The following is a 111,898-nucleotide window of genomic DNA, read 5'->3' on the forward strand; positions in this document are numbered from 1 at the left end:
TGTGACCACCCCCCGGCTGAGGTCACGTTTTTCAGGATGTGCACAGGGCAAACAAAACCAAAATATTATTACAAGGCTAAGTCCTGTTTTACAGCTGCCTTTAATATATGACGGTCTTGGTTTAGTTTCGTCCAAACAACTTTCCCGTCGCCCCGAGCAGCTGCGTGTCTTTCCGCTCGCAGCCCTGGAGCCAGGCGGAAGCGAAGGACAGCGCTGCGAGAGGAGCCACAGCAGGGATGCGGGGTCCCTCGGCCAAGGTGTCGCACCACGACGCTCCAGAGCTCCAGAGAGACCCCTGCTTTCTCTTCGGTTCTGGGGTCGGGGGGGAGGAGAGTGGTGCCTGGTTTCCTTCAGGGCTGGGGGCCCTCTGTTTGGGGGCTGCTGTGTTGCCATGGACACCTGACGTCTGTGGTCGGCTGTCCTGGACAGGATGCGGAAGGGGGGGCCGGGGACTCGCCCTGGCGTGGCTATGGCGGGACCTCTTGGGCACCAGCCCTGGGCTCAGGCCCCCGGCCCAGCGGGCCCTGGACAAGGTGCAAGTGGCCCTTCCCGGCCCTCAGGCCCCGCTCTGGCTGCTCAGGCCTCCAGACACCCGGACATCGGGGGCTCTGGCTCTCTTCCCAAAGCGCTGGGGGATCACTTGGCCGTGGGAAACGACTGACCCCTCTGGGGCCGCCAGGGCCCGTGACCCCTGCTCCATCCTGGGAGCCCGGCTCCCTGCGCCTTGGTCGAATATTTGTCCTTCATAGAAAGGGCGGGACAAGCCAAGAACCCGCACCCCACTGTCTGCCCGCCCCCCGACCCCAGCACCTGGCAGAGCAGCGCAGAGAGCTCCCGGCCAACGCAGCGGTCCCAGGGGGAGCCGGCGGGGAGCCGCTTTCCTGACAGCCGCCCGAGGGGGACCCCCAGGTCATCCAGACGCCTCCACAAGCAACTCCCAGGGGACATTTAAGGCTTATTGATTCTATTGTTTCTCTGTTTGCAAACCAGCCACTTCTTTTCTCTTTTTTCACGTGTTCCTGCCGCTTTCTTGGGCTTCGGGCTTTGCCTCATTTTTCTTCTCCACAGTCTGGAACTGAATGCTTAGTTCATGTATTTTTTATTCTCTCTTGTGTATAATGAAAACACAGTGGAAAGTTCTCCACCGAGTACATTTCTGGCCGCCTTCTAGAAGCTGCACTGGGGAGCGTCTTCTGTGCTAGGCTTTTCCAGACCTCCCATCGGGCCGCATGGCTTCCTCTGGGGCCCGAGTCACTCTGGAGAGCATGTGCTTCTTTTCCAGGTTGTTACGCTCACCTCACTGTGACTTAGAGGTTAATTTCAGCTCCACTGCGTGTGTCGGAGAACTCGTCACGTGTCCAGCAGAGTTTATTGAATGTCCCACGTCCCAGGCAGCTCCAGAGAGGAAACGAAAAGGAACAGCTGGTACCATGTCGGTGTGAAAACCACCACGGGAGATTCTTCTTTAGTTGTCATTCCCTGGAAGCACATCTGATTTGCTGTTTCTTTCCTGCAGAAAATTCTTATTTCTCAGTATTTCTGGCCGACTTGCTGATGGCAGCCTGCCCTGACCTCAGCACAGACAGGGCGACTTGTTTCTACTCGTCGGTCTCCCGGGGGTAGGGGTGGGGGTGGGGGGACAGGAAGGAGGCGTATCACTCACAAGGCGCCGGTTCTGCTGCTGTGACAAACACTCTCGAAAGTCAGCGGCTCCACGACCACGGTTCACCTCTCGCGGCACAGCAAGTCCACCTGAGTCAGCGGGGCTCTGCTCCGTGTCGTCCTCACGCAGGACCAGGCTGGGGGACAGGTCACCGTCCGCAGCACTGCTGGTCACCACGCAGCCCGGCGCATGGGGTGCATGGGGCCCTGACTCTGGGAGCTGACCCCAAAGTGGTGCGTGTTACGTGCACTCACTGTTGTGTCCAGATCAGGCTGGGGGCTGTGCGCGACCCCAGAGAATCAGAGGGCGCAGGCCCACAGCAAGCCGGGGAAGGACCAGGCTCTGTGCTCGGCCTTGGGACTGGCCATGGTGGTCTCCACCACAGAGACAAGGACAGGAAGGGGGCGGGCGCCTTACCTGCACCCCGGTCACTAGGAGCTGCTTCTGGATGGTCCGCGGAGGCAGGAATTGAGGCCCCATCGTGCTGGGAGGAGGTGGTGATTGATTAGTAATGTCTGTCCCGGTGGGGGCGGGGCACGGGTGCCGGGTGTCTGCTTTGCACTGGACGTGGACACATTCCTTGCGAAGCAGGTTTTGTCACATGGTGACAAGGAGACACCAGCAGGCTCCAGAGGCCAGGCAGGAGGGGAGGGCCCGTCTGGTCAGGGACCTCGGGGGACCCCAGAGCAGATGGAGGTCCCGGCCCAGCTATCTGCTCCTTCTGGGATGTTGGGACCAGGACACCAGCCAGACAACAGGACATCCGAGGGGCAGGCCAGGGTGCAGTCCTGCTGGAACCCATGTGTCCTGTGCAGGATCCCACCCCAGGAGGAGTTCAAGGTGTGGGCTGGATGGGACGAGGACCAGAACAAAGCCTCACCTGGGATTCCAGGGGGTCCTGCAGCAGAAGGGGCCTGGAGAGCAGCCTCCTCCCTCTGGGGGGCGTGGGAGCAGGGTGGGGTCCAGCCTTGGGGTTGGAAACACCCCTCCCCCCTCCAGCAGGAGGAAGCTCATGGACACCGTGGACCTTCCTGCGGACCTGAAGGGAAGTCTCCAGGAAAAGCTGCAGGCCCCTCATTTGTGAGCAGAGTGGACACAGCACGGCCAGGGACCCCTGAGCCAGGCTGCAGCCCCAGGAATGCAAAGCCGTGCAGCACATGGAAAACTAATCGCACCATCTGCCCCCGCGGCAGGAAAAGTAATAACGAAACACATGACTCTGAACAGGAGCCGAGAAGGAATCCAAGAAAACTCGGCTTCTCCCCTCAGCAGAAGCGGTCAAGGGTCAGGAACCATAGGTGTCCTTCCTATTCTGAGAGGGCCATGCTGGAGAGCAAACACCTGCCTTGCACCTGCAGACTTTGCTCCTAAAAGCACACTCGCGTGCACATACATGTATGTATGCATGCACACACGCAGGCATGTGCACACACGCTCACACTCACACACTCACCCCACGGCCGGCAGGTCAGCACCACAGGGCCTGATGCCCCACCCCGTCGGAGCTGGTGGTCTCTGGGTGCAGGAGTCGGGGTGGCGGCTGCCAGCCTAGCCCCACCGGAGCTGCCCTTTCCAGGGTGCTGCCTTTCTTCCCTGTTCTCCTTCGTTTAATCCCAGTCATAATAATTACCCCAATCATTCTTGTTTGGGATTCAGGCTGCACGGCCCAGGGCTCCAGGACTCCCACTGGGCTGGTATAAGGGGATGGGGTTGTCCTGTCCTGAGCGTGGGGCCCCCAGGCACCAGGAGGGTGGGGACATGGCGCTGGACGTGGCAGGGTGTCCAGACGGCATCACTCACCCAAGTCTCACATCCACTTGTGGGCTTATTTTTTCCCATATACACAGACCGAGGACCCAGGGCCTGAGTGACAGCTGGGACGCCCAGCCCCAGACCCCAGCCGTCCTGCCCAGTGTGAGTGTGGCCCCCAGTCTTTACGGACAAAATCAATCTTATCTGCTGTAGATGCAACACAGCTCCCTGCTTTTAAACACGTTCTCCACCAGACAGGAGCAACCCCCCCCCCCAACTATCAAGTACTGTTAATGAGGGTTAAATCTTACACTGCAGACTTGACCCTTACAACGTAGCTTGAGTTCACATATGATGAAACAAAATTAAATATTTAAGAAGCAGCCCCTAAAAGTCAAAGGAAGCAGGTGAAGCTGGCTGTACCCAGCTGACAGCAGGCAGAGCGAGCAGGTGTCCCAAGTGACCTCAGAACCCAGTGCAGCGACTCCAGCAAACCACGGAGGAAACAGGACATTCACGGGACCGGGAGGTGGGACCCCCGAGGGATGACGGTTAATGACACTCAGACCTGCGGCCCCAGGGCAGGGAGAGCTGAGGGGTGGGCAGGAATCCACTGGGTCGAGTCTCTAAGCTTCTCCAGGAAGAGCCTGGGACCAGGGGCAGGTGGGCCCTGAAGGGACCTCTGACCTGGCTCTGGGAAAGGGGCCCCAGAGCCCACCCAGGGGACAGGAGGAGGCCGGCCACGAGAGGGGAGGAGGACAGGTCCGCCCGGGGGGCAGCGGGCAGTCTCCACGGAAGAGGTGGCCTCACAGGGGCTCGAGAGGCCCCGCCCAGCAGGCAGACGTTCCTGTGGCCGGGCAGGAAAGCCCAATGGCACCGTCGCAGTGACCCGTGCCCAGAGGGTCTGTGGGTGAGCAGAGGCCTGGGCCACGGGCTGAGGTTGGGACAGGGCCTTCGGGAAGACAGCCGGGCTGCCAAGCGCGGCTGGGCAAGGACAGGGCAGTGCCCGGCTCTTCCCCAGGACATGGCCCCGGCCAGCAGCAGCAGACGTGTCTGCAGGCCCCCACCAGAATGTCCCACACCTGCCCCGTGTCCAAACCTGAACTCACCTCTCAGCGCAAAACTGAGCGGAGTTTGCGGCACGTGGCTCTGGAGCGGCAACAGCCAAGGGTCCCAGCAGTTACTGCCCCGCCCTCCCCGCCAGCATCACCCACCAGCCGGGACCTTGTCCAAGCAGGGCTGGGGCCCGCGGGGCCCAGCTGCCCACCTGGCCCGCAGCACGCGACGTCTAACTCAGGAGCCCTGTAGCAGAGCAGCCCCCCGAGAGCCTCCATCACCCCCAAGGGCCCCCCGTCACCCCCTGCTCTTTTCCGGAAAATGGGGACCCCGCCTACTCCCAGGGCTGGGTCTGCCCACGACAGGGGGCCCTTGCCCAGCCCCGGCGCTTGGGGTCTCCCCGCTCCCACCGGGTGGTCCCGCACCCTCGCCGCACCAGGACCCATCACAGCTCTGCAGGGCCGGAGCTCAAAACACACCCTCCGCCGCCTTCTCATCCCCGAGCATCTCGCCCTTGGACATCTGACCTTCACCTGGTCCAGGGGTCAGGCTCCTAGCGGGGAGTCCTCCTGCCCCCCCCCCAGCTGACAGCCGCCGCCCTGCTGACCACTTCCGCCAGCCGCTTCCACACGCTCAAGGCAAGTATAAAGAAAGCACCTGCTGCCCCTGCCGCGCCTGCGGGCGGCTCGCAGACACCCTGGCAACAAGGGCCTGGCGAGGGGACACAGGCTGCTCCTTGACATCCAGAGAGAGGCATCAGCCACCTGCCCAACGCACCCCGACAGGAAGACGTGCCCAGCGGCATGGAGGACTCCGAAGTGGACGGCCCTGCCTCCCCGAGGCCTCCGGGCAGGTGTGGGGCGTGCAGGGGCTGGCCTGGCCCCCAACCCGCCATGTGCCCCCAGAGCAGCCTGGGCCACAGCCCTGGGACGGCCCCCTCCTGAGAGCTGCTTCTTGGTGGGATGCCACCTCCGCTCTGGGGACCCCTCCCGGGCCTGGAGGGGACACCATGGGCACCCTGCCTCGTCCAGCCTGGGCTGTGGAGTGGGCACTTCCACACAAGCGCTCCCGTGCAGTCCCGTGCCGGGCCATCACCACCCCTGGGATGGGAACTTCCCTCCCGGACGCTGGTGACAAATCCCCCAGAGAGGCTGCAGGGTTTGGCGCTGAGGCCAAAGGCAGGGGCACGTGGTCAGGGACTGGCGGCCGCCCCAAGGGCCAGAGGGCAGGAGGCCTGCTCTCCACAGCAGGGGCCGGCCCTGCCTGCCCAGCCTCCCTGGAACCTGGTGGGGGGACGTAACCCAGCCCTGGCCAATGAGCTGGGGCTGGACATCCCTGGGTGGGCCTCTGAGGAGGACTTACAATGGGGGCAGGGCAGGTTTCCCCGTCCCTCTTGCTGTCTGCCCTCCGCCCCCCCACCTCCCCCGGCTGGAATGTGATGTGATAGGTGGGGCGCTGGCAGCTGTTTTAGCACAAAGATGAGGAGAGACAGTGGAGCCTGGGCTGCTGATGGCACTCTGAAGACCTGGACTGCCCGCTCCCAGATGCTCGCCGTGAAGGGACAACTCTCCCGCATGTTAAACAATCGGCCACGATGACCTGGGTTTCCTGTCACGAGCGAGCAGCCTGTGGTAGGGACTGGCAGACGACCACGGCACCCGTCTCCTCCTCCTGGGCCTCAGCCAGACAGCATACCCAGACTGCTCTGCGGTCATCCGGGGGCCAGTGCAAACCGCCCTTGCGGGCTGCCACCCAGCCTGACGCCTCCAGGACCCCATCCATGCAGATGCAGAGCCAGGAGGGGCCCGTCTGCCCTTGGGGCGTGAGTTCAGCTGGCACGGAGCTGATGCACCCGTCGCTCACACCTGCCACCGTCCCCCTTCCTCCTCCTCCAGTGGGCCCCAGGCAAGCCCGGACTGGGCTACAGGACAGTTGTTCCTGCCCTACCGGACACAGCTCCCCGTGTGGAGGGGTCTCCTCTCCCTCTGGTGGGGTGACTCGGGCCGGCCACAGATTAGGCCAGAGAGGGTTGGCTGAATGAGACAGAGCTGCAGGTGGGCCCTGCCAGGGGACGGGGACGAGGGCACATCAGGGAGGCAGAGGGAGGGCTGGCCCGCTCGTCCCCGCAGGAGCCCTGCAGCCAGAGGGCCGACCTGCGCCTGGTTCTCTAATTAAACATCGCTAGTGATTAGACTCTGCTCCCAACCCAGGAGAGACGCTGACTTGGGAGTAACTACCGCTGTGCTGAAAACCAGATGCCGAGGCAGGAGGAGGGCGCTGCGGGGGCGGCGTCCCGGGGCCCGTTCCTCCCGGGGCACCCGAGCCCTGCGCTGTGGCTCGCCTGCTGCTGGCCTGAATTGAGGGCGAGGTCACGGGGCAGCCAGAAGCTCTGGGTTCCCGAGAGCCCAGCGCCGGCTGTGGGGAGGCTCCCCATCTCCAGGCCTCAGTTTCCCTTTGGAGAGAAGGTCCCAGGACCTCTTCAGGGGGCGGGACCAGGGGGACAGGAGAGACAAGGCTCCAGGCCCAGCAGGAGGCCCTACAACCAGCAGCCTCTGTGGCACCAGAAGAAACATCAATGCAAGTAATCACAGACTTTCTCCCAGAATCTCAAAAGTAACGCTTTCTTAACCTTGAGGCAGGCTCAAGCAGCACAGCCGACGCCAGGAACACGCCTGTCCTCACCCTCCAACCTACGTCATGTGAACCGCTGTAGAGGAGGCACCACAGGCGTGGAAGCCGCTGCCGTGCAGCCCCGCCTGCCCCGCCCTCCCGACCCTGGGAACCCTGAAGGCCTCTCAGCACCGCGGCCTCGGCCAGGATGCGTCACCAGCGCTATCGCCGCGCGAGCAACACGCCAGAGGCAGCGCGTCTGGGCCTTGCCCCCCTCCCTGCCCCACCCAGCGGATGCCCACTCAAGACAAACCTGGTGACACCCAACGAGGGTCGGGCCCGCCGACGACTCGGTGCAGGTGGGCGGCCACGGGGAACCCCACGCGGGACCCTCTGGACAAAGCCAGGAGCAGACGCGCAGGGTCCTCTATTGATAACCCCGACGTCCGAGGGCGTGGCCCCCACGCAAGCCACCCTCCAGTCCCCAGGGCTCCTAGGCCTTCCACCTCCCACCCGCTGGGCCCTTCCTCCCCTGGCCCGCCCTGAACCCCGCCCAGCACGGCGGCAGAGGAGGGATTTGCTGGGGGCCCCAGAGCGACCCTGACCCTCTACCCAGAACACCACCACCCACGTCCTCCCTCTCCCAGGGCCCTGCTGCCCCCAGCCTCAAGTCCCCTCTCCCAGCTGCTCCCATCCTGCCCCCCAGCCTCCAGGCAAGCAGCTGGCACCCCCTGCTGTGTGTGTACCAATGTCACCTCTTCCCTGGGGACCCCGCCCCACCCCGCTTCCCCAGAGGGCGGTGCTCGACCCTCCCGCACAGCCTCTGGCTTCCTGAGCCTGGCACCTGCTGCTCCGGCCGCCGGATGACACCCCTGGTCCGGACACTCTGCCTCCCCCGCGGCCCCTCGGGGGCTCCTCCTCCAGCCCCCCACTCCCTCCCACGGGCCCGGCCCAGAGCCCCTCCAAGGCCCTGCCGGGCGGGAACCACAACCCAGGCCCACAAGCCCTGCGAGCCTTCTCCTGCTGTGTGCATTTAAAATGCACACAAAAACCATGGAACCGTTTGTCATTTAATTTTATTACCAGATAGTCCAAGTTCATTCTGCAAAGATTAAAACCACAGACAGGGCTGTGAACGTGGAAGTCCCCCCAGCTCCGAGACCGCAGCCAGCAGGCTCCCAGGCTGGCGAGGTCTCTCCCACCCGCCCGCCTGCCTTCACCACCCACCTGCGCCTCCCTGATGTCGGGGAGGCGGCGTCCCCACACGCTCGCAACTTCTCAGGCCACTTTCCGGGCGAGGCCCGAGTCCGCCGCGGAGGACAGCGGCACAAGTCTGGCACCGCGCCCCCGTCCTCCCTCCCCCCACCCCCCCCAGCACAGCGGAGGGGAAGCTCCTGGCGTCCGGGCAGAGGTTGGGGGCCCTGACCGAGGGCATCTGGAGAAGGGGGCAGAGCCACGCCCAGCCATGGTCAGCCTGGAGCCACTGGAGCACCAGGAAGCTAGAAGGTTTTTCTCTTAAAATAATACACAACGTGCAGTCACTGTTGACAAACTCAGACAAGACAAAAGCGTGAAGAATGCCCGCCGAGTGGCCGCACCATCTCCTGGGTGGCCGGCACCGAGCTCCACGGACATCCTGGATTCTTCCAGCACCTTTTTTATTGCAAAAATAAATGGGTAGTCACAACACTACCACGTCAACTGCCTGTCTCACTTCAGTAGACCCGCCTGTGCCGAGGACAGCAGCCCCGTCGCTTAGGGGCTGGTGGAGCAGGGCGACAATGGCAGAGTTGGCCCCCTGGGCACCTCCTCGTGGGCGTCCCCGGAGCTCAGGCACGCCCCGCGCTGCGTCAGGACTGCCCACTGCCCTCCAGCCGCATCTGCTGGGCCAGCTGCCGCCCGATGGCCTGCAGGGGGCTGGCTCTGTAGGCCGGGCTGGCCAGCAGCTCCCGAAAACGCGTCCTTTCCTCCTCACTGAAAGAATGGAGAGCAGAGGTCAGCAAACCCCATGCCCGCAGTGGGGGGCTGGGGATGAGCCGTCAGCACCCCCAGGACCAGCCTCGGCTCGGCCAGCCCGCAGGGACACCGGCGAAGGGTGGTCCAGGACCAGGATGAGGGGTGGGGAGTGAAGAAGGCTGTGCGCTGGGAAGCTCTGCTTGGAGCGTCTGGGCGGGGAGGGCGGGCCGAGGGGGGTCTGAGGCCCAACAGGGGCTTTGGGCAGGACGGGAGTGGCTGCCGGGGGCCTCCTCGTGGTCACAAAGGCCCCTCATCCCCGACTGTGATGGGGAGTGGCTATCAAAGGCAGCAGGTGGCAGGTGCCCTGCACACACGAGGCCTCACGTAAGCGGCACCTCCAGCAGGAACCGGGCACAGGAGCTCCGGGCCCCACGGCGGCCATGGCGATGGGGATGCTGCAGTGGGCCCGCCCCTCCACAGCAGAGTCCACTGCGGGGCTGCCACTCTGTGCCTGTCCCGACAGCCAGCCGGCCCCCGTCTGGAGCTGCACGGGCCCACAGCCCAGCATGGCCACAGGGGCCTGGCCAGAACCGCAGGGCAGCAGCTCCAGCACAAGCCCACACGAGCCCGTCGTGGCACCATGGTGGGGACGGCCCTGGCCCTGGGCGGGCAAGATGGGGTGGGGGGCCCAGCCGTGCTCGGCCCCCACGGGTGTGTGGCCAAGGGCAAGGCCAGACCACACTGGGCCCCAGCTCTCCTTGCTGCCAACGGGGAGGCTCTGGACTCCACCGGATGACTGACTGCCCGGCCACATGTCCACACACGCAAGAGGCCTGGGTTTTGGGGCCCGAAGCGGCCCCCCAAGAGCCAGCAGCTGCTCCCCTCACTGCCCTGGGGGAAGGGGCTTCCTGGCCCCTGGAGTCAGGCTGGGCCCAGAGCTGGCCCTGGCTGAGCTGTCCCCAGCACCCGAGGGACCGGGGTTAGGGGACGCGGACCGACGCCTGACAGTCCCGGGGGTGGGCTGTGCAGAGGCGGGGCCGTACTCACAGGAGCTGGAACCTCTGCGCTGCGCTCATCCGGCTCAGCTGGGCTGCCCGGGGCCTGATGGCCGCTCTGCTGGGGACACAGAGAAGACAGTCAGGAGAGCACGCGCCCACCGGGAACCTCTGGCAGAGCACCTGACTCAGGCCACGGTCCATGGTGCACACAGGGCTCTCCTCCCTGGGGGCCTGGGGGCACGTGCGGCCGCACAGCGCCACACGGCAGGAGGGACCCGGCAGGGGCGGGAGGGCCCAGAAAACCAGGAAATCCTGGGTCGACACCTAAATTTAGCCTCCAGACCGGGAGCCCTCATCGTGTGTTCAAGTTTCTTCGTAAGTTATGAATGAAAGGCGTTTCCTGTCTCCGCTCCCCGGGGCCCGGCCGCTCTGGGGGCGCTCCGTCCCACTCCAGGCCAGCCTCGGTCCCAGGACACTGCGGCCCTGTTCGTCCGACCGCTGACACTCTCTGTGTCCACCCGGAAGCAGTCCCCCACCGACCACCCAGAGCTCCCGGGAGGCCCCACCCTTGCCGATCCGGTGGGCCCGGGCTCCCTTCCCCCAGCCAGCACGCCCAGGAGGCAGCCACGCGCTGGGGCATCAGGCGGCCTTGGGCCTCCACCCCCGTCTAGCACAAGGTAAAAAGGCTTCCCACGGCCGAGGGCACCAAGGTGTGAACACACACCCAGGAGTTCCCTCGGGGCCAGGGGCCAGGTGCGGCCAAGCACAGTGCAGTGGGGGCACGGTTGGGGGGCAAGGAAGGGCAGGACCCTCACCCGAGCCTCAGGGCACGCCCAGGGCCTGTCAGGCCACTCACGGGGAGGCAGGACCCTCCCCAGTGGTATTTTCCACTGTGAACAGATGCAGGCGGGGTGGATTCCCCGAGGCCGCGGGCTTGAAAGGAACTGACCCCCAGCACTCACCCCAGCGACCCGGGCAAGGGCTTTCACACCCGACGCCGGCCCCGGTCCTGCCCGCCCGCTCTGAAGTCCCCCCGGGGAGGGCCCCAGCTCTCTTACGGCGGCCAGGCCTGGCTCTGGCCGCACGGCCGAGTTGGGTGGACAGGGGTAGAGACCTTCCTTCCAGGACCAACTGCAGCTCGGAGCACACTGCCCGCCGCCCAAGTGTCCACAGAGGTGCCTGGGCTGGAAGAGGACCCCAGCCCTGGTTGCCCTGGGAGGAACCTCAGGGAAGCTGCCCCACCTCGAAGCCTGTTTCCCCAACTGTAGGACAGGCCAGTGCGTTCCTGACAGGCTCTCTTCGGCCGGCACTGAGCACCCAGGTGCGCCCAGGTGGCTCCCAGCTTTGAGGCTCTTGTGCCACTCCCTGCCCCTCCCCCTCCGACGTGAAGGAGCCCATGTATCACACCCAGCCCAAGGGGACGGGGGCCTAAAACCAATACCAGCGGACGAACCCCGGAGGTCCCAGGGGCCGAGTGAGCCCTGCTGACGTCAGGTCCAGGCTCCACGCGTGAGGCCCTCCACCTTCGTCCGCTACGACCTTCGGGCCGCGGAGGACCGACGTCCTGGGGAGTCTAATCTTCCCTGATGAGCCCGGCCCATTGGCAGCGGCACTGCCCACTCACTGGCTCTGGCCTCAGGGGCCCCACGGGCTCTCCAGGGGGCCTTGGTGCCCCGTGCGTGCTGGGCAGCGCCCACCCGGAGTGTGGGGAACACCTGGACCCGCTGGGCCCACTCAGAGCCTCGGACTCTCCCCCCACCACCCTGCAGGGCCACCCAGGTTTGGGACAGGCTGGGAGCAGCCCAGGGCCTCAGTCAGGGTGTCCCAGATGGCAACTGGGGACGGAGGCCTTGCACTCGGGATCTGGGTTCCCAGGCACAAGGCTGCCCCCAACACATTCCACCCAACTCGGATGCCTGGGGGCACGTCCTGAAGTCACCTGTCAGCTGGGCCATTCGTGTAACCTGCTGCTTGTAACAGGCACCCCTGGCGTGAGCTGCCCTGAAGGGCACCGCCTTCTCTCAGCTCCAGGAAACCCTGCCCTTGTGAAGACACAGAAGAGGCCAAATACTTTGTGCAGCAAACATCCCAGGGCTGGGTCTGCTCTAGGAGCTGAAAGACTGAGGGTTGAAGACATGGGGACCCCAACCTTGTGAATGGGGCTGGGGGCTCCCAGCCAGGTGTCACTTGGCCAGAAGGCCACAGGAATGGAGTGAAGGGACCACAGGCAAACAATGCCGGCCTGCTCGCCCATGCCCCCCCAGGGGTGGCGACAGGTGGGGGTCCCTGCACGTCCTGGGCAAGACCTCTGTGCTGCCCGCACAGGGAGGGAAGGCTGGAACACTCCCGGGCCCTCCCACGGTCTCCTCCCCTGCTGATTTTAACCTGTATTCCTTCTCCGTAATAAACTGTAACTGAGTGTAGTGGCCTTTGTGAGAATCATCAAACCTAAGAGTGATCTTGGGGACCCCAGACTTGTGGTCGGCATGAGAAGTGAGGATGGACTCAGACTGTTCCCCGAATTTCACAGGAACACACCTGGGTCAGGACACACACGTATGTCCCTGCTGTCAGCTGAGAGGGCCTAGAAGAAGCACACCGCAGCCGCAGTCGGCACACCAGCGCCCAGACCTTGGTTTCTCACACCACTTCCAACGGAAGGGAGCCGGGCTCCCTGGAGAAACGCCGACTCTCGGACAGGAGCAGGAAATGCCCGGGATGAGCCTGGAGCACCTCGTGCCAGAGAGGGAGGAAAGTGCTCGGAAACAAAACACAACAGCCTCCGCGGATGGGTGTGTCGGGGGGACAGCGGAGCCAACCGACGGAGCTGCCAGGGACCAGAGCTGGAGCCGGTTCAGCAACAGAACAAAGTCGTATTGGATCATGGCCCGAAGTATAAAATAAATACCCACGGGTCCAAAGGGACGTAAATGAGTGATTGATAAGGAAACGGGGGAAGAGGGAATCTGCTCTGCGGGAGAATCCACGTGGTTCTGCAGACACTCCGTCCTCGGGGAGGGGAGGGGAGCGTCCCGCCTCCTTGGGTGCGGGGTGTGCACGGTGACCTCCTTCCAGAGGACAGTGGGGAAGGGGGGAGCAGATGCACAGCGGAGAGACCTGACAGACACACCTGCGCCAGGTGACCAAGGTCAGCATCCACGGTGCGGGTTACGTGACAGCACGCACCCCGGAGGGGACGTGATGAGATGGGCCCTTCCCCTCTGTGGTCTTCACTGAGGGACATCCTGAAAAATGCCTGACTGGTCCTCAAAACTGTCAAGGTCATTAAAGACAAGAAGGTTGGGACTTCCCATGTGGCACAGTGGTTAAGAATCCGCCTGCCAATGCGGGGGACATGGGTTCGAGCCCTGCTGTGGGAAGATCCCACATGCCGTGGAGCAACTAAGCCAGTGCACCGCAACTACTGAGCCCACGTGCTACAACTACTGAAGCCCATATGCCTAGAGCCCGTGCTCCACAACAAGGGAAGCCACCGCAATAAGAAGCCCACGCACCGCAGCTAGAGAAAGCCCGCACAGCAAGACCCAACACGGCCATAAATAAATAAATTTATTTATTTATTTAAAAAAAAAAAGACAAGAAGGTCTGAGAGACTGTCACAGCCCAGAGGAGCTCTGAGGGGACACAATGACTACATGCCATGTGGGGTCCTGGATGCAGTCCTGGGACAGCAGAAGAACACCAAGGAAAACTGAGGAAGTGTGAATAAACTGTGAGCTTTTAGTCAATTATTATTTTAAGCTTATTATTTATAAATCAGTGTTGGTTCCTTAATTGTGACAAACGCACACGCTGATGTAAGACGTCACAGAAAGGAAGCCGCGTGCAAGTCGCACTGGAACTGTCCGTGTTATCTCCGTCATTTTTCTATTTACATTCAAACTGCCCTAAAATAATGTTTACTTAAACGAACAGCTCCCCAGTGCCAAGAGGCACTAGACGGGGAAACGGTGACCCCGGTCGACCGGAGGCTGGGGCTGGGAGAGCAGCTGGGCCCTCGCAGCCCCACGCAGCCCTCCTCGGGCTGCTGGCCGCGGTGTTTACACAGCTCTCTCCCCTCGGGGAGCCCCGAGCACATTTTTCAGATGAGAAAACTAAAAGCAGGGAGAGAGAGGATGCTTGACCGGGTCACATTTTTGTTCAAGAACCAGGAATGGAATGTGCATTTTGGGTTCTGGTTCTGTCGCCAAATCTCAGCTCTGGTGGCCACTCCTTGTCTGGACCTGATGTTCTGGGCGATTCCATCCTGGAACCGGCCTGGACCAACCATCTGGCTCTGCAGCCAAGGGGCCCTGGGCGTGTCCCCTGCCAACCCCGGATCCTTCCTCCTCAGAGGGGAATTCGGTAGGAGAAAGAATTATTTCAAAAAGGCAAAATGAGAGACAACACAGTAAACGACGGTGGTCCAGCAACTGTGACAGAACAGAAAGGCCCTCCAATTGCTGCCCGTTTGTCCTAAAGCTGAGGTCGTGGTCACACCTGCGCTGGCGCCTCCCAGCCAGGCCAGGCGGCCTCACCCTTGCTCGCAAACGGCAGCCCGGGCACAGCAGAGGGACGTGCTCTCCTAAAGCACACAGGACTCAGGGAGGCAGGAAGGGCCCCAAGAGGACGGCAGGTCCTGGGAGGGAGGCAGCAAAGGCAGCAGCTGCGGCTGCCGGGAGACAAGCAGGAGAGCACGGAGCCCGGCGGCGGCCCGGCTGAGCGGCTCTGGCCACGCGGCGGGAGAGCAACAGTGCTGCCCACGTGCCACCGGGCTCCCGCCCCCGAGGAGGCCCCAGGGCCCCTGGCTCACGGCTGGGCCTGGGACAAGGGTGTCCAAGTCAAGACGGGCCTCTCCGGGGTCAGTGCCCAGCCCAGCCACCCACCTGCTCGTCCTCCCGCCCTGGACAAGGCGGCGGCCCCGTGGCCAGGACACTCACCGCTGGCCACCCATCTGCAGCTCCAGCAGCTCGGGCAGGGCGTCTCGCAGGGGCTGCAGGTCCCCTACCACCACCGTGGCCCTGCGCCTCTGCTCTGCCTTGCGCTCCTGCTCCGCCAGCCGTGTGGCTTCGATCTCTGAGGAAGGGGGATAAGGCGTCAGCGAGAGGGGACCCAGGAGGACAAGCGCCCGGCCGCCGCCCTCAGCGACAGAGGGTCCCGACTCCCAGCCCACAGAGCCCGAGCTCGGTCTGGACCCCGGGGGGCGGGCTGGCTGCCAGCGGTCTGCTGCCCTTAATCCCAGAGGTGGCTGTCGAATTACAGGCTGATGAGGAGATGGGCTCAGGCGGGGAGCGGCCCCTGGGAAGGCCGCCAGCTGCGGGAGCGGGGCGGGCGGAGGGAGGGGCCGCACAGGCAGAGCAGCCGGCCCCTCCCGCTCTGCTTCCCTTGTGCCTCCTGGGGACACGCCCAGGAGGGAAAAAGAGGTCCCCACGGGAGACGTCAGCAGGCAGGAGGGTCCCCAACAAGGCACAGGGTGCGAGTGGCCAGGTCCAAAGCGAGGAAACACGCACCGCGGGGCCTCGAGGGGCTCCTGCACTGGTCGGGGGGCCTGGGAAGAGGGGCCTGGGCACTGGGACAGACCCTGGGGAGGGGCGGCGCGGCCCGGGGGCCCAGGGTGCCGAGCAGAGGGCAGGGCACGGACGAGCCACCGGGGTGAGGCTGTGCCGGCCGGCAGGGCTGCGGCCTCTACAGAGAAGGGGTTCGGCAGGGCCTGGACGGGGACGTGGCCTCAGGATCTGACTTTCATTTTAAAATGTATGTATTTCAAAATTGCTAATAAAACACGTACTCAAAGGCATGATTTCCCCAGTGTGGCTCGTGGCAAACACCAGCTCACTGCACTGCGTGCAGACCTTGCTCCAGGGAAACTGCCTGAATCTGCGACAATTGATTTGCTGATTGTTCTGCGTTAGATTCCTTAAAAAAAAAAAAAAAAAAAGGCTCTGCTACTAAAAAGCTTGGAAACGAGGCTCTGATGTGATAGATTTGGGACAATCAGACTGGAGCCTGAGAGGCTCTCCTGCCTCCCAACTGCACGAGGTTTATCGGGCTATAAATAGCCAGGCTGCAGACTCTGAATCACATCTAAAAAGGGAACTGAGAGCACCTTCCTGACAAGCAGCCGACAGACGCACAGCCCAGCCGACAGAGGCCTGGAGACGCCAGCAGAGAAGCGCCAGCCACGGCCCAGGTGGCCCGGCGCGGGGCGTCTCCCTCCCGAGGGGCTGCGAGTCTGCAGCCAGTCCTTCAGGCGCTGTGGCCGCCCGGCCACCCCTCGGGGCAGGTGCAGGAGGCGATGGAGGCGGGCACGGCACCCAGAAGGGCGGTGATGACACCAGGCACGGGGCAGGCCAGGAGGACGGGGACCTGGACGGGGGCCCCACGAGTGAGGACAGACTCAGGACAGCCCACCGATTATTAGTACAAAGAACACGCGTGCACTCGGCTTGGCCTCGGTCCACCCAAGCCCCAGGAGGTGTATGAGAAGTGAGGGATGTGTAGCGACCCTTAACAGGCATTTCCAAAAGAGAACACTTTCTGGAAACAAGGTGCGTGGGAGGCCTGGCAGGAGCAGCTCGTCCCCAAGCTCGGAGTCCACCCTTGAAGGCCCGCGCCGCCCAGAGAAGCTCGGAAAGGCACCCGGACAAGCCAAGTCAGGGACACACCCCCCCCCAGTTGCACCCAGACTGGGAGAGTCCAGGGGACCCTCAACTCACCCCAAAGAGCTGAGCTCTGGGGACGAAGACCGCCCGTCCTCCCGGGTCCTCCTGCCCTGGGCCCCGGGCCACCCCTCCATGCCAGGGATGTTAGGATGTATAGGGTGACAATTCAGTACTCTCCATGCTGACAGGATAAACCATCTACTCAGTACCTCATCAAGCCGGGTGACTCTTCCCAGAGCCCTGGCTCCCAGGAGGGCCGAGGCAGTAGCGGGGAGTCGGGGGGGTTCAGGCAGGGGAAGGGACAGGGTGCCGGCCCGGCGCCCAAGCTGGGGGACCAGGCAAAGCAGGCCCAGCTCACAGGAGGACGGAGGCGAACGCCAGCAAGTCAGAGCCAGAGTCTTTTAGGTTCAAAGCGCGCGGGGTCCACCTAGGACGCATCCGAAGCACGCACAAGGACAGCACAGCACGGGGACACGTGCCGGGTGGCCGCTGCAGTTGCTGCTTCAAAGGGAGAGACTACAGTCACCACAGAAGCGCCCGAAGAGTCTGACAGAATTCACTGTCCACTCAGGGTAAAGGTTACAGTGAAACCAAGAACAGAAGGAACTTCCTTAATTTGAGAGAGATCATCTACCAGAAATTCCACATCTTGTGTACATCAGGCAGACTCTCTGATGAAGCAGGCCACAGAAGGGATGGCGGACACCCCCGCCAACCTGGCCGGGCGGCTCCGAGCCCAGGGAGGGCGCGAGCGCAGCTCCCACACCGGCCTCAGGTCTGACGCAGCTCCAACTCCAACAGGGCCTGTAACTGAACCTGGGATCTAATCCCAAACCTTATTTTTTAAAAACACTAAATGTGTAAGAATAGCCAAAACATTTTTGAAAAAGAACGAGAAACAAGAGAGCTGGCCTACTGGATATTAGAGCAAATTATGAAACGAGGGAAATTCCGGCAAGGAGGCGTCAGGGAGGTGGGAACTCGAAGAGCAGGCTTTACGACCAGCCATCCTGGGTAAAGTGGGGGGCGGTCCCTCCCTCCCGCTACTCCTAAAAATTACCTATGCAAGAACTGAATACTACAAATGAGACAATGTCACTGGCGTGTGGGATGCTGAACACGTGTGGGGATTCTTATGGGCGGAAACCTGTGTTTCTGCGTGCTGCCCAGGAGGGCAGGCCAGATCCCTGAAGGCCCAGCCATCCTGGCCATTTTCTCCTCGCTTCCTGGCCCACATCTGCTAACCTGTAAGAAACCGAAGGGAAGTTCCCTATAAACAGGGCCCGAAACAGAGCTTGCATGAGGACCACTAGCCTTATGCACCGTCACGGCCTGGGGTTACTGACCCTGAGCAACGCTGGCTCACAGGACACTGACCACGGCCCAGTCCTCAGCCCGTGGAGACTGGGACCAATTCTCACCCCTTCTAGCAACACTGCAAAGGTTCCGGCCACTGCAGTACGATGAGAAGACGACGTAAAACAGAGTTTGAAAAGAAAGTTGTAAAACTGTCTCTATTTTAGTAGCATGATCATTTATGCAGAAAATTCTAAGGAATCTCCAGGATAACTACCAGAACTAACACAATTTTAGCAAGGCCACAGGATTCAAGATTAATAATCATTCGTAAGTAATTAATTAATAATATAATAAATAGCAGAAAACCGGAAAATGAAGCTTTTGTGAATTTCATTTATAACAGCTTCAAAAACTGTCAAACAGCAATGAGCTTATCCAAACCCCACAAACCTAAGACCTCTGCCCTGAGAACCACGAACACTGACGACAGAAACTAAGGAGAACGTAAATAAAAGGGGAGACACCACGCTCATGGATGAAGACCCAATACTGTTAAAATGGCCATTCTCCTGAACTGACCTATAGACTCAGAGCAATCCCTGTCATTGCTATCATAGGTTGTGTTGGTGGTGGTGACGTTCAAGACATTGACAAGCCTGTGATAAAATTCATATGGAAAGGCTATGAACCTGGACCACCCAAAGCAGTCTTGAAACAGAGGACCTGGGACTTCCCTTATCTGACGCCAAGACCTGCTTCACAGCTGCACAATTGAGACAGCCTGGTACTGAGAGGCTATCTGACTTTTCACAAAGACACAAAACTGATGAGGAAAGAAAAGTCTTTACAACAAATTGTGCTGGAACTGGAAAAAAAAAAAAAAAAAAAAAGAAGAACCTGAACCAGGACTTCACACCACAGACAAACATTAATTCAAGATGGATTACAAACCTAAACGAAAAAGCCAAAACCGCAAAGTTTTTAGAAGAGTAGGATTTATCCGCCTGACTTGGGACTGGGCCATTTTCTTAAACAAGACGCACACTAGCCCCGTAAGGAAAAAAGACAAATCAGCCTCCTCAAAATTAAACTTCTGTTCATTAAAAAAAAAACTGTTAAGAAATTAAATAGGCAAGTCCCAGTCTGGGAGAAAATTATTTGCAAAACACACCTGACAAGACTGGTCTCCAGGACGGAGGAACTCCTTGAGCTCACCAATAAAGAGCCCAGCAAGAGCCTCGTGAAACAGACCCTGGGCCTCAGAGGGCGCCCCAATGGGCAGCAGCACGTGAAAATGCCCATCCACCATGACAACGGGCACCTCACGCTCAGCAGCTAGGACTGCAGGCACAGACGTGCCGGCACAGCCGCGGAGCAGCCACAACTCTCCCACGTTGCTGGGGGCGTAAACGTACAGCCACAGCAGAGAGACGTCTGGCGGTTGCTTATAAAACTAAACATACACCTGCCCTATGACCCAGCATTCCATTCCAAGTATTTACCCAAGAGAAATGAAAACATATGTCCACAAAAAGACTTGTAGAGAATGTGCATAGCAGCCTCATTCACAACAGCTAAAAAGAGAAAACAGACCAGGTGTCCATCCATAGGAAAGTGGACACCAAACGGTACGTCCACATAAAGAAACACTTCTCAGCAACAGAAGGGTGCAGACTACGGCTACACGAAGCACGGACGAGCCCAATGCCAAGCTGAGCAGAAGAACCCAGACACAGAAAGAGCACATCCTACATGACTCCTTTTGTACGATGTCCAGAGCAGTAAAACCTAAACTCTGACCTGAAAAAGACCAGATGGCGGCTACCTCGGGGGCAGTCGGGACTGGGGAGGGGCGCGAGGCATTTCTGGGTGATGGTGATGGTCTGCACCTTGAAAGGGATTCTGGTTGTACAGGTGTAGGCATTTGTCATAAATCACTGAACAGCACACTTAAGATTTGCATTTCACTGCGTGTAAACTTTACCTCAAAATAAAAACTAAAAAGAACCATAAGCAAATATTGAACTCCAGTGGAATTCTTTGGGAGAAAGCGTGCTGAAGTCTGTAATTGACTTTGGAACACGTAGCTAAAACATGGGTTGGTGTTTGGATAGACAGATGAACAGACATGTGATAAAGAAGTGAGGTGCTCACTGTAAAACGTGGATGGTGGGCATAAGGACGCCCACTGTAAAATTCTTCCTACTTTTCCGTACGAAACTTTTCGTAATGAAATGCTAAGTAAAATCAACTTCGGAGATGTAGCTAAAGCTATATTCAAAGGCTGACATACAGCCTTCCATTCCTAAACAAAACATACAAAAATAAATACGCCACTAAAACAAACCTAAAGAAACCAAGAATGGGGTACTAAAACAATAGAAACTAACAATTTGGAAAACAGAAGAGTAGAAGTGACAACTAAATACAAGAACTCTTGGCATGGAAGAGACAAAATTAACCAGAAATTAGAGAAGGGGATACAAATAAAGAATGATAAACAGGATATTAAATAATAAGAAGCCAACAACTCTGCTAATAAATGTTGAAATCTGATTAGATTAGATGTTTTTATAGGAAAATGAGTGACCAAGATTAACTTAAGTGGTTAGAAAAAGACCAACCATCGTGGAAGAAAACTTAAACGTCTTCAAAAAATTGTAGCCCATGGGCTTCCCTGGTGGCGCAGTGGTTGAGAGTCCACCTGCCGATACGGGGGACATGGGTTCATGCCCTGGTCCGGGAAGATCCCACATGCCGCGGAGCAGCTGGGCCTGTGAGCCATGGCCACTGAGCCTGCGCGTCCGGAGCCTGTGCTCCACAACAGGAGAGGCCACAACAGTGAGAGGCCTGCGTACCGCGAAAAAAAAAAAATTGTAGCCCAGGAACGTTCAGGGCCCCAGTGCTCCCGGCCTATTAACTTTTCCAAATCCATTTTACAAAGAATATTTTGCACAACTCCATGCTAGGGACTGTGAAAAAGAAGATGGATGAATGAATCATTTCCTTAAGAAACATCCAAAATGTGAAAGAAAACTTAAAATCAACAATTGTGGAAGAAACTGATAAATTTCTCTAAAAAATTAAAAGCATACAGTTTCTTTAAAACCATCAAGGAAAAAATAATGCAGAGGGCTTCCCTGGTGGCGCAGTGGTTGAGAGCCCGCCTGCCGATGCAGGGGACATGGGTTCGTGCCCCGGTCCGGGAAGATCCCACATGCCGCGGAGCGGCTAGGCCCGTGAGCCATGGCCACTGAGCCTGCACGTCTGGAGCCTGTGCTCAGCAACGGGAGAGGCCACAACAGTGAGAGGCCCGCGTACCGCAAAATAAATAAATAAATAAATTTAAAAAATAATGCAAATCATGTTCTGTGTGAGAACATAAAGAAAAAACCATTTCAAATTAATTTTAAAAGTCAACAAAACACTAAAAAGACAACTGTAAGAAAAAAATTTCAAAACAATCTTCACAAGAAAATCTTCAGAAAAACTCAGCAGATATTCAGCATCAAGAAATATAAGTATCTTTTCCAAGCAAAATTAATAAGAAGAAATCCACCCCACAGACAGGTGCTCGGAAAGGAGGGAGCCACCAACCCCCGCAGAGCGGAGGCCCGGGGTCCCCGACCCCACCAGGTGGGTGAAGAGCCGCCTCTGCTGGGGACCCTGTACTGTCACACGCCCGGAAGAGGGCCTGGAGGGACACACGCAGAACCAGAAAGTGGGAAATTTCGTAGGTATCATAAAACACCCGACCCGCACGCACTCCCTTTGCAATGCTTTCCACGGGAGAAGCAGCTTCCTGCGACGTTCCCGGTGGGGGAGGTCGGGGTTGAGGCAAGACCTTATGGACACTTGTACAGGTGACAGGGCCAGCCCCTCCCCCCACGGGGCCGCCTACTTGTCACATCGCAGGCCCCCTCCTCCAGGGCCCCAGACCACCCAAAGCGGGCTCCGAGCCAGCCCGGGACAAGGCCCCACCAGGGACAGGGCCCCACCAGGGACAAGGCCCCACCAGGGATAAGGCCGACCAGGGATAAGGCCCCGCCAGGGACAGGGCCCCGCCAGGGACAGGGCCCCACCAGGGATAAGGCCCACCAGGGACAAGGCCCCACCAGGGATAAGGCCCCGCCAGGGACAGGACCCCGCCAGGGATAAGACCCCGCCAGGGATAAGGCCAGGGATAAGGCCCCGCCAGGGACAGGCCCACCAGGGACAAGGCCCCACCAGGGATAAGGCCCCGCCAGGGACAGGACCCCGCCAGGGATAAGACCCCGCCAGGGATAAGGCCCCACCAGGGATAAGGCCCCGCCAGGGATAAGGCCCCGCCAGGGACAGGGCCCCACCAGGGACAGGGCCCCACCAGGGACAAGGCCCCACCAGGGATAAGGCCCCACCAGGGACAGGGCCCCGCCAGGGACAGGGCCCCGCCAGGGATAAGGCCCCCGCCAGGGACAGGGCCCCGCCAGGGACAGGGCCCCGCCAGGGACAAGGCCCCGCCAGGGACAGGGCCCCGCCAGGGACAGGTCCCCACCAGGGATAAGGCCCCGCCAGGGACAGGGCCCCACCAGGGACAAGGCCCCACCAGGGACAGGGCCCCACCAGGGACAGGGCCCCACCAGGGACGGGGGAGCTTACTCTGCAGCCACCTCTCGCGCCTCAGCTTCAGCTTCTCCTTCTTGGGCAAAACAGCCTTGGTCTTGGCACCTGCGGACAGAGAACACAGGGTGAGCAGGACAAAGCCAGGAGCCCAAGGTGTGCACACAGGTGTAGCTATTCAGGGTGCCCGGCCACCACGCCTGGCCCCGGCTGCGGGACACCAGGCCCCCCAGGCAGGGCCGCAGCACACCAGGCAGAGCGACTCCAGGCTGCCCCGCTCACTGAGCCTTAGCTGGTTTCCCCAGAGGTAACGCGGCTTAAGCCCAGGCCACGTTCCACCCGGGGCGCATTCTGTACAGGATCCGACTGTCCCGCAGATTCCCGAGCTGGTACAACACACCCATGGCGTCTAAGGAGAAACAGCGCAGAGACGAGCTCCGTCAGGGCGGCGCCCCTGGTCAGCTGGACTTGTCAGTTCAGGATCCCCTGTAAACGCCCGTAACCCGTGACTCCCACGGGGATCTAACCCCTTTCCCAAGAGTCAGATCCCACACGCTGCGGCCGTGCCTGGAGCTGGCCTGCTTTCCTCCCCACTCACCCCGACCTCTCAGCCCAGCAGGAAGGGGAGGCGCAGGGCCGTCAGTCACCCTGTGCCAGGTCGGCGGGATGCGGGCGGGCGTGCAGGAGGGTGACGGGAGGGAGGGGCTGCATGGCAGGCGCCCTGCAGGCGTCAGCGGCCGTGGGACTGTGGGTGAGGGAGGGGATGTCCCCGGGCTGGCGCGGGGCCCAACCGCCAGTGGGGTGAGGGCAGCATGTCTGGGGCAGGAGCCTTAGCAAGGGCAGCAGCGGCAGGAGGCAGCAGAGGCGCCTCACAAGGGGGCCTCGCACACGCCCTCAGAGATCCAGGGAGAAGTCCTCTCTGCCTTGCTCCTGATTCTGAAATAATTTCAAAAGAATAAAGAGCCTACGACCCGCAGAGACTGACAGAACCGTAAGCGCATGCGGCATCTGAACGAGCGGCAGGCTGGCACGCAGGTCGGGACCCTCCCCGCGCCACCCAGGACCCCTGCCCAGCAGCCCAGGAAATGGGACCCGGCACGCTGACCCTGTGAGGCCCAGGGAACTGGGGAAGCTTCAGTCTCGCGGAGGCTGCAAGCCCGAGTACCGGGGAGCCTCCGGCCCAGGGCGGCCAACAGACGCTGCCCCCAGGGGCACGGGAGGGAACAAGAGGGAACGGGCACTGCGGGGCCAGGGCACCTCAGGTCTGCTCACCTCAGCATCCCACCAGGGACCCCGAGGGCATCTGGAGGCTCCAAACGCCCAACGAGCCCAACCCCCAAGGCTGGCAAAGCCCTTCAATGGGACAGTGAGGCGCCAGGCGGACCAGCCTTAAGAAGGCGGCGGTATCTGGGCAGGGCCACCACGTCCCCAGGGCTGCGGTCGGGGCTGCGTGAGGGCAGCACGGCTGCCCGGGGCGGTGCTCTATCCTGTCTCTGGACATCTCCAGGGCTGTGGAAGGACACGGATGTCCAGCCAAAGGAGGAGGGCCTGGCTCCACAGTGGCTTTAATGGAAGTTTTCAGACTCACAGGAGAGAGGGCCCTGTGAAGAGCCCTCGAGTGTCCTGACCGCACCCACCGACCCTGGCACTTCAAGCCAACCCCAGATGGGCCAGCGCCCACCCTCCGGACTCTGGGACAGCAGGCACAGGTGAGTCCCCAGGTGTCTGAGCCAGCCCTGTGGAAGGGTCCCGCCTGCGGACATGCTGCCATGCACCGAGTGCAAGCGCCCGACACACAGGGAGGCCAAACAACTGAAACGTCAGAGCTTGGAGCAGAGAAAAGTGTTTTGCTGGGCCAAGCAAGGAGACGGGTGGTTTGTGCTCAAAAGACCCCAAACTGCCTGAAAGGCTTCAGCAAAGCATTCTTAAAGGCCCCGTGACAGAGGCGCGTGGCAGGGGACGTGATCAGCTCGTGCACAGCTCTCTGACTGGTTGATGGTGAGGTAACAGGCTGGTTAACATGTGGCACCAGGAGGTCTGGGGGCTACGTGCTCAGGGTCATCAAGTAGTTAATTTCTTCCACTTAGTGGTGGTTTTTAGTACCTGAAAAACTCAGGAAATACGCTCAAGGTACTATTACCTGGGCACTTCAGAAAGGAGCTACGGCAGAGGATGTGCGAGAGGGGTCTGCCCACCCCCCCAAGGCCCCAATGGGTCCCGCTCGATTACAGACACACCCCGTGAGAACGGGCCATCCAGGCTGGACGGGGGACACTCAGGGGGACGCTGGCCAGCACCAAGGAGGAAGCGGCACCACGTCGAGCCTGTCCCGTCCGCTCCCTCCTGAAGCCTGCGTATCACTTCTCTCCATCCCAGCACCAAGCCCCCTCGGACTCAGCCCGGGACAGGCCAAAGACCAGTGTCCCCACTCAGAGGAAGGTTCTGGAATGGCAGGAGAGGAGAGGACAGAGCAGGTGCTCAGGCCACCCCACCTGGTGACAGGGGAGGAGCACCTGCCGGTGACCAGGCCTGGCCTCACCGACCTGAGAACACAGCTCCAGAAATCGCCACCCCCACGCAGGCGGCTCGGGGGGGCCTCTGTCCCTCCTAGTGGCCAGGAGGGCCTCCTGGCCAGTGTGTGGAGCACAGGACAGAGGCACTCCGTGCACCTCGTGGGAGACAACCAGGGCTAACAGCGGGCCAACGTCCCCCCAGCGGGGCCCCAGCTTCGCTGAGCTGCCCACGTGAGGGGGCCTGTCTAGACAAGGAGCAGCCTGCGGCCCCTTCCCGGGCGGCATCAGCGCCCCCAGGTCAGGGAGCACCTGCGCACCGGGATGGGTCACAGACACACAGTCCACGTGCGGACACCGGAAGAGCTTTCACTTGTAATGTCGCTTCTCTCTCTTCTACAACGTGCACATCCTGCTTTTTCAACTATGAAATGTTGTATTTTACAGAAGTAATGTTAGCAGGAGGCTGGTCCCTAACTTCCAAGTTTCCGCCAGCGGCGCGCTGCGCTGCAAGGAGGGGCCCCGTGGCCATTCAGTGTGGACGACTCGGCATCCACCCAGGCACTGGCTCAGCTGCCGTGGAGCCAGGAGCTCACACAGGAGCCCAGAGCTACCGCGGAGCACAGGCCAGTAGAGCGCCCGCCCTGCCAGCGCCGCACGCAAGCGCTCCCAGGGTCTGGACCCTGGCCCACCTGAGGCCTCCTGCACCCATGACCCGAACGCCAGCAGCACAGCACAGCTGGGGCAGGGGTACACAACACACCTACCGTGTCACAGCTCTGAGGGTCAGTGTGAGTCACGGCAGGGTACAGGCCCCACCTGTCATGCTGTCGCTGGCCAGTGCCCAGGGTAGACTCAGGCGGGCCAGTGTTCACTCGTGTCTGCCCTCAGAAGAATGAAGGGGGACCACCAGGGTGGGCCAGGCAGCTACTCTGCGGGACTGAGGGCCCAAGGTCCCACCTGTCAGTGGGAGGAGGACCACACCCCACTCTACAGCCAGGCCACTGGGGTGCCACAGAGGGGGGATGGTAACACCGGGAGCAGAGGCCCAGGCTGAGGCTCCGAGAGGGAAGCGCCGAGAGAGGCCCTGGAGCTGGGCAGGGAGACCCCTTGTCCGAAGGGACGCTCCAGCCACTGGCAGGGACACAGGGGGCTGCTGGGCCACTCCCATCGCCCACCCTGAGCCCAATATCCCAGCGGGCATGGGCACTTAGCAAACGTTCACCACACTACGTGGACTTCGCTTTTGCCCACAAAGACACCTCCTAAGGCCACCTGGCCTCCCCCGACGCAAGAATTCAGCCACCCCAGACTTCCTGGTGGCGCAGTGGTTGAGAGTCCGCCTGCCGATGCAGGGCACGCAGGTTCGTGCCCCTGTCTGGGAAGATCCCACATGCCGCGGAGCGGCTGCCCCCGTGGGCCATGGCCGCTGGGCCTGCGCGTCCGGGTCCTGTGCTCCACAGCGGGAGGGGCCGCGGCGGTGAGGGGCCCACGTACCCCCCCCCAAAAAAGAATTCAGCCACCCCTGCACTGGCACTGGTGGGACGGGCATGGGGGTTCTCACTGTTCAGCCCAGCATGGGAAGTGGGGCAGCGGGCGGAGGGCGAGTGCTATGATGTGATTTCTTTTGTGTTATAATTCCTACTCATCCCGTGTGACACACACGTGAGCTGTGAAGACACGTTAGATGGTTCAAAATGGAGCCACAGTGGCCAATGTGGACCTCCGTGTCAGCGGTTCTGAAACGTCCGCTGCAGGACCGCGAGCGTCTTAGTGATGAACTGAGAGCATTACCTTAGATGAGAAGTTTGACGGGGCACATACGTCACTGAAACGGAAGAAACAACTGATAAAGCTAGACCCCCTTCCTGGGACAAACGCTGTTCCTTGAAGAGACCCCTGAGCCCAGCAACTGGAACCGACTCCACGCTACCGAGAGCTGTTCCAGAGGCGCTGCCCGAGGCCCCCCTGCTCAGCCGCGGGGACCTGCTGCCGGCTAAGATGCCGCCTCCTGCCCGAAGACTCCGGCAGTGGTCCGGCACCTCTCCTCTCTGACCACCTGTGTCCTGTGCTGTGCGCCATAAGCCGAGTGACCGTCCACCTCCACCCCCACGACTCTGACCTGCCCTTCCTGCTGGGCCCTGCAACAAAACAGCACAAGAACTGGGGTGCAGGGCACGCTGCGGGACACTGGGGTCGCTGTGCACCCAGCTCCTCGGCACCTTGGGCCCATCCACACACGTCTCCTCACAAGGCCACGCTGCGGCCAAATCCCCTGCACTTCCCACCAGCCGAGAGCCCGTCCAGAGCTGGGAAGAAGGCGCTGGGAAACACCGGTCCTGCAAGCAGGAGGAGCGGCCCGAGGGCCCCAACCCTGCGCTCTCCAAACCCAGCAGGCAGGCTCCTCTGTGCCCTTCCCTGCTTCCGTCTGTCCAAAAGAACGGGCTCAACGCAGACAGAGCAAAGTGAGAAGAGCCCAGCAGTGGGGCCCTTCCTGTCCCCCAGCTGCCAGCAGGCCCAGAGCAGGGGCCCATGCATGCCTTCCATCCTCTGGTCGAGCACACAGAGCTCAGGCCCCGCTAGTCAAGGTGGCCCTGGAGACAGTGGGCACCCCTCCCAGGGCCTCCCCCCACGGTCAGGAAGCAAGCGCCCGGGCAGCACGCGGGGTGCTCAGAGCCTGCGGCCACAGAGGACGGCGGGCACCACGCACCACGGCCAAGACCAGGAAGGCATCCTCCAGCCCCCAGACCCGCAAATGCCGCTGCCCACCGGAGACCTCCAGGACTCCCCTCAGTGGCCTCAAGAGGCCAGGGAGGCCAAGGGGAGAGTGAACCACCCATGGCCAAAGTGGGTCTCCACGGAGCAGCAGCTCCCTCCAGGCCTTGACCTTCCTGTTCCTGCTACACTCGGGCCGGATGGACATGAGTAAAGCTTAGTAAAGCTCGAAGTGGATTATTCTGTCACAGCCCTGGCATCACAGCCCTGGCACCATAGCCCTGGCGTCACAGCCCTGGGGTCACAGCCCTGGCATCACAGACCTGACTTGAAAGGCGGGGCAAGTCCCTCAATGGGGAGCTGCATCAGAAGACCCTAAAGACAGCCTCTGGGAAGCGCTCGGTCCGCCTGCACCCCAAGGTCGGCCCTCCCAAGCCTCCTCTCCTCCTCCAGGCAGGACCCGCTCCAGGTCTGGGCTCAGCCTGGAGACGCAGGGACGCAGCTCTGCTGCCCTCTGCTGAGCACCTGCGTCGGAGGAAACCGAGTTCCGGAGGAAACCGCAGCGGTTGGCCAACGGGGGGAAGCTCAGGCCGCAGGGAAAGGGAAGGTCAGGGCAGAGCTCTCTGCCTGGGTGGGGGAAGGGGGCGTCTCAGCAGCGCAGCCCACAGGACATGAAGGCGGGTGACCCCAAGGCCAAGTCCCTCCACTGGGGCCTCGAGGCCTGCTTGTCCACTCACCACGGTCTCCTCCCCAACCTCTTCCACCCAGAGCCCCCGCAGACGCGCTGCCACTGCCACGTCCTCCCTCCTGTCCTTCTGCTCCTGTGTCCCTAACCAAGCCCGTCCTCCACCCACTCACGTCCCCGTTTGAGTCCAGGGGCCAGGACTGCCCAGCCCAGGGTACAGGCAAACGACTGGCAACAGCGCAGGTGCTTTACCTGAGCACGGAGTGGGCTTGTTTCCCGCAGCACCACAGCACAGAGAACACAGAACTGGAGGGCGGTGCTCTGTGCGGGGCAGGATGCGGGAGCCCGGGGTGGGGGGGGGGCCGCCCCGCCCTCCACCTGCCCTCCAGTCCGGATGCGGAGGAGCTGAGACTGCTCCCTTGCAGGTGCAGACCTGTGGGCAAGGCTCAGGGCGAAGCTGAGTTCTGCTGCTGGTGGGGGGCGGGGAGGCCCATCACTGCAGAGCCCAGTGGTCCCCCCACAGGAAACTCAGAGCCCCTGCCTGGAATCAGAAGGAAAACTGGGGGGCAGACCTGGTCCCAAAGGCTCCCGGAGGAAGCTAAAGAGATGCCACCAGCAAGCCCCACCCTCCTGCCGCCCCCCCCCCCCCCGGGGTCGACCAGGCCCCACTGCATCCAGGCTGCAGGGCAGGGTGTGAGCGCCGGTCTGCACTGGGAGGGGAGTCCAGCAGACATGCGTCCACCCCGGGGCGGGGAGCGGGGGAGACCCACAACCAGGCTCCTCTGGGACCACATGGACCACACAGGCACAGTGGCCAGGGACGCGGGGAGCAGTGCTATTTGCGCCTCAGCCCAGGGCAAGGACGTGCTCATCCAGGCAGACAGCGCCCTCGCCCTCACGGCCCAGCAGGTCACTGAGCAGAGCCGAGTCACCGGATGCCACTTTCCACATGACCTGCCTCTGCCCCGGGCCACCGGTCCCAGCTCAAACCCGGGGGAGTCACAAGGCCCATAGCCCAAGAGATCCAGGGCACTGGCCAATCAGGAGGCAGGTCTGAGGAACCCCAAAACGCAAGAGCAGCTGGAGAGGGCGGCGTGGGTATGGTGAAAGACACCTGCCACCGGGAACCAGGGCGCCTCAGCCAGCAGAGGGCCTCGCTCAACGGGACACGTGGCCGATTACTCCTCCAGCATCACCGGGCACTTACGGAAGCCAGGCCCAGGTGCCGTTCCCCACTTTCCACGTTTACTGACTCATCTGAACCCCAAAGCAGGCGGCACTGAGGACGCAAGGACCAGTATCACCCCGTTACAGGTGAGCAGCCAGGGGCCAGAGAGCCAAGTGCCCCGCCCAAGCCCCCAGCTGCGGCTCCAGAGCACACGCCCCACAACCACCATGGCCCACGCACTTCCTCCAGTCCCTGGGGACTCTGCCAGCCGCAAGGCCGCAGAGCTCACAGCAGCCAGCGCTCTGCGCCCCGGAGCCCGGGCCCTCTCCTTCTGTAAATCTTCTTTAATTTTCTGTATATTATGACACTCTGACATCCTTAATAAAAATAAAACAAAACACCTTTCTGGCTGCAGAGAGACTGCTTTCTGCGGGCTTTGATGAGCCTTTTCCTGAGCTGCTCTCTCTCCTGGTCACAGCCCACAGACCACCTCAGAAAAGAAAATAAACCCTTCCTTCCTCCTCTCCCTGTCCCCCTCCACACCCTGTGCTTTTCAGGCCACACCACCCAGATTTTAAGTGCCCCCTCTGATGAGAAGTGACGTCTGCTCTTTCTGGTTGGCCATGCTCTCCGGGCAGCCAATGCTGTGGGAGGCGGCCTGGAATTTTGTAAAACCCCTCAGATTTAGCACGAAGGCTCAGGGGTAACTGAGGTCTGCCTGCCGCACACTGAGACAGTCCCGCAGATCAGGACCGCAAGGGCTGATCAGGAGATCTGGATGACAGCCCATCACAGCTCAGGACCGAGAGGAGATGGGGGCTTCTATGCTCCTGCAGCCGCGAGGCAGGACCCACTAGGCCCTGGGCCAGTGTCCTGAACCTGGCAGCATCAGAGACCCCTGGAGGGGGTGTGAAAACAAGGTTCCGCAGGTCTGGGATGGGACCCCAGGGATGCTGGTGCTGGCTAGAAAAGCCATCAAAACTGCCCGGTACACAAACCGTAAGAGGACCAACGAACACACAGAAAGTTGTTTGATCATGTGGGTCCCCAAAGGGACCTGAGAGGCCATGGCTCCGGCCCCCCCAGGCACACCCTGCCCGCCCAGACGACGGCAAGTCCCTGCGGCACCCGCCATGGGAAAGCACTCAGGCAGGTCACGCAGCCAGACCAGCAATGTGCTCCGCGGAGCCATCCCCAGAAACAGCAGGCGAGCCTGAGGGCTGGGAATGCGGCGCCCACACACACCACTCTGGGTGCCAGCATCACTGCGGGCTGGGGGCGAACAGAATCCGCAGGTGCAGAAAGAAGCCATCCAGAACTGCCCTATCTGACCGAAAACAGAAAATTCTGAAATGAGGGCCACCACACATCCCCTCTTCCGAGGAAGTCTCATGGCCACGAGGACACCAGAGCCGGCGCCACATGGGCCTGCGTGAACCTTCCTCTATGTATTCACCACCCCCCGAACTTTGCCCTCGGAAGCCCACAGCATCACTGCTCTTCGCTAAGATGCTACAGAGCCCCAAGTCCTCATCACCACTTGGAGTTACTCATCACTGAGGTTTCTCCCATGTGATGTGACCTGCACACAGCAGTAGTTTGTTTTTCTCTTGTTACTCTCTCTCTGTTAGTCTAACTTGCAGGGTCCTAGCCAAGAACCTAGGAAGGTAGAGGGGAGAAGGTTTCCCTCCCTACAGCTTCAACATACAAGGAATGGCAAGGAGATTCCAATAATCTCCCCAGTGAAATAAAAAAAAATCCAAAGCAGTGATGCAAACAACATGACCTCATGAGAGATGCCTGATGTAAGCCATACCTGTAAGATAACTACAGCTTACAACCGCAACAGCTGTTTACAAACTTAGATGGAAACCCTAGAAGCCCTGCCCCGGAGGCCAGGGTGCTCCCCACAGGGCTACAGACGCTTCTGTTCTCAACGGCTCATCTGTAAACGTGCAGCTCACGTGTGCGGCATGAAGCTTCTCTCCAGGAAGCGGTGGCGGTGTGGCCACCCAGGGCAGGAGAGCCGCTCCTCTCCTCCAGGAGCAGCCCAGACGGGACGCTGGAGCTAGGAACACCACAAAGCCCCAAGCAGGGGAGGTGCAGGAGGAAAGGAGACCTCCCCCACGTGATGAGCACGTGAAGGAAAAGGGGAGCGGGGGCTGCCACGCACCCTTGTTCCCACCTGGTTCTGACTGAGGCAAGCACGAGGATGGGAGACTCTTTTACTTCGTTTACCTGAAATAAGGAATTACCACTGATCTGTTGAGGTGTGATAATGGCCTTGTAGGCGTGTTTACGTCTTTTCTTCTAAGAGCTCTTAAAAATACTTACTAAAGAATTCTTGAGGGAAATGCTGTTTGCTTCAAAATAACCCAGTACTGTGTGTGCTGAAAACAGAGGATGGGCACATGGACTGTCTTATACCATCTTCTGCTTAGTACATCCTTAAAATTTTCCACTAATAAAACAAATCTCTTCGAAGTGCACAGGTGCACCTGCAGTCTGCTCTGACCCGTGCCCGCGAGCACGTGGAAGCGGGCCTGGCGCCCACCCCTGAGGTCCGTCCTGCCTGCTCTCACCTCTCCTGACGGAGGCGCTGCTCCTCGCGTCCACGTCCAGCTTCTGCACCAAGGCGCTGGGGTCTATCGTGGTCCCGGCAAACACACTGGCATTCATGAAGGCCCACTCCTGAAATGGAAACAGAGGAGACCTAAGACCTGCTTCAGAGTGGCTTCAGAGACCCCTCGGCGAGGGCCGGACCCCGGCTTTTCCAGAGCGGGAGCTGGAGAGGAGCCCGAGGCCACCCCAGCTCAGACCCCAGAGCTCTCAAGCCACATCCTTTCTGCAGCCTCAGTTCACCACCCAGGCCTGGATCCTGGTTGCGGGACCCTTTGAGACCAGATGCAGGATCAGTAATGATTATGAATTACACCCTCAACACTAAGAAGCCCTTGTGAGAGGAACCAGGTTTCCCCCCAAACCTCCCACCTTCCTACTGTCCCTCCCGTTTCACAGCCACTGTTCCATCTCAGCAATCTCACTGTCTCCCAGCCCCATTCATCCCACATCAAGATTTCAAAATCCTCCAGGTCACCCTGCCCATCACACTGTGCTAACCCAGACCCCGTCTCCCAGGCCTGGCCGGCTCATTCGGGTCCAAGCTCCAGGACAGGGGCCTTGGAAGGGGCGTCAATAACACGGGGGCATAGGCACAACCTCTGAGCAGACACTGGCCGGGCAGCAGGCCGCCCTGGCCCGGGGGCAGCTTCCAGGAAGCGGCGCCATGGCAGGCTGGAGGTGGTGTGAGCGGAAGGCTGCACTGGCTCAGGAATGGCCAGAGAGAACGGCAAAGCCACTAGTCCCTGTGAAGGCGGGTCAAAACGTCAGCTCCCTGAACTATGAGAGCAGCCTCCCAGCCACACACACGTATCCAGCGGTAAAGGGCAGAGATCTCTGTGGCCACGGGGGCTTAAGCACAGTCGGACCAGTAAGAGGCTTGTGCTGACCCAGGCTGCCAGGCTGAAAGATAAAGACAAGAAACAGGAGCAGGGAGATGGGAGGCCGCGCACTGGCAGAGAGCGGACCCTGAGTCACACGGCAGCCCAGAGCCAGGCCCGTGAGCAAGTAACTACCAGGTACACAGCACCAAGCCCCCGCAGCGCCACCACGCGCTGCCTAAGACATCCGGTTTTCAACAACAACAGAGCGGGGACTGTGCAAAGAAACTGGGGAGCAAGACCTAGGCAACAGAAGCTGCTTCTGAGGGGCCCACGTGTTGGACCTGGCAACAGCCTCAGAGCGGCCACTGCAAATATGCTGAGGAATAAGAGACCCTGTCTAATGAACCACAGGAAAGTATGCTGACAACATCTCACCAAACAGAGAACGTCAGGAAAGAGACAGAAACCATTCAAGAACAGAAGTCTTAAATATGCTACCAGGAAATACTGCACAACACGGAATATAGCCCATGTTTTATAGTAACTATAAATGGAATACAGCCTTTAAAAATTGTGAATCACTATGCTGTACACCTGTAACCTATATAACATTGTACATCAACTATACCTCAATTTTTTAAAAACAGAAAAAAAATAAAATTACAGCAATCAATTCAGTGTGGCGCTGGCATAAGGATATACAAACAGATCAACAGAACATATTAGAGTCCATAAATGGACCCACACACATATGGTCAATTGATTTTTGACAAAAGTTCCAAGATAATTTAATGGAGAACTCCAATAAATTATGTGGAAACAAAATGATATTTATATGGGGAAAAAAATGATTCTCAACTCCTACTGCATACCGTAACAAAATATATATACGTTTTTTATAATACATATTTTAATAATATATATATATAAGTAAATAAAATTCTGGAGTAAAAAAGTACATTAATCAAAACGAAGAATTTCACTACAGAGATTCAAAAGTAAATCTAAGCTGGCAGAGGAAAACAAGCAGTGAATATGAAGAAAGATCAATAGAAATTGTACCATATGAAGAAAAGACGGAAAAAGAATAGAGCTTCACAGAAAGAAATGAATAGAAATAACCTTACACAACAGCCTTGCAGAAGAACAAATAGAGCCTCAGAGCACCATTCAGCGTGCCAACCTACGTACATGTAACGGAAGCACCAGAAGAAGAGACACAGAACAGGGCAGAAAAAGTATTCGAAGAAATTATGTCTGAACACTTGCCAAAGCTGATGGAAAACTCTAACCTATACATCCAAACTCAATGAATTTCAAGTAGGATAAACAAACTCCAAACAGAACAAGCACAGAGATCTAAACCAAGACACATCATAGTCAAAACGTTTAAAGGCAAAGAGAAAATCTTGAAAGCAGCAAAAAATGACTCATCACATACAAGGGAACCTCAATAAGATTAACAGCTGACTTCTCATGAGAAGCAATGGAGGCCAGAAGGCAGTGGGATAACATAAAAGTGGTGAAAGACTATAGTCAACCAAGAATTTTATATCCAGCAAAACTATCCTTCAAAGATGAAGGTAAAATAGACAGTCCCAGATAAACTAAAGCTGAGAGAATCTCTTGCTAGTAGACCTGCCTTATAAGAAATATTAATAAAGTTTTTTAGGCTGAAAGCAAATGATACCAGCTTGCATACATAACAATAACAGCACAAGGGGATAAGAGGGAATAGAGTTAAACAGTAGTGAAGATTCTCTTTCACTTGAATTAAGATGTAAATACTGATGTACATCGTGAGCCCCATGTCAACCAGCAAAGGACACCCACTGACAAAAAGTCTCTCCATGACCAAACTCTGCTCAGACTCCCCTGAGCTTTTCAACTAAACCTTGACTTTTCACAACACCAAAAGCACAAGCAACAAGAGAAAACAAGACAAACTGGACCTCATCAAAAGTAAAAACTTTGTGCTTCCAAGGACAATATCAAGAAAGTAAAAAGACAACCCATAGAAGTGAAAAAAACATGTGCAAACCATATATATCTGATAAGGGCTTACTATCTAGAATATATAAAGAACTCTGACAATTCAACAAAAAGACAACATAATTTTTAAATGGGCAAAGGACTTTAATAGACATTTCTCCAAAGATATACAGGCAACAAGCCCATGAAAAAAATCCTCAACATTATTCATTAGCCCTTTGGGAAATGCAAATCAAAACAATGAAATATCACCTCACATCCAGCAGGATGGCTATAATCAAAAAGACAGACGATAACAAGTGTTGGTGAGGATGTGGAGAAACTGGAACCCTCATTTACTGCTGGTGGGACTCTAAGATGGTGCAGCCATTGTGGAAAGTAATCTGGCAATTCCTCAAAAAGTTCAACATAGAGTTCCATACATCCTAGCAATTCCACTCCATGCATCCACAGAAAAATCTATACACAGCAGTATTATCATGACAGCCAAAACTTTGAAACAACCTAACTATCCAACTTATGAATGGATAAATAAAATGTGACATAGTCTGGTATACCCATACAATGGAATATTTTTCAGCCATGAAAAGAATAAAGACAACAAAGAAATGGATGCTACAAAAATAGTACTATAAGGATGAACTGCAAAAGCATGCCCAGTGAAAGAACCCTGACACAAAAGGCCACATATCGTATAATTCCATTTGTATGAAACATCCAGAAGAGGCATATATTTACAGAAAGCAGATTCACAGTTGCCAGAATGACTGATAATAAGTATGGGGTTTCCTTTTAGGGTGATGAAAATATTCTGAAGTCTGTAGTGATGGTTGTGCAAATCTGTGAATATACTAAGAAAAAAAAAATTCCATTAAATTGTACACTTTAAATGGGTGAGTTTTATGACATGAATTCTACCCCAATAAAGTTTTTATGAAAACCAGGGCACTGATGCAGATCCTGGGTTCAAACATCAGCTCCTCCATGAGCAGCTGAATGTCCTTGGTAATTTATTGAAACTCTCAGCTTTTTCCTCATTTCAGCAAAATGAGGCTTGGGGCTGTTATGAAGAAGTAAAGTGCCCGGCACACAGCAAGTGCTTAACAAACACGGCTGCTCTCTTGAGCATTACTGATCCAAAGCCACAGTCCCCACAAACCAGCAAGATTTTGTCCACTGTCCGGGTGCTAGCCCCTTGGTTACAAACACCAGTAAATGCTTCCAGGAAGCTCCAGGGTCAGCACCTGGATAAACAAAACATGGTCTAACCAAACAGTGGAACACCGTTCCACCACAAAAAGGAATGAGGCACTGATATACATCATACAACCCGCAAGAGCGCTGAAAACGCTATGCTAAGTCCAAGAAGCCAAACGCAAAGGCCACGACTCCATCCATAGGAAATGCACCGAACAGAGGCAGAAAGATCAGTGGTTGCTTAGGGCTAGGTAAGATGGGGGGACGCGGGGGACTGCTACAGGGTACAGGGTCTCTTCAGTTTGCTCTTCGTTTTTTCCGTTAATCCTGGGAATTCCCTTTCCTTTCCTCGGAGCACAGCTACGATGCACAGGAATTTTTGCCATTTTCGCGCAGCATTTCTACACGTGGGGATGGGAGGTTTCTGGTCCTCCCTCGCAGAACTCCAAACGCGGAGCAAGTCAACGCCTCCCAGGCCGTCGCGCACTTGAGCAGCCGAGCCTCGGGGCCCACGGAGACCACGACACTTCGCGGACCAGGAAGGCCCGCTGGCCGCGCGGTAAACTCCGCCGAGTCCCAGGGCGGTCCTGGGGTCGCGGGGACCCTTCGGGGGCGACAGAGGGGCGCCCACAAAGCACGCGGGGCTGGAGCCGGCCCGGGACTCCCGAGGCCGCAAAGTGTGGAGCCCCGACCCCGGCCCGCGGCCCCCTTCCCCCACCCGCAGCCCTTCCCCACTCCCACGGCCCGCGGTGTCCCCAGCTTACCTTCCCCCCGACTCCGCCAGCCGAGGCCTGCAGAGAGGCCGCCTCCCGGGCGGGGGGCGTGGGGCCGGGCGCGGCCTCCCCCGTGGGCCTCACGGCAGCCTTGTGCACCCGGGACCGCAGGCCCCTCACTTTCCCCATGTCCGCGGCGGAGACCCACAACCGGCCGGAAGCCGAAGAGCACACGCGGCACAGGCTGCCGGAAGCCGGTCCTTAGCTCTGGCGGCCCGGTGGAAACAAGAACAGTTGTGGCTGGAGTCCGCCATCCTGCCCGCGCCGGCCGCGAAGCGCCAGAGAGGAGTAAGGCGGCGCCGCAGAGGGGCGGGGCTGCGGTGTGGGGGCGGGGTCGCGCTCCTCGTCCCGCCTTGGGCTCCGCCCCGCCTCCCGGGGCAGGTGTGACTAATTGCTGGAATCACGCAGCCTCCCTGTGATCTGGAGAATGATGGTTACAGCGCTGGAGGGGATCAAGGTTGTTGAAATACACGAGTGTGCTTGCTTGAGCCTGTCAAAAACGCCCTGCGGGGAGGAAGAGAATCGGAGGACTGGGGAACCCCTAAAGGAAACCCCATACTTAGTAAAACACCTCAGAGGCATCAGGCCAGGATTTATAGGGGCGACTTCACAGAACGGATCTGGGCTGGGGCCAGAGAGAAATGTCCCTGGAAGAAACCCCAGAAGCCAGCTCTCAGACTCGGCACCCCGACTCTGTCAGTAGCTCTGCTATCACCACTGCCTGCCCAGGGCCAGGTTGGGTGTCTGACCAGCGCCTGCCAGACCAGCTTCCTTTGGCTAGAACCTGTTTCCTGGCTGTGACCCAGACTAGTGGAACTTCTGGGGAGACTTTCTGGAGCATGGAGAAGGCCAAGCCCACCACCCACTCGTGTCCCCACTCATCTGGTGGCACCTACAACTTCCTTAAGGGGTGTCACGAGTCATTCTCTGGTTCCGCCAGACCTAAGGAGAACACAGAGGTAATGACTGCCCGGTACACGTGCTGCCAGGGTGCATGCAGCCAAAGGCCTGCTGGGCGGCCTCCATTTCAGGGTCTGCTTTTTGCATTTTCTGTACAGCCCATGCTTTCTCAATAGAAGGAAAAGAACGTCCAACTGCTGCAAAATGGATCTGTTATGAGTTTTTTAAATCCTGGGGCCCGTTCCCTCTCTTTCCCTTCATCCCTCTGCGTGACCAGGCCACACCCTGCTACCCTGACACTTTCATCTGCAGCCCCGACCTCTCTCTGGGTCTCCACCTGAAATTCAGAGAATCTTACAGTGGAATTCTTGGTTCCCATCCCAACCTGCCCCCACTACCCGGGCAGTATATTCCCCTTCAGAAGAAATGGCACGGGCACTCACACAGCCGCCCAAGCCCCAAACCGAGGCGTCACCTTGGCTAGCGTCCCCTCTCCCTGTCACATTCAACCCAAGAGCCCCTTTATCACTCCCCCCAAATTCCAGCCCCACCTGGGCTCCTGCCCTGGCCTCCTCACTGGAGGCCCTTACCTCCCCAGAGGGGCCACGGCCATGATCGCCCTGGAAAGGCTACCCCTGGCTTTGGCCTCCAGGGGAGGACCCCTCCCTCAGCCGCTCTGTCCTTCCCAGCGCTCAGCCGTGTCTCCCCTGTCCCATGTGCCGTCCGCCTCCCTGCGGGACCTCGCGGCCTTGGTGGTCTCTGGACAGGCCACGCCCCCCGTGCTGGAGGCGCGAGTTAATTCTTCTGTCGCGGGAGGGCGCCCGCGGCCCGCGTGGGTTTCTCTGGAGGCGCTGGGCGCCGCGGGCGCAGGCGCGGGCGTGCTGGGGATGCCAGCGCGGGCCTTTCCCCGGACCCCGAGCGCCTTCAGCCTCCGCAGGGCGCGGACCTCCTCGCGGGTCCGGTGGTCCCAGGAAGTCGTGGAAGGATGGCTTCCGGGAGAGCCTCGGGGCAAACACCCGGCCGCCCATCCCAGTCCACCCGGCCCTTCGGGGCCCTCCGCAAGGACTTCCGGATGACGCCCCCGCTCTCTGCTCTCGGGTTTCCCAAACCCCACCAGGCTGCGCGTTAGAGCGCACAGCACCTGCGAATAGCGGGGCTGCAGACCCCCGGTTCTGACCCGCTGCTCCTCCCAGCGCCCGCGGCTCCTTGCGGCGTGGGCGCCGCCCTGGCCAGTGACCGGGCTGGGACGTGGAGCCCCAGGGCCCACTGCATCCCAGCCCTGACTAACCCTGGGCCAATGCCCTGACCCCACGCATCTCCATGTGCCCACTGTCAGGACTTCCTTCCTGGGGTGGTCCTGGGGCTGCAGCAGCCTCCCGCGTACAGCGCCCAGCCCGGTGAACCTGGCCCCGGATAAGCCTTCCTTAGCCCTCCTCAGCCCCAGGAAGGCGTCCTATCAGCCCCCTCCCTGGCCACACTCCTCTCCCCTCAGCCCCTGCCGGGCCTGAGTCTAGGTCTCGGGAGCCCCCGGGGCCTCTCCCCGGAGAGGAGGCCCGGTTCACGCGCCCCCAGCGAGCTGGCCAGGCTTGGAGGTGACTTGGGCAAGGTAGGAGCCTCAGTTTCCCCATCTCTACACTGGGTTGCCGCAGGGGTTTTTTGAGGACTGTCAGATAAAGCACCAGGAAGCCCCTGCGGGCAGCCGGTGCTCAGATTCCAGTGGCAGCAAGTCGGTAGGGAAGCAAACCCGGCAGTCTGGCGGCTCAGGGGCGGGCCGTCGGGGTGTCAGCGTCAGCACCAGGCAGGGTGCCCCGCGGCAGGCGGAGGTTCGGCGCGCGGGCCTTGGGGCGTGTGAGCCGGGCAGGGGCAAAGAAAAGTCCTCGATGTGAGGACCTTCCTGCCCCGCCCTGCTGCCCCGGGGCGATGGGGGCGGAGGCGGCTCCCCACCCTCTGCGCTTCTGCGGGCGCGCCCCGAGGACCCCTAAGGAAGCGGCTCCGGGAAGGAGGCGCCAGACTCCAGGGCGTGCGGCTGGGGCCTGCGCCGGCCTCGCGGTCGAGTGGGCTCCGTCCACCGGCTACGGATTGGGAGAATGAGGCCGGCGTTGGGGTTAAAGATGATCGGTTTGGGTCTCTGCGGGGCCGTTTGTCGTCTGAGCATCCCCCAAACAGGAGGAATTTCTGGGAATCGGGCACGCGTGCCTCCCGCTTGGCTGTGGGACAGCGCAGCCCGGGCCCAACCTGTGCGCCTCTGCGCGCGGCGACCACGGGGTTAGCGGGTACCGCCCGTCTGCGCCCAGCAATGCGACAGGAAGGTCTGGCAAACTATCTGGGGTTGTGCAGTTGCCGCACTGGGAAACTCTTGGGGTAAAATAATGCGTCCTCAGTGTGGTCGCGGGGGAGGGGGGGGTGATCGGGAGGAAGTGGTGAGGGAGGGGCGAGAGGATGAGGCCGGGCGGGAGGTTACCCGGGTCGCGATTTCCACTTGACTCCGCGGGCTAAGAGACGCGGTGGCCCTGGCCCGTGGCACTCCGGGGAGCCCCGCAGCCTGGCGCCCTCCTTCCAGCTCTGTTCCTTTTCCTCCTTTTAGCCCTCCCCCATCTAGAGAGAGAGCCAGCGGATGGGGGTGGGTCCGTAGGTTTTTGGTTTTTGGTTTGTGGTCTCATTAACTTGATTTACAGTAACACCCTTTTCTGATTACAAAATTAATACGTGGCTATCATAGACAATTTGGGAAATATAGAAATCTAGTTCTGAAGTTAAAATCCCTTTAATCCCGTTGCCCAGAGATGACCCCACAGTGCACAGTGTCCACACCCCTCGAGCCTCTCTCTTTTCCCTCCCTGGGTGGTGCAGCCTTTGTAACTAGGAAGTTTGATCGTTGCTAAAATGCGGAAAGGATTAGGTCTCCCTGACACCCACGCAGCACACAGTCCAGGGTCAGCCAGCTTGCAGCTCAGCTCTGACAGCTCGGCCCCACCTCCTACCCATGTGACCTTCAGTGGGTCGCTCCCTGCTGGACGGTGCCACGCCCAGATTAGGGCAGTGTTCCTCCCCAGCTCCACCTCGGCTTCACCCCAAGCTTAGCCAGCCTCTGGGTGCCCTGCTCTCCACTCCTGACCGCCTGCCCTGCCCCCGCTTCGGCAGCCTTGCTGGGCTGGCCTGGCACTTGGCCCTGACCCCTGCCCCACCTCCGTGTTCCCAGGTTCTGCTGAGAGCTTCCTGTACTTCCTCTCAGCATCCTGAGAGGCAGACCCCCACCCTCACTTTACAGGTAGAAGGCGGCGCCTTCCAGGAACCGGCCTAAGGCCTTGCAGCCCCCTGCCCAGCTTGCGCTCGGCCTGGACCCCAGCTCTCCCGAGCTCAGCCACTCCCACCTGCCCTCCTCCTTTGTGTACCAGCAGCAAGGCTGACCCGTGGGGCCCGCGCCGGAGATGAGCTGCTAGTTCTTGGAGAAAAACAACACGACCTAAGGGGAGAAGGAAGACAGGAGACCGTCCCCCCAACCACAGGGGCTTCCCCGGTGAAGGAGGGCGAGACCTTTCTGGAGAGGCCCCACCGGGCCGAGAGGCTGCCTCTGGGCTGGGACCCAGAACCAGACAGGAGGGAGGAAGAAGGGGGAGGAGAGCAGGTGTGCAGAGGGGGGCCCCTGGCCCCAGCCGGGATGCCTGCGAGAGTGCCGGGGGCCCAGATGGGTCAGGCACTGCAACGCCCGCCTTGGGGGGTTCAGTGGGGACTGGGGAGCCAGTGAGGTGCTTCAGCGGAGGAGGAGTCTTGAAATGACAGGAAAGGCCAAGAGAGAAAGTTTCCAAGACAGAAGTGACCTTTGGGGTCTGCTTCAGCACTGGGTGGTCTTGGGCTCTGTTCCAGCCTCTGGCGTCCTCCTCTCCTTCCACCCCAGTGCCTAGTGCCTTCCCGTGCAGGCCAGTGTGGCGTGGGACGCAGGGTCCCATCTGGGCTTGTCCCCCCACTGATGACCTGCCACCGGAGTGTGTTAAACAGACACCGGGGCCCACCCCGAGCTCCGATCCAGCGGGCTGGACGTGGACCAGTGGATCTGCGCTCCCAAGAAGCGCCCAAGTGCGCTCCCTCCTCCCGCCCCCATCGTCACTGTCCTCACTCCCGGAGAGCCCCAACCCACAGGCTGGCCCTCCATCTGTGTTTAAATGCAATTGCTTATCGAAGGCAGGATGGGCTGTGGCTGTCACAGCACAGGTCACACAGCAGCCAAGCTGAAGACAGGTGCTATCTGCTCTTCTCAGGAAAGCTTGCCTCCCCCCATCCCCAGCAGAGCCATCGCACTTCCTCTGTGCCAGGCGCTGTTCTGTGTCCGTGTGGCTCATAACCCCACACCTGGTGACAGAGCGCCGTGGTCGTCATTCTCGTCGGTGGACGAGGGGACTGGCTGCAAGTCTGAGGCCACACACCCAGGCCTTTGCCCTTCACCTCTACACGAGTGGTGTGCCACCTTGCGTGTAAAACGCCACCCTGGGGCCAGAGGAAGGGGCAGCTCCTTAGCAGCTAGGGACACAGCAGGGATGAGGGGTCCAGGGGCCAACAGCGTTTAGGTGGGACCCTTCAGGGTGGGAAACGTGTGGGTGGGCAAGGAGGGCTTCAGGGCCAAGCGCGCGGGTCGGACAACACAGGCGAACTCAGGGATGAGGCAGGTAATTAGGTTTCGCTAAAGCTTGGGGTCCCCGGTGCGGGAGGATCACAAAAGCACGTGGGCTTTTGTGGACCTTCCCAGGGATCCTGCCAGGGGGGCGGGTGAGAAGGAGTTTCTCAGACAGTCCTCTGAAATCTCACCCTGCCTAAAACCCACCATCTCCTGGGGTGGGCGGGGCCCGTGCTCCCACCCCCCACCCCCCAGGAAGGGCTCAGATGCCATGCTTTCCTCTGCATCCTTCTTACTTCATCCTCTCAACTTGCGGAAGCCAGGCTCGAATTGGCACCGCATTGCTGGGAGGGAACGGGGAGAGAATCCAATTCCTATTACATGGAAAGAGACCAATGCAGAAAAGATAGATTGTTCCCCCAGGTTGAAAAGTTAGAAGGTAGAAGCAGAAAACTTAAAGGGAAGAATTTCTCTGTAAATCCAGATATAGACCCTCCCCTAAAAAAAAAAGTCTGTAATTTTATCAAAAGCTCCATGAGCGCTGGGACCACATCTAATTTTTCTTTGTATGATTTACATCTTTGCACATATCGGGCACCAGCTGTGTGCCAGGCCCATTGCAGGATCCTTTCACGTGTCCTCATTTATCCTCCCAACTGGGCACGGGAGCAGATTGTGGGAAACTAAGGCCCAGAGGAAAAACAAGGCCAAGGGTCCTGAGTTGCCACCATTACTAGTGGGCCCAACTGTTGGACCCCAACTGCAAGTGCTGTCTCTAGCCTCAGACTCCACTCCCCCCAGCCAGGCCCCTGGGGCATGAGGAGCTTAGACAGAGCCTCTGGGGACTGGGCCACTCAATCCGGGGTTGGAAGGTGCCAACTTGCTTTGACAAAGGCAGCCCAGACTTCCTGTGATGTGCATCCTCAAGTGGCATTGGTGCAAAACACAAATTGAACAGGAAATAGCAATATGACAAGTACCAGGAAGGAGAGGAATGACCCTGGGGACTGGGTTAGGATTAGATGTCCACCCCCACCCCCGTGCCCCCAACCCCCCCCACCCCACCCCACCACGGGTGCCCCACAGATCAGCCTGGCCTTTGTGGTGAAGGGAGGGGTCTGGGAAGGCGTTAGATCTTCCTGTTCCAGTAGAGGGAGGTGTTAGCTCCTCACACCCCCGCCCCGGCCGTCACCTCTCCGTAGAGCTGTTATCACAGTTTTATTTTTAACCTGGGCTCAGTGCTTTCCTTATTCTCACTGTGTAAACGTGTTCTGCTGAGCCAAGTGGACACACTGTAATTACCTTTTCTTCTTGGTACAACTTTCTGGTTTTCCTCCAGAGTTGGTCATCGCTTAACATTTTTGCTGGCTCCGTCTCCTTTAAACTTAGAGCCCAGTCTTCCTCCCTCTGACAGGGGCTCTGCTCATGTGACCGTCCACACTGTCAAGCGTATCAGTCCATCTCTATGCTTTGATGAGAGTCGGGCAACCCCTGCCCAGGCCCCAGCCCCCACCCCGGCCTCCCTGGCGTGCTCAGACACCTTCCTTCCAGGTATGTCAGGGAAATAGGAATGCCACCTCTTCAGCTTCCTCCCACAAACAGAGAAAGCCGCCAGGAGGAGGGCTAAGGAGTAAAGGCCCTCTGCTTGACAGTGAGAAGTGGGGCTGGGTGTGCTGTGGCCAGCGTTCAGGACAGTAGGTAGCTAGAAACAGCCCCCAGCCTCTCAAATCTCTTCTCTCCTTTCCGTGCTCACTTGGCTACCCTCCTGCACGTACGTGGCCTGGATTAGAGCAAGGCCCTCCACTGCCCTGGCTGGGTGGCTTTCCGCCTGTTGGTGTGGGTTTGTGGGGGGCCAGATGAGCAAGAGCTGCTGGAGCCCTTCCACTGGCGGCCACTACTTCCTGCTCTGGTCCCCCAGCCCCCCCGGAGTGTGCTTGCCACGCCCTCTGCAGCTGCCTCTGCCAGCACTCCCCCTTCCCCCGTCTCCCCACCCCCACCCCCACCCCGCCTCCCATCCCTGCCTCCCCACCCCCATTCCCCCCTCACCCCATCTCCCATCCCTGCCTCCCCACCCCACCGCCACCACCCCCCCACCTCCCACCCCCGCCTCCCCACAAAAGAGCAACAGCTGAATCAACATTGCAGGAGGAAGCTACTGGCAGGAAGAAATTAAAAAGAGAATTTCTCTTTTTAAGATGGGGGAAGGGTCTGGAGAAGACAAGGGCTGGGTTGGAGGGGGAATTTGCAGGTCAGGTGGGAGGGCGGTTGGCAGAGGGAGGTGAGATGGTGGAGGCGTGCCAGCCAGGAGCTGGGGGCTGGGAAGGAGCTGCTGGCAGCCTTGCTGCTCCCGTGAGCGCCCGCACGTCACGTGGGGCGAGTTCTCAAGGGACTGCGTTCTGCCTTTTGGGTGCTGGGTGCTGGGTTGGTCTTTCTCCGGCTCTCGTGCCTCATCTGTCCCACAGACACAGCATCGTGGGCCTCATGTGTGACTGCAGCCTCCCCCCAGTGTTGGCAACAAAACTGCACCCCCCCGGGAACCTCTGTATGGTGAGCTTGGAACCCCTTCGCGTGTTCTCCATCATTAAATATTTCTTAATCTTCACACTGTTGCATAGGAGCCCCCTTCTTGTGCTCTCGGGGCTGTGTGTTGTGGGGACATGGCTGGGCGGGAAGGGGGCTGGGGGTGCCCAGGTCAGTGTCCACGATGGCAAGGGGATGGCATCTCTTCCTCTTTTCTACACTCACCTGGCTGCCTCCTGCCCGCCCCAGCCCCCAGGCCTGGCACACTTGGGTATCCCTCCTCATCCTGCTTTATATCACCATGACATGCTTGCCTCCTGAGCCAGGCCATGATGTTCCGGAGGGCATGGCCGTGCACCCTCTGGGCGTCCAGCTCAGTGTCCCGCCCAGGCCCTGGAGTCCTCAATGAACGCCTGGTGAAATAAAGTCAATTTTCTGGAAGGTGGAGGTGAAAGTGACTGGAAGTGGAATTTCTCGACTGACTTAGGGGAGAAGATTATTCCCCGAATGCTGCTCCAAAAGCTCACTCATCCCTGGCTTCAGGTTTCTTCGAGATGCAAAGCCCTGTCCCTCTCGCTCACTCCCCACAAAGGCCCGTGATGTCCTCTGTTTCACGTTTTCATTCCCAGAACTCCCTGTCTGCCTTCTTGCCGCCGGCGTTTCAACTACTTCGTGAATTCCCAGGAACGGATGTGCCAGGGTTGGCCGAGGCCATCTCCCTGGTACCAGATGAGATTTAATGACATTTCATACAAATACTGCCCCCTAAAGACACAGACACTTCAGAACGATGGACACAGAACGATACCCGCACTGGTGGGTATTGTTCCTGGTGGGTGCCGCTGAGCCGAATGGGGTGCACGCTGTGCACCTAAATGCAGGATGCCACCCCCATTTCGCCCCACTCTTTAATTCGCCTTGTAGATCTTGTCCCCAGATGGCTGGGAGGATTCTCACGGCAGGTCTGATGCTAATCTCCCCATAGGCTGGAGTCTCTGTCTTGCTGGTCTTCTCAGCACAATACCTGAGAATCATTCACGTTGTTGGGTCTCTGATGTTTGCATTTAATGCTATAAATTTCCCTCTACACCTTGCTTTAGCTGCATCCTACAAATACGGTATGTTGTGTTTCGTTTCATTCCGTCCAAACTCTTTTCTAATTTCCCTTGAGGCTCTGTTTGATCCATGGATCATTTAGAAGCACGTTGTTTCTTAGGAGATTTCTTCTGGCTTTCCGTTGCTTATTTTCTGGTTTAATTCCATTTAATAATTCCATTATGGCTACGGAACGTATCGTGCATGATTTCAGTTCTCTTAAATGTGTCCTGGTTTTTGTTACGGCCCAGGACTCAGTCTTCCTTGGTGACCGTGTTGTGGGCACCTCCTGCTGCTGCTGCTGGGTGGAACGTCTTTCGGGTCCAGTTGGTCGGGGCTGCGTTTTAGGTCTCCTGTGCACTTGCCGATCTTGTGTCTAATTTTTTAAAAATTGATTTACTGGGAAAGGAGTGTTGAAGGCTCCAGCTGTCATTGTCTATTTCTCCTGTTAGTTCTTTCAGATTTTGCTTCATGTGTTTTGATGTCGTTAGATGTATGCACATTCACAATTGTTGTATCATCTTGTTGAATAGACCCTTCCATCATTAAGTCAAGCCCCACCATACACCTGGTACTTTGCATTGTTGTGAAGTCTACTTTGCTCGATATTAACACAGTCATTCTATTTTTCTCTTTATTAGTGCTTGTATGGTATATCTTTCCCATCCGTCTTCTTTTTACCTACCTATATTGTCATATTTAAAGTGTGTTTCTTACAGGCAGCGTATAGTTGGGTCATATTTGTAGAAATTCCACCTGCTAGTATCTGTCTTACCGTTGGTGTATTTAGATCATTTGCACAATGTAATTATTGAAATTGTTGGATTTAGGTCTATTGTTCAAATTTTTGTTTTGTTTGCTCCCTTTGGTTTTCACTTTTCTATTTCCATTTTCTGCTTTCTTTTGGATTGTATCAGTGTTTTTAGTATTACATTTTAATTTATCGGTTGATTTTTAAACTATATCTTTTTTTTTTTTTTTTCTTTTTGCGGTACGCGGGCCTCTCACTGTTGTGGCCTCTCCCGTTGCGGAGCACGGGCTCCGGACGCGCAGGCTCAGCGGGAATGGCTCACGGGCACAGCCGCTCCGCGGCATGTGGGATCTTCCTGGACCGGGGCACGAACTCGCGTCCCCTGCGTCGGCAGGCGGACTCTCAACCCCTGTGCCACCAGGGAAGCCCTAAACTATATCTTTTTATACAGGTTTTTCAATGGTTGCTGGAGGAATTGCAATATATATACTAAACACCTCGTTGTCTACTTAAAATGAGCATTTTACCATTTCACGTGAAATGAAGTGGAACTTTAAAACCGTGTGTGTCCCTTCACTGCTCTCCTTTTATGTTGGAGCTGCCACGTAGTTTACATCCACATTCATTGAAAACCCCACCAGACAATGTTGTCATTTTTACCATCAACATATTGCAAAGACCTTAAGAGGGAAAATAGCGTAGTTACCCGCTAGTTTCCTTTTCTGTTGTTTTTTCTTCATTTCTAAGTTTCCCAGTTTTCCTCTGGTATCATTTCCCTCCTGAAATCTTAAGATTTCTTTTAAAGTTGTCTGCTGGGGACTAATTTTCTTACTGTCCCTTCATCTGCAAGTGTCTTTTTTTTTGTTTGTTTTTTGACCACACTGCATGGCCTGCGGGATCTTAGTTCCCCAACCAGGGGTTGAACCCTCGCCTCCTGCAGTGGAAGCTCCGCCTTAACCACTGGACTGTAAGGGAAGTCCCGAGAATGTTTTTATTTCCCCTTCGTTGGTGGAAATGATTTTGTGGGAACAGAATTGAGAGCCGGCAGTTCTTTCCTTTGAGCACTTTATACAGGTTGTTCCACTGTCTTCTGACCTCCGTGATTCTGACGGGAAATGTGATGTTTTCAAATGGTTCTTCCTCTTTATGTGATGTGCCATTTTCCCAGGAGGCTTTCAGGACATGTTTCTTTATCTTTGGTTTCCAGCAGTCTAAGTGTGGTGTGTATAGGCTTGATTCTCTTCAAGTTTATCCTATTTGAGATTCACTGAGATTCTTTAATCTGTATATTTATATTTTTCATCAAATTTGGGAAGTTTTCAGCCATTATTTTTTCAAATACTTTTTCTGGGTCAACCCGTTATGCCTCTCATCCTGGGGCTCCAACGGCAACAAATGTTAGATCTCTTGATGTTATTCCACGGGTCTCCAGGCTCTGTTCATTTTTTGTCAATCTTTGTTTTCTCTTTGTCTTTAATATTGGATAATTTCTATTGGTCCTCAAGTTCACTCACTCTTTCTTCTGTCTTCACCACTCTCCTGTTAAGCCCACTCAGTGAATTTTTTATTTCTGTAATCATATTTTTAATTTTAATACCCATTTGGTTCTTTTCTATAGCTTTTATATCTCTGCTGAAAATTTTTACCTTTGCATTTGTTTCAAGGGTGTTTTCCTTCCTTAATGGAGCACATTTTATGTAATTGATTTAGATGCTTTATGTGATAATGTCAACATTTGGACCATCTCAGAGTTGACATCTATTCGTTGTTTTTTTCTCTTACAAATGCTTGAGATTTTCTTTGTTGTTGTTGCTGTTTGAGTAACTTTTCAATTGTGTCTTGGACACTTTAGATATTATTTAATGAGACTCTGGATCCTATCAAAATCTTCTCCAATGTTCTCCAACATTTCTCTCTCTCTCTTTTTTTTTTTTTTTCTGGCCATCAGCCTGGTTGGGTCAGACCACAAGTTCAGACCTGCCTCCTGTGGGCTGTGCTTCCGATGTGAGTTTAGTTTTCAAAGTCTCTGCTGTGCTACTTGGATCCATCTTGCACTTGCATCCCCCTGGTCCAGTTTTCAACCTTGGCAGTCGTCTACAACACGATTCAATTTTCAAAGCCTTTGACATGGTATTTGGGTCATTTCCACATATGTCCAGCTCAGGGGTGAGTCTGGAACTTCATATAAAGCTTTATAGGGGACTTTCCTGGTGGTGCAGTGGTTAAGAATCCATCTTCCAATGCAGGGGATGCAGGTTCGATCCCTGGTCAGGGAACTAGATACCATATGCATGCCCCAACTAACGTTTTGCATGCCGCAACTAGCGAGCCCGAGAGCCGCAACTAAGGAGCGGGCCTGCCACAACTAAGACCTGGCGCAACCAAAATAAATAAATAAAATTTTTAAAAATAGGCTCTATAGGGTCTCTTTCTTAACCTCCTTCTTATTAATTTCTCTGATGCTCTCTGGCTTCCCGAGTCTTCCTTTCCGGGTCCTCTGGCTATAAAGCAGGAATTTTAGCCTCCTGCACTGTCACATGCTTCCTGTGCCTAGATCCACCTCTGGGTCAAAGTGACGATTACAATAGCTTCTGCCGCTATAGCTGCTGCTACCACCATCTTGGGAGTGCGGCTTTGGGACAGAAATTTGTCTCTGGGGCAAGACCAGGAAAAAGAAAATGAAATAGGGTATTTCTCTGAACTCTCTCTGTCTTTCAGGGCATTGCTCCTCCCAGCCCACTGACCAGAAAGGAGGGGTTCTCTTGGCTGTGCTCACTGTGCTGTCCTGGGGTGCAGGCTACCTTGAATCTAACGCACGGGCTGTAGGGGGACAAGACATTTGCTACCATATCAGCCTTTCCTCAGGTTCTGATTTCTCACCCCAGTCTGTCTAGAAAGTTGCTTTATTTTATTCTGTGTGATATTTCTAGCTCTGGTCAGTGTGAAGGTGGAGTGCAGTGTGCTTACTGTGTCTTAGCTGGGGCTGGAAGATGTCGGTGCCTTTTTTTCTTATTCTTAATTTCAATTCATTTTTTACAGCTTCATTAAGATAGAATTTGAATGCCAATATCCACTCATACTAAGTATACAACTTAATGATAATGATTTTTAGCTGAATTTACAGATTTGTGCAATCATCACCACAATCTATTTTTAGAGCATTTCTGTTACCCCCAAAAGGTCCTCATGCTCGTTTGCAGTTACTCCCCGTTAGTTCCTTCTTTTTTTTTTTTGAATTTTCTTTTTTATACAGCAGGTTCTTATTCGTTACCCATTTTATACATATTAGTGTATATATGTCAATCCCAGTCTCCCAACCCATTAGTTCCTTTTCAAAAAAGAAAATAGATTATCTCAAGACTACAGAAAAGGGTGGAGATCAGCATCCCTACACCCTTGTACCCACCATCCAACTTCATCAAATCTTAATATTTTGCTTTACTTTGCCAAGAATTTTTTCTTCTTTCTTCCTCATGAAACTACCCACCCCACCCCTGATTGTTTGGAAGCAAATCTGAAACATCCTGTCGTGTCCTGTGCAGATATCTTAACATGAGACTCTAAAAGGTGACGATTCTGTAACGTAATCGCAAAACTTCCTGGTTCTATTCTTTAGGAGAGTTTTAATCGTTGTCACATATAAAATTAACTATTTCCTAGCGAAGTGTCCATTGATGAGTATCAGAAGCTGCAGCACCTGCTCATCTCTTCTGCTCCTCTAGGATTTTTGTTTCCAATTGTTAATATTTTTACCTCTGTTTTAAAATCCACAATTACTTAGACTTAACAATCTTTCCTTATTTCTTTGGTCGCCTTTCCCTCAGGGACCCATGGATTCCTCTGGGATTCCTTCATCCGTCTGTCTTTATTTCGGGAGCGCCTCTTCCAAACAGACTTTAGGGTCGTTATGTGTCTGAGCCCTGCTTCGTCTGAAGGCTCTGCTTTCTGCTCCTTTGTGGATGTAACCAGTGTCTCCTCTTCTGCTTCCCTTCCTCCCCACCCTAACCCTCCCCTTCCCTCCTTCTCTCTCTCTGTCTGTCTCTGTCTCTCTCTGAATCTGTCCTGTTTTCTTTCTATCACTAACGTTCTGTGATAGCATCACAATTTAACCAGTTTCGGGACCTTTGTTCTTCCTCCCAAGCCACGCGGCAGCCTCTTCATCTGGGTCCGGTCCTCTCTCGGACCTCCTCTTCTGTTGTCCGGGTCTCTCCCCTCTCTGCTTGCTGTTCTCTCCTGGAATTGCTGCGGGCGGGGCCGGGCAGACGGACTTGCCTCTTCCCTGTCCCGTCGTCCTCCCGGGCCGACGCCCTCATCCTGCTCTCCAGCTTCTTATTCTGCCCTTTGGTCCATGTGATGCTTTTTAATTTCCGTGACCCAAGTTTGAGTCCCCAGTGCCTGTCTGCTTCTTCTTTGGTGGGGGCATGCTCCCCTCCCGTGTGCACAGTCTGCGGGCCGGGTCCCTTCCTGGGGTGAAAATTCCTGGGCACTGCCCTCCAGGGTTTTCTGTCCCCTGCGGGGCACGGCCACCCCCTCGGCCCGTGGGGGCATCGCATGGTGCCGCCAGAGGCCCTGCTCCCACCCCGTCCTCCCCGCACGCTGTTCCACTTCCAGCTGTGAGCGTGTGTGACGGATGGTGTGTTCCCATTGTGTGTTGCTCCTCTGACAGCCCTCTGTCAGGGGCCCTGTAGGCAGACGGGGTGAGGTTGGAAGGGGCACATGTGGTGCAACCAGCCACACGTAACTACTTCCTCCAGTTCCTGACTTAGAACAGGAAGCATCGCGCCTTCACCAGTGGAGTCTCGGGCGGGCCGGCATCTTCCCACACCCGCTGCAGCACCGGCCTGGTCAAGAGCGGAGCCCAAGCCCCTGCCAGCCCAGCCAGGACCAGCCCTGCTGAGACTCCAGAGCGTCGAGCAGGTGAGTGGACAGAGGCCCCCCTGTGTCCGGGCTGGTTCCTCTGAAGGGGAGCAGCTCAGCCCTGAGGCTCTCCCCCGGCCATGGCTGCTGCCCTTCCCAAGGCGGGCAGCTCCAAGGGGCCCAGCCTGCGGAGGCCCTGGCGGCCCTGGTCCATGTCACACACCCTGGGATCGTCCACTCTAGGCCCCCTGAGCTGAGATCCGGCAAGGGGAAGTGCTGAGCCCACCGTGGGCAGAGCTAGTGGCGGGGTGATGGGAGGGATGTAACCAAGGAGATGGGACCGGCACGCTGGGAGGATGCACTCAGACCCCAGCCTCGGCTCCCCTGGTGAGGGTCCCTCAACAAGCCCCAGGCACTTGCTGAGCCCTGATGCGGGGGCTGCGAGGCCGGGCAGAGCCAGGAGGAGGCTGGGGGACAGGCAAAACCGCTCTCTGGTGGGTACGGGGCCGGCACGGCCAGGCTGTGCAGGAGGGTCCCTGGGCCTCCCCAGCTGCGCCTTCCACTTCCTGCTTGAGCAGGTCCTGTTCTGTCTTCACAGCTCTGTGGTTGCCGGCGTGGTTCTGTCCTCCAGCAGTGTGTGTGTGTGTGTGTGTGTGTGTGTGTGTGTGTGTCTGTGTGTGTATGTATGTGTCTGTATGTGAGTGTATTTGTGTGTGTGTCTGTGTATGTGTGTGTATCTGTGTTCTGTGTGTGTCTGTGTGTGTGTCTGTGTGTGTATGTATGTGTCTGTATGTGAGTGTATTTGTGTGTGTGTCTGTGTTCTCTGTGTGTCTGTGTGTCTGTGTGTGTGTGTCTGTGTGTGTGTGTGTGTGTGTGTGTGTGTGTGTGTGGTACATTGTCTCAGGGGTGGGTCTGCTGCTTCTCTGGGACTCCCGAAGGTTCACCAGCTCTGGCCTAACGACGTGAACACGCTGGGTGACAGTTAAGCTTTAGGGGGTGAGGCATTGGGTGTGTGACCTAAACCTCCCACAACCAGGCCCCTGGAGGCCTGTCCCCTTAGGATTGGGGGGACTGGGGCCCGAGGACCTGGACAAGCGCCGGGAGAGGGGACTCACGGCTGCCCCAGGGCTTTGTCCCGACGGGAGTGAATGGAGACATTTCTCGAGGGGCTCGGCCCCGCAGCCAGACACCGCTCCACTGGCCTCGGGTTTCTCCGCTGAAATCCGCGTGGATCGGTCTGCCTGCGGCTGTCAGCTTGCACTGTGCCGGACTGGACCCGGGCCGGTCACGGTCGCTTCCTGGAGATTTCACGAGGGAAGACACCCCAGACAGCCGGGGCCCTGAAGAAGCTCAGCAGAGGGGTCACCACTGTCCAGGGGATGGGAAAGGCCTGTCTGCACCCCGGCAAGGTGGGCAGGAGATAGGCCTGCTGCTGGGCCTCCCATCTGCGAAATGGGCCCGTATTTACACTCCAGCTGACTCTATATCAAATTGTAATTCAAAACTCGCTTCCCTGGAGGGGGCGAAGGTGTGGGTCTGCGTCCACAGGGTCCCGCGGGTTCAGCTCAGGCCGAGCTCCGCCGGTTACAGGGCTGTGGAGAGGCTCCGCCCCACGAATGGGGCAGCACAGAGCCTGCAGTGGCGTCTCCTGACTCGGGCCCCGCCAGCTCTAGGAAGAGTCCTGGGTGGCAGGGTCCGGCGGCCTGCACACCTGTCACCGCGAGCGGCCCACGGTCCCGCCTGAGCCCACGTTGTGGGACAGCTGCCCGCAGCTAATAACTGTGCCCCCAGCTGAGAAGCCCCGTCCGGCGCTCCCCGCCAGCACTAGGCAGTCTCCTGGTGACGCCACGGTGACACCACCAGGCGGGCAGGGCTGGGATGCTAGTGTGGTCACTGTCCGTTTCCCTTTGCACAAACTGGACCTAAAATGGGGTGTCGGTTCTGTCGTCACCCAGACCTGCCCGAGCGGAGAGCTGATGCCCGATGGGGGCACTGAGGCCCCCAGGGAGCACGCGGCTGGCGGGGGAAGGTGCCGAGTCCCATGGGCCCCGGGATGCCGAGACCCACCTGTCCCAGCCATGCTGCCACGTGTCACCTGCCTGGCCGCTGGGGCCCCGTCCCCCGTCCCCCGTCAGGCTGGTGGAGTCCACATTCAGCTGTAGCAGCGGGCGGGGTCCCCAGGCTGCTCAGAAAGAACGCCTGCCTTCCCCCTCCCGGGCAGGGTAGCCCATGTAGAGGGGAGTCCTCGGTGGGCCTGGGGGTTTCCAGACTCTCCCACCGCTGACGAGTGGGTGTCTTGGGGACATGGCAGGTGCAGGTGAGTCCCTGAGCTGCCAGCCTGTGACCCGAGCAGGCCTTCCTGCCTGGTCCAAGGTCCCCCCCCCCGACCAAAAGCTGGGGGTGTCCGGGCGGCTCACCCTCCCAGCAGTCGAGCAGCAGGATCGGGGGTGCCTGGGAGCCAGCGGACCCTGTGGCTTCCGCGTGAGCCCTGGCACGGTCCCTGCTCAGCACGGCACCCCACGCAGCCCAGGTCTGAAACCGTGTCACGCAGGCCCAGGGGTGGAGTGCCGCCACCGCAGGGCTCTGATGGGGGTGGAGAGAAACAGGAGCCCGGTACCCTCACTGCCTCTGAAACACACGGAGCAGGAAAGCACGGCTCTGCCCGCTCACCTCGAAGTGGTGCTGAAAAACCCTGAGCCTGGGGTGCTCTCGTTGGGGTCTGTAGTAGTGCGGGCTCCCCAGAGAGACAGAACCAATAGGATGTGTGCGCGTGCGTGTGCGTGTGTGTCTGTGTAGAGGCAGAGATTTATTTCGGGGCTTCTACGATTGTGGAGGCTGGCAAACCCCAAATCTGCAGGGCGGGCTGGAGACCCAGAGGAGAGGTGCATTGCAGCTCGAGCCCAAGGCCGTCTGGAGGCAGAGGTCTCCCCTCCTTGGGGGACATCAGTCTTTTCTTTAAGGCCTTCGACTGGTTGGCTGAGGCCCGCCCACATCGTGGAGGGCCATGTGCTTTCCTCAGAGTCCACTTACGTAATGTTAGGCTCGTCTAGAAACACCTTTGCAGCAAACAACCACATCCAGACGAGGGTTTGAGCAAAGCTCTGGGTACCACGGCCAGCGGAGTTGGCACGTGAAATTCACCGTCACAGCACCCTTGGCTCTCCGTGACAAGGGGGGAAACTGAGGTCCGGAGGGGGGGTCACCTGTCCACACTCGCTCGGCAGCTGGGCGCAGACTTGGGCGTGTCAGCCCCGGGGTCAGGCTGACGTCTGTCCTGGCTGTGTGGCTGAGGGGCTGACCCTCTCAGAGCCCTCCCTAGGAACAGGGAGCAGGTTTGGTCCACCCCCGGGGCAGCTGCGGGCGAATCGAGGCTGTGAGTGCAGAGTGTAGCCAGGCCAGCAGGGTGGCTGCCACGGGCAGTGCCCTGCCCTGGTCCTCTGGGATCTGGGGTCCTAAGTGTCCAGGCAGGGACCGCCACCCACCAGCTGAGGCTCCCTTGAGAACTGACCATGTCTGCCGTGGTCCCCAGCGCTGTGGCCCAGCCTTGCACAGCCACTGCCCAGGCGTCGTCACAGAGCAAACCACGGCCCCTTTCCTATTGGCAGGTGTGGGGTCAGGCCCCACGGATGCTCAGACCTGGCCAGTCTGAGATGCAGAGGCCTCCGCACCCATGTGGCTTGATTCCGCTGTTCTGGAAGCTTCCAGAGGGAAGGTCGTCTGGGTGTGTCGCACCCTGGGCTGCAGCCAGAAGTAGTTGGAAGGGTTCCCTGCTGGCTGAGGAGCTAAGGTCAGGGCCTGAGGTCAGCCTCCTTGACGGACGAGACCTCAGCGAGCCAGGGCTCCTGCCTGACGGGCCTCCGTGGGCACGGGGCATGCGTTCTCTCACAGTACTCCAGGGGCTGGGGGCGCACAGAAAGGCAGCCCCTCGGGAGCCGTGCTTCCACCAATTTATTTCTTTTGTAAACATATTTTTATTTGTATATGGTTACAAAAGACAAAACAAACGCTTTAGAATTTGTTGCAGGTGGAAGCATCCAACGGTGGTCTGGGGGTCCTTGCTGAACACCTAGTGATGCAAACCCCCAGTTCACTGTTAAATAGTATGGGTGTGGCCACGCGTTGGTGTCTGCAGCAGTGGGGCTTTCGGGTGTGATGGGAATCTGGGGGAGGTGTGGAGGTGCCCTAAGGTCTTGGCAGAGGTCAGAATCCTAGAATCCGGGAGAGCAGTGCCCAGGGGCCAGACAGGCAGCCCATGTTCAGTGAATGAATGAGTGAGCGAACGAGCTATGAGCAGATGTCCCAGCAGGGCGTCACTGTCCTCAGAAGTGTCCGCAGTGGGAACAGAGAAACTGACCACTTTAGGAATCTGGAGACATCTCCAAGCAATTCCTCAACCACCACGATGTTCAGATTTTCTTAAATGTATGAATTTAAAAGAAAATCATTATATATGTTTATTGTAGAAGGTTTGGAAAATACAAACCAGAGTAATGAAGAAAATTGAAAATACTTATAACGCCGCCACACAGAAGAAACATGGCCTGTTTCGATTATTTACATGTATTGTTTTCCCGCTCAGCGACTTTTGATTGTAAAAATTGAGCTGCGAGCAGCCGTCCACACATTTTCATGCCATGTAGGTTCCACTGGGTGGGCCTCATGGATGTTAAAAACAGTGTCCAGTTTGACAGCTAGACCAGGAATCTCGATATTTTGCTTACGATGCCCAATTATCAGCCAGAGCGGCCTTTCCGAATGTTTGGTAACAGCTGCATTTCTTCTTTTGTGAATTATCTGTTCACAAGATCCTTTTCTATGGGGTATTTGCCTTTTTGTTATTATTTCTAAAATCTCCTTGGACACAAAGATTACCATTCACCTTCTGCATGAGACATACTAAATATTTTCATCTATTCAATTTTTTAGGTACAAAATTTGTTTTTAGAGCTTGTCTTCTTTTTATTTATTTAATTTATTCAAGTGTAGTTGATTTACCATGTTTCAGGTATACAGCAAAATGATTCAGTTTCCTATGTATATATTCTTTTTCAGTTTCTTTTCCATTATAGGTTATTACAGATATCGAATAGAGTTCCCTGTGCTCTACAGTAGGTCCTTGTTTATCTGTTGTATACAGAATAGTGTGTATCTGTTCATCCCGAACTCCTAGTTTATCCCTCCCCCCTTTCCCCTTTTAAACCATATATTTGTTTTCTATGTCTGTGAGTCTGTTTCTGTTTTGTAAATTAGTTCATTTGTATCCATTTTTAGATTCCACATATAAGTGATATCATATGCTGTTTGGCTTTCTTTGTCTGACTTACTTCACTTCGTGTGATAATCTCTAGGTCCATCCATGTTGCTGCAAATGGCGTTAGTTCATTCTTTTTTATGGCTGAGTAGTATTCCATTGCGTATATGCACCACGTCTTCCTTATGCATTCCTCTGTTGATGGACACTTAGGTTGCTTCCGTGTCTTGGCTATCGTGAATAGTGCTGCTAAGAACACTGGGGTGCATGTATCTTTTCGAATTAGAGTTTTCATCTTAGAGTCTATCTTCTTCTTTTGTTTGATATTTATTTATTTGGCTGTGCTGGGTCTTAGTTGTGGCATGCATACGGGATCTAGTTCCCTGACCAGGGATCGAGCCCAGGCCCCCTCTACTGGGAGCGCAGAGTCTTAACCACTGGACCACGAGGGGGTCTGAGTCTATCCTCTTGGTATTTTCTCCTTTAGTTTTTACGCTGAGTGTCCTTACTCTGAGATACACATTCTTCTATTGCTTTTATCATTTCTATTTGCTAAACCTGGGTTCACGGGTCCCGTGGTGTGAGGGGGCACTGCCACGGCGCGTGCCTTCCCGGGAACGTGCTCTGCCTGGTGCCTTTGAGTCTGGGGGCCGCTGCTCTCTTCCCTCCCCCCAGCCACCGGCCCGAGGGCCAGGGTCACACAGACTGTCCCCGAAGCTCTGGATGCATTTTACAGGCCAGTGCACAGCTCACTGCTGCCTTGCCTCTTCCTTTCCTAAGCTCCCTGGCGACTGCCATACATGCTCTCTTCCAGATGACCCATGTTATTGCTTTTTCCAAAGAAACGATTTTCGTCGTATTTATCAATTTTAGCTTTTTTGTTTGTTTTCGGATTCATCGCCTTTTTCTGCTGTCTGTGTATTTCCCACCTCCCTTCCCTTATTTCCTGAGCTTTGTGGCTCTTCCTCTCACGTCTGAACTTTCCATCCTGCACGTGTATCATCATTCCCTTCCGTCAGGCAGAAAAGCATTTAGGGCCTCAGGCTTCTTTCTCCATCGGGGACCCGTTGAACAGAGAAAGTTGCGCTGTCTCTTTTCTGAAGTGTCTGTGTAAATTTGATTTGCTCTTGGACTTTAGGGATATTGAGCAGAGTGTTTTAAAGGTTCTAATTAACATGTGTGTGTTGGGGGGGCACCTCATTTTATTCCATTTGGTCAGAAACTGTGGCCCTAAAAATTTCTGCCATCAGCCTTCACGGGTGGTGAATGGAGCAGTGACGAACACGTGCAGTGGATTCTCCTGGGGCCGAGAATGTGTGGGTTCAGAGAATACGTGGGTGGCATCTTCCTCAACCCCCTCTGCCCTCGTCTTCCGATCTGTCTGGAAACTCCGTGACCTGGGGCGGGGATGGGGCTGGGGGGAGGGGTTCCAGCCCCCACTGGAATCCGCTTCTGTCCAATTCTTTTTTGTCTTTACAGAAAACAGAAACGACCACATCCTAACTTTGTCTTTTGGTTTTAAAAGGTTGATGCCTATTTTAGATCCATTGTCAACACTGGCCTTTTTCTACATGAAGCAGCCTGGCACCCTCAGCTCCCGGGATGAATACCGCACCCCTGCCTTCCCCTCTTGTAACCTTTTCCTGACAGCATCTCTGTTCCTTGTCACTTGCTGGCCGTGCCTCTTGGAAACCAGCACCAGGTGGTTTATGGTCTGACCTTGAACGGTCAAGGGCAGGCTCTGACGCAAAGTCCTGACGCTCGGTGAGTCCTGGGGCCCCGCAGGGCCTTGTCTGAGGGTCTGCACTTCGGCAAAGCTTTCGTCTTGGACAGCAAGCCTCATCTGACAGCAGCGTACCCTGCCTCGGACGTGGGGCCTCCCTCTGCCTCTTCAACTTTTCTTTCTTTTTTGATGTTTCCTCTTTCTCTTCTGTCTTTTACCAAATAGGGACTATGGGCTTTTGTGGAGTGCGTGGGATTTGGAAGGAATATATCCTATTTTTCTTCTGGTGTTCCCTGACGGACCCCGACGCTCAGAGCTTTATTCATCGTGAAGGGTGATCCTCAGGGTGCCCGGGGTCCGCGGGGATGCGCCACTTCCTGCAGTCGCACTCGGTCGCGCCAGCAGCCCCCTGCCGGGCAGGGTCAGGCTCAAGGGTAGCTCTGACGGAATGTCCTCACAGGCCCGTGGGGCCTTGGGTTTCTCAAGCCACCTCGACTTGGGGTTTTGCACCTTGAGTCCTGGGGCGGGGCTGCCATTAGATCTGGGGAGAGTGCAGCCTCGGGGCCGTCGGGGTGGCAGGGAGGGTGCCGCAGGTCTGGGCTCGGGTGGCCCAGCTGGAGCCCACGCCCCCCTCCCTGCTCTCGGATCAGCTGTCCCGGCCGAGTCGGGGCCTCACATTCAGGAGGGCGGCCCGAGCCTGCCCTCCCCCAGAGCGGGACCAGGCCCGCAAGCCCTTCCAGGCACGCAGAGGGAGCCGAGGCAAAGTATGCCGCTGGGGCAGCCGGGGACCCGGGCACGGGCACTGCCCTGCGCCGTCCAGGGGGCCGGGCCCCAGGACGACACCCAGAGGAGGCCTCGGTCTGTGAGGCCCCGCCATGATGGTTGCGGCATCGGGGCCTCCGATGGCCAGTCCTGGCCGCCGGGCATGTCCGCTGGCACCCCTGCCCGGGGCCGAGAGGAGGGCTGGCTGCAGGCTCCGCGCTCCGAGCTCCCAGAGTCACTGTGTGTGCAGGCGTCCTGCCCCTGAGGGGCCGTGGGCACTGGGGCTGGGGCGGAGCCGGGCGCGGCGGGAGTCTCAGTGCTTAAGGGGGAAGGGGGAGCGGCGACACCCCTCCAATGGCCTGTGGGTCTTCTTGCCATAACCAAGGTGCGCTCCCCACCGCGTGGGAGGATGCTCCAGCTGTGAGCGGCACCGGGTCCGCATCCTGCCGCTGCCGGGGCCCCGGTTTCCGCAGGCGAGGGTCGGGGTTTGCCTGTGGTTGCTGTGACTGTTTGGGGTCCGTGGCCACAGGAAAGGGCATCGAGCTGCTTTTGGAGGGCCTTCCCCACCCCTGGCGGGACTGGCCCCCCCGCCGGCTACGTGCACAGCTGGGGCGCCTGGGGCGGGGGCTCCCCGACCTCTACTGGGCGCAGCCTCTGCCTCCGAAGTGGGGTGCTATCTTGAGGCCGACTGGGCCCGGCGGCTCCCGGCTCAGCCGGGGGGGCCAGTGAGCACGCGCGGGCCTCGCGGGGCGTCCGGCTGCGGGCTCTGGGGCAACACGAGGCTTTCACAAGTGGGTGGGCGTGGAGTAAACTGAAAGCACCTTCCCAGCTCCCGCTCTGTGACCCCGGAAGCCAGAGCAGGGCGTAAGTTCTGCTTTTGACCGGAACAGGAAAGAAAAGGGAAGGGGTCTGTTCTGTTATGACACTTCTAGCTCCTGGTTACAAGCTTGGTGGGGACCGGGGTGCGGGGTCACCCCCAAAAGACCGGAGAGTGGGGCTGGGCGGGACCTCTAAGCACTGGGTCCCCCCATGGGACCCCCTGGGACCCTCCTCCACCCCAGAGCCGCTGGTACACATGCAGGGCTATGGGAGAGCAGAGGCGAGGGCAGGACCCACCTCCAGGTGCACCCAGAGCCCACAGGCCACGGCAGGGGCCACATGGTCTTCGCTACAAGTGGACCTTGGGTGGGAGCATCTGCCGGCCGAGCACCAAGCAGTGTGCTGGGGAGAGGAGCTGGCGTTTGCAGGTATTCAGGGTGAGCCTGTTGATCCTGGTTGCGGATAACCCCCCCCCCTTCCTGCCTGCTGCCTCTGGTTTGCTGGCAGCTCAGCACCCTCTCTGCTCTCTTGGCGTCAGATTAAAAGGCAGCAGCCCTACAGGTTCTCACACGTGGGGGCTCGCGGGCCCACGAAGCGCTGCCACCCCTCCCGGGAGCTGGCCTGGAGGACGTTTGCTGCTTTGGGCCCAGCCTGGGTCCCTTGGGGCACTTCCGGGGGAGGGTGCTGCTTCCACCTCCAAGACCGGAGCTCCAGCGCCAGGCCTCCAGCCCGCCCCCACGCTCTTGCCTCTGGGAGCATCAGGGCCAGCCGGTGGTGGCCCAACACCCTGTCCACGCCTTACCCCAGGCCCAGCAGGTGTGGACGAAGAAGAGCTCAGTAACGGTCACCTAGAGCTCGTGGCCTCGGGCACAGCAGGTGATGGCTCTGCGGGCCCTTCTGTTGTCAAACAGCCCAAGTTCGAGTGCCTGACGCACAGTGAGGCCAAACAAACCGAAAGAGCGGAGTTTGGAGCAGAGAAAGGTTTATTGCAGGGCCGAGCAAGGAGCCGGGTGGCTCAGGCCCAGGAAACCCCGAGCTCCCCAAAGGGTTTCGGCAAAGCGTTTGTAAAGGCCAGGTGAGGGAGGGGGGTCGCAGGGTATGCGATCAGCTCGTCCACAGTTCTTTGATTGGCTGATGGTGAGGTAACAAGGCAGGGTCACAGAGGTTCACGTTATCAGTCCTTAGGCTCCAGTAGGTCTGGGGGCTACACGTTCATGGTCATTGTGCAATTAACTTCTCCCATTTGGTAGGGGTTTAGCATCTGTGAAACAGCATAGGATGTGCATCAGGTACCATTTGTTCGTTATCTGGGTACTTCCAGGAGGAACTAAAGATTCTGTGACCGCCGTAGGGCTGATTTACTGTTTAAATTCTTACCAGTTCTCCTGGCCCAACTGAAAGTGTTCACATCCTTTCAATCGTTAATTCTCCAGCCAGGCTTTTGTGAGTCAGGGGAGGCCTGGGAGACTAAGCTTTTCTACAGACAAGAGGCAGGCAGAGGATGTGGGGAGAGGGGTCTGTCCCAGGCAGGCCCCAGATGTCCTGCCCGATTACACATCCTCGCCCAGCGGGCAGCTGGCACAGTCCTGGCGCCGGTAGGTGCTCAGAGTTGGCTTCTCTTCCAAGTCCTGGTTCACCCCCCTCCCAGGAGGCCTGGGCCGGCCGAGTCTCTGCTCCAAGCTCAGCTCAATTCACTGAGGACTCGGGGCCACGAAGGCCACGCGGGGCCCTGAACCGGAGCGCGCGGCACCTTGGGCGCGCGTGTGTGTGCATACGCGTGGTGAGTGTGTATGTGTGAGCTTGTGTGCGTATGTCACTGTGAGGAGACCCACTCCCTGCTGGTCCTCGGGGGCTGGGGGCTCAGCTGCGTGGAGTGCACGCAGCCCCACTCAGCCGTCCTCTCCCGCTGGCCGGCACAGCCCCATTGAGGGGGATCGGGGAGACTGACCCGTTCTGGCTACGCCCCAGCGCTGAGCACCCCTCGGCAGCAGGGACGGCCCGCCCAGCACTGCGTCTCTAGGCCCAGGGTCTGGGGTCCCAGGCCCAGTCACCGCCCCCTCCCCTCCACAGGACATGCTGCGCCAGCGCCCCCAGCTGCTGCTCCTGGGGAGCCTGCTCGCCCTCCGGTCTGGTGAGTCCCGCGGGGATAGCTCCTCATGGGAGGAATGGGACCCGCCCTGGCACCCTCCTGCCCCCAAGTCCCCTGGTGGAGGCTCAGGAAGGGCCCTGCTCTGCCGCCCTCCTCCATTCCCCCGCCCACCGTGGGGCCCACCCTCCTGGAGGCCGCTTCCCCTGGGGCCCCGGTCTCCTCCCTCCCTCCTGGTCCTCTCCACCACCCCGTTCACACCCCAGTCCCTGGAGGGCCTGCTGTCTCTGTGGGGGTCGGCCAGTGCCTGCCACAGGCTACGCCCCCCAGCCTGTCTCCTCTCCCCTAGTCCTTTCCCAGGAGTGCACCAAGTACAGAGTCAGCACCTGCCGGGACTGCGTTGAGTCAGGGCCTGGCTGCGCCTGGTGCCAGAAGCTGGTAAGGGCCTCACTGAGCGCTGTCCGCCGCCCCGAGGGGCCTCGCGCCTGGCCTGCCCTCCCCCCTTCCCTCCTCCCGGGCTGGACCTTCTTCTCTGCCTCTGGAACTGCTGCCTCCAGGAGTGTCAGCACTCTGCTTTCTAGTGGAGCAGAAGCAGCCCAGGGACACGGTGCTGTCAGAGACAGACAGGCAGACTCAGCATGTCCCCAGGCAGCCTGGCGGAGGCAGACCGGAGAGTGAAACCGCTGGGTCTGGACAGGTGCCGCCCGAGCCCCAGAGGCAGGAGCCCTGGCCAGAGACAAGGCAGAGACGCTTGCAGCAGGAAGGCAGCAGCTGCCGCCCGCCCATGTACCCCGCTGTCCGCTCCCAGAACACGGAGCACTGGGGAAGTTCCCTGCTGGAAACCTGACTCTCTGCTGTCCTTAGTTACTTCATATTTAACTTGTGAGACCCTCTGGGAAGAAAGGCAAAGGCCAGGACGTGGGGTAGCTCCACCTCCTCCTGGGGAGGACCCCTTCCCTAGGGACCCCCAGATGCTGACCACGCCCTCCTCGTGGGGGTCCCTGAGGTTCTGACACCACAGGTCTGTTTGGAAACACACACACGCACTCATATTATTTCTTTCTCAGTTGTTTGAGGGTAGGTTGCAGACGCAAACCCCTTTGTCCCTTAATATTTCCAGGGACTTTGCCGAGAACAAGGTACTCACTTACAAAACCACAATGCATTTATCAAAGATTGGAAATTTAACCTGGTGCTTTACTCTGATCAAATTTACACACCTTGTGCAAGTTTCTCCAATTGTTCCAATAATGTCTTTGATGCCACCCCCCCCACTCCACACCCACCCCACTGGCCAATGTTATAATCCAGACCCACACGTTGCATTCAAATGTCTCTTTATCTCCTGGAATCTGGAACATTCGTCAGCTTTCTTCGTCTTTCACATCCTTGCCATTTCTGAGGAGTTCACGGCAGTTTTGCAGAATGCCCCTCCTACGGGTTTGTCTGGCCTCCCTCTGATTCAGCCCAGGGTGTGCGTTTTTGGCAGGAACCCCGTGCAGGGCTCCTGTTGTCACTCCGTCCTGATACTGGGGATGCAGCCTGGACCACTCAGCTGAGGTGGCGTCTGCCAGGCTCTCCACCATGACGCCACTATTTCCCTTTTGCAATAGTAAGTAATTTGTGGGGAGATACTCCGAGGCCAGGAAATACTCTGCTTCCCATCAGGCTTACACCCACTAACCTGAGCATCTGTTGGTGTTGGCTGCCTGAATCAGTTCTCACTGGGACGGTTGCAAAATGGTGACATTCCTGTTCATTACTCCTTCTAATGGCTTCTAATGTAAGGAGGAATTTTTCCTTCCCCCAACCTCCCTCTCTCTGTCTCTCTCATCGGTGTAAACCCGTAGATGTTTATTTTATTCAGTAGCTTATAAGCTATCACTTTCATTTTGCCATTTTGAAGCTCGAAGTGCTCCCCGTTTAGACTTTGGGAGCCCCCAGGCTGGCCCTGTGTCCTGTTAGCATGCCCCAGCATCACTTCCTGAGCTCTCTTACTCTCTGGGATCGGCAGAGCTCCAGGCCTGTCTGCACTTTCCTCGCCCCCACTAGGGACTCAGACATTTCTCTGAGGGTTCCTGGTTCCCCTTCATGAGGAGCCAGCCTCCCAGCATCCGCAGTACACTTCCCCATTTTCTTAATCCTACGATTCACAGAAAGTGGTTACAGAGTTGCTACCTGCAGCACTGCAGGGGGGAATCGGGTGTGGTCTGTGTTGTCTCCTCTTGTTGGGGTGCGGTCATAGTGCCGGCTTAAAAAGTCCGTCCTCAGGGTGAATTCCTCCCTTCCCTTTCCTGAGTTTGTCATAGCATTTGAAATGCAGTCGGGTTCAATTGTTTCCCAGTGGATTCCATTTTAGGGGTTTCTTCCCTCTCCATTCCTGTTAATTTTCTTTCTGGAGTACTCAAAGCATTCATAGGCTTCCGAAAGCGAGGACAGTTCAGAGGCAGCTCAGGAAGCACCGCCCCTCTGCTGGCCCCGCCCCGGCGCTGGGCACGCCCCCTGCACCTGCCTGGTCTCCTGCCGGCGGTTGCTCTCTCGAGCCTTCTTTTGTCGGAGGAAGCCGAGAGCAGGACCCTCCGATTGCGGCCGCTTCTCTCTCCCTGCCGTGTCCACATCCAGGGGGCCTTCGTGGGGGGCACAGTGGTCACGAGGGAAGACCCAGGACCCCCACGCTCCCCTCCGGCCTGTTTCCTTCTGAGCTGCCTGGCCCAGAGCCCTGGCCTGTATTCCGGATCCGCGTGGTGCCTGGGGGATGACACGTGGGCCAAGAGGGGCGCTCGCGTCCCCTTGGAAGGGAACCACTCCCTCCTTCGTCCGGTGCTGCTGACGCTGCCCAAGGGCCTGAAAACCCTGGGCCAGGTGCTCCGTGGGCCGCGGAGAATCCCCGTGGCTCCACCTGGGGCTGGAGCCGTTGGTTCCTGAGTCGCCTCTGCCCGCTCGCGGGCTCTCCTGGGATGCGAAGCCTCGTGAACAGGTCCTCTGGAGGCCGCCCAGCCCCTGCCTCGTCCCGCTGCCACCGGGACTCCTGACTTGAATCCGGTGCAGATGAGGGGGTCAGCTTCGCACAGCATCCACAGTGTGGGCTCCCATCTTTTCTCTGCCCCTGACCCCTGACCCCTGGCTCCCCCAGAACTTCACGGGGCAAGGGGAGCCTGACTCCACTCGCTGTGACACGCGGGAGCAGCTGCTGTCAAAGGGCTGCGCGACGGATGACATCATCGACCCCAGGAGCCACGCCACGACCCAGGAGGACCAGGTGGGGGGCCAGAAGCAGCTGTCCCCACAGAAAGTGACACTCTACCTGAGACCAGGTAGGCTTGGCCTCGGCTGGGGGTGAGCCAGCCCCTGATGGCCACGTATCCCATGTGTCCAGGTCAGACAGCCAGGTGGGCTGGGCGAGGCCCTGGGACTGCTGGGAACCAGTCTGAGCTCTTCTCTCTGCCCCGGGGAGGGTGCCCCCAAGAACCCCGTCTGCGGCTGGTGCCTAGTCTCTCTCTCTTTTTTTTTTTTTTTTGCGGTACGCGGGCCGCTCACTGTTGTGGCCTGTCCCGTTGCGGAGCACAGGCTCCGGACGCGCAGGCTCAGCGGCCATGGCTCACCAGCCCAGCCGCTGTGCGGCATGTGGGATCTTCCCGGACCGGGGCACGAACCTGCGTCCCCTGCATCGGGAGGCGGACTCTCAACCACTGCGCCAACAGGGACCCCCCCCAGTTTCTCTTTTAACCCTGAGTTCTGTGTCCTTTTTACAAGGGAGAACAAACCATCTGGAAAGCACTCATTTGTCACACTCTCAGAAGGCCAGGTACTCTTGGCAAAGTAAAGGCTCTGACAAGTCCTGCAGCCAAGGAACCCCAGTAACCACTTAAATCAGGGCTGCCCACCTGACTTGACCACGGACCCAGGTTCAGGACATAGCTCCCTGTTAGCGCTCTGAGAAACGCCCTTCAGGAAGGCGGCGTGGTGGAGCAGCGGGGGGTGTGGCGGGCGGGCCTGGGCAGGGCTGGGGCGGCCACACGTGGGAGCTGGTACTGGAAGGTGGGCCAGGCAGAGGGGACTTGGTTCGGAGCTCGAGTCCTCACGTCTTTGTCCAACACCAGCTGTGTGCTAGGCACCGTCCCGGGAGCTGGGGACACAGGCTATTCGTACTGACAGATAGACAAGTAATTACAGGTACACGTGGTGATTAAGACGGCGAAGTGCAGAAGCCAGCGGGATGTGGTTGAGGAAGGGGGGTATCCCCAGGATGGCCAGGGAGCCCTTGCTGGGACGGGACGGATTTGCCTGCTGGCTGGTGGTAGAGAAGGCCTTGCCGGGGAGATCGAGGGAGATCCAGGTGGATCTGAATTTCAACAATGCCAGATAAACAGCGAACACTTTTCAGTATCTCTGTGCCCAAATAGTCTTCTATTTGGGAATGTGCTCGTTATCTGAAATTCGAATCTGAGTAGGCGCCCTGCATTTTACCTGCAGGCCTCAGAGTGTGGGGGTCATGAGGGTCCTGAGGCCTGCAGGGGGCACCAGTGCCCCCGAGCCCTGCTAGATGAGGTGGCCTTCACTCTCCCGCGATTCCCAAATCCCGCAGGTCAGGCGGCTGTGTTCAACGTGACCTTCCAGCGGGCCAAGGGCTACCCCATCGACCTGTACTACCTGATGGACCTCTCATACTCCATGCTGGACGACCTCATCAACGTCAAGAAGCTGGGGGGCGACCTGCTCCGGGCCCTCAACGAGATCACCGAGTCCGGCCGCATCGGTGAGCTGTCCGCTCCCTCCTCCCCTGAGCCCCGGCCAGCCTGCTGCCTGCACACACCCCAGGCCCCCACCCTGGGCACCTCTGTGCCCCCACATCCTGAGGGCAGGGCACCAGGGCTCCAGACCTAGTGTCCCTGGTGCAACCCCCCAAGGGCCACCTTGCTTCCTCCCCGCCCCCACCCCCACCCCCGCTGCCCTCTGGCATGAGGTGGGGAAGCCGGGGCTCACAGCCCGCCCGACCCCTAGGCTTCGGGTCCTTCGTGGACAAGACGGTGCTCCCCTTCGTCAACACGCACCCCGAGAAGCTGCGGAACCCGTGCCCCAACAAGGAGAAGGAGTGCCAGGCCCCGTTCGCCTTTCGGCACGTGCTGAAACTCACCGACAACTCCAATCAGTTCCGGACGGAGGTCGGGAAGCAGCTGATCTCGGGAAACTTGGACGCCCCCGAGGGTGGGCTGGACGCCATGATGCAAGTCGCCGCGTGCCCGGTGAGGCCCCTGCCTGCCCTGCTTTCTCCAGACCCGGGGGCCTCCGTCACGACACCCACAGATTCCACCATTAGCAGCTTGTGACCCTGTGCAAACCTTCTGAAGCCTAAATACAAGGAAATGGTCCTGTTAAGGAAGACCCCTGAGCCACCTAACCCTGGCGGTTCCTGCAGTAGAATCACCCCTACTTCCAGCGCCCCTCGAGGAACAGAGGGCGTCCTGGCCAGGCCCCCCGACAGTCATGTGGCTTAAGTGTCGGGGCCGGCCGTCCCCACCACATGGTCCTGTCCCGCCGCTGTATTGTGACGTGTTGCAACACATCGACCCACGTTTAGCCGCGCAGCCCTGCCCCCTTCACAGACTGGACCCCAGCCCTCCAGCCCCTCTGCTCCCTGGGAGCGCCGTCCTGCGTCGCAGACACACATTTTCATTTCTGTGTGACGTCACAGTTCACGATGCGCGTGTGCCCTGGCTCTGTCACCTCCTCATCACGGTGTCCGTGGGCTCCTCCCTCTGTGTTTGCAGTGAGATAAACATTTCTAAGTACTTTTTCTTCTTTGGGAGTGTCCCCTTAGGAAGTGGTCCCAGGTCCGAGCTGACTGGGCCACAGAGTATGCAAATGGAAACATGCATTCCTGTCCCTTCGGTGTCCCACGCATTCACCTGGGCATCTGGGAGCTTGTCGTCCCACAGACACTTGTCGGGCCCCCCTGGGCGCTGGGCCCTGTCTCTGGTCCTCCTGCCCCCCAGAAAACCCAGGAGTGGGGGGCACACAGCCCCGAGGCGAGCACGGCAAGCTCTGCCTTGGCCCCCCCCATCTGGGGAAGCTGAGGCAGGTCACCCTGCCCTCTCCTTGTCAGGAGGAGATCGGCTGGCGCAACGTCACCAGACTGCTGGTGTTTGCCACGGATGACGGCTTCCACTTTGCGGGAGACGGGAAGCTGGGCGCCATCCTCACTCCCAACGACGGCCACTGCCACCTGGAGGACAACATGTATAAAAGCAGCAACGAATTCGTGAGTGTGGCGGTGTCTTGGGGGGCGGGGGGAAGGTAGGCTCACTGCCAGCCCGGGGTCCAGAGGGGTGGGGAGGGGCCCTCGCTCTGGGGGAAGCACTCGAACGGCACCAAGAGGTCAGAATTCTCTGGTCCAGGGCTGCTGTGAGACGATGCTCGGCACCCTGGAGTCGTAAAGCCCAGGCACTGCAGAGGACTTTAGAGATGTGACCCTTGGGGTCCTCCACCTGCAGCCTGCAGACTGGAGGTGGGTGTTGGTGGCAGCTCTCAGGGGCCCACCGACTGGGACAGGACGGATGTGACATCTGAGGCTCCGGTGAGCCTCTGCCCGAAATCGCACACGTCGTGAAGTTGTGAAAATGGGTGCCACTGTGCTGGGGGCAGCGTCTGAGATGCCGCCTCCCGGAGAAGGCAAAGGCGTCTCGCCAGCGCCCCACAGTGCGGACACCGCAAAACGCTGCTCACCACTCCTCCGCTTTGGGTGTCTGGGAGCGGCTACTGGCCACTGGATTTCTTTTTTAGTGCATTGATCAGGAAGCACTTCTCAGCTTTTAATATTTTCTTGAGTGTATTTCAATATTGTCAGTTTCCCTTCTAATCCCATCATCTTACGCGTTTGCGAGCGTTTGCGAACATCATTGGGAACAGGCCCCATCACAGCAGGAGGCAGGCGGAGCCTCTGCGCCCTGGGCCATCACTTCTGCCGACAGGATCGGACAGGCAGCTTGGATGGCTTGTCCCCAGCCTTGGGAGCCATCTGACCGGGGGTGCCCTCTCTAGGACTACCCATCGGTGGGCCAGCTGGCACACAAGCTGGCAGAAAGCAATATCCAGCCCATCTTCGCTGTGACCAAGAGAATGGTGGCAACGTACGAGGTAAGCGGGCTTGAGCAATCCGGCAGGAAGAGGCGTCGCAACTGGATGGTGATCAAATCCAGGGTGACCACGGCCTGAGTTCTGCTTCCAGGCTGGGTGCGTGGGCTGTGGCCACGCAGCAGCCCCGAGTTTCGGGGAGTGAGCGCTGCTGCTGAGGAGCTGAGGCCGCATGACACTGACAAGTCCTTGCACTTCAGTAATCGTGGTTTTGCCTCAACGAAACCCTTTGGGTCTGCACACCCCGTTTTTCACGTCAGGGAAAGTTCCTTGTTTTGTGTCCACATACGTTTGCAGATCAGCACTGTTCACACAGTGTAAGGTGTACGCAGGAGGGCTCTGGAACCCCCAGCGCACGGCTCAGTGTTGCGAGGAAAACACCCCCATAACCAGCAGGCGCCCGGGCCCCCCAGCAGCTGTGACAGCACTTCCTTCACGGCTCAGGAGACCTGGGTCTGTCCCGACTTTTCTGAATTGCTGTTCTTACTAAATTTTTCTGTGGCGTGGAATTCTCGTGGGGAAGTTTCTTTGTCGTAGAGCGTTTCTCATCCCTCCTCCTTCTCCCAGTCACTGTGGGGCTGTTTTAGTTGCTGTGCTCTCATCTGCCGGGCTCAGCGTGGTGGCCTCTTGCTGCGATGGGCTGGGAGCGCCTCCCGGCCCCTGTCCTTCCCTAAGTCCCGGTCCCCTTCCTGCTGAGGCCTGTGGCCTGCTGTGCCTGTGTGGGGCGTTTGCCAGTGGGGCCAGCCGCGCCTGCCATCAGCGTTCCCAGGGGATGCCGAGGGAGGAGGGGCGGGTGTCCGGAAGACCCCCCGGGGGCTGGCAGTGGGTGTTGGCCAAGCCACAAGGACAGCAAGGCTGGTGGCCGGGTGCCGCTGAGAGGCCACCCACCCACATGAGCTTCCCGAGCGCTGGCAAGTCAGGGCCTCGCAGCTGCCGTGTCCCTGACCGTGTTCCGGGACGTGACAGTCTCCTCCTTGCCAGGTGGTAGCAGGTCCCAGTGATTTGCTATTAGGGGCAGGGATCGTGTCCCAGAAGGTAGTGTGGTGATGGGGTAGAAGCTGGAGACGGGAGACTCGGACCCCAGGCCCTGCTCCCCAACAGCAAGGACAAGGCCCCGGGCAGGTCCCAGGCCTTTCTGAGCCTTAGCTTCCTGACCCCACTCCCGGGGCTCCTAGCGAGGGGGGGTCAAGGAGGCCCGAGTCTGTATGGGCAGCTTACGCTGGACCCTCCTCAGTATGTGTCTCTGCACCGAATGGAGAGCAGGTGGCCGGGGGGGTCCCGAGGCTGAGGAGGAGAGGAGAGGGTGGCAGAGGCCGGAGGTGGGGTGGCCAGGCTGTGTGTCCTTGTGAGCTTTGTGGAGGAGCCTGGACTCCATTCTGGGGCGTCACAGCAGGGCTTTGTGGCAGGACGTGACCCACCCTTGGTTCTGCAAGACAAAGTGATGATGCAATTTCCCGTGAAAGATGGGCTAAACTAAGGGTGGCGGGGACACAGATGTTCCCTGGAGGCTGCCCCAGGCTTGTCTGCATGACCTCGGGCTCCGGCCTGCCCACCCCAGAGGTGCCGCTGGACCAGCCGGCCCCGCCTGCCAGACCCAATTGCCACGATGTTGTTTAACACACAGCCATCGTGAAAGTTAGATTAGGTCAGCTCACACGCTCAGAACACATCGCTTGCTGGTTTTGTGCCACATTTCACGATTACCTGTGCCCTTGGGTTGTTTGTGCCTGTCACATCTGCGTGATGGGGTGACATCTTTTTTTTTTTAATAGACTTATTTATTTATTTATTTTATTTGGCTGTGTCAGATCTTGAGGCACGTGGGATCTTTCGTTGCAGCGTGGGCTCTCTAGTTGTGGCGCACGGGCTTAGTTGCCCCTTGGCGTGTGGGATCTTAGTTCCCCGACCAGGGAGTGAACCCGTGTGCCTTGCATTGGAAGGCGGATTCTTAACCGCTGGACCACCAGGGAAGTCCCTGGGGTGGCATCTCACCATGGCGAGGCACACCTTCCCGGCTCTGCCTTCAGTGCTGGGAAATCAACAAGGGTGGAGTATTTCTACTGAGGAAATCGGCAAACGCTGCAATTCAGGGTGCGCTTCCTGAGAGCCAGTGGTTAAACGTTTGCCTGCACAACAGTGGACCACGTGCTGTGTTACCTGAATACAGTAAGAAATCGGGGGCAGGGTTGTCTGAGCCAGCTCGCAAGCAGGAAGGAAACCCTCTGGGGTGTTACTACAAAACTGGGTGGATGCTGAGGTGTCCTGGTACCAGGGTTCTGGCCACGCCCACCTGTCTTCTTCCCTGACAGAAGCTCACGGAGATCATCCCCAAGTCTGCAGTCGGGGAGCTGTCAGACGACTCCAGCAACGTAGTCCAGCTTATTAAGAACGCCTACAACGTAAGTGCCCCCCGGGTAGTCGGCCAAGACGCCGCCCCGCTGCAGGCCAGCAGGAGGAAGGTCTGGGGAGGAGAGCCCCTGCGTTCTGTGGGCCATCCTCGGGCACTTCCCCAGGGCAGCTGTCCTCCTCGTTGACGGTGTGGTAGGTGCCACCCCAGGCCCTCCGTGCCTCCCCTGGGACACAGGCATCAGGCCCTCTTCCAGCCAAAGGGTCTGCTGGCCTTGCGAGCACAGCTCGCTGGGAGCACCCAGTAAGCACTGATGACACTGCATTGAGTCAGAGCCCCACTGAGGCAGCTCCGTTTGCTGCTCGTACCCTCCTGGAGCCCTAGCCACCCCCACCCCGAGCAGGCCCTCCCACACTCCAGATGCTGCCCATGGGGGGGCTCTGTCTTTGCACCGACGATGCCACCTTCAGTGAGTGGCTCATTCACCTCTCTGTCTCTCTCTATCTCTGTTTCTCTGTCTCTCTTCCTGTCTGACGGTCTGTCTCGCTCTCTCTCATTCACTTAGACAGTTTTTCCAGCTCCCACCCTGTGCCACCCACTGGGGTTTCAGTGGTGGGTGGACGGTCAAGCTCCCGTTCTTGCAGGGCTGTGACGTGTCTCCACGTCTGTCCCTTCCACTGGCCTGTCTCGGGGGGCGTGGCATGGGGTGCAGGACCCGGCACCCGTGGAGCTCTCAGTGGACACACGGGTGGAGGGAGGGGGATGAGAGGCGTGCTGGCCATCGGCCGGGAAGGGGCGGGAAGGGCCAGGGACAGCGGGATGAGCCTGAGCACGGTGCTCTTTGCCCACAGAAACTGTCCTCCAGAGTCTTTCTGGATCACAACACCCTCCCTGACACCCTGAAAGTCACCTACGACTCCTTCTGCAGTAACGGGGTATCGAAGGTGGACCAGCCCAGAGGGGACTGCGACGGCGTCCAGATCAACGTGCCGGTGAGGCTCCCTCCCGGCCTCTGGAAGGGGCTCCCCCAGGGACAGCGAGGGAGGGTGCACCCCGGCACACGGCTTCACAGGGACCAGCAAGAGGCGGGGTCCAGTCCACCGCGGGTGCAGTTCCTTCCCTTGAAAATCCACACACACTGTTCGCGGCCCGGTGTACACCGGCCGTCGCGAGGACGGCAGCGCCCCCTGGGGGCAGATGCCGGGTACAGCGCCACCCGCCTAAGAAGGGCGTTCCTTCTACACGGGGCATCTGCTTTGCTTTGATTTTCGTGTTTTTGTTTTTTGACAAACACATTAAAGCAGGGGCCACACAAATGATTATAAACAGGCACTGAGTTATGTCCCTGATATTTTTAATTTGTCGTGATCAGAACAATTAAACTTTTCCTTTCTCCAGCTGTGAATTAATATTCAGCAAAATACTTGCTTTTATTTCTAAAGGACATCGGAATTCTTTCAGCTCTGTGACTTACTAAATGTGTGGGACTTTTTAGTGAAATGTGTCCCCCTCATACGCGGTGATCCAGACAGGAATTTATTCAGTCTTGTGACTGATTGCTTACTTCCCTGATGTTTCTGCTCTGTCTTCACGTACGGGTTGGAGATTCACTCACGTCGATTTGCAGTGAGGCTTGCCGTGGCCGAGCTGGTGCCCCCTGAAGCTCAGTGCTGGCTGAGCAGCAGTGCTGTGTGAGTGGCGGGGACTTTGCCCTGCCCGCTCGGTTCCCCTTGGGCTTTCGGGGTCAGAATACAACCCCACATGCAGAACCTAGGACTTCCTGTGCGATTTTGGCATCTTAGCCTCCAGGCTTCGGGACAAAATACATGGAGAAAATATACATCATTTACAGAGTCATTCTAAAATTCTTTTAAAGGGATGTGAGATTAAAAGTATTCTAGGGCTTCCCTGGTGGCATAGTGGTTGAGAGTCTGCCTGCCGATGCAGGGGACACGGGTTCGTGCCCCGGTCCGGGAAGATCCCACATGCCGCGGAGCAGCTGGGCCCGTGAGCCATGGCCGCTGGACCTGGGTGTCCGGAGCCTGTGCTCCGCAACGGGAGAGGCCACAACAGTGAGAGGCCCGGTACCGCAGAAAAAAAAAAGTATTCTAAAGACATCCCTGCTCAAGTCCAGGCCACAAGAGGATGGTGGGGGGGAGGGGGAGCTGCAGGAGGGCTGGGGGGCATGTTCCAGCATCTCTGACTCTGAGTTTCCAACTCGCAACCTCTCTTCCGTCATCTCCCCTCCCAAGTCCTGGAACCACCTGGAGTGTCCATGTCCTTCCCTCCCCCCACCGACATGCACTCCCCTGGGGGCCCAGCAGAGGCGGTCCCCTCCATGCTTGGGAGCCCAGGACGCTGACCCTCACCCTGCTAGGCCGTGCCCTTGTCCACGCTGCCCAGGGAGGAGGTGGGAGCAGGGTTGTGTGCCCGGGGTCCAATGTTCACCTGAGCCCTGCTTTCCCACTACAGATCACCTTCCAGGTGAAGGTCACAGCCACAGAGTGCATCCAGGAGCAGTCATTCGTCATCCGGGCGCTGGGCTTCACGGACACGGTGACTGTGCGGGTCCTCCCCCAGTGCAAGTGCCGGTGCCGGGACGCGAGCCGGGACCACAGCCTCTGCGGCGGCAGGGGCTCCATGGAGTGCGGAGTCTGCAGGTGCGGCCGCGGCCCCGCCTCCCGCGCAGGCGCGCCGCGGCAGAGCCCGCGCGGGAGGGCCCTGACCCCACATCTCCCATGCAGGTGCGACGCCGGCTACATAGGGAAGAACTGCGAGTGCCAGACGCAGGGCCGGAGCAGCCAGGAGCTGGAGGGAAGCTGCCGGAAGGACAACGGCTCCATCATCTGCTCGGGGCTGGGGGACTGCATCTGCGGGCAGTGCGTGTGCCACACGAGCGATGTGCCCAACAAGAAGATCTACGGCCAGTTCTGCGAGTGTGACAACGTCAACTGCGAGCGCTACGACGGCCAAGTCTGCGGGGGCGAGAGTGAGCGCGGGGGACAGACCAACCGGCGGAGCCTCAGCCGCCCCTGCGGCGGTTGCGGGGGGCGGCTCGGGCTGGGGCTCGGGCGGGGCTGATTCTGCGGGGGCCCCTGTCTTCCAGAGCGAGGGCTCTGCTTCTGCGGCACCTGCAGGTGCCACAACGGCCACGAGGGCTCGGCGTGCCAGTGCCTCAAGTCTACGAAGGGCTGCCTCAACCTGGATGGCGTCGAGTGCAGCGGCCGCGGCCGGTGCCGCTGCAACGTGTGCCAGTGCGACCCCGGCTACCAGCCGCCCCTGTGCCTCGAGTGCCCGGGCTGCCCCGCGCCCTGCGCCCGCTACGCGTGAGTATCCCGCTGCCCCGCCCGCCTCGCGCCTCCGCGGCCCGGGAAAACCGCCGTCCGGCCGGACCCGGGGTGCGGGGCGCTGAGGACGGCCCCGCAGCTCCGGGTGGCCCGGGCCCCGCGCCCCCGCCCCTCCTGCCCGCGGTCACGCCGCGCCTCGCCCGCAGCAACTGCGCCGAGTGTCTGAAGTTCGACCAGGGCCCCTTCGCCAAGAACTGCAGCGCAGCGTGCGGGGAGACGAAGCTGCTGCCCAGGCCACTGCCCGGCCGCACGTGCAAGGAGCGCGACTCCGAGGGCTGCTGGATGACCTACACCCTGCTGCAGCGCGAGGGGCGGGACAGATACGACGTGCACGTGAACGACACGCGCGGTGAGCCCGGGTGGGTGGGGTCAGGACCGGGTCCCCGCACCGCTCAGCCCGCCGTGCGCCCTGCTCCGGGGCGGCCGGCTGTCCCGCAGGGGCGCTTCCCGGAGCGCTGGCGTTGAGCGTGGCCTGGAGCGCAAGCCCCGAGAGCCGGCCCAGGGGACCATTGGGGCCGCCGGACCCACATCCGGCCCTGGCCCTGGAGGGGCCCGCGGAGCCGGAGCCGGCTTCCCCAAGGGCTGCCGCCCGGCTCGCCAGGGTCCCAGAGGCTGACTCTGTCTTCATAGGTTCCCGGGACACGGGGTGGGGACACATGAACCGGTTCCCAGGGGTAAAGACGCCGGCGGGGCGTGTCTCAGAGGTCAGAAGGTCTCTCTGAAGAGGACGCTTGTAGCTGAGACCAGGGGATGAGAGGGTCAGAGGTGCTGGGCTGGGCTCTTACTGGGCCCCTGTGAGGCCGGGGGCGGGGGCGGGGTGGGAGGGGTTGGACTTATGTCTCTTCCCAGACACACCGGAGGGCCAGCCGGCTTTCAGAGGAGTGCGCTGTGCTCTCACAGGCCGGGCGCAGACCTGGGAAGGGCCACTGCCCAGTCCGGGCACTGAGCAGGGCGGGGTTGGGGTCCTGGGGGCGGCGTGGACAGAGCCTGCCCTTGGATGGAACTCTGGGCGGGATCAGGAGGGTAGGTCAGTGTTGAGGAGGTAGGTCGAGTGGACAGTGGCAAAGCGTGTGTGGGACGCGGGGACTTAGAGTAACATACCCACGAGGGGGTGGGCTTGAGGGTTACAGCAGCAGCACGGGGAGCCGTGTGGACACACCAGCTCTCGGTACCCCCGCCCCTTTACTGCTCAGAGAGGCTGCGGGGGTGGGGCACAGGCCGCGAGGCCGGCCTCTGGGGTGAGCGCAGCAGACGTGGGACAGCAGCCCACCCCGGGGACCTTACAGGACTGAGACCTGCTCCCAGCTCCCCTCCCCACGACAGGACCCCCAGGAAGGCAGATAGAGCCCAAGCCCTTTGTCTGTTACCAGGGCGGCAGAGCCCAGCCTGCTGGTGCAGACAGCTGTCCCCGGGTGTTTTAACAGGCACGTGTGGGGTCAGGTCTGGCTTTGTGCGCGCTGGCTAAGTAGTTCCACTTCTGTGAGGGAGGAAGGTTCCCTGGAGAGGCCAGGATGGTGCGGGGGGAGTGCCAGCGAACCTCAGTGCCCACGAGCCGGGCAGACGGGCTCACGCTGAACATCGTGCCTTGATCAGGCGCTGCGCAGGCGTGCTGCAGTCCAGAGCCTCCCCTCCCCCAAGCTCAGGGGGAGGCTGGGTGCAGCCCCTCAGGCACTGGGACCCCACCCCCCTCATTCCCAAGGCTGCTGCCATTGGTTCCCCTGGGAATGCCTTTACGAGGAGAGTGCCCACCCCTAAACTGTGATCCAACGTGGGTTAGGCTAGGTTCCAGTGATTGGGTCATTGGCTGTCCAGGTGGGAGGCCAGGGTCTGGCCCTGGTTACTTACTGGCCACCTCGGCCCCCTTTCCTTCTCCATGAACAAAGGGCCTCTCAATTTCATTTGGAACCACACGGCCTGGCCTTGTGCCCAGCTCTGCACCCTCCCTGGCTGGGGGCCGGGGCCGGGGCCAGGGCCGGTTTGCTCACTGCCTGTCACTGAGAGCCAGCAGCGGAGCGCCGACACCGTGCAGGGACGGGCGGGCCTGACGCCCCCGCGTGTGTGCCTCTTTGCCTAGAGTGCGTGAAGGGCCCCAACGTCGCCGCCATCGTGGGGGGCACCGTGGCAGGCGTCGTGCTCGTCGGCCTCCTCCTGCTGGGCATCTGGAAGGTCCTGACCCACCTGAGTGACCTCAGGGAGTACAAGCGCTTCGAGAAGGAGAAGCTGAAGTCCCAGTGGAATAACGTGAGTGGCCCCGGGGCCCCACAAAGGCGCGCCTCCCACCTCTGCGGCGAGGGCACGCCCACGGGAGCCGAGCCCGCCTCAGCCCACCCTCGCAGCTCATCCCCGGAGCCCAGCTCCTTCCTCCCTGCGCTGACAAGTCTCGCTTGCTTTTCTCACCAGGACAACCCCCTTTTCAAGAGCGCCACCACGACAGTCATGAACCCTAAGTTTGCTGAGAGTTAGGGCTGCTTGGTGAAGACGGGGCCTCCTGCGCCGCCCAGGAGGAGCGCCCCATGCCACGTCCCCTCCCGCAGGCCGCCCGTGACCCCGTCGCCCGGTGGACTCGGCTGGCGACACTTGACGACTTCACCACTAACGGAAAGTCCACCGTTTTCCTGCCCCCAGAATGACAGACGCGGCCAGATAATGCTAGGGATTCATCAGAAGGGCCAGCCTCCCCCTTCTGACATGAGTGACTTTTGATAGCTCGCGTCCCATAAGGTTAGACATGTGTTGTCCTTTGTAAAAATTAGCACTGCGGTCTGATGAAAGGTGGTACAGATTTATTTATATGTGAACTTCTCAGAGTGTAAAATTACATCCCGTTGATCATGCTGCGCCCAGTCACGTGTACAGAAAAAATTAATAACCCTTCCGCAGGGGCTTCCCGGGGCGCCGCGCTCTGTGCCCCACCTCCACTGCTCTTCACACACTCCGAGGGTCCGTGTAGACTTTGGGCCATGGCTCAGGGTTCTCTTTTCCTCCTTCCTCACCTGCTGGCCGTGCACGCCCCTCTCTGTCCCTGTCCCGGCCCCACCTCCTAGGCAGCTTTCAGAAGACAGGGGACGGCCCCAGCAAAGGGGTCCCCCTGCAGAGCTTGAACGGGGCCGAGGCAAGATGGGAAAGTGGGCGTCTGTCACGCTCTCGGCTGTCTACACCCACCCTTGGGTGATGAGTGGGAGAGAGTTTAAATAAGTGTGTTTCTCACGGGCTGTTTCCCGGGGTGACCTGGAGGTCAAGGTGATCAGGTGTGATGGTCGTAGGTGGCAGGTCGCAGCGTGATCACCTAGCCGTGTGCGTGTCTGCCAACCTCTGCAGGCTCCGTGTGGGTCAGGGTCCGGGTGTGGCCCGTGAGGGTCCGTCAGGGTGGGGCGGTCCTGGGTCCCCAAGGAAAGGGCTCTATTCCGGTGTGTTAACATCCTCTGCAGCCCTGGCGATGCTGCTCTTCCCTCACGTTGCACAGACCTGAGAGGCGCAGACAGATGTGAGCGCGGGGTGCATATCTGTGAATATACATTCACGTGCATAGACATAGTTTCAGATGCTATTTCCCCTTATTTTTTTCCATAAAATGTATAACTTTTTATTAAAACCCCAGCATAACTCTTTATTAAAAACACATAACACATCAGTTCAGGGCCTTCCCTGGCGGCTCAGTGGTTAAGAGCCTGCACTTGCACTTCCAGAGCACTGCCTATGCCCGTCTCTGTGCAGAGAACAGTGTGCAGAAGCAGAGACCCTCACTGCCCTCCTGGAGGTGCACAGAGGGTAGCCTCACAGCCAGTGTAAAATGGTACACGATGCCCACTGAGACGGAAAAGCACGTGGTCCGGGACTGAGAGCGAGGTTTGAAAAAATAAGAGTGACCATCTGCCCCTCTACACTCCCGCAGCTGATAACTTTCACTGCTGCTTGGTCCCCTGCAGGGGGGAAGCTCTGCCTTCCCTGCTCGAGCCCACTCGCTGCTGCTTGGATGCCAGCACCCTGTCCTGTCTCGTCCTGTGTCGCCTCATCCCACCTAAGGCCTCTCACGCCTCTCCACCCACACACCACGTGAGGACTGTGGCCAAGGCCCACGGGCGCTCCCGCCTGTTGCCCATCACTCTAGCACCCCTGGCATCCGTCCTTCCTGCCTGTCCATAAACAAGCGGGTTTAAAGCAGAATAACCAACGGCTAGCCTTCTACCACCTTAGTGGTGCCGCATCCTTCCACACCTAGGCCAGGAATCAGGCTCTATTTTTCCAAAACGTTAAAACCCAATTGAACAAAATGGAATCACTTGCAGACAGCGTTGGGCTGCAGGTCATCCAGTCTCCCCACCCGGTAAATGTGGATGGCTGTGCACGTTCCTAGCCTTGACCCTTCCCTCCATGACCCCCGGAAGGCGAGCCCCTCCTCACACGTGGTCTGCAAGCCGCAGGTCCCCACTCCGGTCCCAAGCCCTTGCAGACGCCCCTCCCCCCCGCCATGTCGCACAGGCACGTCCAATGGAGTCTCGTACTCTCCCCCAAACGGCTCCTTCCTCTGGGGTCCCCTGCGTGCAGTCCCTGTGCCCTTCCTGTGCATCCGCGTCCACAGACACGTAATGACCATATTTCCTCTGTTACAACTGGGGTGCAATTCCCTCCTGATGCCCCTTGGTCCCCAAAACTCCAGCTAGACGAGTGCCCTTCTTCCTCCGGCAGCACAAGCCCGTGGACCAGAGAAAACGTCCTGAGCCGCACCCTCCAGCTTCGGCGGTGTCCTCATTCACCTTCTGGTATTTTTTTTTTTTTTTGCGGTACGCGGGCCTCTCACTGTTGTGGCCTCCCCCGTCGCAGAGCACAGCCTCTGGACGCACAGTCTCAGTGGTCATGGCTCACAGGCCCAGCCGCTCCGCGGCATGTGGGATCTTCCCGGACCGGGGCACGAACCCGCGTCCCCTGCATCGGCAGGCGGACTCTCAACCACTGCGCCACCAGGGAGGCCCTGGAATATCCCATTTTTTGTGGGTGGGGAGGGGCACGCCTGTGGCTTGCAGGATCTTAGTTCCCCAACCAGGGATGAGCCCGTGGAAGCGCGGAGTCCTAACCACTGGACCGCCAGGGAATTCCCAAGGGACGTCATGGTTTTAACCCTCAAAGTCCCTTAGCCCGGGAAACCCTGAAGTCTGGGCAAATCTGGACAGTGGGCCATCTCTGGTACGTATGTTTTTCCCACACAAACAAGCAATTAACTCAGTTCTCTGAGGACACTGGCCAGACTCCCACAGATTTAACTCCATTCTGACACCGTCTGCCTGGAGAGCTCACAGATTAAGGGCTCAGTCCCACAAGACCACCCCCGTCCCTTGACCATCCCAGGTTGTCGTCTGTGCTTCTGACGGACCAGCTATAGATCAGAGATTCGGTTCATTTGCAAGAGGGGTTCGCAGAACTGGAAAACAGTTTACTCACGAGATTACCAGTTTAGTTTTGTCATAAATGAACAGCTAGATGAAGAGGTGCACAGGGCAGGGGATGGGGAAGGGGCACAGGGCCCCCAAGCCCTCTGAGCCCACTCTCCCCCTCACTGGAAGCTCCCTGAACACGGTGCTTCTGGGTTTCTATGGAAGTTCCATTATACAGGCGTAGGCATGGTTGAACAAAGCACTCCAGCCCCTCTCCCCTCCCTGAAGGCAGGGGACGCAGAGGAGACTGCAAGTTCCCCAGGCAACCAGATCTCATCCACAGCTGCTTTCCAAAGGTCACCACACGAACAAACTCAGATATGCTTGAAAGGGGACTGTTACGAATAACAAAGACACTCTTGTATCACTGATTACTTGGGAAATTCCAAGGGTTTTAGGAGCTCTGTGCCTTGAACGGATGAAGACGAAATGTATATTTCTTATTAATCACAGTGTCACACCACCCTCTGGGCCCCCAGCAGACCTGCGAGTGGGCACATCTGGAGGGCATCTGGCTTTGAGTCCGCTGCTTTTATTTGAAATTCTAACTGCTGAGGGCCTTTTACTGTCTGGGACCTGGGGCTCTCCACCTGGGCAGTTGAGCAACTAGAACAGTGGGTGCCTTACTGCCCTTGCAGAGTAGCACTTCCCAGCTCAGGGTCCTAGCAGCCTGTGCCTGGGGAGCTTTAAACAACCCCTCGCCCACCAAGTTCTGACTGCCTTGCTGGTGTGTGCGTGCGTGTGTCTGTCTGTCTGTCTGAGAGCACTGGCATTGCCACTTTTAAATGGACTTCAGGTGATGGCAGCTGAGGTTGAGACCCCGCTGGCCCAGAACCACGCTTCTGAAGGGCTGGTTCAGACAGCAGGCTCAGCTTCACCAGGCGGGGCCTGGCCCCCGACCTGCTGAATGAGAGGCTCTGGGACTTGAGTTCCACAGTTGAGTTTGCCAAGTCCTGCAGGTGATTCTGTGACACTCTATAGTTTGTGTATAGTTACATGAAGCAAGCAAATGGAGGCCTAATCCTGGACGTAAGGGTGCCTCTGTGCATGGGGGCTGCAGGTGCTGTGAGTGCAGGGGGTGGTGCCCCCTCAGGAGAAGGCTCAGAGGGCGCTCCCCTCCTGCCCCACCCCACCCGTCCACCCTGCCTCTCACTGGCTGCATGACCTTGAAAGAATTAAGTTTTCTGTCTTGTCAAAGTGCAGGTGAAGGGGTCACAAGAGCCCCCTTCCCCGTCCCTGAGAGGAAGTGCGTTGAGGGTCATGACTGCCCGCGTGGGAGGGGGCAGGTGGCAGAGTTTTCTGTGTCTCAGTCCAGGGCAAATCCCTGGGCTCCAAGAGGTCCAGCCTGGCAGGGACCAGGGAGCCCTTCCCAATTGCAGCTCCCCTTGGAGCCATCCTCATACCCTGGGTGCACGCACGGTGCATGCATCTCTTAACCCAACCACAGAAAATGGGCTCTGGCCTGTCGGCACAGTCCTCTGCTTCTGTCCATCCCTCCCGCTGCCCCAGAGCCCCGCTGCCCCTCCTCGGCCTGAGAGCACCCACAGACCTTTCCAGATCCCTCCGAGGCACCTCCAAACTCTGAGGCCCTCAAGTGCACCCTTTGTCCTCAGCTGAGCTGCAAATGAGCTCTCTGCAGTGTTAATGATCACGGTGGTTAAAATGTGACCGGCCCAGGTAGACGCTTCGATCTGTTTACACAGCCTTTCTGGAAGTAATCCTTTAACTTACTAAAGAATGTACTAACAATGATGAAAAAATCAGATGGCACACTCAACCACCAAATAAAAACAACTCAGGTGAAAGGCCCAAATTGTGTGATTCCCATATGCACGGTCCAGGGGCGGGGGCCCCGGAATTCCAGAACCAGCTGGGCTCAGGCCTCAGCCCACCGTGGCCCGTCTACCCCCGGACAGCCCTGTCCATGGTGCTGCCGTTGGGCACTCCTCCTAAGTTAACACCACGAACTGTATCAAATCTCATCCCTTAACCACTGTTCTGGAAAGACCATACATTCTTTTTTAATTCCAGATTGCAAACAGAACACTCGTATGTTTCTCTGGAAAGTCACTGTATTTCGTATTTCTCATCCTGTGTGGTTTTGGGTCTTTCCTATCAGCTTGAAGCTCTTTGACAATCGAATGTGTCAAGTTAAATAATGCTGTCCCGTCCTCCCCCTTTTCAAACAGGGACTTGGGCTCTAGTTACTGAGTTGTGTTTTTTTGTTTGTTTTTGTTTTTTTGTTTTTGCGGTACGCGGGCCTCTCACTGTTGTGGCCTCTCCCGTTTGCGAAGCACAGGCTCCGGACGCGCAGGCTCAGCGGCCATGGCTCACGGGCTCAGCTGCTCCGTGGCATGTGGGATCTTCCCGGACCGGGTCACGAACCCGCGTCCCCTGCATCGGCAGGCGGACTCTTAACCGCTGCGCCACCAGGGAAGCCCCTGAGTATTTTTTGAACTTCCTCATTGTCGAATTGTCCCACAGCTCAGTTGTATTTTAAAATGCCATTGCTGATGGCACTCTTTGAGATGCAGTAGCGTTCACTGTGTCTTGGTTAATGTTTACAAATGTCCAATGTCCTTCAAATGCCAGTACATGGTTGTTGTGTGGTTGTTACGATGAAACAATGTTGCTTTCTGGCGCCATAGTTCTAAGCCCAGGCTGGTATTTTTGTTTTTAATTCCAAAACTTTCTTTTTTAAGAAAACTTTTTTTAATTGGCGTCTAGTTGATTTACAGTGTTGTACCAATCTCTGCTGTACAGACAAGTGACTCAGTTATACACACACAGACATTCTTTTTTTATATTGTTTTTCATTATGGTTTATCACAGGATATTCAATATAGTTCCCTGTGCTGTACAGTAGGACCTTGTTGTTTATCCCGGGCTGGTGTTTACTCCAGTTCCAATGGCAAATGAGTCTTTAAACATCTTTTTCTATAACAGAAGATCCAAACCAAAGGGAGATAAGAAGTATTTGAACTGGAGGATGTAGGGCAGACACAGCTTACTGCAGTCAAGGGCCCTTTGCTGCCTCACATGAACAGGAAGGAACTTTGTCCCTCTACAAAGAGCCAGAGGCAAGTTGAAGGCATGCTTGTTAAAACATTGGACATCCACACTGGTGTGACGTCACAGACGTGCAGTCACTGTGTGCAGGGGCGCCAGGCTCAGGGACGCTAACACTGGGCCCCAACCTGCGGCCCTCGGGTCCTTTCTGTGCGTGACCCCGTGACCTCGTGATGGTCAGCAGTGCTGTGAGCTGAGCTGTGCCGCTAAAGCGCACGGAAGCGGAGGTCATGGAGGTAGGAACTGGCAGGGTTGGGATGCCAGCCTCACAGTCCTGATGCGCTGTTTTCCTGGCCCTATGACCTTCCACAGGCACCCTGCTGGGCCCAGTTTTCCACATCTGGCAGCGGGGAAGGATGAGGTCACGTTGCCTTTGGTCCCTGCACATCGCAGAGGCACAAATACACTGCAACCAACTGTGTCCTCCTGGCCGAGAAAAGTCTTTCCACACTGACCCTGGGGGTTGAGGACCAGTTACATTCCAACCAGTTGGGGCCGTCTCAGGGAGAGCAAGTACGGAAGATTTTAAACGCCACACCGCTGAATCCCAGCACACTGAGAGGGAGGGATGCTCTGATCAGCCTGCACCACACCTACCTCGCCGGGGTCAGCTAGATTCCGTACTGGACTGCAAAGCCCACTGCCCGGATTTCACCGCAGCCCTCAAGAGTTGAGGTAGGTGTGGGACAGCAGTGGAACACGACCCAGTAAGTGACGTTGGGGCCCTGAATTAGGTCAAAGATGGCAGACACCTCCCCCGTGACGGACGGCCCACCCCTGATGCCAGCACTGCTGCTACCGGGAAGGTGGTCTTATCAGGCTGGTCCAGGAAGCCACAAGCCAGTGACCCTAGGAAGCTTAGGAGAAGTACCCCTGGCTTCCCTATACAATACCCAAAGCCCCACTGTACTTTGGCTATGGAAACACAATCTTAAAAAGAAAGCAACTGGACTCTCGCAGTATATGTTTTTATCATTCCATGACGCTGTCCGGGGCCGGGATCCAGCAGACCTCCCAGGCGCCGGCCTCCGCCCGCCCGCTCCCTCCCCGCGGCCCGAGCCCCGACTCGGGGGAGGTGACCTCCGGGTCGGAGGTCTTCCGGGAGGGGGTCAGGGCCCCAGCGTGCTGGCTCTGCGAGGCCCGCGGGACCAAGCCAGAAAGCAAGGCCTCCCCTCCACTCGCTGAGCGCTCCTCCACCCCTTTAGGGTCAAGGTCGCGTAGCACCCCTCCCAACCGCGCAAGCGCACTGAGCCTCAGCGGCCCCCCGCGGCCCGCCCCCTTCCCGCCGCGCAGGCGCACTGATCCGCGCGCCGGGAGGCGGGACCGCGAGCGGCGCGGGGCGGGCCCCTGTTCCGCACTGGCCCGTCTGCCGCCCCGCCCACCGCCGGAGCGCGGCTCTTCCGGGCGGAGGCGCCTGGCCGGGGTCCGAGGTGCTGCGCGTCCGGCAGACGAGGACGACGACCGACTGGCGGGGTCGCAGCCGCCATGGCGTCCGGCAGGGTCCGCGGGCCGACTCCGCGCTGGGGACTGGCCCTCGGCGGCGCCGCGCTGTTCCTGCTGCTCCTCCCGGCGGCCGCCGCGCAGGGTGAGGGCAGCCGGCGGGCTCGGGGGCGGGGGGGCCGGGGGTGCGGGGCGGGGTCGCGGCGGAGGGGGAGGGCGGGGGGGCGCAGTGTCGGGGTCAAGGGGTGCGGAGGGCCGGGGGTCGCAGCCGCTCTGGGTCGCTGCTCTGGGCTCGCGCGGTCTGCGGCCGGGAGGCCACCCGAGTGTCGGTCCGCAGCCTGGGGCGGCGGGGCTCGGGGACGGCGGTGGGCCGGCCCTTTGTCCTGGCTCAGCATGCGGGGTGGTCCGGGACCGCGGCGTCGGCCTGGCCGAGCGCAGCGGCGCCACGACCCTCCGAAAGAGCCGTCTCAGGTGTGGACTCGGGGTCGAAAGCAGAGCTGGGGAGCTCGCTTGTCCCACAGCGGGTCGGCGGCCGGAGTCCAGGGGCCGGGCCCTTGTGCGGGCGCGGCTGGTGTGTTGGGGGCCCTGCTCGCTTCGGGGAGGCCTGTATGCCGCCCCTACACCCGCCACCGTGCGGAGTAGGCCCCTCCGAGGAGCTCCAGGGATAGCGGCCGGTGCTTGGGCTGAGCCCGCCCTGTCGCTGGTTCCTGGGCTCTGCAGGCCCGCGCTGCGTGGGCAGGTGGGCGGCCTTGCTAGGCGATCCCCCCTGTCCTCAGTAACTACCTGTGCCAGGTGCCGGGCCCACGGTGGTGACCGGCAAGTGGAGGCGACGAGTTCCTGGGGGGCCTGACCAGGAAACGGCAGATGAGAGTCAGGGGGTGGTGGTGAGGGGAGTGCATGACCTAAGGGCCCAGCAGTTCCAGAAGCGCTGGTGCTGGAGGGTGGCTTCCTGTAGGTGGTCTGCAGGCCGCTGGGGATCTTGGGAGCGTTTGATCTGGCTGCTGTGTGTGGCATCCCCGCGTGGTCGCTAGTGTGGGGAATCGAGCCTTGGGCCGGTGGCCTAACCGACCTGGGTCAGCCTGAGGGGCCGGGGGTTTTCTCAGCGCCAGTTAGCTGCGGCTTCGTTACCTTCTGTTTAGCACAGCAAAGCGCCTTTCCTCTCTGTGACCTCGTGGGGTGTCGGTTCCAGGGCAGGACTACTTGAGTTTTTTCTCATCGCCTTTTAAGCGTACCTGTGTGTACGTTTGTGATACTGTTCGTTAATGCAGAGTCGAGTGACACAGAATAGGGAACTTTCGGCCCAGATGGCTTGTTCAGCACAAGTGTGGTGCGAGTGCTTTTTACCAAACTGGGTGGCTGAGAGCCGAGAGTCCTCAGTCGCCCGAGAACCTCTCCTTGGTGGCCGCCGGGTGTGTATTGTTGAAATGGGTGTGTCAGGAAGTGCCCCAGGTGTGTTTTCCAGCTTTTCACCCTGCCCTAGCCCTGGGCTTAAGGGCAGAGACTCCTGTGGGTTGCGTGGGCATGTCCTGTGACAGTTTGGGAGTGAAACTGGACTCTAATCCTAGTATTTCAGGAGAAAAGTGGCTCTTCTTCTAGCCACACGGAGCCCGGGCTTGCTGTGAGACTTTACCACTTGTCATGCTGTAGGAATGTGACTACGCTATTTAAGAGACTTTGTTTTCCTCGCAAGCATGCTGTGTGTATTAGGAAAAATCACTCTAGAGGAACAGAACCAACAGGATATACGTAGCTATAGAGAAAGAGTTATTATGAGGGACTGGATCACGTGACCGAGAGGCCAAGGAGCCCCATGAGCTGCCGTCTGCTTTCCGGGAGAGCTGGCGTGTAGCGCAGGCCACACCTCAAGGCCAGGCAGTGGGGAGCCCGGGGGATACGGCCCAGTCTACGCCTGAAGGCCCAAGGGCAGGGGGAGGTGGACGTCTCAGCTCTCACACAAAGAGCAGACTCCTCCTTCCTTGCCTTTCTGTTCTGTTCGGGCCCTCAGTTGGTTAGGTGATGCCCACCCACCTTGGAGAGGGCCAGGTGCTTTCACCCGTCCACCAACTCATGCTCGTCTCTTCTGGAAACACCCTCACGGCCACTACCAGAAAGAGTGTTTTGGGAATTCCCTGGCAGTCTAGTGGTTAGGACTCTGCGCTTCCATTGCCGGGGGCTCGGGTTCCATCCCTGGTTGGGGAACTAAGATCATGCATGCTGCACGGCAGGGCCACAGAAAAAAAAAAAAGAAAAAAAAATCTTAAAAAAAGAAGGAAACGAAGAAAGTGTTTTACCAGCTCTCTGGGCATCCCTTAGCCCAGCCAGTCTGACAGATAAAATTAACCATCACAGAGCATCATACCGGTCCAAACCCAGCCACGTCTAACGTCTGTCTTTACTGTGCACTTGGGTGGTGGGGAGACGTTAGGAACCGACAAGGTGTTGAAGATCTTCAGAGGGAAGTTCATTGAATTAAAGAAGTTTCATGGGCTTTGGACCCCGCTTTAATTGGGTGTGGGGTCAGACTCCACCCCAGAGTTTCACCTTTACATCTAGAGGGAAGGCAGCCCCTAAAGGGACCTCAGTCTTGTCCTAAACAGAGGGGTCCGGAGGAGCTGGTGGTGGCCGGGGTAGCTGGGGGCGGGGGCTCCTTACAGGGTCTTGCTGCAGAGAACGGGGGCTTCCAGGCAGGTTGCGGGGCATGGGGTGTGTGCACGGGTCCGAGCCTTTGCCCTCTGCCCTCCTCACTCCCCCTTTTCTGCTGAGGCGCTGCGACAGCCAGGACTTTTTGTCTAGGTGAACTTTCTGCCTCGTTTCTCACGTGAAATTGACCGCGCGGGCACTCTGTGCCCTGTCACCGTGCGGCATGGCCGTAGTGCCCGGTTCTGGGGTTTTTCCACTGCTGAGGGCGCTGCCGGAGGCAGGCAGCCCTCTGGCCTGTTGTGTTCCACGGTAAATATACTGACTCACTTCCTTGTTTCTTTACAACATCCCTCTTTACACACACTAGTGTGTCCTTTTGTGCTTAAGCAGTTTAGGAAGGAACTCAAATGTATCATGGGTTAGTGTGTCCGGAGAACCTTTTTTGTTTTAACTTAGTTTCCCAAGAGCATGAGACTTAAGGTTCTCTAGTCATTGGTAAGGGGAGTCCAAGCTGAAGAGTCCCGGCCACGGGCCTTCCGAAGTCAGGACAGTGACATTCAGCGTTAGACCTCGGAAACTCAGGCCAGATGTTTACGTGTTTTTGGCTTTCAGCACAAAGTTTTCTGTTTCCGGGGTGAGATAAGATGCAGTGAGTGACTGCTGACGCCCAGTCTCTGAAGCAGCTGCAAATGGTTAACGTATTTCCCTGTCTTACTATGAAAAACACCCGGGTGTTTTCAAGGGCGAGGAGGGCACTACCTTGTCTCGGCTCTGAACTGACTTTGGGAGGCTGTTGAACCTTGGCGTTGCCGGGAGCAGGAGAAGGGCGAGGCCGTCTCCTTGGCCCTTCCCCTCCCAGGCCTCTCTGTTGACTCATCTGGCCCGTGACCCAGAGACCCCAGGGTGGACCGGTTTATGGTGTGTATCTTGGAGCCGATGTCGGTTAGGTTAGTTCACGCAAGACCAGTTACCACACAGACTTTTAAATTGGAGAGGCCTGAGAAGAAGTTCCCATGCTGTAGCACCTGCTGCCTGGGGCCTCTCTCAGGGTGCTTCAGGACTCGAGAGTGGGTGTGGTAGGCGCCGTGCGGTCCCCGCCATGCCTCCCTGCCCAGCGCTTTAGAGAAACAGTTGAAGGAGTAAATGGTCCAGTGAACTCCTGAGTCCCTTTCTGCTCTTCCAGCCTTCGCCGTATTTGCTTTGCTGCTCCTTGTCTGTGTCTGCGTGCTTCTGTTTCTTTTGGCCGTGCCTGGCGGCCTGTGGGATCTTCCTTCCCTGACTAGGGATTGAACCCGGGCCACTGCAGTGAAAGCGCTGAGTCTTAACCAGTGGACCACCAGGGAAGTCGCTGCCTGTTACTCTTGTCACCAAACCGTTTGAGAGCAAGTTGTGATGTGGCCATTTACCCTAAATTCACCAGGGTGCGTCTCCTAAGAAGGGCATAGCCGGAACGTGACAGTCAAGTCTGCACAGCGACCATTGGTATGATCCCGGACCCTTGATTTAACACACGACTGTACACACAGATCACCAGTTACCTCAGTAGCGTCCTCGGTCCTCTGACCCCGGCTGGCGTGTTGCTTTCAGGTGTCATGTCTCTCAGCCTCTGTTCCCCTGGAGTAGCTCCTCAGCCTGTCCTTGTGCTCAGAGGCCCTTTGTGGTCCTGCCTGGTTTCCTCTGATTTGATTCGGGTGCATCTGGGGGGGATTCAGCCACTGGGTGACTGTCCTTCCTGCACCCCTCAGAGGCACCTGCTGTCACTCTGTGCCGTTGTCTTGTCACAGGTTGTCTTGGTGATATCTCCGATCACTTTTCAGGTGCCAGACCGGGGCGGGGGGTGCTCTGACACCGTACGTAACGTCTTGTCCCTCCGCGAACGGCGCAGTGGCCTTGGTGTCCCTGTTTACTGGGACGGAGACTCTTGGCTAGCTGTCCTTCCCTGTGTTTATTCTGTGTCCGTGTGAAATCATGGGCGTTCAGGAGGTGAGAGTCCGTTACTGTCATTCACTCTGACGTTAAGTTGTGCCACTTTGGCAAGGAGGACCCCCTCCACGCTGGCTTCTGGGTCCTTGTGCCACTTGCTGGCTTTGCAAGCTGTCCAAGGCCGGTGTTGTCCTTTCTCTGCCCCGGTTGTGGCGTTATTGTTCTGCCCGTTTCCTTTTAGTGGGGACAGTGGCTGGAGACCAAAGACCTGGCAACACGTGTGCCGTCCTCTCTCAGCCCCTTGGTGGACAGAACTGCGAATCTGGCTTGTGAGTGAAGCCGTTCCCTCCTGCCGGCCCACAGGGCCCCGGGGCCCCTCTCGGCAGTCCTCTGAGAATGGAGGTATTTCAGGGGCCGCTTCTGGCTCCAGCTTCCTGGGGCTGAGGGAGTAACGCAGTTGAGGGTCGGCTCGAACGCGAACCCAGCAGCAGGCCACTGGAGGCTCTGCGGAGGGTGCTGCTTCATGGTGACTGCGCACAACGGCGTGTTGTCACAGAAGGGGCTTTCGTTTCAGATAAAAGAGGATTTTGGTTTTTAAGAATGGAGCGTGGAAGGCTGTTGAATAGACGAACTCTCCAGCTATCTCGCAGCAGCAGTTACTGCGTGAGTCCTGCTTCGCAAACGACTTAAAGCTAAAGCTCTTTGCCCTGCATTTTATTAGGAAAACCTTGGAAAGTAGAGGGAAGTTGGGAGACCTGGGCAGTGAGCGGCCCTCCGCCCACCACCAGGTCTGTCGCGTTTTGAAGTTACAGCCGCGCACGCCCCCACCTCCTCCCCGTGCACCTCATCACTAAGAGCTCAGCGTTCGCCTCCTTCTTTTGAGATCAAGTTTACATACGGTGAAGTGCAGGAATCCTACGTGTGCCATCCAGTGAGTTACACCTGTGAGACCCTGACCTCCTGCAAGCCTCAGAACAGGCCTCTCCAGGAGCTTGGGGCCCAGCCAGCCCATCCTTCCCCCCAACCCGGCCCCCGAAGAGGAGTCTCACCCGTCCCCGAGCCCTGCGCTGCGGGCCTTTGCGGGAGGCTCCCCCCAACGCACGTGATTTGTAGAGTCATCATGTGTGACGTAGACTTCTTTTTAGGGCTGAAGAGTGTCCCACTGTAGGACTGGACCAGTTTCCCTGTCCATCCTCCAACGACCTCTGCCCCTTGCCCCTTGGGTACAGCGTGTTAGGAGGAGGTGGTCCCGGGGAGGGTCGGGTCCTCCATCCAGGCAGGAGGAGCAGGCCGCGCAGAGGCCCTGGCCAGGGAGCCACCTGGAAGCTCTCGGGACCAGTGGGGAGGCCGAGGGGCATGCGGGGCGCCTGGACATCTGGGCCATTTTCAGCTCTCAGCTGTTCCTATACATAAAGTTGCCATCAGCCCCCTGTGCATGTCTCCCTGTGCATGTGTCCCTGTGCACGTGTGTTCTGGTCTGTCTTGGGTACGAGACTGAGAGTGGAATTGCCAAGTCTCGGAGGAGCACGTGTTTGTTTTCGAGCCGCTGAGCCCACCCGCCCCATCCTCACCACCATTAGCATCGTCAGTCTTTGTAATGCAGCCGTTCTGGTGGGTGTGAAGTGGGGCCTGACTGCGATTCTCCCGTGCCTTTCCTGGTGGCTGACGGGATGTGCTCAGGCCTCTCCCAAGTGTGTGCGTGTCTTGAGGGGCGGCGTGGGGTGAAGGGCAGCTGCTTGATGGTGGACTGGAATCCTTTGTTCGTACACCACCTCTTCGCTTCTGCTTAGCTTGCGTTCCAGAGCTGCCAGCTGCTCGGGGTTTGAGCCCTTCCCGTAGCACCTGTGCGGTGAAGAGTGCCTGGGGGTGCAGGGGGTGCTCCGCAGGGTTGGGACCGGCGAGGGGGCCACGGCCTGGCTTGAGTCTGGCCTGGCATCGCTGTGGCCTCTGGTTCCAGGGTGTCTGCTGACTGGACAGTCAGTGGTGTGCGACCATGCAGGTGAGACGCAGGCGCTGGCCTTGCTGGGCGGCGCCGTCTTCTCTCCCAGGAGACCCCTGGGGTCAGGACCACACGTGTGCTGCTTGTGTGTCCTCCCAGGGCCCTGCCTGTAGAGGCCCGGTCTGCGTGCCTGAAGGCTTGGCGCGGGAGGGGCCGCCTGTCCGGGCTCTGAGCGTCACTTGCCCGCCCCCCCCCCCCCCCCCCCCCCGCGTGGACGCCGCGGGATCCTAGTGACGTGTGTTCTTTGCCCTGCAGGTTGCTCTCAGAACACAAACAGAACCTGTGAAGAGTGCCTGAGGAACGTCTCTGTAAGTAGCACAGGGTCAGCGTGTGATCCAGAAGCAGACCCGCTGCCTCTGGCTCCGGGGCTGCGTGTGTGTGTTCCGGGTTCTGTGGTCTGGGGTTTGTGGAGGTATTTTTCATGACGGCTCTTAGCAGCCTTTCTCAGGCGTATTAAAGCGTCTGGTGAAAGCTGCACATGCCGCTTGAGTGCTGTTCACGTGCTCCTTCCGCTCCTGAAATGAAGCACGTGAGTTTCACACAGCCCGGAACTTGTGTGAGCCCCTGGGGCCCGCAGGCGTGAGCAGAGGTGCCCGGCAGCAGGGTGGGGGCCAGGGAGGCGGGAGCACGTTTAGCCCCTCGTCTGCGACTGTTGACCTGTGCCCAGGGCTTTCCCACGGGGCTCACTCCACCTTGGAGGCCTCCTGTCTTACAGACGGACCCTGAGACGCGGCAGGTGTGCTCGGAGCCCTCCCGGCCCCCGCCGGGCTCTCGCAGTGCTGAGGGGGCCTCGAGCTGGAGTGCCCGTGCTCGCCCTCCTTGTGTGGGGTTGGGGGGTGCCCAGACCACAGCGGGGTGCACACCCCCTCTGAAGGCCTGACCCCCACTCTGAACCCAGACAGGTGAGGTCAGAAGTGCAGATGAAAGCCAGGGCAGACCCCGCTGCGTGCGAATCCTTAATGCACACGGGCTTCCGGAAGGATCTGCCGGCACCCCTGCGTTGTTCACCACGTGCGTGTACCTCATTAATCTAAAAAATGAGTGACAAACAGCCACGACACCAGCACAAAGAGAACTTATCCTCCCAGTGAGCTCATGGCTTTCGGTGAAACTGTCACGTAAAAATGGAAAATTAGGTGTTTAAAACTTGAGCTGTTTGAAAATGGTGGATTTCCCAGAAATTGTTAAGCCAGGAAAGAACCGCTGAAATGGAAGTTATTCTGAAACGGCCGAAATGAAGAGGGCCTCCCTGCTGTCTGTCATTTTGAACACAAGACACCAAAGTGGACACTGTGTCAGTGGCCCTGGGACCCCAGGTTTCACTAAAACGTTTTTCTGTAACAGATTTTCACCCTAACTTGGGACCAAAACATACCATGACTTTCCATCCTATTAAAACTTCAAAGAAAAAAAACTTAGTAAAATCTTTTACCTTCAAGCTTGAAAACATCCTGAACGTCCTGACCTGGGCGGGTTGTTAGGTTGACCCAAACCTCACATCTGTGCCAGTGCCTGCCCGGCTCTGGGCCCCTCGGCTGGTGTGCTGGCCAGGTCTCTGCCGTGCATTCCAGGGACTCGGGCACACCTGCCAGGTTTTCTCCAGCTCTGCGGTTCTGGACGGATGCCCTTGTGCTCTAGTAGAATCATTTTTAAGACAGCCAGCAATAAGACAGACCGCTTGGTTCAGTCCTAGAGATCAAATTAGCATCTTTACAGGGTGATAACCGTGGGCGGACACCACTCCAGCCATGCCTGGCTCGCTCCCTCCTGCAGGCGGCTGACGCCTGGATGCTCTGGGTGTTAGAAGGGAGGGCAGCATCCGGGCGAGGGGAGCAGGCCACGCAGAGGCCCCGGGCGGGGACCAGCAAGGGGGCCGAGGGGGGACAGCAGTGTGGCCAGTGGGGCTGGCCCTTCAGCATTTACGCGTCTGATGCCCTGTCATTGCCTCTTGCAGTGTCTTTGGTGCAACACTGACAAGGCGTGCTTGGACTACCCGGTGACCAAAATCCTGCCGCCCAGCTCTCTCTGCAAGCTGAACTCTGCGCGCTGGGGCGTGTGCTGGGGTAAGTCGCTGTTCTCATTGGCTTCTTGCAAAACCAGTGCCGTTTTGAAAATTCTGGTTGTGCTCAGTTAATGTAAGCTGCCAGGAGTGGGGAGGTGGGGGAGGCCGGTGAGAGCGGTGGCGTCTGGGAAAGTGGCCGGTCCGGGTCTGGAGGCTGCCCTGAAGGCCACGGCCTTGGCTGTGCTCTGCAGGCATCTCCCCACGTCCCGGGGCCATGCGGGTGGCGTGTCAGCACCTGTCTCAGTGTCGTACCCTAACCCATACCCTAACACATACCCTAACGCTAATCCGTTGTCGTACCCTAACCTGCACCCTAAACCGTACCCATTCCCTAACCCTAACCCTAACCCTTACTGGAAGCCTTACCCTAGCCCGTACCCTAATCCTAACCCGTACACTAACACTAACCCGTACCCTAACACGTACGCTAACCCTAAGCCGTTGTCGTACACTAACCTGTACCTAAACTGTACCCGTTCCCTAACCCTAACCCTAACCCTAAGCCTTACCGTAACCTGTACCCTAACCCTAACCCGTACACTAACGCTAACCCGTACCCTAACACGTATGCTAACCCTAAACCGTTGTCGTACCATAACCTGTACCCTAAACCGTACCCGTTCCCTAACCCTAACCCTAACCCTAACCCTAACCTAACCCTTACCGGAAGCCTTACCCTAGCCCGTACCCTAATCCTAACCCATACACTAACGCTAACCCGTACCCTAACACGTACGCTAACCCTAAACTGTTGTCGTACCATAACCTGTACCCTAAACCGTGCCCGTCCCCTAACCCTAACTCTAACCCTAACCCGAAGCCTTACCCTAACCCGTCCCCTAATCCTAACCCGTACGCTAACACTAACCCATGCCCTCACACGTACGCTAACCCTAAACTGTTGTCGTACCATGACCTATACCCTAAACCGTATCCGTTCCCTAACCCTAACCCTAACCCTGCTCTTTCTCCAAGGGAAGTGATCCCTAGGTGAGACCCAGGTTGTTTCCTAGGTGGCCTTTTAGGTTGGTTTGTGGTGTGTGTTGCCACATGGAGCTCATTTTTATGAGTTGGGCTTATTAATCCTTTCCTTTATGGCTTCTGGTTTGGGGCCATCGGGAGGCCGCCTGGCTACAGGTCATAGGAGCCAGTGCTCTTGCAGAGAATTGTGATGATCTGTTTTATCTGTCTTTTTTCGAATTGATTTCCATCTCAGAATCTGTCAGCCTCCGTCTGAAACGACTCACTTCTGATTTCACCAGCTGAAATCCAGGGAACCCAGAAGTTTGTGTCTGTGGGAGTGTGTGTGTATGGGTGCGTGTACATGTGCAGGCACACCCGTCACGTCCTCCCAGCTGGCCATTCCCTCTATTGCCCTCACTCCAGAAAGGCTCCTTGGGCCACACGGCCGTCTGCTTCCATGTTGGCGGCCGCCTCCTCCGTGGAACCTTCCCTCCCCGTCTGTTCCGCAGAGATGGCTCCCGCACCAGGGAACCAACCATCAGCATCTGGGACCTTAACTGTTAAAATGCTTTTAAACTGAAGCATGACTCTAACACAGTGCACACGTGAGCCCTCGCTCCCTCTCTCCGGGCCCTGGACTCCAGAGGACACACACACGTACACACGTGCAAGTACAGACACATGCGTGCACACATGCGTGTATACTTGTGCATATACAAATGCCCGTGTACTCAGTGAATTTTCACGTGAGTCTGCAGGTTATCGCCACTCAGCAACACACACAGACCACGTCCAGCGCTCGCCTATCCCTCAGGACACCGTGGGCGACCGCTGCGGTGCACTGGTGGACACCGGGCTGTGTGCGGGCTGCCGTGTGCTCCCGCGTGGGCTGGACACAGACACCCACCCGCCCTGGGCGTGCGCTCAGGAGCACGCTGCTGACTGGCACCCCTTTCATGTCTAGCCTTAGTCAGTGGGCCACACGGTTCTCAAGCGTGGCTGCCCCCGTTGATGCCGCTCCAGGCAGCATCGGGGCACACGGGCTCACGGGTGGTGAGCAGGGGCGCTGGGGGCAGACTTGTGGTAACAGGAGGGCGTGGTGCCCACGGCTCCTGAGAGAAGGTGCGTTGGCCTCGTCGGGTTTATTCCTCGGGCCTGCAGGGAGCTGGGGCCTCATCCACGGGAGCCGAGCGGGTGGGGCCTTGCGGTCCACCCCGTCGGGCAGCACCTCACACTAACTCAGCCCTGTGCCACAGGTGCTTTTATTCTTACAAGTAACTGTAGAATCATCTTAACCAGTTCTAGGCAAAATTGGGGTTGTGATTGTAATGACCTTAAATATAGGCGTTCAGGGGACTTCCATGGTGGTTCAGTGGTTAAGACTCTGCACTTCTGCTGCGGGGGACCTGGGTTCAATCCCTGGTCGGGGAACTAAGATCCCACATGCTGCACAGCTCAGCCAAAAAACAAACAAACAAAAACACACACGCGTTCAGTTGGAGAACAGCAAGGTCTTTACCGTCTGAACCCTCGTCTGGGAACAGGGGTCTCTCTCTGTTCAGGTCTAGTACGTCCTAGAGTAGATTTCTCGGAAGTAAGCCCATAGTTTAGCTTCCCATCGTGGTGGAATTCCTGTTCTGTTTTATAACTGGGTTTAGCTGCTAATCAGAAAAGCTCTTGTGGGGGCAGGTGTATTTTAGAGCCAGCGGTCTGACTGGTCTCATGGGTTTTTGTTTTTTCTTGGTTTCTTTTAAATTTTATTTTATTTATTTATTTTGGTGGCACTGGGTCTTAGTTGTGGCAGGCAGGCTCCTTAGTTGCGGCTCACTGGCTCCTTAGTTGTGGCACGTGGGCTCCTTAGTTGTGGCTCGCAGGCTCCAGAGTTATGGCATGCAGACTCTTAGCTGCAGCATGTGGGATCTAGTTCCCTGACCAGGAATCAAAACCACATCCCCTGCATTGGGAGGCGGATTCTCAACCACTGTGCCACCAGGAAAGCCCCTCGTCGGTTTTGAAAGTTGATTGTTCTCGGGGCTTCCCGGGTGGCACAGTGGTTGAGAATCCACTTGCCAACATAGGGGACACGGGTTCAATCCCTGGTCCGGCAAGATCCCACATGCAGCGGAGCAACTAATCCTGTGCACCACAACTACTGAGCCTGTGCACCACAACTACTGAAGCCCGTGCGCCTAGATCCCATGCTCCACAATAAAGAGAAGCCACCACAATGAGAAGCCCGCACACCACAATGAAGAGTAGCCCCTGCTCGCCGCAAGTAGAGAAAGTCCACGTGTAGCGACGAAGACCCAACGCAGCCAAAAATAAATAAATAAAATAAATAAATTTATTTTAAAAAGTAAATAAAAATAAAGTTGATTGTTCTCAAGTTCTCTAGTCAAAAAGTTACGCCACCTGCTTGTGGCGGTCTCCTGTTACTACTGTATCTTGCAATTCTGGCACTTCCAGAACAGGTCAGAGGAGGAAAAACCACATGGTTCAAAGCTCAGAAGGCAGAGCGGGTGCTGTCACACTGGCAGCCTGAGGGGGGCTGGGGGCACCGGGGCACTGGTGTCTCCCTCCCCGACCCGAGGAAGAGCTCTCACCTTCCAGACCCCAGCCCACCCCACCTCCCCCCAACCAAGAGACCAGTGGCACCCGAGCTTACGAGCTCTGAGCTCTGTGCGGCAGGAGGCCGTCCTGTGATGGTCGCACTGCTGTCCAGGGCGGGGCGGGGTGGTGCTAACTGGAAGGTGTCAGCCTGTCCTGTGATAGGCTCTGGCTTGAATGGAGTGGAAAAGTACCGACTGACTGGTTTTAATTTGTAAATCCTCAAGAGAAGTTGGAAAGAATTGCAACTTGTTCTGAGTGCGTTTGGTCTGGACAGGAAATCACAGTCACCGTTCTCCAGCCCCTGGGCGTTGGCCGGGGCCGCAGCTCCAGCTGGTGCCCTGCCCGGCGGGCAGGCGTGTGTCCTGTTGGCAGCAGATGGGAGGCTCTGGTCTTTGACTTAGATAATCACGGAAGCCGGTCGGGCTTAGCGTCTGATTGCGTGAGATTGAGTTTCAAGTGTTGTAGCAGCTGAGTGCACTGCGGAGCTTCTCTTTCTTCCTGGTTTTGTTAACTTTTCTCAGGTTGGAAACAGCCTTTCAGCATCAGGTGATGAGAAAAGCTACCTGTTGCTTCAGGTTGATGGAAATGGTGACTAAGTCACAGAAGCAGGCTGGAGGAAGGCGGGGGCGTCGTCGTCCGTCCGTTGTCCCCCGCCTGCCGAGGAGGAGGCGTGGCCGTGAGCGGGGCCCTGACTGTGCGCCTTTGCATTGGCAGTGAACTTCGAGGCCCTGATCATTGCCCTGTCGGTGCTTGGGGGCGCCCTGCTCCTGGGCGTCGCCTGCTGCTGCTGCTTCTGCTGCTGCGGGAGGAGGCGGAGCCGGCGGCCGGACAAGAGCGAGGAGAGGGCTGCTCGGGAGCGAGAGGAGCGCCGGGTCCGCCAGGAGGAGCGGTGAGGCCCCGCGCCCCGGGGGCCGTTACTCGGTCCTAGCTTTCTCCACGTGGGAAAGTCAGGACCGTGTCGGGCGTCCGAGGGGGCTTCTCGGTGGTGGCGTGGAGGGTGGGAAGCTGCGTGGCAGGGACCTGGCCGGTGGCCACCAGCTGGGACTTTGGGGCAGGGCCGGCGAGGCCTCTGGAGGCCCGTCTGGTTCTGAGCCCACGGGGGCTCAGCAGGAGGAAGGCTTCTGCCTGGGGTCTCCTGTCTGTCCGAGGCATGTGCGCAGGGGGGCTGGGGGCTTGTCAGCCCGCAGCGGCCGGGCCGAGGCTCCTGCGAGCTCCTAACCATCCTCAGAACCAAGCGTAAGGTCTTTGCTGATTGGCTTGTTTTCATACGGAAAAAATGTCTTCAGTCACAGTACGGGGTGTTCGAATTGCTTTCCTTGAAATGAAGGGGTCCGTGCTCAACACCCTGCCTGTCCCGGTGGGAGCGTGGCTGTGGCCACATCAGAGCCGCCACCACCCGGCTCTGGCTCCCAGAGGCCACAATGGAGTGAAAGGCACAGCTGTTGGCATTACACTGTGGGGACTTCCCTGGCGGTCCAGTGGTTAGAGCTCTGCGCTTCCACTGCAGGGGCCCCGGCCACACACACACACACACACACACACACACACACACACACACACACGAAATGTACACTGTAATTTGCTGCTGAAAGGGATTTCTGTGTTTTCTAGGAGAGCAGAGATGAAGTCGAGACATGATGAGATCAGGAAGAAATACGGTGAGAATCGCCTGGCTCTGCATTTCCGTCGGCAGGAGCTGGCCTGGCCGTCTTGGCTGCGCCCAGCGCCCGGCGGGCTCTGCTATAGGGTGTGGGCTGCACTGGGAGCAGTGCCCGTAAGACGAGGCCCGCGAGTGCTCTGCCTCTGCCGGCCTTCCCGGCACCTGCTTGCTGGTGAAGTGCTGTCGCCCTTTGCCGCCTTGTGGACTTGTTTGCCCTGCGGTGGGGTGAGTCCCTTACCTGCGGGGCTTTGCCCGCCTTCTCCCTTGTGCTGGAGTTGCTCCTGGCCCGCCTCCTGACCGAGTCAGCAGTAGCCACACTGAGGCCTTGGACCTCTTGTTTCCCGGGAGCTGTGTCCAGGCTCTGTTCTGGGCTTTTGTTTGGTGAGGTTTTCAGTGGGGGACTATGTTTTCGGTGTTTGACAGCACTGAACCTGCTTCTGTGTTTAGCTGGCTCTGTACTGATTTTCAAACCACCGATATCACTGGTGTTTTCTGCTCCCTGGCACTTGGTTTCCGACGAAATTTGGAAATCATGGAAAGCTTTTTGAAATCTGATTTTAACATTAATGTAAATAAAAGACGAGATGGTTGTGTGCTCGTGTGCGTGTACACACACACACACACACACACACACACAACGTAGCACAGGTCGTGATGGGATCCTGGACCTTTGCTCTGCTCGGCCTGCACGAGGCCTTTTCTGGAACAGTCACGGATTCCCTGTGTTCCTGTCTTGGAGCTGGTCAGTTGCCCTTTAATTGCACTGATAGAATTCTCTTGTGCCCTTTGTGTAAAGCCCTTTGAGTGGCCTGGACTTTGGAAGGAAGCCTCAGCTGTGGGGAACCTTCGAGCTGCTGGTGGGAGGGGGAGGGAGGTGCTTGGCCCTGTGAACACCAAATGTACCGCAGACGAACCCGTCTCTTGACGTTAGAAGGCCTTTGGTTTCTTTATCACAAAGCAGTTTCTGTGTGTTTTCCCTCTAAACTAGAAATAGAGCCGGAGCTGGGCCTTAACAAGACTGCTGGTATTCGGTATTTGGCACAAGATAGCTTTTTACCCAAAACCAGCTGTGCGCTCCGCCCCACCCCCAGGCTGAGCGCTTCCCCCCGCAGGCTGAGCTCTCTCTGTTCCTCTGACAGAAGGGCGTTCTCCCCCCGCCCTTAGCTTTCCCCCACTGTCCCCCACCCCCCAAACCCTGCGGTAAGGAGACTTGTTGCAGTGGCTCCGGAGAGTTGCGTGTGCAGTCCAGGTGTGTAAAGAGGGGGGCGGGTGCGTTTCCACGATGCAGAGAGAAACTCCGAGTCTCTGGGCGCTTAGCTCCTTCGCAGGTAAACTGACGGTCACCTTCTGTGTGTGGCCTTAATTCTGAAAATTAATCAGCATTTATAAGAATATCTAAAGTAAGATGGTTTTGTTTTGTTTTCTTCTGTATAATTTAGTCAACCACTGAGGGAAGAAACGGTGGCTTTAAATTTCTTATTTCCATTTGAGAGAATCAGCAAACAAATCTATTTCTTAGGATCTGTGTTTCTTAGAAATATTGTTTCCAATAAATTCCACTTCAGTTTTCAAGTCACCTGTGGTGTGGCGTTCACAAAAAGGTGAAGGGTAGTGTTTGAACCTGCCTGTTAGCATACCCAGCTTCCTTTTGGCCGCAGTAAATCTTCATATAAGACACCACGTGCTGCTTTCTGACCCTCGTTTCCTCTTGGCTGAGTGCATTTCTAATCAGGCCCGTTTTGTTTTCAGGTTTGTTTAGAGAAGAAAACCCATACGCTAGATTCGAGAACAACTGAGACGCACTTCGCGGCACGGCCAGCGGTCTCCACGCCTTTCCTCGGGCTGTGGGTCAGCAGGGACCCGCTGCCCCATCCGCCTCTGACCCTGGGGAGGGAAGCTGCCCTCCAGGCCCAGGCCTGGGAGCTTCTGTTCCCTCTTCTCTGATTTCTGTATTTAGTCACTTGAGACATTAAGACTGTCAGGGCTTTTCTGTTGTTCATTTGGGGAGGAAACTGCACATCCCTGGCCTCTGCTCCGTCTGCGAGCCAGTGCAGACCATCTCCCTGCATCCGGGCCCGCGCAGCTCCACGCGCAGGAAGTGGGGCGTCTGCAGTCCGTCTTGGGGCCACCCCCCAGCCCCTGTCATTTCCCCAGAAAAGCACAGACGACTTGCCGTTGACATCAGGGTACAGGACGCAGTTGGACGAGGGTTTGCTTTCTGACCTTGACTATACCGAATAGCACTGAGTGGTAGTTAAACTCACCTTATGTCTTTTTTTCTTTTTTTAAGAATTCTTGGATTTTATTCTCCCACCTAAAAGATTCCACCAAAAAGCTTTACTGTCAAAGTTCAGGCCACTTATGGGATGACTTTTTAGTGTGTCTCTTTACTGGAACATCAAGATATTTTTCCAGTAAAAGTTCGAATTATAAAACCTCTCTGAAGGGCAGTAGTCGGTCAGGTGCTGGTGTGTGGCTGGCAGGGGGGCGTGTCTAAGAGGCTCCGCCTGCCGTTCCCGCCCCGCTGACCACAGGCCTCAGGCCCCAGGGGCAGAGTCTCCTGAATCAGACCTGCCTTGCCATCTGCGACGGTCACCTAGGGCTCTTGGGTGACCACAGGTCCGCCCCCGGCGAGCAGGGGCCTGCACTGGCCAGGCTCCGCGGGGCCGCTGATGGAATCTCCGTGCACGACAGACGCTGGTGGCTGTCCTGCTTGGCCGACAACCTGAGCTCCGGCCTCTGCTCCTTTGTCTCGGCCGTGTTCTGGGAACTTCTTTCCATGGCCACACGTGGTGGTTCCTTTTCTTCCAGATCAAGACGCGTGACTGCAGTAAATGGTCTGAGCGCTTCCTGGCAGGGACAGCAGACCGTGGAGTCACCGTGAACAGCCTTTCTTAAATCTGAAAATAGTCCTAGTTGCCAAATTGCTTTGAATGTGAAAACCATTGAGCTTTGGGGAGGCGGGTGAACAAGCACGTGAAGTGAGTGAGTTCACGCGGACCCAGTGATCAAAGGACGTGTCATCAAACGGTTGCACGTGCCTTGTTAGCTACACAGATCTGTTTAACAGTCCTACCTTTAAGTTTCACAAACAACCTTTAACAAACTCTTTAGTCTTATTTCTCTGGTTTCTTGGGCATTTGATAGCAATGAAAGTATTATGAAACATTCCTAAGTATTTTATAACAGTTTGCAAATTTTTACTTTCTACTGTTTGTTCATAAAAGAAACTTTGTGATAGACTTCAGTGAACTTCGTATTAACACGGTAGCTCGTGTGGATGTAAAGTCACTCTCTGGACCTGAGGCTGCCGAGCTGAAAGCGGAGCCGGGTTGTGAGTGCGAGTCTGCGAGGCGTTAGAGCGGGCGCCGTCCTCCCACACGGCGCGGAGCCCGCCCGGGAGCGACACTGTAGTCATGGGCTTCTGAAATGGTACTAAGAGCAGCCAGAAACCGTAACCTCACGGAGACCGTAAGCCTGAGTGCCTTACTCTTTAACCAGTTTCCAATCAGCAGATTAATACACGCTTTTGTTGACAATGCTTTGCGTTCCTTGTGTGTCATTTCTGGGCGGTGTGGACGTGACTGCTTGGGGAGTGAGGACCGCGGGACTGTCTGGGTAAAGATGGGCTTCTGCACCCATCGGTGTGAATGAGCAGCCCCCCTCCTAGCACCCCTGCAGCGCTGGGACCAGGTACAGAGAGCTCCAGGGGAAGCAGCTGTACCTGTGAGCTCGGAGTCCCTGGCTCTCCTGTTTGAAGCAAGCGACCAGCAGCGGACATCTCCCACCCTAAGGCCCAGGGGTGTTTTGAGCCCGAGCCACCCGTCTCCTCGCGGGGCCCTTCTCTGCGCCAAACTGCAGTGTTCTGGTTGGCTTGGCCTCACTGTGCACTGGGCACGGGAGCTTGCCTTCAGTGACAGGGCTGCTGACGGTGACTGGAAGGGGGCGGCGGGCACTGCTGGCCCCTCTGGCCGCCCCCGGGAGGAGGTGCAACGATCCACGCCCAGGACCGAGCGGCTCAAAGCCCCACCCCAGGACCCGGCTTCTAGGGAAGGGAAACCGTGGTGGGAGCGAGGCTGGGTGGCTGCCTGGGGGAGCCGGCCCCTTTCCCAGGAGGGTCCGGGCGCCCCGTACCCGAGGGACGGAGAGGTTGTGCCAGCCCGTGAGGAGCCTGCCTGCTCGGCGACGCTGACCCCGTGGTCCTGGGTTCCAGAGCGTGGTGGCCGAGGGTCCGGCCTCAGAGCCGGGCCAGCTCCCTCCCCTCCCCCTGCTCAGGCTACCCCAGGCCCTGGTGACCCCAACTCCACGTTCCCTCCCCGAGGCGGGCACCAGGGTCATGTGTCCTGAGCTGGGGCCGCTTCCTCCCCGACCCTGGCCCACACCGGTCCTAGTTGAGCATCTGGGCTGCACCAGGCCCACCTCCTCCAGGGATGTCGGAGTGCGCTGCGGGTGACCGCACCAGAAGGTCGCCCGGCCGAGGTCAGCATGGAGGCGCTCTGCTCTCCCAGCCCGCGCAGGCACCCGCCGGCTGGCGACCTCGGCCGGCGGGGTCGGGAGAAGAAAGCAAAGCCTGGGTGCCAGGATCTGCGACCCCAGGGCCCTGGCTGTGACCCCCAGCCGCTCTTCAGGACCCGTGCTCTGTAACAGCCACAGAGGGGGTTCAGAGGGCCGTGGGGTATCTGCTCAGGTCACCATGACAAGCACCGCAGACTCGGGGCTTAAACAACAGACATGTATCGACCGTCTCACAGTTTGGAGGCTGGGAGTCCAAGGCCCAGGGGTCGCAGGGCTGTCCCTCCCGAGGCCTCTCTCCTGGGCATGTGGACAGCCGTCCCCTCCCCGTGTTCCCGCGTGCTCATCCCGTGTGTGTCTGTGTCCTCGTCTCTCCTCGTAAAGACCCGGTCAGGTTGGATTAGGACCCACCCAGCGACCTCGTGTTAACTTCAGTAACTCATTAAAGGTCCTCTCTCCAGATTCTGCACATTCTGAGGTGCTGGGACTAGGGCCCTGGCTTGTGAACTTGGGGGGGACACAGTCCAGCTAGTCACAGGCCGGAAGCTTTGCGATTGAGCTTCGGGGGTCCCTGACCTGCAGCACTCCCTCTGGGGATGTGGCGCCTCTGGGCCACCTCCCGCAGCAGGGGGTGGGGCTCCGCGGGCTTCCACGGGGCCTTTCTACGGCATGGCCTCCGCTCCGGCCCCGAGCACAAGTGGGGAGACTCCATAGGGCGCTAAGTGTGCGTGTCCCCGCTACGCGTTCTGGGCCTCTGGTTCCCACGGGCCCCCGGTGAGCTAGACTCGGCCTCCACAAGCCCACTCTGGCCAGTGGACCTCCGTGGCTGACCGGGCCTCTTCAAAGCTGGTGTGTAGTAACCCCTGAGGGTCAGGGGCTTTCCTTTGCTCCAGGACACAGTGACCCTTGAAAACGGTCATCGGTCCCTCTGAGGAAGCCCTGAGCGCCACTTGCTGGTCTCACCTGGGGCTGAACTGCAGGGTCCTTCCTCACCAGTCCTGGAAGCTGCTGGGAAGAGCCGGGCATCCCCGTTACGGTGACGGGTTGGGGCTTGACCAGAAGACCTAGAATTATCCTGCCTGCTAGTTTAGCAGCTGTGCATCGGTTTCATTCCCAGGGTCCCTGCCATCGGTTCAAAAAATTCTGATTCCTCTCCTTCCATGATCATTTGCTCTGCGTCTGTCTCTAGTGTTAAGCACTGACATCTGGTACCACCACGCCGGGACCCCTCATCCCCAGGGAGATCGGGTGACCCCGCTCCATGGCAGCCTCCCCGGTCCGCAGAGGACAGCCACGGGGGCACTTTGCCCGTGCATTTCTCCATGACTCTGTGCAGGGAGTGTCGTGAGCTCAGCTGGAGGGGAGGTGCGCAGGCTCACGTAATAGGCCCACCAACACCCCCGTTTCTGGGAGCCCAGGCCTTTCCTCCGCAGCAGCGGGCCTGCGCCTCGGCTGTTCACTGCGCTCGCCAGTGCCAGGCCACACTCCCAGCCACACTCATCTCATGGGTCTCATTTCACAGGTGGTTTTTTCCCCAACATCTCCAAGTGGTTCTAGTGCACAGCCAGGGCTGAGAACCACTGCCCTCGAGGCTCGCTCCTCACAATGTGGCCCGAGTTTTAGTGGACGGGCATCAGCTGGGAGCTCAGTAGGCCTGCAGAACGTCAGTCCCTACCCAGGACCTGCTGAGTCAGAATTCCCTGACGATTTGTCTACCGTGTCCCATCTGAGCAGCACCACTGTCCACCAGGGGTTCTCAAGCTTGAGCTGCGTCGGAACCCCCTGGAAGGCTCATAAAACCCAGGTGCGGGGCCCCACCCCAGAAATTGCGAGCCAGCGGGTCTGGGAGGGGCCCCAGAGTATGCACTTGTAACATGTTTCCAGCAGATGTGGATGGTGCTGGTCTAGGGACGTCAGGAAGGTTGCTCTAGAACGCCAGGGACATTCGTTATTCTAAGCGGTCGGATGCCGGTGGTGCTCACGTTTCCATTAGCCAGACTGGTGACGCCATCCCCGCCTGCTGGGGCGGCTCTCACGGAGGCACCTTCAGCCCAGTCAGGCTTGTGCATCGTGTCCCTGGCCTGGCAGGTGTGAGCTCTGTTTCTACGATGTTCCCAGACCCTGCCAATATAGCTGGTGAGGACCCACAACCTTCAGGTAGATGTGTGGACCTCTGACCCTTCTTTGGGGCCCGGAGGAGGTCAGCGGAGGGGCCCCGCCTGCCTAGGGGAGGGGCCGGTGGGGTCGTGTGACTGGGGCTCCCTGGAGGGCCAGGCAGGGAGGGAAGAGGGATAAAATGAAGGACCCCCGACACTCTCTGGATCACAGGACCCCTTTTCCCGGTTTCTGTGGCCAGAGGGATGGGTTTTCTCCTGAGGTGTGGGGTGCCTGGCCTACGGCCACAGTGCAGCTCCAGGATCGGGGTCTCTTCAGGACAGGATCCGGTGAGTAAAAAACACAAGACCAGCCAACCAACCAACCAACCAAAACCTGGGTTCACTCGCATGCTTTGGCTCGCAGGGTTTCCTTTCCTCTGGCCAGAGAGAGAGGCTTTCTCTTGGAGGTTTTGACACCTGCACTGGTATGTAATCCCACACTGGGGTCGACCTCTGGTCGAAGCTGGCCGATGAAAGAGGAGGAACACTTGGAAAGTCACCCCGTCAGGTCTTTTAAGTTTGGGGTCTGCTCTCTAAGCTGCCTGCTATGACTGACCTTTCAGAGTCCTTGGAGGGTTGTGTCCTGTCCACACCAGAAGTCTCTCCTTGGCTTCTGAAGGCTGGTTTGCTGAGTATAGAGACCTGAGCTTCGTGTGTGTAGAGGCAGCACGTCTTTGTCCTCATCGTCTTCAGCTTGCATCGTTTCTGCACCAGGTGTTCTGTGATTCTGATCCTTGTTCCTGCGCATGTACTGTGTCTTTTTTTCCCCTCTACCTTCAAGGTGTTTTCCTTGTCTTTGGTTTTCATCACTTGAATATGATGTGTCTTGTTGTGCCTTTTGTATATTTATTATATATATTATTAAAGGTATATCTTTAAATCCTTCTGAATTTGGATCTGTGCTGTGGTGTCTTTATTTTTAGAAAATTTGTAGCCATTATTGTTTCCAACATTTCTCCTGCCCACTCTCTCCTCTCCTCCTGTGACTCCAATTACACATGTGTTAGACCAGTGGAAATTATTCCAGGGCTTCCATTTGCTCTGCTCTGTTGGCGGGTTGGGGTCCACCTTTCCTCTTTGTTTAGTCTGGGTAATTTCCACGGTCTTATCTTGAAGCTCATGATTCTCTCCTCATCTGTGCTGAGTCTACTCGTGAGCCTGTTGAAGGCATTCTTCATCTCTGTTACCCCGTTTTTACTTCCAGCATTTCCACTGGCCTCTTCCTCAGAGTCTCCGTCTCGGTGCTGAAAGTCTCCCCACCCTTTTCTTCATGTTATCTTTCCCACTAGAGCCTTAACGTAAATCCTGTCAGACAATCCCAGCACTTGAGTCACATCTGAGTCTGGTTCTGTTGATTTTCATGTCTTGATTGTGGGGGGTTTGTCCTTCTTTTTTGTGTCTTGTAATTACTTACTGAAAGCCAGATATCGTCTAAGGACAGTGAAATGATACATTTAAAGGCTTTAAGCTCAGATTTCTTTCTTTTTTTTTCGAATTTTTAATTTATTTTTGGCTGGGTTGGGTCTTCGTTGCTGCACGCGGGCTTCTCATTGCGGTGGCTTCTCTTGCTGCAGAGCACAGGCTCTTGGCAGGCGGGCTTCAGTAGTTGCAGCAAGTGGGCTCAGTAGCTCTGAGGCATGTGGGATCTTCCTGGACCAGGGATCAAACCCATGTCCCCTGCATTGGCAGGCGGATTCTTAACCTCTGCACCACCAGGGAAGTCCCTAAGCTCAGATTCTATACTCAGAAAACCTTCAAAAATGGAGAGAGTTCTGGTGTGGACAAGACAAAGTAAGCAACTGTCTGAGACTCTGAAAGCTTAATAATAGCAGGCAGATTAGGGAGAGGACCCAAAACTTAAAGACAAGGAAGCCGAAATCCCAGCTTTCTGATAGGTTTAGGAAAAGTTGTGATTTTGAGGTTGTCCAGCTTTTCTTGTTTTTAGACAGCGGTAATGAGCATTCCAGCTTTCTACATCCTAGGCAGAACTCTCCCTCTGTATGATTTTGCTTCTTACAATTTAATGAGGTTTTCTTAAAGACCTAATATGTGCTCAAACTTTGTAAATATTCCACAGGTGATTAAAAATATTACATAAATTTTTCACTGGTTTCCAAATTCTTTCTCTCTGTGCGTTTTCATGAGCTTATTATGTTATGCAGATCTTCTATATGCTTACTGAGTGTTTGCCATTGTGACACCTTTCAGAAAGAAGAGGGAACCTCACCCAAAATTTGGTCCAGTTGTCAAGACTGGTGACAACACATGCACGCGCGCGCGCGCACACCCCAAGAGGGTATGGAAATGTTCACCCCTCACATAAGGAGGCTTTCTAGGGAGAGCAGTGCAGGCCTCCCAAGCTGGCCTGAAAATGGCTTGAGAGCCAGGAAAGGAGATGCACTTGGGGCTTCTGTTGTGCGAGGGCGGGGCCCTGGTGAGGGTTTCTGCATGGGCAGGTGCTTGAGTGGTTTGAATTTCCCACCGGTACCAAAGGAGGCAGCGCCTAGTCTTTGTCTGTGTGCTAAGATGTGGGGAAGAAAGAAAAGAGGCAGGGATGAGGCTTTAAAGATGTCAGCTGTTAAACATCAAAAAAACAGAGTGAGACCCTATTTGCATTTTTTCTACCTGCCTCTTGGTGGCATGGACCCATTACTAATGTAATATATCTCTCATTGTCCATTTAATGCTTTGCAGTTTGAAATGTATTTCATCTGATATGAAAACTGTTATAAGCTATAGCATTTTTGCCTTTTATTTTTACCCTTTCTCTACAGTAGAAGAAAACATAGTTGTATCTTTTTGACCCACGTAGGGAGCCACTGTCCTTAAATAGAACAATTTAATCCATACATATCTAGTATGATTGCTGGTCTTTACTTATTCTTTTTTTTTTTTAAAGGCAAAGTCTTTTTTTTTAAATGTATTTATTTTTATTGATTGTTTTTTGGCTGTGTTGGGTCTTCGTTGCTGCGCATGGGCTTTCTCTAGTTGCGGCGAGCGGGGCTACTCTTCGTTGTGGTGCGCGGGCTTCTCATTGCGGTGGCTTCTCTTGTTGCGGAGCAAGGGCTCTAGGCTCGCAGGCTTCAGTAGTTGTGGCACACGGGCTCAGTAGTTGTGGCTCACAGGCTCTAGAGCACAGGCTCAGTAGTTGTGGTGCACGGGCTTAGTTGCTCCGTGGCATGTGGGATCTTCCCAGACCAGGGCTCGAACCCGTGTCCCTTGCATTGGCAGGAAGATTCTTAGCCACTGCGCCACCAGGGAAGCCCTACTTATTCTTACTATCTTATTTTTTGTATGCTCTATTCTACTTTCTTGTTGTAGAGCTGGTATAATTTCCTTTGCTTGAATCCTTGCTCTGCTGCTTTTAGTAACCAGGTAAACTTGGATGTGAAACTTGTGCCTCAGCTTCCATATCTGTGAAATGGTACAATAATGGTACCTACCTCATTCCATTAATGTGTATGAAGGTATGAGAGTGCAGGTCACATAAGTGCTACATAAATGTCTTCTGTTATTTCTATTGTTTCCTTTTATCTGTTTTTATGACGTTGTCAGATTGGTTGAGTTTTGTTGCTGCATTGTTCTTGCAGTGGTTTGAAAGCTATTTCTCCTATCCTTGGGACAATCCTCTCCCTCTGCTTCTGTTTTCTTCTGACCTACCTTCCATTTCATAATCTTCTCTTCCACTGTGTCTAATGTGTTGTTAAACCCATCTACTGAATTCGTAGTTTCAGTGATTGTATTTGTTTTCAAATTTCCATTTCTTTATAGATTTCACTTATCTGCTGAAAATTTCCCTTTCATAGTCTATTTCCTTGAACACGTTAGAGTTGTTTAAAGATCTATCTAATAATGCCAATATACTGTTCTCCTGTGGATTACTAATACACACACATTTCTTCCGTTGGTTTTGGATCATTTGTTTTCTGCTTTTCTTTGTGAAGTTTTAGTCTGTTCTGGATATTGTCTGTGAAGATGTTTCAGTTAACCTGAGGCCCAGGTGATGCTGCTGTCCTCCAGAGGTTTCCTTTGGCTTCGGGCTGGCAACGGGAAGGAGAGCAGGTCAGCTTGGTGCAGTTTGGGAGTGAGCCGTTGGGATGCTGGGTTTCAGTCTGTGAGGATTGATCTGCACCTCAGCCTCACTCCTTTGTTGTAGGTTTCAGTGTTCCAGCTGAAGGTCCAGGTTATTATCAAAGCCCCCCGACCAGTTTATCTTGCAGTCGGTCCTGCCCAATCATTGTCTCCCCATCCTATGAGACTCAAAAGCTGTGCTCAGTGTCTCAGCTTCTTGTGTGCTGCACATATTAGGGACTGCACTGTGTGTCTCCCTCCCTCCCGCTCCCTCTCCCCCTCCCCTGCACACACAGAGGAAAGCCATGCGAGGACACGGGGAGATGGCGGCCATCTACAAGCCAAGGAGAGAGGCCTCAGGAGATACCCATACTGCCCACACCTTGATCTTGGACTTCCAGCCTCCAGAACTGTGAGAGCATGTTTAAGCTGCCCAGTCTGTGGTATTTTGTTACGGCTGCTGAGCTGACTAAAACATCATACTAATCGCTAAATATCTCAAAAGGAAAACCACGTCCCTTCTTTCTGGGATCTTCGCTCCTCAAGAAAGTCTTCTCTGTTTTGGCAGTTATCGGGTGTCTTCAAAATATTTTATACAGATTTTCTTGTTGTTCAAAACCATAATAGTTTTATAATTTGCTTTAAAAAAAACACATAGCGTGTGAGCATCTTTTACTGTCGTCGACTACGCTTTCTCTTTACGCAGTTAACAGTGGCTCAGCCTTTCGCTGTTGAATCAACCGCAGTTTAATCCCTTCTTGTAACACGTTTAGATGCTGAACTTCACCAGCTCTAACTGGGGTGTCCTGCATCCATAACCTGTCATAGTTTAATGTGTGTGTTAAATAAAACGATGTTTGGGCTTCCCTGGTGGCGCAGTGGTTGGGAGTCCGCCTGCCGATGCAGGGGACGCGGGTTCGTGCCCCGGTCCGGGAGGATCCCACATGCCGCCGAGCAGCTGGGCCCGTGAGCCTGCGCGTCCGGAGCCTGTGCTCCGCAACGGGAGAGGCTACAACAGTGAGAGGCCCGCGTACCGCAAAAACAAAAACAAATCAAACAATGTTTTATAATTGCTGACGTCTTAGAGTCGATGATGGATGATGGGTCCAAGCTCTGCCTACCTGAAGTTACACCACAGCCAATAATCTTGGGGGGGGGGTGGTGGTTCCCATTGTCCACCTCTGTCCTGGAAGGGGCCAGTTCCTGGAGACTCCCCTCTCCAGGAAGCACAGCTCGAGCTGGCCACTGTGACTGGGGATGCCCTGCTAGAGGCACCACAGTCCAGGGTGAAAGAGACCAAACCCTTGGACCCGGCTGAGACGGAGGTCGGCTCTGACCAGAGCTTTCAATGGACAGACTTCGTCAGCCTGTGACATGGCAGCTCCATTCTGGGGGCCCCATTGCCCTCTCCTAAATGGTGCCTCTAGCCCAGGAAGTGAATTCTGAAGCGTCAAAATTGGTTTGTGAAATTAAGGCCCGTGAAAACTTGGCTCTATGGCCTTTCAGTGTTAACAGGAAATGAGCTGAACCCAGTGGGCTAGGTCGCTGTCTTCCCCAGATGCTCAGCTGCCACTGGCTGGGCTCGGAAGGCCCCAAAGGGGGCTGGACAAGGGGAGACAAAGGAGCCGCACAGAGTCGGCCTGGCTAAGCGCAGAGTGAGAAGTGGACGCAGTGGGAGACTTTCCACCTCCCTGACCCCCTCCTAGAAAAGCCCCGTTTAGGCCTCGGTCCGCTGGGAGCTCTGGGTGGAAGCAGCTGGAGCTTGTGCGGCCTCACTGAATGAACACGGGCCGTGTGCCCTTAGTGGACGGAGCTGCCCGGTGGGTCAGCCTGGTAGGCCTTCTTCCTTCACCCCCACTTCCTCAGGACACTTGGCTCCTCTGTGAAGGTGAACCGAGCCTTTCCTAGGCCTGGGGTCGTCCCCGGGGCAGCTCTCTCTCACGCACGTCCACCGGGGCCACTGGAGGTAGTTCACCCGGCTGGCTTTATTCTCCTTGTTTCCCTGTGAGACGCACTCATCACAGAGGAAGCCAGTGGATACACCCGGCCTCAGCTGGTGGAGATGCGGTAGGTGAGGGGCCAGTTCGG

General features: G+C 57.6%; 3 protein-coding genes across 7 annotated transcripts; 2 read left to right on the plus strand and 1 right to left on the minus strand.

Annotated features, from left to right (window-relative positions):
* Positions 1–8,124: 8,124 nt before the first annotated feature.
* SLX9 (SLX9 ribosome biogenesis factor) lies at positions 8,125–37,341 on the minus strand. Of its 2 annotated transcripts, none has more exons than XM_030835597.3 (6): positions 37,070–37,341; positions 32,256–32,364; positions 22,635–22,703; positions 14,976–15,111; positions 10,085–10,153; positions 8,125–9,055 (listed from the first exon to the last, which is right to left on the minus strand). In XM_030835597.3, exons 1-6 carry the CDS (start codon positions 37,205–37,207, stop codon positions 8,932–8,934), a joined length of 645 nt encoding a protein of 214 aa, XP_030691457.1. In that variant the 5' UTR covers positions 37,208–37,341; the 3' UTR covers positions 8,125–8,931. The 2 variants fall into 2 exon arrangements, with proteins under 2 accessions (XP_030691457.1, XP_030691458.1); XM_030835598.3 differs by having other exon boundaries at positions 8,128–9,055; positions 10,085–10,150.
* A 1,504-nt stretch (positions 37,342–38,845) lies between these two features.
* Positions 38,846–78,119, plus strand: ITGB2 (integrin subunit beta 2). 4 transcript variants are annotated; one of them, XM_060297697.1, is made up of 18 exons: positions 38,846–39,584; positions 45,050–45,134; positions 51,708–51,870; positions 62,436–62,496; positions 62,801–62,889; positions 65,585–65,765; positions 67,037–67,207; positions 67,453–67,694; positions 68,555–68,710; positions 69,490–69,585; positions 71,892–71,981; positions 72,781–72,921; positions 74,402–74,589; positions 74,674–74,918; positions 75,036–75,255; positions 75,423–75,625; positions 77,351–77,517; positions 77,677–78,119. In XM_060297697.1, the coding sequence occupies exons 4-18, from the start codon at positions 62,439–62,441 to the stop codon at positions 77,737–77,739; spliced, it is 2,310 nt and encodes a 769-aa protein (XP_060153680.1). In that variant the 5' UTR covers positions 38,846–39,584; positions 45,050–45,134; positions 51,708–51,870; positions 62,436–62,438; the 3' UTR covers positions 77,740–78,119. The 4 variants fall into 4 exon arrangements, with proteins under 4 accessions (XP_060153680.1, XP_030691455.1, XP_069901509.1 ...); XM_030835595.3 differs by lacking the exons at positions 38,846–39,584; positions 45,050–45,134 and having other exon boundaries at positions 51,616–51,870; XM_070045408.1 differs by lacking the exons at positions 38,846–39,584; positions 45,050–45,134; positions 51,708–51,870 and adding an exon at positions 60,632–60,802.
* A 7,045-nt stretch (positions 78,120–85,164) lies between these two features.
* Positions 85,165–102,610, plus strand: PTTG1IP (PTTG1 interacting protein). The gene is made up of 6 exons (XM_030835591.3): positions 85,165–85,359; positions 92,032–92,084; positions 93,731–93,839; positions 98,126–98,300; positions 99,023–99,069; positions 100,821–102,610. The coding sequence occupies exons 1-6, from the start codon at positions 85,260–85,262 to the stop codon at positions 100,865–100,867; spliced, it is 531 nt and encodes a 176-aa protein (XP_030691451.1). The 5' UTR covers positions 85,165–85,259; the 3' UTR covers positions 100,868–102,610.
* The last annotated feature ends 9,288 nt before the right edge of the window (positions 102,611–111,898 follow it).

This window comes from Globicephala melas, chromosome 4 (assembly GCF_963455315.2).
Source record: "Globicephala melas chromosome 4, mGloMel1.2, whole genome shotgun sequence".
Taxonomy (NCBI): Eukaryota; Metazoa; Chordata; class Mammalia; order Artiodactyla; family Delphinidae; genus Globicephala; species Globicephala melas.

Coding starts and splice junctions, on each gene's coding strand:
- SLX9 (XM_030835597.3), bottom strand. CDS start 37,207: ATGGGGAAAGTGAGGGGCCTGCGGTCCCGGGTGCACAAGGCTGCCGTG. Junction 32,365..37,069: donor CTGGCGGAGTCGGGGGGAAG/GTAAGCTGGGGA, acceptor TTTCCATTTCAG/GAGTGGGCCTTCATGAATGC. Junction 9,056..10,084: donor GCGCAGAGGTTCCAGCTCCT/GTGAGTACGGCC, acceptor CCATTCTTTCAG/TGAGGAGGAAAGGACGCGTT.
- ITGB2 (XM_070045408.1), top strand. CDS start 60,632: ATGGGAGAGCAGAGGCGAGGGCAGGACCCACCTCCAGGTGCACCCAGA. Junction 67,208..67,452: donor CACCGAGTCCGGCCGCATCG/GTGAGCTGTCCG, acceptor CCCGACCCCTAG/GCTTCGGGTCCTTCGTGGAC. Junction 69,586..71,891: donor GAATGGTGGCAACGTACGAG/GTAAGCGGGCTT, acceptor CTTCCCTGACAG/AAGCTCACGGAGATCATCCC.
- PTTG1IP (XM_030835591.3), top strand. CDS start 85,260: ATGGCGTCCGGCAGGGTCCGCGGGCCGACTCCGCGCTGGGGACTGGCC. Junction 93,840..98,125: donor GCGCTGGGGCGTGTGCTGGG/GTAAGTCGCTGT, acceptor TTGCATTGGCAG/TGAACTTCGAGGCCCTGATC. Junction 99,070..100,820: donor TGAGATCAGGAAGAAATACG/GTGAGAATCGCC, acceptor TTTTGTTTTCAG/GTTTGTTTAGAGAAGAAAAC.